The 144179-nt window shown below is 42.8% G+C and overlaps 3 protein-coding genes and 1 long non-coding RNA gene across 4 annotated transcripts; 2 read left to right on the plus strand and 2 right to left on the minus strand.

Moving 5' to 3' along the window:
- Positions 1 to 17490: 17490 nt before the first annotated feature.
- On the plus strand, positions 17491 to 21483 carry LOC130118317 (cholecystokinin-like). Its single transcript, XM_056286732.1, has 3 exons — positions 17491 to 17568; positions 19664 to 19844; positions 21323 to 21483. Exons 1-3 carry the CDS (start codon positions 17491 to 17493, stop codon positions 21460 to 21462), a joined length of 399 nt encoding a protein of 132 aa, XP_056142707.1. The 3' UTR covers positions 21463 to 21483.
- A 6146-nt stretch (positions 21484 to 27629) lies between these two features.
- On the minus strand, positions 27630 to 75213 carry mroh1 (maestro heat-like repeat family member 1). Its single transcript, XM_056285718.1, has 45 exons — positions 75119 to 75213; positions 73146 to 73255; positions 72082 to 72227; positions 68264 to 68395; positions 66211 to 66373; positions 65604 to 65702; positions 64366 to 64517; positions 63178 to 63318; positions 61671 to 61763; positions 60143 to 60221; positions 58985 to 59098; positions 58515 to 58588; positions 58214 to 58336; positions 56681 to 56788; positions 56302 to 56446; positions 55926 to 55966; positions 54714 to 54855; positions 54062 to 54114; positions 52868 to 52975; positions 51705 to 51824; positions 51409 to 51531; positions 50928 to 51074; positions 49222 to 49248; positions 46929 to 47051; positions 46740 to 46819; positions 45544 to 45685; positions 45107 to 45202; positions 43397 to 43501; positions 42858 to 42993; positions 40050 to 40162; positions 39219 to 39371; positions 38465 to 38521; positions 38238 to 38335; positions 37832 to 37997; positions 36821 to 36984; positions 36447 to 36584; positions 35279 to 35393; positions 34881 to 35027; positions 34382 to 34448; positions 33821 to 33942; positions 33538 to 33687; positions 33224 to 33358; positions 32755 to 32857; positions 30945 to 31010; positions 27630 to 30335 (listed from the first exon to the last, which is right to left on the minus strand). Exons 2-45 carry the CDS (start codon positions 73165 to 73167, stop codon positions 30259 to 30261), a joined length of 4905 nt encoding a protein of 1634 aa, XP_056141693.1. The 5' UTR covers positions 73168 to 73255; positions 75119 to 75213; the 3' UTR covers positions 27630 to 30258.
- A 12867-nt stretch (positions 75214 to 88080) lies between these two features.
- ncam3 (neural cell adhesion molecule 3) lies at positions 88081 to 107175 on the minus strand. Its single transcript, XM_056287095.1, is given in 16 exon segments — positions 88081 to 88234; positions 88727 to 88922; positions 89439 to 89607; positions 89863 to 89990; positions 90937 to 90939; positions 91628 to 91747; positions 91952 to 92119; positions 92498 to 92644; positions 93124 to 93252; positions 94709 to 94863; positions 96543 to 96660; positions 97162 to 97305; positions 105006 to 105137; positions 105327 to 105530; positions 105748 to 105819; positions 107112 to 107175. Coding segments are annotated over 16 exon segments (2103 nt in total).
- A 20597-nt stretch (positions 107176 to 127772) lies between these two features.
- On the plus strand, positions 127773 to 131713 carry LOC130117588 (uncharacterized). Its single transcript, XR_008810698.1, has 3 exons — positions 127773 to 127821; positions 128081 to 128131; positions 131623 to 131713. It is a non-coding gene; the product is annotated as an uncharacterized LOC130117588 (long non-coding RNA).
- The last annotated feature ends 12466 nt before the right edge of the window (positions 131714 to 144179 follow it).

Genomic DNA, 144179 nt, shown 5'->3' on the forward strand with positions numbered 1-144179 from the left:
TCACAATGCTGAGAGAGACAATCAGAGAAGGATGGCTGGAGGAGAGAAGATACCCTCAGAGAGTTGCAGAATACTGGAACCACCGAGATGAACTGTCAGAGATGAATAACATTTTGTTTAAAGGTGAGAAAATCATCATACCTACCTTGCTCCGCGCAGAGATGTTATCCCGGATACACACAGGGCACAGGAGCATGGAGAAATGCAAGCAGAGAGCCCGTGACATAGTGTTCTGGCCTGGGATGAACAAGCAGATCGAGGAGATGGTTGGACAGTGCCCCACCTGTCTCACCTACTGACCGTCAAACACTAAAGAGCCCATGATCAGCCACAAGATCCCGGACAGGCCATGGCAAGTAGTCGCTACTGACTTGTTCACCTGGAATCATGGCAATTACGTCGTCACAGTGGACTATTACAGCAGATACTTAGAACTCGACAAGCTACACAGCACAACATCCTCAGCTGTGATACGCAAGCTGAAGGCAACCTTCGCCAGACACGGCGTACCTGAGACTGTTATTTCGGATAATGGACCTCAGTACTCAAGTATGGAGTTTGAGACCTTCGTGAAGATTTGGGAGTTCACCCACACGACTACCAGTCCGCATTATCCCCAAAGCAACGGCCCCGCTGAAAAAGCAGTACAGATCGCCAAGTTGCTGATGGAAAAGGCCAAGGCTGACCAGAGAGACCCCTACCTGAGTCTGCTTGAGTATCAGAACACACCTGTCGACAGCTTCAGATCACCAGCCCAGCTGCTCATGAGTCGTCGTCTACGCTCAATTCTACGCAACACACACCAGCAGCTTCAACCCAAGGTCGTCAGTCACAGAGACACGCACGCCAGGAGAGTCGAACGTCAGCTGCAGCAGAAAAGGTACTACGACAGGTCAGCGAAGCCGATGTCACAGCTGCACGAAGGACAACACATCAGACTCCAGGAGCACGGCTGTTGGAAACAAGCAGTTGTCATCCAGCCAGCGGATACCAACAGATCCTACCATGTCCGCACAGCTGAAGGACAGGAGTACAGAAGAAACGGACGTCACCTCCTGGACACAAAAGAAACACACACTGACACTCACACCAACACAGGCACTGACGAGAACTACGGTCAACTCACAATTCACAACACACCACACGTCTCACATGCAGCGGCTGAGACAGCCTCAGAGACTGTCCCCTACCAGACAAGGTATGGACGAGCAAGTGAAGCCCAGAGAGGTTCTGGACATGTAATGTACAAGGGTGTAGGCGGATCGCTGCCCTTATCTAAAAAAAAAAAAAAAAGATTGCAAAATGTTCTTGTGATTTGTATTACCTCTTAAGTGTTTGATTACTTACCGTAGTTTAATATGCATACAGTAATATTGAATGAATGATATTACCTGTTTTATTAAGAGTATTGACTCTATCAGTGATTACTATAAAATGTGTTTACGTTTGTCCTGATTGTTCATATGTTTGATATAGGACATGTGCTACTAATGTTGGGAGTCTAATGTTGATTCCAATTTCTTAAGAAGGGGGATGTAATATTCTCTAGAATATCATAGCCCGTTTGGCTATAAGGTTGATGTGATACAAGCACTCCTATTGGCTGTTAAGTTAGCTGCAAGCTGATTGGTCCATCTGACGCATGAGGGTGCAGGGGAACTACATAATCGTCAGTCTATGTTTAGCACTCAGACGAGTCACTACTGCGGAGCTAGCTACTGTATGATTGTAACTGTCACCGTTGAAATAAAGACACTGAACTATAAAGTCGTCGTCGGATCCCTCCATACAGACAGAAAGTCAGACACACCTGGATGACACTGCGTCCGGGAGGGGGTCAATTTTCTTGTCCCCTCCAATCTCCTCTGTAGGGGTGGGAGCCCTTGTGCACTCTTTGGCAGGCCCAGGGTGTAGCACTGAGTGATGTCATTCACTGCTGCATTCGATGCATTGAACTCTTTTCACAGTTCTTTTCTTGATGTGTTGTCGATGCTACACACTTAAAGCAGATGCTGTTTTGTTTCGGAAGGACTTCCTGTCTTTGTCGACCCTGAGAGCAGGATAAGCAGTTTGGATAATGGATGGAATGGCTGGATGATTTGTAATTTATTTAAAATTAATTTTGTTTATATCTGCATTTATTTCTTTATCCTTTTATGTATTATTTTTATATATTACAATTTATCAATACCTCGAGCATATTGATATTACTATGACTATAATGAGGTAACATGACTTTATTTCTCCAAATCCATCATAGTCACCACATTATATCTGTAGATTCCATGTAGCAATGAATCATGTGCTGTTTATATGATTTCTTATTGGCTTCAACAAAGGTCATTTAAGTAAGTGTAAATGTGTGTGTGTGTGTGTGTGTGTGTGTGTGTGTGTGCCCTGTGATGGCCTGGCGGCCTGTCCAAGTTGTCTCCCTGCCTGCTGCTCAATGATTGCTGGGATAGGCTCCAGCATCCCTGTGACCCTGAGAGCAGGATAAGTGGTGTTGATAATGAATGGAATGAATTAATACCTCGAGCATGCATTGCCTTGTTGAAATTGTGAACATTTTGTAAGTCCATTGTGTAAATAAAGTTTAGTTAAAAAAACCTGTGGTGCCGTGCCAGTGTGTTTTTTGACACTGGCACCAGTCTTTTTTCGGTGGAAAAGCGTGAACCCGGTTCTAGATTAGGCACCAGCACCAGGGCAGTGTAAAAGAGTCCTTTTCCACCGCTCCGGTGCCGGTGGGGTGCACGAGGGAGAGCAAAAGAGGAGGGATTTCTCTCCCAAGATGGACAGACGTGCAATGCATGTTGTGTGTAATTTACAGAATACAACATTGAAACAGGATAAAACTTACAATGAAATTATAAAATGAGGAGGAATCTAAAATTGTTTGTCACAACCTGTTCCTCCTTGGAGTCAGCACAAGACTGCCCAGCCTGAAGAGCCTCTCCACGGGCGCACTCACTGTATTGAATTTCAGGGCTATATAGTCTTTATCGTAGGAAAACGGTTCCCTACGATAATGACTATATAGCCTCTGACCCTGACTTCAAATATTCAATGACTTCAGTGTCGGAACTGAAGTAGGCAAGGGAAGCTGTATCCTCCTCATCGAAAGCAAAGAAGTCGTTTTCACCGCTGCTGGAGGCAGGGGTCTGTTGCTTAAGCATTGCATTTTGCTCATCACACTGCCGACTACCAAGTGTGGCGCTTTCCCCTACAATAAGAAGAGAGAAGCCCTGCTTCCCCTGTTCTCTCAGCCACCACACTTTACATTTTGGTAATGTGAGAGCAGCAAGGAGAGCATCTTTGATGTCCAACACAGATGATCGTGTCTTGATGGCCTGCGATATGGAGAGATTGGATAAGGTTGGCTATGTACAGTATAGCTTGGTTGTAGGATAACTATAGACTCAAGTCAAGGTGACTTCATCTAAAATAAGTGCAGAGTGCATAGATGCAGGACGACTGTATTGCCTACACTCACATTTATCATTCATATGTATCTTTGACTAAAGCAGCATATTTTCATTTCACAGCGCTGCACATGTAGGCTAATCATTGTTAAGTGGGTAGTGGTTTAATAGGAGGCATTCTTCTTGAGTAATTATTTAGAGAAATTAATAGAAAGAGCAAAGCATTACATCTCCGTGAAAGGAAATTACAGGTGAATGGTGTGAAAGGCAGAGAGGCGAGAGAGAGAGAGAGAGACATACCCATACAAATGTTATTGGCTAATCAGACGCGCAGCCCCATTCTTTCATAGTTTAATTTAGGGTGAAATGTAGGATGTTGGGATAGTGTTTCTAGGTGGAAACTGAACGCACTGCTAGTAGATTAACTCAGTGTGAGCATCATGTGAGTTAGGGAGGGATTGTAACCTAAATCTGTGGTTTCACAAAAAAAAAAAAAAAACATGAATTAGGCTTTCAGATTTCAAATCACACTATAGGCCTACCTGTATTCTGGCATCAGGCAGACCTGCTATCATCTGGGAGAGCCCGTTACTCAGTGCCAGTGTCGCGGACATCAGAATTTCCAGCGCTGGTCATTGGTAGGAGACAGCCATAGTAGCAATATCTTCACCTTGCAACATGTCCAACACCATAGTGAGTGGTTTCATGACTGTGCAGTATTCCTTACGGAACTGATGCCCCCATTCAGTGATGGCTTTAATACCTTGTCGACTGCAGAGTGTTAAACTCTGGGATGGGAATGTCAGTGATGCAGGATAGGGCATCATGGAACAAGATCCATGTTGTTGTTGGCACAATGAGTTTTCTTTTACACATATCCAGAACAAGATCAGAGCCCACAGTGTATTGGCTGGTCTTAGTCAAAAGGGCAGAACACTTCCCAATAGCAATTCTGTAGACTGATTCGGACTCAGTGTTCATTGTCAGCCATTTGTCAACATCATTACTTGAAATTAGGTTTAGTGTGTGTGATGCACATCTCAAGTGAGAGGAGAGAGAAAACGGCCCTTCTGGGTCAGCGGAGAGCATTTCTCTAACATCTGTGAATGTCAAATCTTGATCTTCATAACCCTCCTCATCAGAATCTGACTTTGCAGGCTCATATATCTTGAAAGCCTTGACAAAATTTGACCCATTGTCTGTGACAGTTGCGGTGACTTTGTGTGACAGTCCATAAGTTGAATGAACCTGTTCAATTTCACTAGCTACAACATCATACTATGTGTGTCGAGCTTTAATTCTTTTGTGGGCAATCCAGTAGTCAGTCATTCCTAGGAAGCTTTTATTGTGGCTAGTCCAAATGTCAGTGGTAGTAGACACATACTCTAAGCTCTCAAATGTTTTTGTTTTTTTAGCCCAGTTTCCATCTTGACATTACATTGGTCCATATAGCTCATGACAGTTTTCCTGTCTGACGGCAGCTGTCCGTTCCCCGTGATCTGTATTTTGCTCAGTATGTTTCTGAAAGACAGCAATTCTACTGTAGAAACGGGCAACATTTCCTCTACTATGTATAATGCTACAAGCTACTATCATCTCTGCTTTTGTTGCCTGTTGAAAATCAAGCTTTGGCTGCTTGGTTGGGGTCGGCATACACTCAGCTTCAGCATCACTCTGGGTCTAGGGGTCTTCTGCTACTAGCTTTGAGTTGGCATATTGTCTTTGCAGGTTCATGGAGTGATTTGATGTTGTGTTCACAGCAGTGGATAGTTCTTCCTGGCCTGGGCACAGTTTGCACTTTACCATCACATTGTCTTCCTTTTGTGCAACAAATTCAAAGTAATGTGCATATCTCCACCCCTCAGAAGTTATAGACCGCTCTACCATTTTTGTCCTATATCTCACACAACCTCTAGCAAAAGTCACAAGAGGTCAGGCAGTTGTTGCGTAAGCGTGCATGAAAAGCACGTTTGATGATTTTTTTTCCTATCTGCACATTATGCAGATAATTGAAGAACTTGTGTAATGCGATTAACGACACAATTGTTTTATTAGAAACAGTAATGTGGTTACTGAATTTAGGAACCGTAACACATAACTTTACTGTGTTACAGACAAATCTAATGAGATTACCCCAGCCCCCCCAAAGCTGGTGACCACACACCATACCGTGACCAACTGCAGGGGACACTGTGAATGAAAACTGTTAGAAAAAATGTACTATTGTAGCTCTGTTCATGATATTAGTCCCATATAGGCTAGTGGGAAGACCCCCAAAAGTGCTTTAGAATTTTAGAAACCCCTAACAGCGGTAGAACAAAGTACAACGATGTTTTTTATCTTCTCGAAGGACTTCCACATCCCACATATGTAATTGATTCTTGTATAAACATATTTTACTACAAAAGTGGTTAAATTGACAGATATTGTGACACACCCCATAAATTAAAGAAGTGCAAAATAAAGCCAGGCCGAATGGGAGATGACACACTTGAGCTCATGTAATTTCATAATGCAAGCTCTGGTTGATCCCAAACTTAGTATGCCAGTGGGCAAGGGGTTATTTTACATGTTTCACAAAACAGAATATGAATATCTTGATGCATTGATGAAATGCAGTCCTACAAACACAGACCTACAATAAGCAGAAATATTAAATATGAAGGTCTATGATGACTATATACATTTACTTTTAGGCAGCTCTGTCTGGGACAGTTTCAGAAACACTAAATCAGGTTTGTTGGAAAGGTAAGACTGTGCTGGATTCAGTGATATATGATTTGTAACTGTAGCAGGTATAGTCAGTGAGCTACACCATACAATGACGTCTCATCTCATCTCATCTCATCTCATCTCATCATCAGCCGCTTCTCTGGGGTCAGGTAGCAGTGGCAGCAAGCTAAGTAGGGCACTCCAGATGTTCCTTTCCCCAGCAACGCCCTCCAGCTCCTCCTAGGGGATCCCAAGGTTTTCCCAGGCCAGATTGGACATGTAATCCCTTCAGTGAGTTCTGGGTCTACCCCAGGATCTCCTCCCAGTTGGACGTGCCCGGAAAACCTCCAAAGGAAGGTGCCAAGCAGGCAACCTAATCAGATGCCCAAACCACTTCAACTGGCTCCTTTCAATGTGAAGGAGCATCGGCTCTACTCCAAGCTCCCTCCAGATGTCCGAGCTCCTCACCCTATCGCTAAGGCTGAGCCCAGACACCCTACGGAGCAAACTCATTTCAGCTGCTTGTATCCGCAATCTCACCCTTTCGGTCACGACCCAAAGCTCATGACCATAGGTGAGGATTGGAACAAAGATTGACTGGTAAATTGAGAGCTTTGCCTTCAGGCTCAGATTCCTCTTCACCACAACGGTCCGGTATAATGTCCGCATTACTGCTGAGGCTGCACCAATTCACGTGTCAGTCTCCCGCTCCATCCTACCCTCACTCTTGAACAAGACCCCAAGGTACTTGAACTCCTTCACTTGAGGCAACAACTCATCCCCAACCCAGAGGGAGCAATCCACCATATTCTGGTAGAGAACCATGGCCTCAGACTTGGAGGTGCTGACAGTCATCCAGGCCATTTCACACTCAGCTGCAAACCGTCCCAGTCCATGCTGGAGGTCGCGTTCTGATGAAGCCAACAAAACCACATCATCTGCAAAGAGCAGAGATGTAATTCTGAAGTTCCCAAAACGGACACACTCCTCACCTTGGCTGCGCCTTGGGATCCTGTCCATGAATATCACAAACAGAATCGGAGACAAGGGACAACCTTGGCAGAGTCCAATACCCACCGAAAATGTGTTTGACTTTGTGCCGAGAATGCAGACACAGCTCTCACTTTGGTTATACAAGGACCGGATGGCTTGTGGCAATTGCCCTGGTACCCCATACTCTCGCAGTACCCCCACAGAGTGCCCCTGGGTACATGGTTGTAAGAGTTCTCCAAGTCCACAAAACACATGTAGACTGGCTGGTCAAACTCTCATGCCTCCCTCAGCACTTCCACAAGGGTAAAGAGTTGGTCCGTTGTTCCACGGCCAGGATGGAATTTGTTCCTCCTGGATCCGAGGTTCTACAAGAATGACATCTCCTGGTGACAATTTCTCAAGATATCCATAGTTTTCTGTGATGTGCTTGTCGCTTGTGCGTCCACCCCAGCCATTTGACACAAAGGATATAACACCCTGTGGTGTTATTGATACCAGGTATTTTAATTTTACAGTTTTGTGATGCTTGTACTGAGAATATGTCTGTGTACGAGCTCTCCGGTTCTTTGGCTTCTCTATAAATATTTCAAAACAGCCAATGATAGAAGTGCAGTTGCTATAGTTATCCCCGAAACAGATGGGCAGACTGACCTGAATTTGTTCTTTTGATGGCCAAAATATAATTCAATTAAATTCAATTCAATTCAATTTATTGTCATTAAAAACAATGTGCAGGCACATGTTAAAAATTAGATGAGGGCTGTGGCTTCACCAAACAGTGCAAGACAGACACAGACAAACACAGCAAACACAGTATAAGATATACACACATGAAGACCAAAAGCTAAAAATAAGTTAAAAAAGAGCAAGAGTACAAAATATTAAAAAAATATCTACAGACAATCAGTGGGTGGCCAGATTCAGGTGGGCAACAGCTTGTGGAAAGAAGCTGTTTTTGAGCCTGGTAGTGTGGGCTCTGAGGCTCCTGTAGCGCCTCCCAGAGCGCAGGGGGGGGGGGGGGGGGACAGTCCATGGTTGGGGTGGGTGGGATCTCTGCTGATGCTGAGACCCCTTCGAAGGCAGCGTTTGTGAGAAATGTCTTTTATGGCTGGGAGCTGGGTACCGGTGAAATGCTGCGCTGCCTTGACGACCCGCTGCAGAGCTTTCTGGTCTACTGAGGTGCAGTTGCCATACCACACTGAGATGCAGATGGTCAGGATGCTCTCTATGGTGCAGTGGTGGAAGTTGGTGAGAATTTTGGGGGATAGACGGGTGCTCCTCAGCCTGGTGAGGATGCAAGGAGTAAGGTCAAGTCAATTTTATTTGTATTGCCCAATATCACAAATTACAAATTTGCCTCAAGGAGTGCAGGAAGGGTGGAGTGGGTGGAGAGGAGAGTCAGGAGTGTTTTGCGACAGAAGGGTACCAGCAAGAGTTAAAGGGAAGGTTTAAAAGATAGTAGTGAGACCAGCTATGTTGTATGGTTTGGAGACAGTGGCACTGATGAGAAGACAGGAGGCAGAGCTGGAGCTGGAGGTGGCAGAGTTGAAGATGCTAAGATTTTAATTGGGCGTGACAAAGAAGGACAGGATTAGGAACGAGTATATTAGAGGAACAGCTCAGGTTGAACGGTTTGGAGACAAAGCAAGAGAGGCAAGATTGAGATGGCTTGGATATGTGTGGAGGAGAGATGCTGGGTATATTAGGAGAAGGATGCTGAATATGGAAGATGCTGTCAGGGAAGAGGAAAAGAAGAAGACCAAAGAGGAGGTTTATGGATGTGGTGAGGGAGGACATGCAGGTGGCTGGTGTGACAGAGGAAGATGCAGAGGACAGGAAGAGAAGGAAACGGATGATCTGCTGTGGCGACCCCTAATGGGAGCAGCCAAAAGTATTAGTAGCAGTAGTAGGGAAATAATTCCAGGGGATGCTGTCCATTGGCTTCTATGGTTTCAAAGTCACCAGAGCTGACAGGAGGCAGGGTGTCTTTACATTGGACACTGGCAGACACTAAATGCTTAGTGGAATACTTTGATTTTCTTTTTTATCGGAGATTAGACAGCTGCCATGACAGTTTGAGGAATCAGTGTTATGTTAACCTCATTAGCGTATCAGTACAAAGCTAAGAACGCACCAGAGACTAACTCAGATGGATTACCAACTCCCTCACACACACACACACACACACACACACACACACACACACACACACAACTCATCCTCACAGACTCCCTGCCAGTCCTTAATTAGGGTCTAGCAAACAGCTTAGTGTCAGAGCTAATTGCTTTATAGGTTATAGTCACTACAATCAGTTGGATTTAATTGCGTCATTCCTCAATGTAAATTTGTTTTGAATAATCCAAAACCAGTGTCGAACAAAGGAAATTACAGTCAAGCCCTTGGGAGGTACTATTGCTCTGAATTAATAAAACATCTGTAATGAAAGTGGCAAAGATGATGGGTTGTATTGTTAAAAAAAATGCCTGGTTTGTCTGCATGAAACAAAAGAACTGGAGTAGAAACAGACAGTGGTGGACAAAATGCCCATACAAATCATGTTTGAAAGCATAATGTCTGAGGCTTATATGTATCGGTTCTCAAGTGGTACATTACATAATGTACTGACTTAAGACCACATTTGCCGATACTACAACACTTGAATTTATCAGGTGGTATAACTGAGTGAATCAACCAGCCTCTTTTTGCCACTGCATACAGTCATACTGCAAAACTTGGAAGCTGAAGTGTGCCTGACACTTATGGGCAGCTCATTTGCTGAACAGAACATCAACTGATCCACATGCTGTATAGCGGATAATTGAGCTCGTATTGAAATGTACATCGAGCAGCTGTGTGTACTGAACTGAATTCAAGGAGGGATATATATACTTTTTTGTTGAATTGTGAATATTCTACTGGCTTTCCTGTCAGACAGTATCAGACTGTTTACTTGTCAAATTCAGTAGTCAAAAGCATCCATTAATTTGGTCAAAATTTTCATTATTCATTAATTAATAATGAACAATAATTGATAAAAAATAAAATTAACAGAATTTAAAATAATAGAATTAATAAAATATATCTAAAATAAAAAAAATAAAATCAATCAAATTAATTTAATTAATTTGGTCTACAAATAATTTTGTCTATTCTAATTGTTCCCGATCACACTTGACACGGTATTAAAAGAAATATCTATACAAAAATAAACATGAAAAAGAGTCACATTAGCTGAATTACTGTATGTAGGTGTTCAGAAGGGGTAAGTTCTGCAGAATGCAGGGGGTGGCTGCAGGATCCTCGTGATGTTGTGGGTCTAACTCGATGAACAAACGAATTGGTGAATGAAAACCCCTCTTGAGAAACCCCAATGCCATGCTTTCACTCACACGTGGCGAGAGCTATTTATGACGGGTTAGTGAATGATGCTGCCTATTAGATATGCCTGTGGATTCATTAAGGTGAACCCTGGTGTCCTCCACAGTAACCTCTAACAGGTTAGTAAATTGAGCTGGGAAATGGGTCTGTGATTTAATTGGCTTTGTGGATTAATTTGATTTCTGTGAGATAAATGTGTGAAGACCGGCGGCTCGTCCACTACATTAGCAGTATGCAAACCAAAAGAATTAAATTTATGAGCAGTTCATCCCTCGACCATGTGTCTACTGAGAGGAGTGCAACAACCTCCAATTGTCTACCTCCGAATTACTTCCAGAGTTGATGGCAGTTGCGATTTACACACAACACTTGTGCCAAGTTCCGACTCAATAGCGGAAGTATTCCCAAAGCTCGGGGTAGGGTCTTCCATGGTAGGATTATATGGTTTTAATGGCCTCTATCAACTTCCAGATCTAGTTAAGGACATCTCTTTAGAGTCTCAAACAACCCAACATGCAGTTATACAGACATGCATAACATCCTCCATGGGATTGTGAAAATTTGAAGCGGAAGGTGATGAAACAACTATATTGATGGTGATATGGCAATTCAAAAGTATGGGAGGTATTAGCGTCTAAGCATGAGCATTGGAGAGCAGCGGGTGAGTTAATTATCTGAACCAATAACAGTCAACTAAATGCACTCAACTTCATCCAAGAATTAAATTAGGTTTGTTATATGGGGATGGATGATGGATGATTAGTTATGTGAAATAATAAACACACTCCAGAACTATTTCTTTCTGTAACACCATGTTTTCACTCAGGGCTGGGGGTACATCTGTTATTGGCTGCATATCAGCCCAAAATTTTGTTGTTCTAACCGCGTGGTTGATTAAGTAAAAGCTTTCCCAGCACTGGAACATTGGTCATATATATATATATATATATATATATATATATATATATATATATATATATATATATATATATATATATATACACTACCGTTCAAAAGTTTGGGATCACCCAAACAATTTTGTGTTTTCCATGAAAAGTCACACTTATTCACCACCATATGTTGTGAAATGAATAGAAAATAGAGTCAAGACATTGACAAGGTTAGAAATAATGATTTGTATTTGAAATAAGATTTTTTTTACATCAAACTTTGCTTTCGTCAAAGAATCCTCCATTTGCAGCAATTACAGCATTGCAGACCTTTGGCATTCTAGCTGTTAATTTGTTGAGGTAATCTGGAGAAATTGCACCCCACGCTTCCAGAAGCAGCTCCCACAAGTTGGATTGGTTGGATGGGCACTTCTTGCGTACCATACGGTCAAGCTGCTCCCACAACAGCTCAATGGGGTTCAGATCTGGTGACTGCGCTGGCCACTCCATTACCGATAGAATACCAGCTGCCTGCTTCTGCTCTAAATAGTTCTTGCACAATTTGGAGGTGTGTTTAGGGTCATTGTCCTGTTGTAGGAGGAAATTGGCTCCAATCAAGCGCTGTCCACTGGGTATGGCATGGCGTTGCAAAATGGAGTGATAGCCTTCCTTATTCAGAACCCCTTTTACCCTGTACAAATCTCCCACCTTACCAGCACCAAAGCAACCCCAGACCATCACATTACCTCCACCATGCTTAACAGATGGCGTCAGGCATTCTTCCAGCATCTTTTCATTTGTTCTGCGTCTCACAAACGTTCTTCTTTGTGATCCAAACACCTCAAACTTGGATTCATCCGTCCACAACACTTTTTTCCAGTCTTCCTCTGTCCAATGTCTGTGTTCTTTTGCCCATCTTAATCTTTTTCTTTTATTGGTCAGTCTCAGATATGGCTTTTTCTTTGCCACTCTGCCCTGAAGCCCAGAATCCCGCAGCCGCCTCTTCACTGTAGATGTTGACACTGGTGTTTTGCAGGTACTATTTAATGAAGATGCCAGTTGGGGACCTGTGAGGCGTCTGTTTCTCAAACTAGAGACTCTAATGTACTTATCTTCTTGCTCAGTTGTGCAACGCGGCCTCCCACTTCTTTTTCTACTCTGGTTAGAGCCTGTTTGTGCTGTCCTCTGAAGGGAGTAGTACACACCGGTGTAGGAAATCTTCAATTTCTTAGCAATTTCTCGCATGGAATAGCCTTCATTTCTAAGAACAAGAATAGACTGTCGAGTTTCAGATGAAAGTTCTCTTTTTCTGGCCATTTTGAGCGTTTAATTGACCCCACAAATGTGATGCTCCAGAAACTCAATCTGCTCAAAGGAAGGTCAGTTTTGTAGCTTCTGTAACGAGCTAAACTGTTTTCAGATGTGTGAACATGATTGCACAAGGGTTTTCTAATCATCAATTAGCCTTCTGAGCCAATGAGCAAACACATTGTACCATTAGAACACTGGAGTGATAGTTGCTTGAAATGGGCCTCTATACACCTATGTAGATATTGCACCAAAAACCAGACATTTGCAGCTAGAATAGTCATTTACCACATTAGCAATGTATAGAGTGTATTTCTTTAAAGTTAAGACTAGTTTAAAGTTATCTTCATTGAAAAGTACAGTGCTTTTCCTTCAAAAATATGGACATTTCAATGTGATCCCAAACTTTTGAACGGTAGTGTATATATATATATATATATATATATATATATATATATATATATATATATACATACATATATATATATATACATATATATAATGCTATTGAATTACACAGTCTTGGTTCAGGTCTTTGTCTAAGGATGGTATATCTAAGAACAAAGGATATAAAGTTATACTGTGGACGATGTAAGAAAGGAGTAACCCCTTATCCCACTGTCTTAAAGGGACCATCTCTTCCACATGGTGAACATGTAACCTGCAAGTAGCTCACTACAGTACCACGGGGAAAGTATTCAACAAAGTTATTCCTGACTGTCTTGCCCTACTTTTTTTAATCTCTGTCTATATTATCTGTCTGTACATGCACTCATTGTACACCCCCCCTTTTTTTCTCTTCCAATTGTATCCAGCCAATCATCCCGCTGCCAATCCGGGAAGGGCTGCAGACTACCACATCCCTCCTCTGATACATGTGGAGTCACCAGCCGCTTCTTTTCACCTGACAGTGAGGAGTTTCACCAAGGGGACGTAGTGCGTGTGAGGATCACACCATTCACCCCCGTTCTCCCTCCCCCCTGAAAAGGTGCCCTGACCAACCAGAGGAGGCGCGAATGTAGCAACCAGGCACATACCCACATCCGGCTTCCCACCAGCAGACACGGCCAATTGTGTCTGTAGGGATGCCTGACCAAGCGTGAGGTAACATGGGGATTCGAACCGGCAGCCCCTGTGTTTGTAGGCAACAGAATAGACCGCTACGCTACCCAGACGCCCGTGTTGTACATATTTTTATATATGAATGTGTGTGCAAGATGCTTGTTTAGATATTTTAGATGTTGAGAGATACCCATTTTAGTTCCACAGTAAACATCTGCATGTTGGAAACGCTGGATTAGCTTGTCTTTGTGTGTGTGTGTGTGTGTGTGTGTCAGTGGCGGCTGGTGCTAAAAAAATTTGGGGGGGGGGCACAATTTACCTTGCTGCAGCACACCTGACAGCTGCTTTAATGTCCACACAGTCACAGAGTTATTAAGAAGGACAATGTAGCCTATAGATTTTATCAGGGTTCGTAGACGGTGGATGATTGACAGTTCAGGTGTCATGGTGGGTGGGAACATGATTGACAGCCACAAGAATTGTCCAATCACATTAGATCAAAAAACATTAAAACAATATCAATTTGCTGCCAATAAAAGTGAGGAGAGCAAGCAAACTCTGAAGAAACCAATTAAGACAGCAGCCTCAGGTCACCTGCTCGTCAAACGTTTGAGGGCTTACATAAGGTATCATTTGGCCGGCGCCCCTCACCCAGGAAGTATATGTATTCAGACACAAATCAATCAAATACCATCTGGAACCTATATTTAAAGGCTGCTGACAGGTGTTCACAGACTGAAAAACACTTATTTCATAATTATTTGCATTATACAACTAAATTGTATTTAACATGTTTGAGTAGATTTTCATCTCTTGATATTTGAAGGGGGCGGCGCCCCAGTGCCCTGTACTGGCCAGCCGCCTCTGTCCCTACCCTTTCAATATGCCTTTGCGTGTGTTCGTGTGCGTTTGTACGTGCGTAAATGTATCTCTGACGGTGCCCAGTTGCTTCTTCAGTTGCGTCAGTCTGTGCACCAGAGACAAGCTCCTCCCATCTACCCCCCCTCCCCCCAGCCTCTGTCACTATATAGGGACCACTCCTGTCCCCACTCATTCACTGTCACAGATTCACAGACTCGGAGTGAAGCTGTACACCTTCTCCTCGCCTCCCTTCCTCCTCTCGTCTCCTCTCCGCAACAATCGAAGGTAAGACCCAGAACCAACTTTGCCATTTAGTGTTTTGTGGTTTTTCTTGTATCCGTTTTTGTTTGTTGGCCACAAGATATTTTACAAAAATTCAGGAACAACTGCTCACAAGCAAGGTGGATCCTACCCCGTTTCCCCCTTTATTCTCTCGTTATACTTAAGTCTTGTTGTTGTTTTCCCATTGCTGAGCTTATTGTCATCTTCCTTTTAGGAGTTTCGCTTTTCTCAGTTTGAGCTCATTTACAACTTTCTGTTTTTTCATTTTCACCAGTAAAATTTAATGCAGTTTTGGGAAGTCAAACACAAAAAAAAAAATTTAGGGAGAGAAAACCTCATTTATTTATTCATTTGATAGTTTTATAAATATTTGAAACATGTGTGACAATTAAAAATGTGAGTGTGTTCACTGAAGCATGTAAAAAAATACAGATCGCGCCATCTGACTTTTGTTGCCGTTTCTGGCCAAATGAAATCCCAATTATATTTACCCTTATCATAACAGGTTTGCTATCGGATCGATTTTTTAAATATCAGTTGTCTTGATAGATTGCATTGCAGCAGCAGCTGATGCAGAGAGGAGAGGAGAAGAGACTTTACATTCAGCCAGCCGTTAACTGGACTCGCATCAGCATCAAGAAAGTGACTCTTTATATTGCTGATGTCCCTTTGTGCCATTTTAAACTTGACAATGAAGTTATTACGAACCCAAACAGTCCCGTCTGTGTCAGTTAAAAGAAACATCGAGACGATGAAATGACTTAAAACACATATGTCCACCACTTTTTAGGACAATAAATGCTTAGATAGATAGATAGATAGATAGATAGATAGATAGATAGATAGATAGATAGATAGATAGATAGATAGATAGATAGATAGATAGATGGATGGATACATTCAAACAATCATATAGGTATAGATTACAATGACTGGCGGTAGCTCTGAACTCAGGTATGAAAAAGCCTGGTTAAGTATCTAGAATAAACTGACATCAGCAGTAATGCATGCCAACGCAGGTACACACTTCATCCTACTGAATGACTATTTGACATTTTTCTGTCTGGAGGGGGTCAGAAATTCCTTGGAGCAACGAGTTTGTTTTAAACAACCGAGAACCAGACGGGAAGCCATCAAACAGACCAGGGCTTTCTCCTGTGCCTTTTCTTTCTTTTTTTTTCTGTTTTCTTTCTTCTTCTTTTTTGGTCGGTGTGTATGCAGTTTTTGTCTGGGCACATGCATCTTAAAAATTGCTCCCACGTCTGCGGCTAGTGAATGAGAACCTCAACATTTGAACAGGGAAGACGGGAAGAGAGAAAGGAAGAGAAAGCCTGAGAAAATTACACCAGTGTCTCCCCTGAGAGTGAATAAGAAGAAGAAAGAGAGAGACGAGGAGAAACCGAGACAGAGGGATTAGGTTTTTAGAGCAATTAGAGATTGAGAGTGTCAGAATGACCGGCGTTACCGTTATTCCCCTGTGCTGTGGGAGGATGTGCGAACAGAAAACATAATTTATTACAACTAACACCACGTCTCTGGAGATGACTGCAGCACATCAGCACCATCAGCAAGCGCACAAAACATGTTCACACACACACTCACCATGTGGTCCCACCGTGCATGTAGTACCTTTGAAATAGTCAACGTTTTTTGTTGAACATAACGAGAAAAAAAAGGGGGGGAAATCCAATGTGCATTTATTTTTTCACGATATAATGAACAAATATCAATCCGATCATTTGGAGGAAGCCACCTGGAATCTGAGTTTTTGTTTTAAAATCAGTTTTGAGACGGTCTCGCTGACGTAGTGAAGGAATTTACAGCTTTGTCTTTGAATAAAATTGCAATCTCTGCCCCCTTCATACAGCTTTTAAGCGTTTCAGAAACTTACAAGGTGGGGTGATGTTTCTGAGTGAGCTCAAATTCACCCCCCCCCCAAAAATCTGATTTGAACCTTGGTTTTGAGGGCAACGTCTATTTTTACACGTGAGTGCTATGCAGTAAATGGCGGGAGTAAATTATTACCATGTGCCAAGATGGGACAGAAAAATGGGAGAATGATTGTTAATTGGTCCAAGTCATTTGGGACATTGTTAATACTGACAGTACTACTCCTCAGACCAATACCAGTGGGATGTGTATGTGTGTGTGTGTGTGTGTGTGTGTGTGTGTGTGTGTGTGTGTGTGTGTGTGTGTGTGTGTGTGTGTGTGTGTGTGTGTTTGTGTATTTGCATGTTCTTATGTGCTTGTTCTGCCACCGAGGGAGGGGGCGAGTGAGATGCTAGAATAATTACCCCCCCCCACACATACACACACACACACACCCGCAGTGCAGCTTAGAAATGATTAATTGCTCCTTTCGCCAAACACCAAATTACTGCTTTACTTCAAAAGCATCTGGTTCTAATTAGTTCAAACCTGATGAGGGAGCAATTGTAAGTGAGGGGGGGAAGGATAACAGAGACAGAGAGCTATGTGACAACACAACAGCTAATAAAGATAAAGACAAGTACACGTAAACAGGTAAAATGTGTATATAATTCATCCGTCTTTCTCTTTGTGTGTCCCTCTTCCCTTCCCTAGCCATGAATGCAGGTATCTGTGTGTGTGTTCTCGTGGCTGCGCTGTCCACCGGCTCTCTGAGTCTGCCCTCAAAGCCCATGGTACGACGGTAAAATCACACACACACACACACACACACACACACACACACACACACACACACACACACACACACACACACACACACACACACACACACACAGGGCACAAGAATTTCAAAATCCTATTTCGCTAACCCCAAACCCCTCACATGAACCCTAACCTTAACCCTGAGTTTGATTCTCATGCCTAACTTTGATATTTGACCTAAGCCTAACCATAATCCCAACTGTCACACTAGTCTTAAACCTAACCCCTAGACCATATATAACCTTATTTCTTCATGGGGACTGAAAAATGTCCGCACAGGGCGTCCAGGTAGCGTAGCGGTCTATTCCGTTGCCTACCAACACAGGGATCGCTGGTTCGAATCCCCGTGTTACCTCCGGCTTGGTTGGGCATCCCTACAGACACAATTGGCCGTGTCTGCGGGTGGGGAGCTGGATGTGGGTATGTGTCCTGGTCGCTGCACTAGTGCCTCCTCTGGTCTGTCAGGGCGCCTGTTCGGAGGGGGAGGGGGAACTGGGGGGAATAGCGTGATCCTCCCACGCGCTACGTCCCCCTGGCGAAACTCCTCACTGTCAGTTGAAAAGAAGCGGTTGGCGACTCCACATGTATCGGAGGAGGCACCCACACCCACTCACATACACATGCATGCATTCAGTACATACTAGGGACTCCTGCAGAAATGGTCTATCTTTAAACTGTCAGCTGTTTTTGGAACTGAGGGAATCCCGGTTTATTTTTTTCTACAGTGTAGGCTACACCACATGTGTGGTGTCCATCCTTACAACAATAGATCAATATCCAGCTCGGATCACCCCAACTCATGCCCACAAAGTCTGCCCGAAACCTGGATGTCATGACTGATGACCAACTAACCTTTAAGGTTCATGCGGGCTCGACTGCTCAGTCATGCTGATTTGCCCTGTACAACATCAGGAATATTAGACCCTACCTGCCTGGGCATACAGCACAACTCCTGGTACAGGCTCTTGTAATATCACACATTGACTACCGCAACTCCTTACCGGCAGGTCTCCCTGCATGCACTTTCAAACCTCTGCAAATGATCCAGAACGGCACATCTGGTCTTCAACCAACCCAAAACAGCACGTCAGTCCGCTGTTCACTTGTTCCACTGGCTCCCAGTAGCTGCCCGCATCAAATTCAAAACCTTGATGCTCGCTTACAAAACAGCAACTAAAACAGGTCTCGCCTACCTGAACTCCTTCATTCAGGTCTACACTCAGTCCCACTCAGGCACCTGGCACTTCCGCCACAACAGGGCCCTGAGTCACTAGCTAGACTCTTCTCTTCTGTAGTTCCTTGGTGGTGGAACGAGTTACCAAACTCCATTCAATCAACTGGGTCCCTCTCCATCTTTAAGATGAAGCTAAAGACCCAGCTCTTTCACAAACACCTCCACACATGATGTTATTGATAAAATACAAAAAAAAAAAATCGCTTCGATGCACCCTATGCATTGCTTTTGTGCACTGCCTGTTGACACCTATGTGCTATCGGACTTGAACCTAGTTTTTTTTACCCTTACTCACGTTGTCGCCTTCTGACTAGATCCTTGCTTGTGTTATATTAACTCAGATGTGTGCGTCGCTTTGGGTAAAAACACCTGCTAAACGAAATTGTAACTGCCAACCATGTACCATGGTGTGCTGGGAGCATGCAGGTTTTCCTTCCAACCAACCACTACACACCTTCCTCTCAGTAAAACAGACTGCTCAGTGAAATCACTTATAAAGTTGAAGGAAACGCTGTTGCATCCTTGTGTCTTTATGCTGTGCAAGTCATCAACACAACTTAGCACGCACAAGCTCAGTTGGTTGTCAACGAATTTGTACTTGGCTTATACAAAATTTGTTTGACAACCCATCTCACAAAGCAGAAGTTTTATGTAATATTTAGAATTTAAAAACCACCTCTGAAAAGCCGTCACCACCCACCAGTCAGATGTAAGGTGGCAAACCCCATCTGCTCAGTAGCAGCATGGATTACATGGATGTTGTTATCACATATAGAAAACCAATTAAGGAAACAGTATGACATACCTCTTAACTCTTCTCTTCTTCACTGTAGTCTGTGGCTGAGGCTCCTCCATCAGACAGCCAGCCACCAGCCTCACCCCGTCTCACGCGCCAGGTCCGCTCGGCTCCAGCTCTACCCTCAGGACCACTGATGAACTACAACGAAGCCCAAGAAAACGCAGACCCTCGCGCCAGCCTCAGCCAGTTGCTGGCCAGACTGTTATCCAGCAAGGGTGAGCAGCTAATCTCATTATTAACAACTTATATCAGCCAGAGAAATGGAAGAGAAGTTAAGGAGAGAGAAACAGAGTCCAGCAAAATGTCCCCTATGCTCAAACAAGAATCCAACCTGTTCAAGTGGATATTTTACCTTAACCCAGACTGCTGCAAAATGACATTTGAGGAAGACATGAGAGGAGAGGGGATGAGGAGGGAAAACTAGAGATGGATGGGTTGAACAGTTGCGATGAATTTGCCTCCAATTATCTGCTCTCGTTACAGATTGAGAACGTCAGGAAGAGAGAGAGAGAGAGCAACATCCCATCCATTCTTTTTATCCTTTATCCCTTCCTCCTCTCTCTTTTCATCACCCGCTCCATGTTTCCCTCACATCTAACTCTGTTCTCCCCTCCATCTCCCCCTCATCCAACTGTCATGTCTCTCCCTCCCTCCCTATACCACCTCACATCCATCTATCTTCATCCACCTCTCTTTCCATCATTTCCTTATCTCTCATCTTCACCTAATTTTTCCTCCACTTACCGACCCTCTCTATTATTAGCAATCCATTTCCCCCACCTCTGTCTCCCTCTCTTTCTCTCTCTCCTCTCTTTCTCTGTCACTGTGTGTCTATGTCTTTCCCTCCGTCAACTCTGTGTAGCACACAGACCTGCTGCGCTTACAAGTTTTACAGGAGGACTATGGAAAACACAAGTCAACCTGCACGTATGGTAACAAAACAAGTCATCGACTGTGACTTCAAAAAACACATCCAGGGAGATTTGGTATTCATGCGGCTGGTTTTAAAGGCTAGACGGAAATCAGTACTCAGATTTATCTTTTCATTTCTAAAAACACAGCATAATAAAATATTCAGCAGCATTGTTTTTTTTTAAAATTTGTGTGACTAATTTTGTGAGGCGGGGGGGGCACACCTTCATCCAAAACGGTTCTCAGTTGCTTAATGAACTGCGAGGAAGCGTTCTAGTCCTCATTAATATTCATGAGCTGAGCATTGAGTGACAAGTACAAACAAGAGTTGGCAGTAAGAGTGGGCAGGGTTTCGCATTTTGATGATGCTATCTGGTTGGCTGCATGTAAATGAGTGTGTCTGACGACATGAGTATCAGGCAAACGAAGGATAGCTGAGAGAAGCTGAACTAAGAGGAGCTCTTTTAAAAAGAAAAACAGAAAAACTTAATTCTCCCTTTTATACTTTTTTTTCCCAGTAGAAATAGTACAAAATGGATGATGACTAAAGTGATGATAGAAAACATCAGTGTTTCAATTTCGGTTCGACTAAGATGGTAATGTTAGAGATAAAATTGCTGTGTAATGACAGGTGACAGCTGAATGGGATGATGGCACAATGGTTACCATTTATCAATATTCGGGGGATGACCCACTATGTTTCCCCTGTTACGATTATGTCTTCATCCCTGTGGAACTTACCTGTTCTGTCTGTTTTCCTTTCTCTCCATGTCACCTCCAGGCTCTCTTTATCACACCAGATCCTCCCTCAGCAGCAGAGCCAGTGGCCCAGGCCCTAACCACAGGATAAAGGACAGAGATTACATGGGTTGGCTGGACTTTGGACGTCGTAGTGCTGAAGAGTATGAATACTCTTCCTAATGGCATGACCTTCGACTTCTGCACCAGGAACCCTAACCCTTACACCGCCGTAGCCACACACATAAGCCCAACCCAAGGCTAACTAGATTCTGGATTGCATATAGCCTTAAGCAAGCACAAAGTAGATAGCTACAGTTCGCAATGAAATAACCCCAAATCCGTGAGCCCTAAATCCGAACCCTAACACATGAGCCCTTTTAACATTGCACTTAAATCTGGGATCTTTTGTATGCAGCTCTGGACTAACTGCACTCTGGAGCATCTATAGCCCTGGGACCCCTGTCAAAATATAATACATAACCGATCTGAGCCTTAAACAGGTCAAATATTCTCTTGTTGCATCATCGTGTTTAAAATAAATAAAGAGATAAAGACTATATTGTTTGGAGACAGACAAGCTAGCCCCCTTAAAGTTACCTGTCCTTACTATCGTGGTAAAAACAGACATACAATGAATGTAGCCAGCATTTGACACATCTGCCTTTGTTATGTCTGAACAAAAGACACAGATATTAATATGATCTGTCTCAGTGATACAAATGCAACATCTTCTGATTTTTCTTTTCCTAGCACGCAGCTCCCTAGCTGTAAGACATTGACCCTGCTTGTCATCTAATGGGTATTTTATTCTTTCGAATCTACATTTTGGCTCATTCCTACAAAGAAAGGTACAAATGACAGGTCTTTTCACAAAAACTGTGCATTTTGATAACAAATTTTAACAGTTCGCATTATTTCTCCTTTTATTATTTGTATAATCTCATCCCTTTCAACAATATTGCTCTCGGCAGCACTTGTTTTTTCTTTTTCTTTTAAGTGTTTTATTTAAGATATCACAGTTCAAAAAACACAAGTAAATCCATTTTAGGTTGGCTGTTAGTTTGTGTGACAGTTGTGTTATATAAGAGGCCTTTCAAGGTGCATTTAAGTTAAAGTCTCTATCTTTGCTATCATTGTGCAAGTAGTCCCTGAACTAACCTGCTATTTTTCCAGTCTGGCCAGAGTACCACTTGGGGCCAATAGCTTGCTCCTATATTAGCTCCAGAGGCTACATCATCCCTGTCGCTCATGTTCCCCATAATAAGACTATGATGAGGTAACCCTGGGATACAAACATGCAGTGTAGAAAGCACAAGAAACCGTATTCAAAGCACAAGGTGATGACTACGCAATAACGTAATGAAACTCAGAGGCAGTTTTGGTGGCGATTAGGATGAAATACTCAATATGAATATCATTAGGAATCTCCAGCCTAATTGAAAGAACGTCTTATCATAATTTGAAAAGAAAATTAAAATTGGTCTGGCCAGTTCTTGGACCAAAAGGAGGCAGTGTAAACACCATGAAGATGAATCTCTATTGACCAGGTTGCCAGATAAACTGTGCTCCTGAGGGGATAGCTGCGCTCCTGAGGGGAAAAAACCCATTTTAAATTTGTTTGAAAGTTTGGGGTCACAGATATTTTCTGAGGTTACCAGTCATGAAAAGCTGCTATTCCTTCACTAAGAAACTATGACAACAGAGTGTCCTAACATAGCCTAGTTTCATGTGCCATTTTCGGGTCTCTAATGAAATTAAACCAAATGCTTATGAGGAGAAAGGAAAAGAGGTTGCGGTTAAATCGTTTTTAGGGTCGACCTGTGTCATCACAAGAAAATAAAGGATTCTCTCTGCAATGTGGCTGACCATTTTACAAACCTGAACCTACACCAAGCAATGATGTAAAACAAAGCTGTTAGTGTGGAAATACAGATGGTGTCTCCAGAAAACACATTATATTTATAATGTATTAGATGTAAATTTTTGTAAAATTAAAGCAATATCAATATGCGTAAATAGATGATTTTTATTGAAAATAACAAAAAGGCAAAAGACGTGTGTAGGAAAGAGAGATGTAGTGTGACTGATATAGTATTTGACTTGAGAATAAATGAAATATTAAATTGTCTGTTAGAGAATAAAACTCAAATGCATTCACTCACAGTGTGCAATGTAATTACTGTGTGCATGCACATGTACTCAAATGAAGACTATGAAGACCACACACACACACACACACACACAGAGCTAATAACACTATGGGTCTGTTGGATGTAGGCGTGCCAAAGAACCAGCATTGACAGCACTACTGACAATTGTTAGTGCTGGCTCTGTCTGTCTATCTGCCCGTGCTGATAGGTGTGCTGGCACATCTAAATCACACAGAGCCATTATTAATGTTATAAGCTGCAGCTGTGTTTATCCTGCTATGCTTACATCACAGAGTACCAAGACCAGCCTGAAACGTGTTTAACCATTAGATAGTTTATAACCTGTAAATGTCAGCAAATTCACAAAAAAGATCTAGGGTTTTAGTTACAGTTTAAGATTTATCACAGATGCACAGATACGCAGAATCTGAGATACATACACACATTCAATGTATTGTGTATACACATAAACACACTTACACAACCTGCAACTGTGCAGAGTCAAAAAGGTGGTTGTTTTTGACCTGCTGTGGAACAATTGAATTTCACATCAGAACAATTTCAACAAGTTTAGATAAACTGGTAGTTTCAGGAAAACACGCTAAAGAGACTTTTAAATACTTCCCAATCTTCACAAACGTGGAACCTTAGCCGGCTAAAACAAAACATTCCAAAGGCGCGCGCGCGCGCTCTCTCTCTCTCTCTAATTTTGTTGTATATCACATTCTTCCTCAAGCAAACACACACACACACACACACACACACACACACACACACACACACACACACACACACACACACGTTTAATTTGTCTGTCTTGGATCTAAGTAGCTACGCAGGTGATTCGTATTCAGTCTGTCCCGGTTTTACACACACACACACACACACACACACACACGCACACACACATAACGGTACTACAGCACGTTGTCAACTGTACTGCATCATGTATATTTAGAAATATTGCGGCACTCTCCTGATGGTGATCTACAGACTACAACTTAACGCTCAGCGCAGCTCGAAAGATAGACTATCCTGCTAATGGCGGAGGGAAACGTGTCAGAGGACAAGAACACTTTAGTGTCTGGAGAGTCCCGCAGCTCAGGTCGGTGTGCCACGCACACTAAGCTGACGAGAAGGGAGACCGAGTCCGTCTTTCTGTTCATCCACTCTCACACAACCAACTCCACGGACTTGTCTGTTGAGGCACTGAGGCGTTGGTATTGCGTCACCGGGCCACCGGCGCCCTTTACGCTACTGAGGGAAAATTAGGGTGTCCAGGTGCCGTGGCGGTCTATTCCGTTACTTACCAACACGGAGATCGTTGGGTCGAATCCCTGTGTTACCCCCGGCTTGGTCGGGCGTCCCTACAGACACAACTGGCCTTGTCTGCGGGTGGGAAGCCGGATGCGGGAATGTGTCCTGGTCGCTGCATTAGCGCCTCCTCTGGTCAGGGGGGGCGGGGGAACTAGGGGGAACAGCGTGATCCTCCCATGTGCTACGTCCCCTGGTGAAACTCTTCACTGTCAGGTGAAAGAAGAGGCTGGTGACTCCACCTCCGAGATATGTGGTAGTCTGCAGCCCTCCCCGGATCGGCAGAGGGGGTGGAGCAGCGACCAAGTGCCGCCCCCGGAAATATTTCATAGGGGTGGCCAAATAGGGCCACTGAAAATCTTGAGGTGGCACACCAAAACCAAAAGCCATGACTGAATTTCGGGAATTCTATGATGCTGTTGTAGTATACTGTATAGGCTAGTTGAAAACTGTCAATATGAGTTAAGAAAAATATACATTATTGATTTAAATGAACAGCACCTAATGTAAAATATCAGATAGAAGCATATTCTGCATAATCAGAAGCATATTCTGCATATGTGACTCGTGGCTGGGGGGGCCAGCGGGGGGGGGCAGGGATAGTATCAGGGTGGCCGTGGCCACCCCTGGCCACCCCTTGGGGGCGCCACTGCAGCGACCGGGACGGCTCAGAAGAGTGGGGTAATTGGCTGAATACAATGAGGAGAAGAACAGAAAAAAAGGGGGGGGGGGACTAGTGAGGGAAAATATGTTTTTTATCCAGCCCTTCAACCCAGAACAGAATCAGAATCAGAATCAGAATCAGATCCCTCCTTCAGAAAGACATTATCGCTGTTCCATAGTTACTCGTTACTGGAGAAGATTTGTTCCGAATACCCGCTGGGGAAAAGTTTGGTCCTCGTCTTCAAGTTACTTGATTACAAACAAACCTCGAGATGTTTGTTTCAAACCTCTCCATCGATGCCCTCCGACAAAACATTATTTGCAAAAAATCGAAAATGACATCGACGTTAACTGCACTTTCTGTGGTCTTGTTAGTGAAACGACCATCACTTGTTGGGGAACTGTCCTTATACTGTGACTTTTTGGAAAGATTTTGCTCGACATATTCCTTGGTGAGGTGTCTGTCCAATTTTCATTACTCTGCCAGGATGTGCGGTTTGGTTTCGATGATGTATGCAATTCAGAACAAAAACTATTATTTTATAAATATTTTATTTTAGCAAAATTTCACATTCACGAAAGTAAAATGTATAACAGAACACCTTCTATTCACATTCTTTATAAATGAAGTGCAACAACACGTACAAACTAGTCAGCCTCCTACAAACCCAAAAGCCTTAAAACCTCTTGACGTATGTAAACTATATAATTGCCTGAACCCCTTTATTTTTTAATTCCTTTTTCTTTCATTTTATTGACCTCATAACCCCTGGCATAGTATACGTCTGTATGTATTGGTGTTGATTGATTGATGTTGATCAATCTTGCAATTTATAAATACAATTTGTAAAAAAAAAAAAACTACTGAGGACGCTTATGTAGGAGCGAGCTCCTTCTGACGTTAGTGAGGCACGCAGCATTTTCAGAAGCGGGACCAGTGAACCTATAATCGAGAGAAGGACCGATGGAAAGATGGGGGGAGGGGGGGGGTCCAGAGAAGAAACTCAAGGAAATGTGTCGAGAAGCGATGCTTTATGAATGTAACTAAAAGCAATAGCAACCTTTGTCACCCTCTCCTGGTGGAGCCCAGCTATCACCTGGCCCAGTGTTTCCCAACCCAGTCCTCAAGGACCCCCTATCCTGCAGATTTGCATTGTAACCCTGCATAGGTAGCCCTGCTTGTACTTACTCAACCAATCATCTCACAGCGCTTAATTATGCAAGGTGTGCAAAAGCTGACACAAGTCACTGCTGATTGGTTGAATAACTACGAACAGGTACCTATTCAGGGTTGCAAAGAAAATCTACAGGATAGGGGGTCCTTGAGGACTGGTCAGTAGGACAGGTGCCTTCAAAAAGTATTTACCATCCTTCACATTATGCGCCTGCTACACCTCCAAATTTTAGTGCATTCAAATAATTTTCTCTTATACCTAACACAATAAACCAAACCAATTTATAAAGGAAATAAATATTCATTCAAAAATATGTTTTTCCAATAAAAACCGTATTTCTCCCAACTGCAAGCCATCTCAGGTATTTCAGTATCAACCTTGCATGGTTAAATCCCTCGGTTCTGGTCTCTTCCCGGATATATAAACCCTTTTTTTTTCTCTAACCCAATTCCTCAGCCGCTTTTCTTGTGCTTTGGGTCTCTGTCTTGTTGGAATGTGAATCTTCGTCCTAACCGCAGGTCTCTTGCTGACTGAAACAGGTTCCTCAACAGATTTGCTTGTATTTGGCTCCATCCATCTTTCCATTCACTCCTGCAAAACCCTGTCACATGATGGTGCCAACACCGCGCTAGACAGTAGAAAGAGCCCCATCAGTCTTATGTGTATATAACCCGAAGACCACGAGGTTCAAGCAACGCTGTTTCTCGAAACAAATCACTCAAAATATTTAAAATGGTTTTTTACACCCTTTTAACTCCCAAAAAAATAAGAGAACAGCCTGCCAGAACAAATTTGACAGACCATCATGGAATGTCATCCTTAAAAGAGAAAGTCAAGTCAATTTCATTTGTATAGCCCAATATCACAAATTACATATTTGCCTCAGTGGGCTTTAAAGGAACACAACATATGCATGTATGCTTTTAACCATGTTTCTATTTCTAGAAATAAAACATACAAGAACTTTTCAGGATAATATATAATGCAGCCAGGACCAAAGACAACAGAGAATTGCAACAGAAACCAAATCAAATCAAAGTTAAGTTTCACTAGAACCGTTTATTTCCAAATTTTAAAATCAAAAATGATTGCCATCATCAGTATTCCATCACGATCCAATTTTACATGAAAAACAGCATGCATACATCTACACAAACTAAACACACATAAAGTCATACATACAATGGCCTCTGACACAACCAACAATTAAAAAAAAGAAAACAGATAGAATGAAAATTATATCAATGTTATGAAGCTCAATAACAGTTTTTACAATACATAAACAACATAAGCACAAAAGCGATTCTCAAGTATTTAATATTAAACATTCAGCACAAACCTTTAGTGTTAAAAAGGTCCACATGATTCGGGCCTATGGTTGCAGAAAGTCAGGAAGCACAAACACTGCTCTGGGATTGATGTTTCATTTCTGTTCAAATTAGATTAGATTAAAGGGAGGCCATGACACCATGCATTTCAGTCAATTTGACGAATTTACCTCATCAGACATGGAAACAGCCACAGGCATTTTGTTTTCAAATGATTTGAACATTATGAGAATGCCTTAGCAGTAGAAAAAAAAATAGAGTGGCCATTTTGCATCCCTGCCTGTTAGCGCTACTGTAAGTATAGAGGATGTAGAAATAAGTTAAAAACATATGCTTACATATAGTGCAACAAACTGACATTTTACAAACTGTACATTTACATAATGACACAGAATTACAAACACACACCTCTACCCTTCATTTCTCTGTGCCCACTTAAGTACAAATGGAAAACATGGAGAGCGAGAGGTCATATTCTGAAGTTAGTATAATCTCTTAAGACGTATTCATGAACATTTGGCACGGTTTGACCAGCAGGGAAGTACTCGGTTGAAAGTGAGAAACTGGCTAGAATTTTTGTTCGGTTAAGCCAGAGTGGGAATCAAACAAAAAGGAAAAAAAAAGTGTGGGACAGAGCGACCCTTATTCCTTGAAGTATTACGAGGTGGCAGTACAAAACTTGCATGAGTGCAAACAAAATCCCCAATCAAATCGACATATACAAGTTCTTATTTCTCGTCACACTTTAGATGGCTGCCACAGGACCATGGGTAATGCTCCAGTGGAAATTGGCATTTGTAGGAGCTAAAATAAAATCAATACCTAGATAGAAATCATCCAAGTTTTCCAGGTTGCAGAGACCCATTATGGGCCTCACCATGGCTTGGAAATTGAGATTGGTTTCGGTTAAAAAAAAAAAAACACGTGAAGGGGATTCAAGACCGATTGCCGACACTTTCTCTGTTACACTGCAGCGAACTAACTGGGAGGCTGATCTGACCCAGTAGGACTCTGAACTCGTTCTGGGCAAATGTCACACTTGTTACTGACTGGTTATTGCTGACTGGTTTCATTAAGAAGTTGATCTTTAAGCTGATTTTAGTGGACAAAACCTGACAATATATACGTGTCAAGACTTTCTACAAGTTTGCTCGAAAGGACAAATAAACAACCTGTATCTAGACAGACTGACACAGATACCATCATGGCTTTCTTCATATGAATTTCTGTTCAAGTACAAACCCCAAAGAGTGCCACAATCCAGCCCCCACTGTGGTTCCAGTGGGCTTTTTTTTTTCTTTTGTGTGGCATTTACACATAATTAAGACCTGGTTTCATGTTTTCAAAGTCCGATTCCACGTGGTAACACACATTCAACTGATCAAAACTTCTACCCACTGGAAAAATAAATATACTCAGTCTATTAGACCAAGAGGGATATCACAGGGTGGTCTAATAAAATTCAAACCACAACCAATATATGGTAACTTTGTCTAAAATTAAAGCTCTAAAAATAAAACCGCGGCAAGCATCCTCACGCTACCAGCTAGTCATGTTCCTTCACTGAGACAGTCCATATAGCGGCTAGATATTCTCTCCGGAAACTTCATTTACAGTACTTAAGAAAGGTTTTGACCTTTGAATGACAAACTTCTGGATGCTCTGACGTGACCGGATTTCTGATGCTGTCATCTTAAATCTCTCAACATCTCTGACGATCACTGTTGGGGCTGAACTCGTTGACAGAAGTCAATGGACATGCGTCTCCGTTACATGCTACACGGTCCTTCTCTATAGATGAACACAGTCTTTGGTCACTAACATTGTTAAAACTTAACACTTCATATTTCAAGTACCACAGTCATTGTTTTTTTTAGTAACTGTCCAGAGAAAGCGAAATAAGGTGGCAAATGGACAGGGTGTATATGTGTGTGTGTGTGTGTGTGTGTGTGTGTGTGTGTGTGTGTGTGTGTGTGTGTGTGTGTGTGTGTGTGTGTGTGTGTGTGTGTGCGTGTTTTAGTGTTTGTTCTAAAATTTTACTTCATCGGTGGTGAATGGGGCAGCATTAGCTTTGGTTGTACGCCTGTTTTGACAAATTAATTCAAATGGATCTTCCAGCCCAAAACTGCTCTGTTTTGGACTTTTGACCATGAATCCGTGTCTGGATGTTATCCCTATCACTTTTTCGTTTTTTAGGTACTAGTTTATATGTCTTTTGAAAACCTAATATTCTGGACTTTCTCCCATCTTTTCCTGCAAATTGTGGCCCGCCACTAGTGATATCACGAAGAAGACGTGCAGACGTACACATTTTCATCCTCTTCTCGATCAGATTTTGTACGTGGGTCAGTGAAAGTGTCCAATGGCCTCTGCGGCCTTCACTCTCACCACAGGATCAGGATCCTGGAGCAGCATCACCAAACCTGAGAGAACACATTGTTTAATACTGAAACTTATGAAACATATTTCACGATGTTTACTATTGCAGGATTTATTTTAATACACTGGACAATTTCTTTTGGGGGGGGTGATTCCCCCCCCCTTTTTTCTCCCCAATTGTATCCGGCCAATTACCCCACTGTTCCGAGCTGTCCCGGTCGCTGCTCCACCCCCTCTGCCGATCCGGGGGGGCTGCAGACTACCACATGTCTCCTCCGATACATGCTTCTTTTCACCTGACAGTGAGGAGTTTCACCAGGGGGACATAGCGCATGGGAGGATCCCGCTATTCCCCCAGTCCACTCCCACCCCGCACAGGTGCCCCGACCAACCAGAGAAGGCGTTAGTGCAGCGACCAGGACACATATGCACATTTGGCTTCCCACCCGCAGACATGGCCAATTGTGTCTGCAGGGATGCCCAACCAAGCCGGAGGTAACACGGGGATTCGAACCACCGATCCCCATGTTGGTAGGCAACGGAATAGACCACCACACCACCCAGACGCCCTACATTGGACAATTTTATGTTCTAATTCAAGTTTATTTTTCTAGTGAAAAATTTAGAGAAAAACTGTGCAGTGGTCTACCTACCTTTAGTGATAGTGCCCATGTTAAGGTGTGACAGAAGTTCTTCTGGTAGGTTCCCCAACAGGAACCCTGATCAGAGTGCACACACATTTCACAACACACACATTATAAATCATCTGTGTCAAATCATTGGGACACAGTGATTAATGCTTCGGGGACAGGGCACAGGTAGGAGGAGTCAGGGAGATGGGTTGTGTTTTTGAACTTGTATTTCCTGCCTCAAGTTTCACTTGGTCCACTCTGAGCCAACAAAAACCCTCCAGTTTGACATTTGTGACAAAGAGGACAGGGTGCTAAAGCAACCTGCAATATCTTTCACTCATACAGGAATGCAGTGAGGTTTTTTTTTATGCTGATTAAATAAAGATTTACTATTTCTTCACTATGATGCATCGACATCCCTAAAACAGAGATTATGTTTTACACATTTGTACGTTTTTAAAGTTGTGTAGACTTGTAAGGATGACAGATGATACAGCTTTCACTTAAAATTTTGTATCTCAACACTAAGAACTAGTATTCATTTGAATTTTAAGTTTGCTCTTACCAAAGCTTGCAGAGTATCTAAATGATGGGTATTTGATATGAATTTCAAGCATTTTTTTTCTAGGTTCAAATCAACCAACAGCTGTGAATGGATGTGCAGCACTTCCTGTGAATTGCAGAGGAACATTACTGCAACAGGTCTTTATGCATGCTCAGTACTCCAGGTAAGAAAATCAAAGAAAGTTGAATTAGTTCATCTGAACACAACGTTTATTGACAGATACGTTTCATCACTCATCTAAGTGACCTCTTCAGCCTAAACTGACTGCAGGTATCCCCACCCTTATAAACAATACAGTGGCATAACAACCGAAACCACCAACCAGTTTCATATGCAAGTATGGGTGTGACCATTAACTAGAGTTTTGATGGCCATGTGTACTATTCACAGAGGATTCGGGAATGTTTGCAATCACAGCATTGTAACTGTTTCAAACCCCAAAACATGCCGCACCAGAAGTCGGTCCACCCCAAGGATCGGGTCCCCCGGCACAAACAGAGCAATAAAGTGCACGCTGTAAAGTGCCAGGAGGGTTGCCGTGACTTATATATTGGGGTAACTAAACAGACACTGGCCAAGAGGATGGCACAACACGGAAGAGCTAACACGTCAGGCCAGGACTCCACCGTCTACAGGCCAGTGGCCACTCTTTCAAGGATGAGGATGTGCACATCCTTGATAGGGAGGCACACTGGTTTGAACGGGGAGTCAAAGAGGCAATCTATGTGAAGAGGGAATGACCATCCCTGAACCGAGGGGGGCACCTAAGAGTACATCTGTCACCATCTTATAATGCTGTGATTGCAAACATTCCCCAATCCTCTGTGACTAGTACACATGGCCATTGTTATTCTAGTTAATGGTCACGCCCATATTTACATATGAAACTGATCATTGCTTTTGGTCGTTATGCCACTGTATTGTTTATAAGGGTGGGGATGCCTGCAGTCTGTTGAGACTGAAGATGTCACTTAGTTGAGTGATGAAACAAGTCTGTCAATGAACATCCAGATGAACTGATTCAACTTTCTTTGATTATTGCATCAGCTTGGTCTAAAACAGTAGGCACTCTAAATAAGTGAAATTCAACAGCTCAGTACTGGTGAATTATACGAATATTAGCCCTAGCCCCGATGACATCTCAAGACAGTACAAAGTAGGGTCGCCCCAATACAAATATTTCGAACTTTGATACTTGTGACAGCCCTAGTAGGACTTAGGATTTGGGAGAGTCTGGAGCTACTTTTTACAGTGTAGTAAACATACCTATAAACATAGCAGCTCCTGCTCTGACCTCAGGCCAGTTGCTCTTGAAGAACTGGATGACTGAGTTGTGGTAGAAGTTTAGCATGCCGGGGAAGTCCTGGATCTATGAAACAGATAAAAAAAGAAAATAATTTAGCTCCATAGTTTTTTCTTTGCCAGACTCGAACTAAACTTTTTTTTTGTGTGGGACAAAACTTAACATCACATGAGCACTTGTTAGCGTAACCAAAAGCTTATGGTGATTGGGGACATTTTCTGGCCACATCAAGCCCCTTCGACAAGCTCTATATTTAAACATATAACACAGATTTACATGGCCCTTTTGCTCAGATTCAAATTAAGACAGGATAGTTCTACTTCCTGGGTTATGGTTTTTGTTCTGTGCAATTAGGATTCATGGTGCCACAATCAGCCCTGCTAAATCACTTATGAATATGAGCATGTGTGCGTGTGTATTTGTGCGCCTCACCAGATATTTAGTGAGATCATTGATGAACTCGCCATAATGCAGACCCTTGTCGTCAAGAAGATGGTTCTGGAACATGGCCGTGATCTGGTCTGAACCGACCACGGGAGCACATACACGCATTGAATACTTACATGCCTAAAACGTGCACGCACAGACACAAACAAGGAAACAAATCAGGATTTTGATGATACTGTAACTATCAGGGTAATGCAAGTAATATTATTGTGTCAAAGGACACAACTGTAAATCCTGTTCATCCATAGAATGCTTTTTTTCAAACAAAATGTGTGTGTGTGTCGATGCAAGATTCATACCTTGACTACCTGTGGGTTTGGGTCAACAAGGTGTAACAGAAGGCTAACCAGAACATTGTGGATCTGGTCTTTAAACACTGGCTCTCCTGAACCGAACTTGGACAGGTTTCCTAGAAGGAGGATGGATGCACAGCGGATCTCATCATTCTCCTAGAAGAGAAGGGCAAAACACATCATTTGTCTGTGTGTTTCTTGTGTACGTTTGTGTTAAATTGTGAGAAATTCCCAACTTTGCCTACAGGAGAGTGTCTGAGCCAAAGTAAAGAACAAATGGGAAACCTACATTCTCCAGGAACGGTTTGATCTTCATGAAGATATAGACCACTAGTAAATGGACGTTCTTCTTGTCCAGAAAGAGGAGTACCTTGGACAGACCTGACATAGCCTCTAGTGTTATCAGCTTGCCTAGAGAAAGAGAGAGACAGACAGACAGACAGACAGACAGGAACAGAGGGAGAGAGACTTAATAATCTCTTATTTCTCCTAGTTACCAGTTTAACACAGATGCTTTTTGTCTGTTTAGAAAATGGCCGACATATTTTGAACTTTGTGACATGTAATTTCTTGTTTTATCTGCTGACAGCTGCTTTGTGATGAAGCACTTTGTTTTGTTCATTTGTCTTTCTGTTTTTACACTCACTGCGAAGCACTCTGTTGTATTCATTTAAAAAAAAGCAAAATACAAATGAAATGTATCATCACCATCTGTAATGAACCTTGAAAATAAAAAAAAAACTGAAAGATTCAGCTAACCATCTGCCCAGACAGATACTGCTGTGATTCATGTAGCCTGACTGTAACCTCACCTTTTTAAATTCTGTTAAGAAAGCTGTTGTGGTCTTACCTGGATCATCCCTCTCCTCCATGCCTGAACTCATGGCTGCCAGCAGCTCCTTGGCATACTTATTGACCTGGTGGGCGAGGGATAGCGGGAGGGGTCGAAAGAAGGACAAAAGGAGAAATTAAAAAGGAAGAAATGAAAATAGGAAAGAAGGGGGGGGGGGTGTATCAGAAAGAAAGAAAGAGAGACCAATTCATATTCATAATTCAATCTATTACTACTACTTTTGGGGTCGCCACCATGGATCATCCGTTTCCATATTCATATTTCAATATCAATTCAAATTCATAATATTCCCAATACATTTTTTAATCATATTTTCTTTTTGTCTATTGTTCAGTGACTGTTGGGTTTATTGCTAAAACAAAGGAAACTGAATCTCATCTCAAACATTTTAATGGCCAATATGCGACAGGTTAGGCAGGCTGTGCGTATATGTCAGCCTGATAGTGTGCGTGTGTGTGTGATATGTGGACAGCGTGTGCGCACACTTATGTAGTACCTTTTCAGGTGATCCCACACCTATATTGCCAAGCCCTCGCACGGCCAACATACGGACTGTGCTGCAAGGATCTGATATCCTCTCCATCATGTTGTTCATCAAGACATCCAGCAACAACAACTCCGTCACCACATGGTGGTTTAAGAGCTGGCCACAGAGAACATCAGGCACAGAGAGACACGGAGAGGGAGAGGGAGAGAGATATCATGTTTGCATGACAGCTAACGGAAAAAAAAAAATCGTAATTTTAATTAATAAGCTTTAGCAACATAATAGCATGGGTTAATACTTTAACCAACCAGGATTTTTTTGCCTTTCTTCCTAATGTTTTGTTTACTTTATTTTATGTGTGTGTTTTGACATGAGTGCGTGTGTGTGTGTGTGTGTGTGTCTGTCACCTCGGAGAAGAAAGCAGTGACTGTGACCCTCTGGCATTCATAGATGTTGTTCAGACAGGGACACAAACACTCGACAATGGAGGGCAATCTGGGACCCGCGTACTTAGCCATCACCCTGGAGGCGAGAAGCGAACAAATCAGAGACCAGGATTTATATACTCAGTAGGTACATGCAAGGAACAAAACCCACTTTTCCCATGAAGCACAGTGATCAGGAGAAAGCCACCACGTGAAACCATATTGATTTCACCTATTAACCCCAATCTAGTCAATATATCGATATTTTGTCGATATTGTAATATAAGACTAGATATCGTCTGGGATTTTGGATATCGTAATATCGTGACATGAAATAATTTTCTTTTCATGTTTTAAAGGCTGCATTACAGTAAAGAGATGCAATTTTCTGAACTTACTAGACTGTTCTAGCTGCTATATTATTTGTCTCTACCTGTTTGGAAATCATATCTACGCCACTAATGAGTGTTTATCAAAAGTGTCATTGTATAAATATTTTGTGAGAACACCAATAGTCATCTCTACATCTATCTATCCATTATCCAAACCGCTTATCCTGCTCTCAGGGTCATTGGGCGGCAGGCGCAGAGACACCCTGGACAGGCTGCCAGGCCATCACAGGGTGTCATCTCTACAATATTGTCAAAATATCAGTAGAGGTATCGGTCAAAAATATCATGATATTTGATTTTATCCATATCGTCCAGCCCTAGATACAAGACAGTTGGATTGCAAAGTCCTATGGCTCAATACAAAGGGAGGGGTTTCTGATGTTTTGTAACACTTCGTGGCTCCGAAGGTTTTTGTTTAAAAATGGATTTTGGGTTTGACTGCAATGATCACTTTTTTTTAAAAACTACGTCAGCGGAAAGCGAAGCAATCATCTCTAATGTATTTCTGACCCTTGTGTAGCGACACCTTTACCAAACTGTTGTATGAAATTTTATCTCCCTACCAGACCCCAGGCAGAGAGCCACATTAACAGCAAGCAGTACTCATAATAGCGATATTATCAATCTGACATATTTGAACATGACTATCAGTTCAGCTAATCCAAAGATATCAAACAGGTTTCATGAATATGTATGTGTGTGAGCGCACATATGTGTGTGTGTGTGTGTGTGTGTATATATATATATACACAGTATACCTGGCCAGAAGTGTAATACCAGCAGTGTGTGTACTCTCTTCCTTCATTGTGTCCCAGGCATTATCCTCGTCCAGCTTTCCAACCACCTGTTCCAGTTGGGTGCGTGCTAAGAGGATACGCAGTGCATCCACTGCTACCCTGAGGTATTAGACCACAAGATTAACCCACATCGTACAGATGTGCTAGAAATCACATCAGCATCGTGGCCTATTAAAAAGAAACAATAGGACTACTTTCTTATAATGTTTTGATAACTCTTCACCCACCTGTAACTTAAACCCTTGAGTGGTTTTTAAATCGATTTCTAAAGCTGGTTCTGAATAATATGTTATCCTTACGGAGGAGCGGGCGAAGGGGGGGAAGCAGATACTCACCCTGCCACATGGAAAGAGGCAGCACTTTTATTGCTGTTCGGGGCCGACACCCCGACACTGGCTCCCAGTCTGACGACAAGACAGGAGAAGAGCTGAGGGAAGAGAGTGACGGCTGCCTCCTGACTCTGACCATTTAGTAACAGCTCCTTAAGACCACAGGTTATCTGCAGAGTGAGAACACAACATACAACACGCACACCGATCAATTTCTGTCAGCTGGAGGCAGAGAGTTGTAGTTTGCAAGACAGAAGACTGTTTTGGTTAAAAGTAAATGATTCATGACACAGGGGTGTTGAGGTTTGCACTATTGCACCACAAGAGAGAGGTTCCAAGGTTTGAGTCCAGGTTCTTCCTGATTAGAGTCTGCATGTTGTCTGCATGTTGTCTCCTGGTTCATGTGGGCGTCCGTCCACATCCGCAAACACAAAGTGTTCGGTTTGGTATCAGACACTCCTGCTGTCACCCTTGACGAGGACACGGGGCTCAGAACTTGGGGTTGGGACCCGGGAGCCCCACTGTCACCGCCCATCAAATTATTTGGTTTGGTCAACTTCAAAGATGAATAAAGTGCGACTTAACTTAACTGGTAAACAATAAAACTGATGCATTCTGCTCATCTCAGTCTCGAAATATCTGGCAATTCAGTGCAACCCATCACACCTACAGTCCAAAAACCCTAGATAAATATATTGTTATGTTTCTTTTGTTTTGGGGGGTTCCCCCTTTTTATCCCCAATTGTATCCGGCCAATTACCCCACTCTACCAAGCCGCCCCGGTCACTGCTCCACCCTACCACATACCTCTTCCGATACATGGGGAGTGACCCGCCGCTTCTTTTCACCTGACAGTAAGGAGTTTTGCCAGAGGGACGTAGCGTGTGGGAGGATCATGCTATTCCTCCCTTCTTTATTCATGAATCGAGAAATAAATTGGACCAGAATGGAGACAGTGGTGTGTGTGTGTGTGTGTGTGTGTGTGTGTGTGTGTGTGCACGCGCGTGAGAGACTTACAGCTAATGGCTGACTGTTGGCAACCTTGGTAAACCCCGTTCTCATCATTGATTCTTTCTTGTCCACGTAAGGTGCCATGACACCTAACTTTTCCATCACCATTTCCATGATCTGATTGGCTATGAGGGGATCTGCCCCAAGGGCCATCCACATCTCACTGGTCCAGCTGGGCAAAGGAGACAAAAACTACAACTTTATGGTGCTGCTGTCAAAGGTCAGTCCACTGAATAATATAATAACTTTGTGCGAAAAAGACAAAAATTATTTTCTGACAATTTTGCATAGTGAGCAATTAGTGTTTCATTTTTGATACGAATTTGTTGACAAGGCTCAACCGAGAGTGCGAGACTGTGTGTGTGTGGGTGGGTGTGTGTGTGTATATAGGGGGGGTTAGAGTGGTGTGTACCTGTCAAACGGTAGTGGCTGGTTGGCAAGTGTATTAATGACAGTCTGAAGATGCTGGGTAGCCAAAATTAGAACCGTTTGTCCCACTGCCACTTTCACCTAAGCATGGAAAGAGCAAGTAATTAGCTCCTTCAGTGTGCTATATCAATGAATAATTTATGAATGTGCAAATTAGTAATGGAATCTTAAAAATATCACAAATATTCATCCTGTCTTGTATATTCTGACCTGCTCTTCTGTGATACTCTGCAGACGCAGATGCAGCACCTCCAGCATCTCTGGAACCTGGTAAAAACACACACACAAAGCAGAACGTAATTGTGTGAGACGTTCAGACAGACAGACAGACAGAGAGAGAGAGAGAGAGAGATATCGGTATCCGAAAGAGACCTTTGACCTTTAACCAAGTCTTTAATGGTCCAATTTTCCATTCACATTAAAATAATAGTAGTATTAACACAGATGCTCACACACACACACACACACATATACATATATATATATATATATATATATATATTGAACAACAATCCCCATACACAGCAAAAACAAAAGATACCATCCTTCCCTTTTTCAGAAATTAAGTAGTAGTAACTGGTTTTCTACAGTGCCCAAGACACCTCCATGTCCCCAAACAGAAACAAATTCTTTCAAGTTTGAAATCATTTTGAAATACGTGAAATCAGTTTTCGACCGAGCAGCCACGAGACCCCTAAACATGAGTGTAGCATCTGTGGACCCTGTGCCTTTCATTTTGTTTCTTCTATTAAGCCAAATGCTAATTTTTGCCTGACCAATCAGAAAATTAACCAAGATCTCCGAGAGAGACACACACACACGCACCAATTGTTGTTCTATTGCATCAGTAGTATCCCCACACTTTTGAGTATATTTGAAACAAAAAAATTAAACAGTTGTACACAAGCAGCTACATAGGTATTGGACAGCAACACAAAGTGTGTGTGTACATGCATTTTCGTACCAGTTCTTGTAACCCAGCTCCTCGGCTCTTCAGCAGAGTATTGAGAATGACAGAGGAAGCTCGACAGCAGTTGGCCTGACTGTCCACTAGTCCTTCAAACAACATGAACACCACCGTCGTCAACTGCTGCGGGGGCAGACGCTTGCTCATTACCTATCACACACACAAATAATAGATGTGGTCACATGAATACAGGGGTGCATGGTCAGACAAAAATAAACATGAAAACCTGTGTGCACCAGTTAACACAGGTGTATACAGAGACAAAGACAGAACGTAATCCATATTTTGTACATTGCAACTCACAAGAACTTAACAGTAACAATGCTAAAGTCCCTTTCCATCTGACTTTTCATTTACAACGGGACACTTGTTGCATCTGTCAGGTGCTACCCAGTGCACACGTTACAGCGTTCAGCACTTTGTAATCCACGAGTTCTGACTCCAGTGGTGGTTTGAGTGGAATCTATTACAAAAGAAAGCCTGCAGACTTCACAGACACAATCCCCAAAACTTTATCGAACATTCAATACAAAGCATTGAGCAGTTTGACTGACTGATTTGTTTACAGCACGATTGATTGTATGTGCTTTCTCACTATGTGGGGTGTAAAACTGGCACAAATAAAAAAATTACGTTGATGCCATTAATGTTCTATCTTAAACAAAATTAAGAGGGTTCGAGGTTTAATAACAGAGGAAGAAAGAACAGATTTAGGGGTGAATGCTTTGGTAAAGAGTATGCTGTCAATACTGATCAGGAGATGGAAAGTTAAATTCAAACTTGTGAATCTGGGCAGTTGAGTGCCTGGCTGAAGGGAACAAAGTCTACCTTTGTGAGGTCCGAGCAGGCCTTGTAGAGAACAGTGTGGTCGGGGTTTTCTAGTTTGTCACGCAGGGGCAGTATGCTTTCTATGCCCTCGTCCCTGTAATCATGGTAGAAACCTACAGATAGAATAGTATCGGCAGGTAAAGATAGACAGAAATGAGGACATCAAACAGTAATCATAATAACTAAGGTTCAGTAAGGTATTCTTTACTGAACCTTACAGCTGACCAACAGAGTGAGAAATGGAAAGCTGGGGTTAAAGCTGGACTAACTGCAATATAATATAATCTATATACTAATATACTAACACCCATCCATCCATTACCCAAGCCACTCATCCTAATTAGGGTCGCAGGATGCTGGAGCCTATCCCAACAATCATTGGGCGGCAGGCGGGGAGACACCCTGGACAGGCTGCCAGACCATCACAGGGCCCCCACACACACACACACACGCGCACACACACACACACACACACACCCTTGGGACAATTTAGTATGGCCGATTCACCTGACCTACATGTCTTTGGACTGTGGGAGGAAACCAGAGCACCCGGTAGAAACCCACGCAGACACGGGGAGAACATGCAAACTCCACACAGAGGACGGCCCAGAATGACCCCCAAAGCTGGCCTTCTTGCTGTGAGGCGATCGCGTTAACCACTGCGCCACCGTGCCGCCCAATATACTAACGTAATATACATAATTCCCTAATAATAACTCATAATAGGGCTCAATAATATGGCACTTCCAAAGTGCTAATAAAGGTTAGGGGGCTCTAGTGTCCAGATGGTACAAGGCTGGCAGTAGCGCTAACACAGACGTGGTGTCAATTTCGCTGGGCATGAGGTGGTTTTTCTCTCGCCTGGATGCATTTGCTCATTTTCCGGGCTCGCCATGACATCACTTGCGCCGAAATGGGCGTGGGGACACAGTAAAGGCTGTATCAGTCAAAATCAGGTGGTGCATTGCTAGTTTGGTGTCAAATAAAACCAAATATTATGCCTGCGTCTCCGCCTGGTCAGACCAGGTCTTAGTGCAGACGCAGGCGTTGTGTGGTAGTTTCCGGGCTCTAGGCGAAGGTGCACTAAGAAAAGACTCATCCAAAATTACACACGCCATTTTTGTGTATGTTATGTTGTCCTATTTCGTGAATAATTTCACAAATGAATACTGTCATAAACTTTGTTTTTGGGGGATTCCCCCCCCCTTTTTTTCTCCTTAATTGTCAATTGTACTTGGCCAATTACCCCACTCTTCCGAGCCATCCCGGTCTCTGCTCCAGCCCGTGCCGATCCAGGGAGGGCTGCAGACTACCACATGCCTCCTCTGATACATGTGGAGTCACCAGCCACTTCTTTTCACCTGACAGTGAGGAGTTCGCCAGGGTGACATAGCGTGTTGGAGGATTACGCTACTCCCTCCAGTTCCCCCTCCCCCTGAACAGGCGCCCCGACCAACCAGAGGAGGCACTGGTGCAGCGACCAGGACACATACCCACATCTGGCTTCCCACCCGCAGACACAGCCAATTGTGTCTGTAGGGATGCTCGACCACGCCGGAGGTAACACAGTGATTCAAACCAGCGATCCCCATGTTGGTGGGCAGCGGAATAGACCGCCACACTACTCGGAAAGCTCGTCATAAACCTTTTTAGTCAAAAAACAAAATATCTGCACGTGTATCATTGTCTTCAAACATGAAACAGGCAATGCGTGTCATTATGCATGGAAAACAACATGGTGACGGGGATTTCAATATTTCAATTAACACCCTTCACCCCGAGAGAACAAACTGATTGTCTAGTGTAATCGATCCGCGATCCAACTATTTAAGGTTTCCTGCTGTGTTCACAGAATGTGCAAGAAAGAGAGAAAGACGCTGGTGAGAACGAAGACACGTTAAACGGTAGCCTGTCAAATAATCATGTTTGCGTGTTGTCCCATATCACATTGGAATTAGTGTTAATGTATGTTGTATATGCACTTGGTGACTCTGCACCTCCTGAACAAGGACATCAGTTTCTTCCTTTTGAGAAGCTTTTTTGCCTTAGCCAGTCTGGACTTTGGACGTCCATTACGAAATTGACAGTTCGCCATGTCAGAGAGCGCGCTGCTTTTAAAGGGAATGAGAGGAGCTGACTTGATTGGCTGTATGTGAAGACAGCCCCCACCACTCCTACTGATAATTTATTCCTTCTATTCCAACGCTTTTACAACTGCACCTCCATTGCACCCGATTATGGGCAGCACAGCGTGTCCCAAAATTAGCAAAAAAGTGTTGGCCACACCATAGACTGACTTGCACCATGAACAAGCACCAACGCCTTCGACTTTGAAGTCCTAGGTCTCTTTTGGTACTTTTAGTTGTAAAATAGAATTAATACACACATATATATATATATATATATATATATATATATATACACACACACACACACATACAAAAGTATAAAATTGCAGCATTAAGATAAACAATAACAAAGGCCTGACTAAACTGAAGGAGGTGTTGTTAAAGAACTCAGTCCTTTCAATTCAGGGTTATCTCCAGAGATAATGCCCATCACTCGGTGTTATCCTCCATACACCTATGTGCAAGGGTAAATTGAGCAATCACATGTTCATAAACAGCAGGTTTATAGGAAGTTGGTGGAAGTGACTACTTCCTCATCTAGCACTTCACTGCAACATGTGGTGGAGATCTATGGTAACATGAGATCAGCTGGAAGATACCCCTTTTTCTGTAAACAGAAGCTTGACTGATTTTGCCTCATTTTATCTACTTTCTGATACAACTGTATGTGCTTGAGTACCTTCATATCGGAGCTGTATATACAGCAGTTTGTATATACAGTCTATAGCTGCAATGCGTACAGTAAGATGTGGGTCAGAACATCGAGGAGCCAGTCGTCCCAGCATAGCTCCCAGGTTGTTGAAAGATATCATGTTCTATAAACCAGATCCACACAAACAAAGAATTACTTCACTGAACTGGTTAGTCACACAATCCTTTAAGGGCATACAGCTAACTGGTGAATGCTGGGGCCAGTTTTTTGCTGAGTTTTAAAAGTTATCAATTCTAGCAATCTTAAAGTCTGTTCACAAGAGACAGACCCATGTTAAAGGTAAGTAAGACAAGATTATTACAGGCCTGCAACAACGCAGAATGAATGTTTAGATTTGATCCACCGACAACTCAAAACCCAGCCAAGTCTGAGGGAGGGCACAAAATGGCTGCAACAAAGTGCAGATGTAGTCGGTTGGAAAATCGGTTATCCAAGCAATAGGCCAGAACATGAAGTGTGTGTGTGTGTGTGTGTGTGTGTGTGTGTGTGTGTGTGTGTGTGTATACCTTCACAGTAAGGTTATCGAGATAGTAAGTCAGCAGGTGAGCGGTGGTGGTGACAGCTCTCTCTCTCTCATGGTCTTGGCTTGAGCTCACCCACGACTCAATATGCTGCACATGACAATAAATAACTACGTTAGATAATACAGACGGGGACGGTATACAAGTATTTTTCATTTGATTTCTTTGATTTGGTGGTGGTGGTGGTGGGGGGGGGGTCTGTAGGCTGGAAGCCACGCCAAAGCCTACAGGTTGCCTCACCATCCTCTGTTTTCTATGTTTTAATTTTTAATTATTATCCTTTCTGATGCTGTAGAGTTTGATGTGTTGGAGATCTTTCATTTCAATATTGGTTAAGATTAAAAAAAAAAAAAAAAAATCACACCCGCCCAACACGCGAAAGGTCCTCGGTTCAAAATTGGGTGGAAACATTTAACTTTTTCAATGAAATCGCTAGAAAGAAAGAGAGGAACATACTGCTACAGTATATTTTGTTACATATTAAGTCATGCTTGTTGATATGTTTTGTTCTCATTTCTATTTCTTAGTTTATCTTTTATTTCTATTTGTTTCTGTTTTTCTTGTTTCTATTTTCATGTTATCTTGTCAGTGTTTAGTTTTTTCTTATTAGAGCGTGAGTGTCTGTAATAGAACCCAATTTTCCCTCAAGGAAGAGTAAATTATTCTGGTTCTGATTCAGCGTGTAATGGCTGTACCATACCTGATTTATTCTTATAAGAGTCAATACACTGTAACGGACTGAGTGACATGTTAGTTTTTAACTGTTATGTTACGAGTATCACTGTGTTTGTTAAGTGTAACTGTGTTACCATGTTGTTTGTACATTAGAAATTGTTCAATTAAAAAAAATAGAGGTATACAATGCTATGCACACAGAAAAACATTTTGTAAACTGAAAACATTTACTAAAAGGTTCAACTGTTAAAACGTCCTAAAAGATCAACTCACTAGAACTAAAATGACATGAAATCTTATATCAGAGTAAGTCACAATAAACGTGATGTAAAATGGGGAGATTTGAGTGATCTGCATCTGATTAACACTTCAACAGTCCCGCATCATTTTTTCCCTTTTACTGTGATTCACCCTCATTTATACAAATTAAACAGAGAAGGCTGTTTAACCAACTTTTCTAACATTCCTTTTTTATTTTTTTTTTGCTTTTGAGGCTCTAGATTGTTAAAACTTAACCAAAAAAACAAAACAAAAAACAACAACTCCAACCTAACCTCAGCTGTTTGCCTTTTTCCCATTTTTGGAAACTGAACCATTCATTAATCTGCTGCATTCGACCCATTATCAGTTTCTGAAAAGCTGGAATTTGTTACCCATTGAGAAAGCACGGTCTTCATCACAGTGTGAAAAGACTTGAGAGCCACTAATGAGGGAAGTGGAGTTTTGCAGCACGTCTTGTTTGTTGATATTGTTACGTCACTCCCCTGGTGTGATCATAATAAATGCCACTATTGTGCTAACATGAAACATTGTTCAACAGAAATATAAAACGTGCTCAAAGACAGTTGAGCGGTTATATCCGCCTCCCCTCCGGTGTAATGTGTTCCCGCTGGCCAAGGATATTGGATCCAGCCACAATGTCAAATATAATTACACAGGTTTGCTGATACGAGAAAAAACAATAAACATATTTCCCTTAAGGCAGAATTAGCTACTTCGGGACCTCAGGTCAGGTCTCACCTTGAAGATACTTTGCAGGCCATCAGGTGTGGGGTCCTTGGCCAGTACACGTTTGAGTAGTTCCTGCAGTGCAGCCAGGGTGTCCTGGTATAAAGCCTGAGCAGAAATCACCACAGCAAGTTTATAGACAGCACATTTTATATACTTGATAAGTCAAGTAAAATATGAGTAATGACATTTAAATGCTATACATGTGTGTCCCTACATGAAATGCAACACTACTCGTGACATCTGAGAGTCTCAACAGATAAACTACAATTACTAGAAAATCACTTGTACAAACATTTGGTGGCTAGGGTATGAGTTAGAGGTAAGGTGATAACAGGGGAAGTTAAGGTCTCTAGTTACGATGTTTAAGACTGGCAAATGACAAGTCAATAATGTCCTCACAAGCAGCACCACTGTGTGTGTGTGTGTGTGTATGTGTGTGTCCCTACTTGTCTCTGCTTGGGATCCAGTGTCTCCTCCTCTTTTGTTTTCTCTGGAGTGTGCGTCTCAGCCGGCAGAGAGAACACACTGCTCACACACACCTTGAGCAAATCAAAGTTCTCATTTTCACTTAGTGGAGGATCCAGAGGGCTGGACCACTACATGTCAAGGGTCAAACACAAGTACACAACAGGACTTCAAACGATCTCTCAATTTTAGCCTTCAAAACTATCAGCTGTCATTAAGGGCTTGACTGCACACAACTGTATATGCCATCGCACAAAGTACAGTACAGTATTGTGGCAACCCACTGAGGTACAGTTGTACTAACAGGATGTGAAAACCTCTAAAAGCAAGTTTCTTTTTCAAATCATGAAAAAAAAATAACCTTAAACAGAGTGATTTTTTCCCCACAGATCAAATTAACATATTTTTTTTAAAATACTTAAATCTTTCCCTTCAATGAAATGTAAATGAAAAAAAAAAACTCAAAATGTTCCTGTATCCAATGAATATTGATTACCACACTGCATATCTTTTTTTTTTTTTTTTGGATTTTCCCCTCCTTTTCTCCCCAATTGTACCTGGCCAATTACCCCACTCTTTCGAGCCGTCCCGGTTGCTGCTCCACCCCCTCTGCCGATCCAGGGAGGGCTGTAGACTACCACATGCCTCCTCCAAAACATGTGGAGTCACCAGCCGCTTCTTTTCACCTGACAGTGAGGAGTTTCACCAGGGGGACATAGCACGTGGGAGGATCACGCTATTCCCCCTAGTTCCCCCTCCCCCCTGAACAGGTGTCCCGACCGACCAGAGGAGGCGCTAGTGCAGCGACCAGGACACATACCCTCACCTGGCTTCCCACCCACAGACACGGCCAATTGTGCCTGTAGGGACGTCAAGGTACCTATGTGACCTGATTATATTTAAAATTTACGAAGATTTAACTACCTGTGATATCAAATTAAAAGCACTTATGCCACTGTTGTCATACTCTACAGAAACCACATCTTTTTACAAAGGCCAACTTCTTAGAAACCGAGAACAATTGGAAAATTACAGTAACACAGTCGTAACCTGTCTCCATTGCGTGTTTAATGTTGTGGAACCGGAGTCATGAAACATCTGACATGAAAAGATTTACTCTGTAAAGACTTCTATGGCACAACGCTCATCATCCAACAGGTCTTAAAGTCAAGGATACATGAGGTTGGCACAGGTTGTCATCACTAGATGGCGTAGTGGCGACCTCAAGCAATCAGCAGGTTCTGCCTTGACGAAGTCCTGGACAGAGAAAAAAAAAACAACAACAACACATGAATCAGATAATGAGAAAGGAGAGAAATTGCTTATCATTCCTTAGTTGCTTTCTCCTTAAATTCAAGCTACTAACCAGCATTACAGCAATAAGCTCCTGTTTGCGAGAGAAGATGTAGCCTTGTCTCTTCACACACTCACTGATAGCTTTGGCTATGAGCCCAACACTCTGGATCAAGCTCAGCTTCATGGTCAGGTCCTTTGAGAAGTGTAACACACACACACGCAGAGTTGGGGGGACACAGAGACAAACGGACGAATGGTGGACAGAGACATATACACAACAGGAAAAAAAAGGAAGACAGACAGGTTCACAGTCTCTGGTCAGAAGATGTGAGGACTAAAACAGTATGAGAATAGAAGATCCACATTCTCTAAAGAGCAATGCAAAGCAGCTCTGAACTAGTCAAGTTCTCTACAGCTCCCTTGGTAGAGAGCCGGCTCAACACAAGCAAAGGCCATCTAAAATCATTCCAACAGTCCAGAATGCATTAATCAAATCAAGAAGGTCAGTCAGTCAATCAATCCAGCAGTGAATTTGTAGATTGATTCTCCATTCCTCAGGATGGGGAGAGGCCCAAAGCCAGAGTTTTGTGATTTGAAAAGGAGAGTGTTCGACTGCAAACCCCTGCAGGCGCTGATCTAAGAAGCGATAGATCAGACCAAGGCCTAGAGACACCAACGTGCGGTTAAAATTCAGCAGAAGATTGCAAAAGCCTTTTCACATGAAGGACAACTTGCTGTTAAGGTCTGGAGAGGGACCAAATACATAGGACTTGATTGCAAAGAAGACGGATCTGTACTGTGAAATCATAAGGTGATGAATTTTAGAAATGGTAATTTCTGTTAAAAAGAAAGTCAAATGAATTCTCGGTGACAACTTTCACTATCACTGCAAAACTCATGTGGGATTTATTAAAAAAAAAAAAATCTGAAGAGTCTGAACTTCAGTTAATGCGAACCCTTCCATTTACCCTCAATAAAGATTTTTATGCATTCAAACTCCATCATATTGGTGTGAAAAAGTTATTTTGACCCAAGAGTGATTTATGTAGCAAAGAAAATTTTTAGTTGATATCTGAGCTTCTTAATCATAAAAATAAGAAATGAACCTTTCAGCAACAGCACATAAGGTGCCAATGTGGTGGATCATTCTAGAGACAAACTAGGTACAACTTTGGCCTAAATTTGTCCTTTGGACCAATTTGGAGAAAACCCTGAGGCTTATAAATGATCCCAGCAATTTTGTTGTTTTTGGCATTTTCCCCCTTTTTCTCCCCAATTGTATCCCGCCAATTATCCCATTCTTTTAAGCCGTCCCGGTCACTGCTCCACCCCCTCTGCCAATCCGGGGAGGGCTGCAGACTACCACATGCTTCCTCCAATACATGTGGAGTTGCCAACCGCTTCTTTTCCACCTGACATTGAGGAGTTTCACCAGGGGGACGTAGCGCATGGAAGGCTCATGCCATTCCCCCCAGTTCCCCCTCCCCAAGAACAGGTGCCCCGACTGACTAGAGGCACTAGTGCAGCGACCGGCACACATACCCACATCCGGCTTCCCACCCGCAGACACGGCCAATTGTGTCTGTAGGAGCGCCCGACCAAGCCGGAGGTAACACGGGGATTCGAACCACCAATCCCTGTGTTGGTAGGCAACAGAATAGACCGCTATGCTACCTGGACGCCCTGATCCCAGCAGTTTTAATACAGCATCAAACTAAAAGCCAGATTTTAGCAAGATCGAACATTTTTATTAATTATAAGTCACACCTCCATAGGACATCAACAGCATTTGACCTCTAACAGTTACTTCCCTGCAGTTTGGCCGTCACCAGCAACCTCTGCATATCAGCAATTACATATAGGCAAAATGACATAGCACAGTCTTTAGACTATTGGTCCCAAGATTAGCCAATGTTGGTGGCGGACCCTTCATAAAACTCTTAAAAAAGGAATGTGCATTAAAATACTGGAAAGCTCTACCAAAGTAAAATATAATTTTGAAGAGATGCAGCCAAGTTGCAATTTATATTGTGCAGAGAAAGTTGAAATTTTCCTCCACTTCAAGTCTGTTAGTCAAGATTTAAGTGAAGATATCCCTCTGAGAGAGAATGTGTAAGAGAGCGGTAGAAAGACGGTATTTTGAGGAAGGAAAAGTCAATAGAGTTAGTGCAACCAACCCCCCCAAGAAAAAAGACAGCTAGAATGAAAGGATGGGAGGAAACGAATAAGAAGCCAAGGAAAGGAATCTTACTACAAAAAATAAAACTACAATTGAAGATGAGTAAGAACAACAGATAAAGAAGTAAGAAAAAAACAAAACAAATGGAGAGGGACAGATTGTCCTTGTGTTCCTGTGACTATACCTTGGTCTCTATTTTAATTCCCAGAACCTGTATGACAAAACAGAGTAGTCAGTATACATGACTACGGAGCTCATTTATCTGCCAAATCAGCTTTACAGGTGGTCCACATATTATTCAACTGGCTGAAACAAGAGAGACCATTTTTAGAGGTTAACTTATTCCATTAGTGGTTTCTTTAGGATTTTCGATATTACCACCAAAAATCTCACAATTATTGAAGGGCTTGCAATTCTTCTGCATACACAACATCACTTTCTTTTTTTTTCTCTCCCCTTTTTCTCCCCAATTGTACCCGTTCAACTACCCCACTCTTCTGAGCCGTCCCGGTCACTGTTCCACCCCCTCTGCCGATCCGGGGAGGGCTGCAGACTACCACATGCCTCCTCCGATACATGTGGAGTCACCAGCTGCTTTTTTTCATCTGACAGTGAGGAGTTTCGCCAGGGAGACGTAGCACGTGAGAGGATTGCACTATTCCCCCCAGTTCCCCCTCCCCCCTGAACAGACGCCCACCCGCAGACACAGCCAATTGTGTTTTTAGGGGTGCCCAACCAAGCCGGAGGTAACATGGGGATTCGACCGGCGGTACCTGTGTTGGTAGGCAACGGAATAGACCGTCATGCTACTCGGACGCCCCAACATCACGTTCTTTAAATAAGTGGTGGAACACAATTCTTACAACCATTGCAAATTTAACACAGTAACTAGTCAAAAAGCAGATCGTATTAGATTTTTAATAGTTTCATTTTATAATTTGTCTTAACAAAAGTACAATCCTGAAGATTAACGTTTTTGTCATGCTTACTCTTAGGGTGATACTAGTTATTGCACTGGTTTTTAACCACTCCAGACCCCAAAGATGCATTCGTAATAACAGAGTTGCAAGATCTGTTGTATCAGTGCCGTCACTGAAGCAAAAATGTACTTCTGTTCATCTTTTAACTTGCTGTTCCTGCATAATTCTTCTGCATTTAGCATAAAATACTATGAACCATGTCATTTTTCCGGGGTCCAACCCAACGGCAACCATTAAACTGCTTTCTATTTGCCTCATCAGTTCACATTACAGCAGCTTCTGCTCTTCTAGCCAGTAGCACAAGGCTACTTTACCAGAATCTTGGCTGCTTCACTTGTCTGATCAATTCTCACTTTTAGCTTGGTGTCTAAAATGAGACCCTATAATATCAGATTCTGTTGCCAAGACAACTTCCCTACTCTTTCTCATCCTCGCCGTCATCATCATTAAAGGAAATATTCTCCGATTTTCAACCTTATCTCTGTCTATCTGCTACAGGGATGGCACATGAGAAACACCTGCAGTTGCCTCTGATCATTTCTGCATCTCTGGGGCGGCAGCGAGTTTTTTTTCCGGCCACCAAGTGATGTGACATGACGTCAGTTGGTGGCTGGAAAAACTACAACCTAGCAGGGTTTCTAACAGCTAATCTACTGTACACACACTGTTCAAAAAACACATCCTCATTCTCTCAGCTAAGCTATGATTCTGATGATGGAAATGATGTCCCACAACACTAAGGCAGATGATTTTATGGATGCCGACACAGAGGCTTACATGCAATGCATTCTGGTATGTGTACCTCTACGTGGTACTGCGTTCCTATTCTTGGGCTTAGGTTAAATTACCCATCACCTTAAAAATAATTCACCTTACCACTGTGAACAAGTTGATCTGGTGTTCGAGTTACCTTGGTGTTGAAGTGTTTACTGATGCAGCGCAGTATGTCGTTGTCAATGCGTGTGATTATCTGTTCCGGGGGAGCGTTCAGAGCCACCTGACCGTAACATAAGATCAACGTGCTCTTCATCTTTTCTACCTCAACATCACTACGCTCCTGAGAGAAGGACAGAGAGAAGGAAAAGAAAGAGGGAAGAGGAAACATGGATAAAGTATAAAATGCAAAAAGAGCAAAATAGAGAAAATTAACATATATGGTTAATCGTCAGCAAAAGAGAAATGGTCTTAAAATGTAAAAGCTTTTAAAAGACAAGGTGGTGTAGATACACAAGTATGGAGAAAAAAAACAAAAACAAATGAAGTCAAAAGGAAAGAATGAGTTGTGGACTTGGGCCAACAGAGGCTCCCTTTAAATTTTCACAACAAGATGGCCAAATCAAAAATCATATGTGTAATAAATATCCATGTTATACATATTCTGTTCTTTGTACTTTGAGTAGGTTGAAGATGCTCTGAGATTTCTTGAAGGCGTCTGACTTGCCAAACTCATCCAGCTTGGCCAGTGTTCCTTCCAAGTGGCTGTTGGCACACAGGCCAATACCCAAGGCCACTCCCTGATAAAACAAAGTTTCAAACAACTCTAAAATTACATTATACCATAACCCAGTTCATACAAGAGTTTCAGGATGGATGCAAAATATGCACACAGACAAATTGGAAAATGCTCACATCATATCGTGCACACAACTTGACCGAGACAATTATATAATAAATCACCAACAAGCACCTCTCTTTCGATGGTATCGTTGTGGCGAGCTGTGAGCAGGATTTCCTGCAGTAGTTTTTTCACCACCTCCTTGTTGTTACATTGCTGAAGAGTAACTCCTAGACACTGATACAGGAAACTCTGCAAAGATGGGCAAATAAACATACACAGACAGACAAACACACCAAATGACAATCGGGCAAACAAAAATAATAAAAAGTAAAAAAGGGTTTACAAAGATACTAGGTACTAACTCAATATGCATCTCCACTTTGTGTGAAGGTTCGAGTAGCAGCAGTTGTGTTTGCACTGGCAACAAATCAAGAAAGCAGTTTCTGGAAGTCATGTTATTTATAATGGCAAAAGACCAACCAATGTCAACCACCTCGATACTCTCTTGTTTGAAAAAGGTGTGGAAAAAGTTGCCAGCAACTGAACCTTTTGTGAGTGTTGCCCATCCAAAGCCCACAACAGCATTACTGTACAGCTGTACTCACACATGCACTGCAAACCTGAACTTCTCTACACATTACCCGGTGCAGCTGTATGTGAGAACGCAAATGTCTGATTATACGGACTTTATCCACCCAGCTCCCTGGTACAAAGTCCGTGTAATGTCCAACTGAGCCCACGTGAGGATAAAGTAGGTCATTGTCCGGAGTATTCACAGCAAGCAAGTGGCCACGTTGATGAGGTTTCAGTCATGCGAATGGCGTGAAACCACGCCAGTTGGATAATTTTTTCTTTGCTTTCTACTCTTTCATTAATATTGTGGACACGCCCAAATACATGGCGTATTGCTAGCAATGCAAAAACAGTCATCATTACAGATGAGTCGGTAGCCTCATCCATCATACCGTCATTTCCTGCCTCCTGCATGCTATACCCAGACACCCCTCCTCACCTAAACTAAACAGAGCATTTCAAGTAGGTGAGAACACATCTGACACAGACTACCTCCTATATGGTTAATCAGCATTAGATATGTGTGAAAGAGAGACTCCGGACATTGTCCGAAGTTCATATGTGAAAACAGCTTATGCCCCAACAACTGCTCAGCACTATAGTTTGTAATTGGACAGCTCAAACTGACGAGTGGACTCATGGTGTTTAGAGGTGTTAACTCATGTTGACTCACACTTAACTATGAATTCTGGGAAAATAAGGCAAGTTAACGTTCTTACCTTCTCTTCTAAAGCGTGGTTATAGGTGGAGAGATATCGTGTTGCCTCATTTGCCAGCTGACACACCCACTTGTCATTATGAATGGCCACCAGGGTTTTGGACAGGAACTGGAGGCAATAATGGCATAAGTAAGGCATATGAGCCCGTCAAATGAAAAGAACTGCATGTTGACTAATAACAACAGATTTTACACTATTAAAAAAAAAAAATTCTCCCCCCTTTTTCTCCCCAATTACCCCACTCTTCTGAGCTGTCCCAGTCACTGTTCCACTCCCTCTGCTGATCCAGGGAGGGCTGCAGACTACCACCTGCTTCCTCTGATACATGTGGAGTCGCCAACCGCTTCTTTTCACCTGACACTGAGGAGTTTCGCTAGGGGGACGTAGCGCATGGGAGGATCATGCTATTCCCCGCAGTTCCCCCTCCCCCCCAAACAGGCGCCCCAACCGACCAGAGGAGGCACTAGTGCAGCAACCAGGACACATACCCACATCTGGCTTCCCACCCACAGACACGGCCAATTGTGTCTGTAGGGATGCTCGACCAAGTCGGAGGTAACACGGGGATTCAAACCGCCGATCCCCATATTGGTAGGCAATGGAATAGACCGCTACACTACCCGGATGCCCCACAATATAATTTCTTTAAGTCAAAATCAAATTCTACTCTCTCAGTCTAATCCTATACAAATAACTTTAAGTACAACTTATCAATATTGTTCAAGCTAATGCTTTCATGATAGACCCTTAACACTACAAATATTTTGCCACACTTTGAGCTCAAATATAAAGGCCACAAAATAACTTAATTATTCACCAAACAATTGCATTGTGTATGGTTGACAAAATAATCCAAGAATCATTGAAAAGCCAAAGTTGACCTTTAAAAAAACATAGTTATATCAACATTCAGTAAAAACTTATTCTTACGTGGTGTGATTTTGGCTCTGATAGAATAATGAAAGTCTATTTTATGTGTAGGAGACTGCCACAGCTCACAGTGATTGGCTCAAAATCAGCGTGTGTCTGCTAGTCTTTACCATATCCTGAGACTAATGTTTGGCCTTTAGCTGACCAAACCAGAGGGGCTATCTAATACCAGTCCTTCAAATCCATTATTGCTGCATTCCCAATTAGGATCACATTTCATTGTAAAACACACATGTGTGAGAGAGGTATTCTGGAGGATCAGACCTTCAGCAGCTTCTCATACCAGGACTTTTTATCCAGACTCTCAGCTGTTGATTCTGAAAAAAAAAACACAGAACAAGTCAAATTAGTGAGGATGCGTAAATCCACACTGAAACAGTATTGAGAAAGATATGCAAACTTAAAAACACTGTCCCTCATTCATAAAGTCATAAGATACCCGTCATGTTTTCTGATACAATTTATTGAGCTGAATCAAGTAAGCGTGCACATCTTGTAATATGACACAACGGTATGCTCAACATTAAGGCCACAAAAGACATAAGGCAACATACTGAAAGAAGGAAAACATTACTAAAGGTATCTGAGAATATCTATTGGAGTATTTGTGTCACTAAATATACTTATGCAGGCAAATAAAGTAACTGGGAATGATGGAAATCTTCCTTAACAGCCATAAAGGGAGATGAGTTGCAATGCTAAGATGTTGACAATCAGCGAGAATTATGCTCTTTAGATTGTGTGCAAATGTAAAGTAGAATAAGATAACTTCTCCAGATCTCCATTACCTCCAGTCGAGTTATATTCTCATCCCACAGGATCAATTACAGCGGTTGTTTGTGGAACAAATTCCAAATCCAAGATATCTCATATGAAATACATATATATAGAAACTAATGCTCCTATCCGGCCATACCCTCTAGTAGAGACAGAAGTGGAGGTATCTCTTTCTGCCACAGTTTCTCTGTATTGGGGTGGATATTCAGACTGAGGATGCTGAGGAGAGAGAGAGAGGGAGCTCCATGACCTCTGCAATGGAACGGGAACGCTGTGTTCACCTAAAACATGCACATGCAGACCCAGAAACAAATACATGTACGTTCACACAGACAGACAGGTAGAGAGACAGACAGACACACACATACAGTGAAGTTGCACTTTACATCTTGCTATACTGTGAAAAGGATTCCTATGAAATACAAATTTCTCATGATCTAAATATGGTTAGAACTGGAGAAGAGGCCCAACACTGTTGATGACAGACTACAGCAGTTGCTTCAGGCTGAATATTTAATACATCTCTAAAATATCCATTTGAAATGAAATAGGGAAATGTGATTTGTATAAAATGGGGTTTCTTTTTTTTCTTTTTTCGATTTCCCCCCTTTTTTCTCCCCGATTGTACTTGGCCAATTCCCCGACTCTTCCGAGCCATCCCGGTCACTGCTCCACCCCCTCTGCCGATCCGGGGGTGGCTGCAGACTACCACATGTCTCCTCCAATACATGTGGAGTCGTCAGCTGCTTCTTTTCATCTGACAGTGAGGAGTTTCACCAGGGGGACATAGCACATAGGAAGATCACGCTATTCCCCCCAGTTCCCCCTCCTCTCTGAACGGGCGCCTGGACTGACCAGAGGAGGCGCTAGTGCAGCGACCAGGACACATACCGATATCCCGCTTCCCTCCCGCAGACACAGCCAATAATTGTGTCTGTAGAGACACCCGACCAAGCCGAAGGTAACACAGCGATTCGAACCGAAGATCCCCATGTTGGTAGGCAACGGAACAGACCGCCACACTACCCAGACGCCCCGTTTCTTATTCTTTTTATCTTAAAATGTTACTTGCTTAGCCAAATGATTCAGCCATACTAAAACGACATGACACATTAATCTGCATTCTTTTGTACAACAAAAATCTGATCTGGGCCTATAATTATCTAAACTATAAGCCAATAAGGGCAAAAGGCACATATAAATCAAGCATCGCATAAAATAATTTGCTAACTAGGCCCAAGGCCATAGGGAGACAAGTGCAATCTACAAAGCACAGCTCCTGTTTGATCATGCAAGGCAGCATAATAAGCCTGCCAAACAGAACTGTATTTCTTAATCGAGTTACACCCACCAGCAGTCTGATCATCAGAGTTTGAGCAGAGGGCAGATTGTCTGGAGGAGAGAGAAAAGAAACTTTAAGCTTAGAATAGATCTTATAGAGACTGAAAACGGAAAACAGCAAAGTACTACATAGATAAACAAATATGAAGCCTTGAAGATCCTTCTTTACTTCGTCAGCTCACCTTCGTCTAAATCCTCATTCAAAATCCAAATAAATGTGCAGCTTAAATGCACAACAAAGCACGGCTACCCCAAAATCTTCCTCGCCAGTCTTTTTCACTGTAGCAGCGGCTGTTTTTTTATTTCCATACATTTCAGTCAGCAGATTAGATGAGACAGACAGACAGACAGATAGATAGATAGAATGGGTTTCATTACTGCCCTACCTTGCTGTGTAAAGTCTACATAAAAATTGGCCTCCTGGTTATTTCTCATCTTGTTGCCCAGAACTATCAGGCTCTTACACAGTGGCGTGGAGGCATTGCTATACTGCGCTGGAGTCAGATAGTAGAACAACATGGGCCATAGCACCTATGAAAAACAAATAAATAACAGACAGATATCTGCTCAGATGAGATTGTTCATTCACTCTTTTCATTCACCCTTTAAATCACAGGCCATTCAGCATGCAGAAATAACTCAGTCATGTAAGAGTCATTTGGAATGTGTGACTTGACTTTGTCATGACTGCAGGACCGTATTTCACTGAACGACCAACAGATTAGACAGAAATGGATAGAGGCAGCCAAGTAAACTGATACATACGTCAGCAAGATGCCCAATAGTAGTGGTCAGTAGGTGCAGGGTGTTGTCACACATACTTCGTAATGCCTCATTAGTCACCTCTTCTGGATCTGTAGGCTTCTGGCCACGCTGGATACACATGTACAAAGCACACAGAGATGTTTACAGAGGCCTTAATTGAACTAGGTCAGCCAAACAAATAATAATACATTTTATTTGTGGGCGCCTTTCAGAGCACTCAAGGACACCTTTCAGACCACAGTAAAAAAAAAAAAACAATCAGCACTGTATTAGACAGCATGAAGTCAAAACAAACAGGGTAGACAATAAAAAGTTAATACAACAGATAAGTATAAAATCATCACCTGCACAAAACTCAACGAAGAATGGATCAGACCGAATATGCTAGTTTGAAAAGGTATGTTTTGAGATGGGATGTGAAGGTTGAAAGAGAGTCAATGTTACGAATGTCTTGTGGGAGAGAGCTCCATAGGCGAGGGGCAGAATGACTGAAGGCTCTTGACCCCATGGTAGTCAACCAGGTCAATGGTGTAGTGAGTTGGAGAACAGAAGAGGATGTGAGAGGGCGTGTGGATATGAAGGAGTTCAGAAACATATGAAGGAGCTAGTTCATTAAGGGCCTTAAAGGTAAGAAGCAGGATCTTGAAGTCAATACGGTATTTAACAGGGAGCCAATGGAGATGCTGAAGAACTGGAGTGATATGATCTATGGAAGGAGTTCTGGTAATGATACGGACAGCTGAATTCTGGACCAATTGCAGTTTATGAAGACACTTGAGGGGAAGACCAAAGAGGATAGAATTGCAGTAGTTAATACAGGATGTAACCAGGGTGTGAATGAGTATAGCGGTGCTGTTAGGTGTAAGTGATGGGCGAAGATGATTAATATTGCGTAGGTGGAAGTATGCAGACCGAGTAACATTGTTGATGTGAGCTACAAAAGATAATGTGCTGTCCAAGATGACACCCAGACTCTTAACCTGAGGCGATGGAGGAACTATAGACTTGTCAATAGTGAGGGAAAAACTATCAGGTTTAGTCAAAGTAGATTTAGTACCTACTAAGAGGACCTTGGTTTTATCACTATGAAGTTTGAGGAAGTGGTATGAAAACCAGGATTTAATTTCTAGTAAGCAGTCAGAAAGGGAAGAGGGTGGAAGAGTGGAGTTAGGCTCGGTGGATAGATAAAGCTGGGTGTCATCTGTGTAGCAATGAAATTGAATGCCAAATTTCCTGAAAATGTGACTAAATGACTAAATAAAAAAGACTGTTAAAAGAGAGTACATACCATAAACATGAATATTTTCTATCAAATGTCATTTTATAGGTGATTATGCTGCTTCGATGTAAAGCGGGAGTATTCAGTGTGAAACCATTGTATCAGCACACAAGGTATCCTTCCATGTGCTCATTTTCATTTTGGTGAAGAAAAAAAAAAATCACCCATCAGAAATTTCTAGACAAATCCAATTTCTTCAACAAAACGCCAATATTCAGAGTGAATACGTTACACACATACACAAATACCCGTACCTGGTATGTGTCGGGCAAGGCACAATTCTGAACAATATATCGAATCAATAGCTCTCCCCCTTCTAACTCCAGGTAGCCATGATGAGCCATGGCACTGATCACCTGGATCACACGCTTCTTCACCTTGGGGAGAAAGAGACAAAAGACAGAAAAAGATACTGTGAGAGTGACAACGTAGGATCACCCAGAATGCCGGAAGTCTGGATGTAAAGGAAGTGAAAGAAGATTTACTTCACTTCCATTTAACTAGATAGTTCCTCTGAGATGGAAAGGGAAATCTTAGTTAGCTTGCCTGCCTTACCTTATTGCTGTGGTCAGCCATTGGTGGTCTGATGCTCGCTAAAATCATAAACTTCTTGGTCTCCAGTGCGGAAGCTGCAACACAGACACACACAGACTTATTAAGGAAGACCCAGTTGTGTAACAAAATGAGTGCATTAAAATACATAAATTTGGGATTCTCAGGTATCCCGCTGGATACCTGACAATTATTTTAATGCCTCTCTAGCAATGTTGGAAGAAGATCAGCGAATTAGCAGCACATGGGACTGGAGAAGGATTATTCTTACTGTTCTTGGTGAGCTATGAGAATAATTAGAAAACATTTGGAAATGAGAGCAATGAGTGCGGAGTGAAACTTGGAGTACCCGACTCTGTGTGTATGTGTGTGTGTGTGTGTGTGTGTGTGTGTGTGTGTGTGTGTATTTGACAAAGGTAGAGGGGGAGAGTATGTGCCTCTATCAGAATGTGAGTATATTTGAATTATCTCACTGGTAGAATTGATAAGGTGGCGAATGACGGCCAGGGAACCCATCCTGTTCCTCTCATTATTGTTCTCCAACTTCTGAAGAATATAGACCACCAGTCGGTCCGGAAAGGAGTTGCCTTAGAACGGATGGGAGATGGAGAGACAAACAGGTGATATAAATACAAAAACCGAAGATATAAATACAAAGAAAATAGAGAATGAAAAAGGTGAACATTTCAATAAAATATAGATAGGAAGGACAGCAAAATGACAAAGAAATAGAAGAAGAATGTAACTAAAGAGAGACTTGGAGAGAAGAAAAAGAATCCATCACAGTTAACGCAATTATTTCATGGGACGAGGAGAGGAGGCCATGGATGATCTTATTACTGTTCATGTGACTCCATATAACTAAATCAGATAGAGAGCAGCACACTTCCTGCTGAAGAACTGTCATCACTTTCCAAACACTTCAGACTGTCACCATAAAATGTTTTATACCATCATGGAAGCCCCATTATTTAATGAGGTGAAAATAGCAGAGAATTTCGAGACTTAGCATATTTATCACACCATGTAGAAATGTCCAGTTATAGCACAGCTTTTTGTCTCAACTCCAGAGGGGAATCCTAGTCAATCTAAGAACTCACATGGACTTTCTCACAGCCTCTATAGGGTTAAGACCAAATTTTGTCTAAACTGAACATTAACAGTATACCCTTCAATATAGAGCAAACCGAAGAGGGTTGAAAAACATTCAAGTCAGGCTCTGGCATGTAAGAAAGCCAGTAAGACGGGGGACTACCCTCATTTACCCTTCACAGGGGTGTTTTTTTTAACCCTGGTCAGGTAAAAAAAACTAGATGCTTCTTTCACATCCAGCAACAGATGGCTCTGACGGCACAGTTTTCATGATGAATATATCTGGTTTTCCTCTCATTCTAGAGCTGGAATATAGGCTGCAGGGGGATCAAGGATCAAGGTTAACTGAAGCCTTGTGTTTATTACATGGCAATACACACAAAAGACTTGTGTCAGAAGCTGACTTAAGGGAAAATGAAATGGAATAACTTATCTAACGTTGACAAAAATAATTACTTCTGTCCACTTAAAATACTGTAAGGGAACAGACCCCCCCACCACCACACACACACACACACAGTGAACAGCTTTAGTTGTACCTAACAAGCTGAAGCAGCGCAGGACCTCATTGTGGTTCTTGACAGTTGGTGGGTTGCTGTAGTCAACAGGGGTACACACCTGAGGGAAGGGTGGATTAGGAGATCATGAGAGCTATTCATAACACTTGACAAAGTTCTATAAACAACTGGCTTCCCAGGGGTGCATTTTGAGACACTTTTTTATGTCACGGCGTGATCTGTTCAGTAAAAAAAAGTCTGATGATTCAAATTGGCTTAACTGATGAATTGGCACAGTGATGACAGATTCCAAAACATTGCTTACAAACGGTACTTAACATTTAGTTTAAAAGTTTGAATAAAGTTTACCACACTTAAGGTGCATTTAGAAGTTCAGTGTGCTGATCAAAGACAATTAATTTGGATTTAAAAAAAAAGAAAAGAAAAACTGGTTGTACTAGCAGTGAAACCTGTGACTGAGATTTTTAGTCATGTCTTTCCACCCACGAGACAGAACTCAGGAGACTTGCATCATGAATCAAGTCGCGCTGCATCATGCATAGTCACTGTGATGAAAATGTTGCAACAGCTAAGGCACGAGACCAGCTCCCAAGAGTCATGGGGAAAGCACAACATGTGACTACAGTGACCGAATCATTTGACATATCTCACAGGAAAGCCCGACGTAAACCGAACACAAAATGTCAAGGAGGAGTGACAGATTTGCACGAAATGGTGATCTGTGCAAACCACCATTGTACCCGAGTTTCTTGGTGCTAGCCTGGTGTGGTCTTGCAACTTTACGGAACCAAGCCAGACAGGGCTGCATCACAAGAACCACATTACTAATAATATATGATTGCAACCTACTCATTTGACAAACAGCACTGCAAGGGGAACCAGCCCCTGTCAGGTAGCAGATGACATGGACTCAGGTGGCTGAGGTCCACCGCTAATTCGCCAGCATTACCAACTTAGTGCATTGGGATAAACTGGGTTGATTAGTATTAGATCAATCTCGTGCAAGTTAGCATTAAAGATGTTTATTGCTGGACTGGCTCACTAATCTCAAAGTTAAACATGCAAGAACTGGTTTGAAAGCAACAGCAATTTATTACAGTCATGCATGGGCCAAATTATAATCTTAAGTAATGCAGTTTCTACTGGTTTACTTCAGTGGATTCAATCCTGTGGATCACCTTGCCTTCCTGTAAAGGGGCTGTAAGTTATACTTTTCTGCATATAAATGTTGTTTATTTTTCTGAATCTTGTGCGGCACTTTGTAACTTGGTTTTAAAAGGTGCTATATAAACAGACGCTTACTTGTGTATTACAAAATGCATGTTTTAAATTGGATTTCGCTGAATAGCAATAAATAAATAAATTGCCTGGATGGTTCTTTAAACAGAAGATGTTTGTTTATGCTACTGGTGGTGCGTGTTTCCTCTATATGTGTGAATCTGTCAGACAGATAATAGGGAAACAAATTGCGCTGTCTTTTACTGTGTATGTGGTTGGATGTGTGAGTTTGATTTTTTGCTCGAGTGTGTTTGCATGTGTGTGTGCAGACCTGTTGATGCAATGCAGAAAGAAGACCGTCCAGTTGTGTCTCTAGCACTCTGCTGCCCATGTTGACAGAAGCATCTAGCACGTTGCACACACTCTGGAAAGGAAGCAGGAAGGAAGATTTCAGTGCCATATTATACTTTTTGAACGTGAATCTGGTTTCTTCACACCTGAGTGAGTGAGAAAATTACAAATGAAACAATTTTTTTCCAGACAAGTTATAATCGTCCTCAAGTTTAGTTTTCAAATTCATTAGCAACTGCGATTAGCAGACAAAACCTAGCTTCTTTACCAGGGAACCTTTCAGTTTTGTTCCGAGAGTGAAAATTCTGCAGCAAATTGTTGGTGGTGTTGATACTCAAGCAACAGAAAGCTACCTTGGTGAGAAACACTTTCAGAAGACAGTTTGAAGAGGGGTGGATGGGGAGTGGCTTTTTGAACAACATTTATGTTCCTTTTTTTTTATCCCCCCCCCCCCCTCCCTTTTTTTTCCTCCCCAATTGTATTTGGTCAATTACCCCACTCTTCCGCGCTGTCACAGTCGCTGCTCCACCTCCTCTGCCAATCCGGGGAGGGCTGCAGACTACCACATGCCTCCTCCGATACATGTGGAGTCGCCAGCCGCTTCTTTTCACCTGACAGTGAGGAGTTTCGCCAGGGGGATGTAGCGTATGGGAGGATCACGCTATTCCCCCAGTTCCCCCTCCCCCCCGAACAGGCTCTCCAACTGACCAGAGGAGGCGCTAGTGCAGCGACCAGGACACATACCCACATCTGGCTTCCCACCTGCAGACATGGCCAAATGTGTCTGTAGGGATGCCTGACCAAGCCGGAGGTAACACGAGGATTCGAACCGGTGATCCCCGTGTTGGTAGACAATGGAATAGACCGCTACACCACCTGGACACCCCTTGATTAAGTTTTATCTCATAGATCTGCAAACTTCAAAAACCCAGTTAAGAATAATGTTACGTGGGCGTCCGGGTGGTGTGGCGGTCTATTCTGTTGCCTACCAACACAGGGATCGTCAGTTCGAATCCCCGTGTTACCTCCGGCTTTGTTGGGTGTCCCTACAGACAATTGGCTGTATCTACAAGTGGGAAGCCGGATGTGGGTATGTATCCTGGTCGCTGCACTAGTGCCTCCTCTGGTTGGTCGGGGTGCCTGTTCAGGGGGAAGGGGGAACTGGGGGGGAATAGCATGATCTTCCCATGCGCTACGTCCCCCTGGTGAAACTCCTCACTGTCAGGTGAAAAGAAGTGGCTGGTGACGCCACACATCGGAGGAGGCATGTGGTAGTCTGCAGCCCTCCCCAGATCGGCAGAAGGGGTGAAGCAGCGACCAGGATGGCTCAGAAGAGTGGGGTAATTGACCAAGTACAATTGGGGAGAAAAAGAGAGGGGGCAAAAAATGTAAAAAAAAGAAAAAAAGAATAAAGTTACATAATCAGCAATCACAAGCAGTGCAATGAAGGTGTCTGTCGCTAATGTTCAAGCCAATAAATGCGGTACCTTGCTGATGATGTAGTGCTCGGCATTCTTCTTGTAAAGGGAAAGAATAGCAGGAATGAGTTTGGGAATCTGCTCCTCTAATTTATCGCTGGCCATAAGGTGACACATAGAGCCCAGTGCCTCAGCCACTGTTATCCTCAACTGGGAAAAGAAAAGAAAAGAAACCGATTATTGGGGGAAGGTCAGAGAGGGAAGGGAAGGTTTAAACAGAGGATGGTGCTTGTTGCTTCAGTCAAACAGAATTAGGCCTAATAGGTCCCTTGCCTTCACTAATGTAGTAGAGACGCATTTCTTTGTTACACCCTGGTTACGTGGCTCACTGTAGATCTGGTACAGAGTGCCTCTGAAAACCATGGATCCTTTAATAGTTCTAAAATAAGATCCAAAATGCTAATCTTAAGTGAGCAGTTAAATTCATTTGGGCACATAAACTGTTAACAGTAAAAAGCACCATAAATTCGAATAATCCAGGATTCCCTTCACTGAACCATCAGTATTTAGTAAAAACCGTGACAATTTAGGTCGTCTTGTTTGTTTCATTGTGTTTAAACCAGGCACTTGTCAAATAGAAGGACACACTTAGAAGCTTCTCCCTCTGTTCCTCATCAATGGCTTGTGGGCAGTTGTTAGCATGTATGACAAACCATCTGGAACAACCCCTCTATAGCTAAAGACTAGCAATTGGTTTTAAATTAGCAATGATCGGCGCAAACAGGCTATTCCAGTCAGTTGAAAGATGAATAAAGAAACGGTTTCAGAGTTATTGGTAACCTGACATAGAAACACAGGCAATACAACTCCAGAAGTTGACTCCGGCCCTCCACTTTGACGCCAATTGCTGAATTACAGTAGGCAACGTAGATATCACAGGAGAATTTTCCTTCCCTTACAACCATACTGAATCCTATCATATCTCATCTTCATCAACGTACTGCATGCTTTACTGCCTGAATGAATCAGAAAAAGACATCTAGCGGCTGAAATTTTCATGTATTTTCAGTCAATTTTTTTTTTTGTCCCTGTAACATGCGTCTGTTTTCACCGAGTTACTTTTTGCATGTTGTCAGAGCCAAATGACCTCGGGTCAAATTCCTTTACAGTTACTGTACCGTGAATAATGAGTCAGAATGATTATCCCCTCCGACACACTTTGTTTTCTAGAAAATTAGTGGGCCGAGGGGACATTACCTTAGACTCCCTGCTTTGTAGCCAACTATTAAAGAGTGTGTCATAAGCTGCGTAAATTTCACTGGAGAAGGTGTCTTTCCTGACTGTGGGATCTGGAGCTTTGTCCAGGTTGGCCAGGTACTCCAAGATACTGTCGCTGAAATGACACAAAGCTGGTCGAGGGAAAGGGAGAGAGACAGAGAGACAGGTTCAGGAGACTAGGGAGAGGAAGTAAAAGGGAATGATTGAGCATAAGCGAAACAGGGACAACTATCATTTCCCCACTATTGGCTCGGTTCACTTTTTGACTTATTGGAACGATACAGTCGATGTACAGTCATACATAAGAGACTGTATGCGGGCAAGTTGGCTAAAATAAACCACACAACTGTCAATTACTAAGTAATGAAACGAGGCATGACCCAGATCAAATTATTCACAACTGCAGATTCAAAACTTCAAATACAATGTTAGTATATTACTTGTAGAAAAACAATTACATTTTAGAAGTTTATATGTGGAATTATCTTCTGAAGAGTGTTTATATATATATATATATATATATATATATCTACTACTACTTTCGGCTGCTCCCGTTAGGGGTCGCCACAGCGGATCATCCGATAGATATATATATATATATTTATTGAGGCATTTGTTTTTGTCCAGGAAAGGTATTAGAATTTACCGTACTTGTTTGTAAGACATAATACACATTGAAACAATTTTTTCCAGATATCTAATGAAAAACATTTGTTTTTAAAGGGATTTTCAGTCAAACTACTTACATTTTATAAGTTATTGTTATAAGTAACAATAACAACAACATTAATGATAATAATGATCTTTATGTCTGTAGAACTTCAAACCAAAAGTGCTCTACATACATAATATAAAAGATACAGGTCATGGGAAATGAATAGTTGAAGAAATGATAATAAAACAAATACACTGATGAAAATACAGGGGGGCACTTTAAAAATAATCAAATACAATCCGATACAAAAGAATAGTGACTCGACTTAGCATTTTACGTTAACCAGCTATGCCAAAGGGGCAGTATTTCTCCCATGATGCTAATAGGAAGAGAGATGACATTTTTTTGGGGTGTTCCTCGTCTTGCCACTTACATCTATCAAAGTCAGAAATAAAGGACTGAAGTAGGTAGTTGGATTATATGACCAGTATCTGAGATCTCTATGTTTTGGAAGCGACACAGAGGTGAAAAACATGTTTTGACCAAATGTCAGGTGACTTACCAGACGAAAAGACCCACTTCATGTTGTCCTGTTTCGCCATGCCCAGCATGGGTAGCATTGTGCCCAGGATGGCATTAAGGAACGGCACCATACCGTAGACTGCAGAACAAGGAGGACAACGCCGTGTTGACAACATTTTAATCACACAACACAATGAGTAACAGGTGGCGTACTATTCACTGTGCTCATTTTCCAAATTACATTTGCAGCTGTCAATAGTAAGGAGATGCATCCAATCCGCTGGATCTAGCCACACTATTGATTATTGCACTTTCCATGTAAAAGAGAGCAATTTGACTTTAATCACAAAGAAAAAAATTTTCTGACAGTTTCCCAAAAAAAAAATTCTCACAAGCTGCAATTTTATTTTCAATCATTTATTTATTTATTTTAAACAGGGTAGCGTTTCTGATTCCTGACTCACTTGGCAATGACTCATCATGTCACCTGTTTATTCAAGTGCCATGAGAAATTGAGGGCGTGAGAATGTGTGTGAGAGAGAGTGTGTGTGTGAGTGAGAGTGGAAGAGATGGTGATGGTCATGATTGTGACTGGGTTCCTACTGGACTCTGAAATGTGGACCCTATGTATGTGGATGTTTTCTTACCATTTGAATCAGAGAGATTGGCTAGTGTCTGGACCACAAAGAAGTGTGGTAGGACCCCGGGCTGAAACTTGCTCAGAATCTCCTCCATGATGTCATTGATGTGCTTGTTACCCACAGCGACCAGGATGTTACTCGCTGCCTGCTGCCAATCAGGGACCACTTCCTGAATAAACAAGGAAGACAGAACAAACTGTTCAAGGAATAATTCACTGATAGTTTTACGTATGTGCAATCAGTACTGATGGGTGATGTAATCAACTAAAACAATAAAATCCATCCATCCATCCATTATCCAAACCGCTTATCCTACACAGGGTCGCGGGATGCTGGAGCCTATCCCAGCAGTCGCTGGGCAGCAGGCGGGGAGACACCTTGGACAGGCCACCAGTCCATCACAGGGCCAACACACACACACACACACACACACACACACATACACCTAGGGACAATTTAGTATGGCCGATTCACCTGACCTGCATGTCTTTGGACTGTGGCAGGAAACTGGAGCACCCGGAAGAAACATGGGGAGAACATGCAAACTCCACACAGAGGATGACCTGGGATGACTTCCAAGGTTGGACTACCCCAGGGCTCAAAGGACCTTCTTACTGTGAGGCGACTGGGCTAACCACTGTGCCACCCAACAATGAAATCCTCACTACGCATTATAGTGGTGGTGAAATCCATGTTCTCTTGCTCACAAAACCTTTCTGACAGTGTCTACACATACCACAATGCATTGCACACAAGTGTCTGTCTGCATCATTGTCCATACTATGCACTAATGTTGTAGAATTTTAAATCCATCATTGGAAATGTAGCTTAGCTGAGAGATAGAGGATGTGTTTTTGAACATCTCTGGAGTATGACGGAGATTAGAAACCCAAGCCGAACCAGGCTGTAAGTTTCTTTCACCAAAACAGCTCCAGGAATAGACATGGTCAGAAAGCGCTCCAACAGCTGTTCAAATGCTATCCCTTTTGCAGACAGATGTTTTAAATCAGTGAATTGTCCCTTTAATTTATACTATACATAGGGCAACACACAGAAAAGGATACAAGTAATTCTGAGATCAAATACTTTAGTAAAATGTCAGAGTCTTTATGACCTTGATAATACAAATACATGGAATAAGTATAAATTTCAGTCTTAAGCATTAAATTTGAGAACTAGTGGATATTACTAACATAATTAGAAATTCAGGCCGTTTATTGTTTGGGCTGAATGTTAACACCTGTTTTTATATTATAACACTAGTGTAATATTTTCCCTTCATAATCACATTTGCTCCCAATATTTTGATCCCATTCGTGGAAGAATGTTGAACATTACACTTTGTATACATTTCATGACCTATGACCTTTTGAAGGTAGTTATGCCGAAGACTTTAAGATCGAGTATAATTAACCATTTCACAAAGTTCTGTTTCTCATCTCTTGGTATAGATATTCCACTAGGTAGACAGAGAAGAGTGTGTCCTTGAATATTCAGCTAAAACTGTTTTGCACCCCATCCTATCTCCAAAACAGTATGAAACTGAGCTTGTGTGAAGTTCACCCTCAGAGGAGGAGAATCACTGTTTCCCCTCCCAAGGCTCTCTTGTTCATATATTCTATTGACAAACTGCAGAAAAAAATTAACTGAAAGGTTGTTTCACAATCAGGCAAGCCAGGACATTAATCTAATAATAGCATTATGCTTTAATGTTTTTAAATAAAACCGAATTTGATCCTTTGTTGCCTTTGCAGATTCTATTTTCGCTTCAGCCAAATGTAGGCAAAAATGAACGATAAATCAAAACGATTCCGCTGTCTAATAAAACTTATCCTCATATACCAGAGGCCTACATATCCCAAAATCCTTGCATTTTTTTCCCTCGTATTTTTTGATATCATTATTAAGAGCTGTCAAGAGACTTCTAAGTTAGCTGAACATTTATCTGATGCCTCTAAAGTTTTAAGGAATACCACACAACGATTCATGTCACTCAAAAGTAAACCCACCCATTAATGAACCATGTCAATCACAATCTGATTTTATTAACTTCACATGCCTTAGATCTTGTCATCTCGTCCGAGGCCAGAGAGATGATGCTCTTCGTCCTTGGGTTGGTGATTTCCTCTATCTTGCTGGCAACGATCAGCTCAATGGTCTGAAGAATCACCACTCTGTGGCTCACTATTAACTACAGGAGCAGAGAGGAGCGGGCAGGGAACACGAAGAAGGTAAGAACTGAAATTGGTTTAATAGAACAGGGTCTTATCTACTTCTTTAATTACTTCTATCCCCAAGATTAAATCACAGTGATTTGCCAAACTGTATAAAGCCTTTGTCCTCAGCCTTTGTCCAAAGGTGACATCACGTCACCTGAGGGGGCTTAGCAAGGTTATGTCAGCAGGCATCAGGAAGATACGCTGGACAGGGCAACAGTTCATTGTAGGACGGACGGACACACGCAAAAAAATCACATTAATATCTATGTTATGCCTGTGGGCATGTCTTTGTTTGTATAGCAGAAGGAGATGGGAGTTCCTGGAGGGAACCAGAGAAAGCACATGCAAAATCCACTTAGGGGTTCTGGGATTAAACCCAGGATTACCTGGTTGTGAGGCAACCTGGCCACTGATGATGCACAAGCCAGTGCATTCTTAGAGCAGGTCCCAGGCCCGGATAAATGGGGAGGGTTGCGTCAGGATGGGCATCCTGCATAAAACCTTTGCCAAATCAAATATGCGGATCGTAGTAGTAGTAAATCTGGCTGTGAGGCCACTTTACAATTTATACTCCGGTCATGTGAGCTGTTTAAAAGGTTAACATCAAGGATGTTCTGTTGACCGGCGCATTTCCTCATTTGAATGGGTAATGGCGGTGTCATCTCATAATCACATGATCAACTGCTGCGACAGGGAGATAAGATGTTTGCTGCACCACCAGAAGATGTGTGCGGCAGACATCCTCTGCAGCAAAGTTAGGGAGTAAATTAAACAAATTAAATATCATCCAGACAAGCTGAATGTGGTCTTTTCTCAGACTTCCTCATGGGCTGACATTATTTTGAGTCTGCAACAAAGTTTTGAATTGAATTATGCTACTGACGTGGGAACACTGTATAACCTTGTGGGTAGTGGACTAAAAAAAAACAAGCAAATGATCACCGAGATAGAAAAGCAAAAGAAATAAAGGATGCCTAACCTTTGTACAGGTATAAAAGCTTGAATTACACACTGTCAGTAACAAGACAAGCCACCGTTTGTTAGGAGCTCTGAGGGGCCCTTGAAATGTGACAGGGTTTACCAGATTAGCTAATGACTGTTGTTAGTTACCGCAGCTAAGAAATATATGCATTCACAACAAGAAATAAATGCATCACACAAGTATTATCTCTCACCACTTCCCATAACACTGGTGTGCTGTCGCTGTGAAAATCCATATTTTGTTCCCTTTTTAGTCACCAGAAAGCGACATTAATGCTTCAGCGATTTCATTTTGTGGAAAGCCGCACAGTTTGAAGCAACTTAAAGGTGATGAGAACTGAATGTGCTCTTGGCTTGAAATATCCATTCAAACCCCCCACTGTCAGACAAAAAATGAATACAAGCAATAACAGTAGCATCTGAAAGCAGCGTGCTGTGTGGGAGTCATGTCATGGTGACCGTTTCTAATTTGAAACGAATAATTGTCGTTTCAAATTAGAATTGTCGTATCGCCAAGATTTTAACAGTACTGCTACTCTTACCGATGCTGCGTATAAATCCGGTACTTTAATGGTACTTTTATTGGTTCCTTTGGTATTTTTTTTTTGGGGGGGGGGGGTTCCCCCTTTTTCTCCTCAATTGTATCCAGCCAATTACTCGATTCTTCCGAGCTGTCCCAGTCGCTGCTCCAACCCCTCTGCCGATCCGGGGAGGACTGCAGACTACCACGTTTCCTCCGATACATGTGGCGTTGCCAGCAGCTTCTGTTCACCTGACAGTGATGAGTTTCACCAAGGGGGGATCACGCTATTCCCCCCAGTTCCCCCTTCTCCCTGAGCAGGAGCCTTGACCGACCAGAGGAGGCGCTAGTGCAACGACCAGGACACATACCCACATCCGACTTCCCACCCACAAACACGGCCAGTTGTATCTGTAGGGACGCCTGACCAAGCCAGAGGTAACACGGGGATTCGAACCAGCGAGCCCTGTATTGGTAAGCAACGGAATAGATTGCTACGCTACCCGGACGCCCAGAGTGTTACTTTTAATCATTAACCCATGTTTGTATAATTTAGTTAGCTCTGTGTGGGCTTCTAGGCTGCTAGCATACATAACATACCTGAGGTGGATGGGGCAACGAGAGATGAACTACGAGCTAGCAAGTCGAAAGCTGTAAATTTCTCCGCCTGTATCTGATGCCAGAAAGATCGCTTGTGTTTCCACCCTTACATGCAAAAGACTTGTTGCACTTGTGGCAACGAGCTTTGTCAGCATCGACTCTAGCGTAGTATAACCAGACTATTGAACCGTTTAGTTCTCTCCATCATTGTCACTAAGAGCAGGCTCTGTGTGTGTGTGTGTGTGTGTGTGTGTGTATATGTGTGTGTGCGCGTCTGAGAGAGCGAGGCAGAGAGCTGGCCCCGCCCCTCGGCTCACACATACAACAGGCTCCGAGAGAGAGATCTCTCTTCTGGATCGGGAATAGTGAAAATGCGTCACAGACAAATCCCTTAACTTTACTGCAAATTAGAAAACAGAGTTGGTGAGATAAAAGGTGCAAGATAATGTTAAAATGAATAGGAAATGTATTTTCTTAATTTCTCCAATACTGATAGCAGAGCCATTAACATCATAGCTTATCAATACTACAGTCTTTAAAGTGATACTGACATCAAAATCTGAAAATTCCTATTGATAGGCTATGTTCCAAGTTGGAATGTGACCATGGAGAAATTCAGTGGCCAAAACAGCGCGTCTGCGGCCACTCGAGAGAGAGACCTGTGATTGATTGTAGATGGTGTCCAATGACAAATTGTGCCGGTGGATAGGTAGACACCAGTCAATTTGCATATCGTGCGTGTCCGCAGTGAGATGCTATAAAACCACGGAGAAGCCGTTCTTTCACCCCCTCCTGCTAGCTACTTGGCTCGAGTTTGTGCTATTTTGCTGAGACTTTATTATTGATCTTGCTACGACATATTGCTATCTATCTATCTATCTATCTATCTATCTAGTATCTGTCTATCTATTTATCTAAATATCTATCATCTATCTATCTAACAGTTATTTGTATCACCAAATCCTCCTCCTCGAAACTGTAATCCTCACAGAGGATCTCTCTCTCGCTCACGCTATCCGACATTTTTGGTAAATAACAAGTGATGAGCGGTGCCGAGCCCCACCCACCCAGGAAGACAGTAGCCAATAGCTTTGAATTCATAAAACAACACCTATTTTCGGTTACGATTCAAACTCCCAATGTTAAAAAAATGTGTTCAGAAAGGGCATGTCAGTCTCTCTTTAATAATTTAGCGCCGGTTCCCGTTTAATACCGGGTTTCGGTGCCCATCCCTAGAGCAGAGAGTAGTAGATTCAGTGGCTTAGGCGTAAATGCATCCTACACCATAAGCGTGACCCCAGCCTCAGACAAGCACGCTGCAGTTAAGCACGCTTAACGCTCAACCGTGTCTGAGCAATTTTTGCCACCTGGCTAGAATCGAAGTCAGAGTACGATTATAATACTCGATATGAATGGTGGTTTAAGTATACCGATGTTGTGCTAATCTATTGAATACACAGGGAAACAAATGGGCACTGACACTTGGATAAAACGTGGATAACAATGACAGTTTGAGACAGGATATGACAGGAGAGAGCTGTAATGTAAGGTTTTTACCTTTGGGTGTTTCAGGAGGTAGTCCTGACACATGGCAAGCACTCTGTCTGACCTTTGTTTTCCCAGGGTCAACATGGACTTCCTAACCTGTTCCTGGACCTCTGAGTCTTTATCATTAGCTGCATCCAGTAAGGCCAGGGTGACCTCTAGAGTAGAAACACAAAGAGAGTAGAATCACTGGGCACAAACAGGGACTGCTATTGCCAACGTCACCTCCAGAGAGAAACAGTAGACACAAAAAACCCCCCACTATAGTAAGTAGATAACCAGCTGGTCACTGTGGGAGGAGAGCAGAAGAGACAGAACCATACACAGAGCAGTCAAGCTACAGTGTATGCCAAGAAGACGGGTTCACTTATCGAACAAGTGCCTCTCTGTTCTTTTAGTAAAGCCCAAAAACACTTTTGCATCCAAGTTCAATGTCAAAAACAGCAACGACACAACTATTAGCTTCAGACGGGAACATGCTCTCTCCCCCAACCATGTTAGAGGTTGCAAGTGAGGGAGTGGCAAGCTAGAATTATCTCGTTTTGTAAGTACTGCACTAACATTCAACAAAATGGAGCAACTTCGCTTTTATTCAATGCTTCCACGGCATTCTGTAATCAATAATAATAAATAATCAGATTTTAATTAAATACAGCAATTACAACAATAATTTGGATCTCGGTGGTATGTCCAACAGGACATGAGGCAACTTGGGGTAGAGAACAGCAATGGGTAAACACTGGAAACAAAAACAAAAAAAAATAGAGAGAGAGAGAAAAACAGCATAAGCAAAACAACCAAGTCCTGCAACAGGAAAGAGAACCCGTTAATAGAAAACGTAGTTATGTTACAGCATGGCATAAAAAAATACTGAGCAGAGCAAGGGTCAATGTGAACACAAAGCTCAGCAGGACAACCAAAGGCTTTTAATTAGGCCAGCTCAAATCCAGTGGGTCTTCAAAACATTAAAAGCATGTCAAACACATTCAATCTGTTCAGACACTCAAAACACATTCAGATACATCCAGCAGAGCTTAGTTTGAGGAGAAGAGAAGAGAAATCAAGAAATTACTCACGTTCCACATCTGTCTCATCCATGTTGGATGCGAGAGGATTGGATTCCTGAAGTCTGTGCCCGAGGACGAAGCTTCCTCTTGGGGGACTGATGGGTGGTGGCTACCTAGAGCTAAGCATTAACAAAATGGCAGTCAACTCATCTGATGAACATTAATACTCCCTGAGCCATGCATTTCCTTTTTCATGATGCCCCCCCCCCCAACAAGGTTGAGATGTGTCACAAGATGCAGCGAATGCAACTTCATTAGGCTCCATGTCGATAACTGCAGAATATGATCCTTATTGTAGATACGTAGATATTGGCAGTGCATATCTAATCAAGTAGAGTGCATTTTTTACATACAAGTGGTGGACAAATACAGCAACGCAGTGATTCATGAGTCACTATTTAGTGATGAAGTGGCACAAAACTGTCAATGTCTCACGATCTGGGGACCTTCATATGAACGGCCTCTACGCCTCAAATTTTCACCCCTAATTCCGTGACTTGCTTTCCTCCAAAACATGAAGTTAGTTAAGACATAGCGTTTTCTTTGTGGGACTTGCCCAACCTGGACAAATCACAAAAAATAGATCAACCTTCCAGGAATAAAGACCACGAGACACTCGAAATGACTTAAAAGCCATTACACCGTTGGAGCTAAAACAGAATTAAAAACATTAGGCCAACAAATGCAATTAAGCCCCATGACCCCAATTACACCCTGGGAACAAGTCAAAACAGGAAATTCAGGGACTTTCTAAGATGCCAACAAATTCAGAAAAGTGCACAATAATTTTATCAGGCATCTTATGCAGTACAAAAATAGTGAAACAGAGAATCAAGTCAATTTTATTTGTATAGCCCATTATCACAAATTACAAATTTGCCTCAGTGGACTTTATAGCAACACAACACCCTGTCCTTAGCCCCTCGCATCGGAAAAGGAACAACTCCCTAAAAAAAACAACCTATAACAGGGAGAAACCTCTGAGAGAGCAACAGAGGAGGGCTCTCTCTCCCAAGACGGACAGATGTGCAATGGATGTTAAGAGCAGTACTTTAGACAAATTGTGAAAATGTGGGGCCCTTAATGTTTCTCTAATGTTACACGTATTATGTCCACTTACGAGTTCAATTAGCAAGATCACACAACGAATACTACCACAAACAATACTGGTGGTTATTGATTTATCAATCTTTTCTGGAGACATTTGCCCAAGTGACAGCGTTAGGCAGCCTATGCTTTATGGCAACCAGCACCACTGTATGGTTTGACTATAATTGGGAATATTTACATCATTTCAAGGGTCTCCTGCAAGGAGTACTGATCTCTAACGGACTCAATTAATATAACATACTGAACTAATCCAGTCAGCCGGTCAATCAGTCAATCAATCAGACCCTTGCTTGCATCTCATGAGCAGCAGTGTTCCACGGTGACACGTTCGCAAAGCAACAGTGCGTCAGGATTTTTAAAGCACATTTCACGCAGCTTTCCCTCTTCGTTCACCTGCACCACACAACCACACACCACACGCAAACTAGGCGATGGATTAAGCGTTGCCATTAACCAACAGCCGGCTTTGACCTTCTACGACGGTCAAAATGCGAAGCAGCCGGTGCAGATAACGCCGAGCTATCACATATCAACAGTCATTAAACTACACGTATTTAACACGACAACCCACTCCGGCGGTAACTTCGGGCAGAGCTGGGTTAACGTTAGCCGACACTGGCCAAACGCATCAAGTGACGACTACCAGCAACGACGTTCGCAGCAAGCCGGCAACGCAACGTAACCGACTGAGTCTTTCACCGCCGCACTATGTTTAGGGGTTGGTTTCGGAAGAATCAGCCTGCTTTAGCGGCAACGCCACCAAAGCACAACACGTTACCAGTCAGCTCGTTTAGCATTTGCTGCTACGGAAGAGCGAGTGTCCTCCAACATCACAGCCTGGCAAAACACAAGTCTGCCCGCTCGTCACTGACCTTACCGACGGCCGCTCAGCTTGCCGTAGCCGGTCACCCCACACGGCAACGCTGCGTGATGCTTTGCTTTTTAAAGCTGTTGGACGGAGGGTTTTTCTTGCCCGCAGTTGGTTAAAGAAATATCCGTGCGCGTGTGTGTGCGCGCGCCTCTATCATTGCAGGTGTAAACACGCCTGATCATGTGCCTCCAGTCAGCAGGAATGTATCATGGAGTGGGCGGGGCCATCTGGGCTCTGTCATCATAGAACCGGAGTATGTAGAAGCAGTGTTCAAATTTTTGTGGGGTTTTTTTGTTTTTGTTTTTTTGCATTTATGGTGATTAATTGACAGGGCAGACGAGGCAGACACTACAAATGAGGAGATTAAGAGAATAGGGGAGGATATGCAGATATGGCTCCTATCAGACCTGACCCTACATGGTACATGCTTAACTGCCCCCATCCTCATAAAAAAATCATGTCAAAAAAGTGCTCAGATGTGGGGTTGGTTGGGTCCAAAAAAATCCAACTATGGATTTTTGTTTTTTTAGAGCGAATTACATCCATTATTTACCGATCCTTCCACCAAATTACAAGTTGTAGTATCCTGGAAAGTATAGTATTTATGTATGTATTTGAAAGCAGGGGTGGCTCCCTTTATCCAGAGGCGGGTTTGGGAGTGGGTTGGGGTGGTGGGTCATTTTCCTGCAATTTAACATATTTCCATGCACGCAGTAGGCTTAAAAAACTGGGGTTTGATTTTTAAATACTATAGTGGAAAATCCACTTTATAATAAAATCCAATAAATGTTATAAGCATAAATTTTATATTTTTTCCAGTGACAGCTCATGGCCATTTACCTGGTTAGGGCATCAGACTCACATACTGTACGCACACAGACGCAATTACTATAGGTACGCACCTCCAACCTATGTCCATAATTAAAATGGAAAAACAATGTCAATATGAGCTACACACAAAGACATCTGAAAGACGACAAAATCAATTCTATTAGTATTCATTAGTATGACATGACTCTCATTTTGACCCTCCTCTTGCCCCTACCTGTGATTTGCAGATCCACTGTGTTAGGCCATGGGCCTTATTTCATCTTTAAATTGCACCCGTAGTTATTACTTGAGGGTAATTACTTTTAGTTTTGTTTTGTTTTTTTGTTTTTGGATTTCCCCCCCCCCTTTTTCTCCCCAATTGTACTTGGCCAATTACCCCACGCTGCTCCACCCTCTCTGCCGATCCGGGCAGGGCTGCAGACTACCACATGCCTCCCCCGATACATGTGGAGTCGCCAGCCGCTGCTTTTCACCTGGCAGTCAGGAGTTTCGCCAGGGGGACATAGCGCGTGGGAGGATCACGCTATCCCCCCCCCCCCAGTTCCCCCTCCCCCCCTGAACAGGCGCCCCAGCAGACCAGAGGAGGCGCTAGTGCAGCGACCAGGACACATACCCACATCTGGCTTCCCACCCGCAGACACGGCCAATTGTGTCTGTAGGGACGTCCGACCAAGCCGGAGGTAACACCGGGATTCGATCCGACGATCCCCGTGTTTGTAGCGTTGCCTGCAAACATGGGGATCTCTACCAACGCTACCAGGACGCAAAATTACTTATTTAATCAGAAAAGGGAAAAGGCCACGTTTTGCTTGCAGAACTAAGAAAGTCTACAAAACACATGTTTGGAATAATAATCTAAATTACTTTTATTTCACACCCATCATCCTACCTGACCTAATTTGAGGTGCACTGCGTCCTTCTGCATTAAGAAAAGTTCTACAGGACACTCTGAGAAAAGAAAAGCTCTCAAATGTATTACTGACCAGGCTATTAAGAGCCTGCAAAAGAAATGGCATAGTGATCACTGAAGCTATGGAAGATAATTAGGCTGTGAAATAAATGTGTCCTTGCCAATGTATCTCTGGGGTGTCTCAATTCATTGCCCTTCAGTCATTGTAGATGCTCCCATATCCACTTGGGATCCCACTTAAAACTGTTCACATAATCTCAAATAAATATTGTAAGCTTGTCTGCTTTCAGGTTTGAAGCATTGTGGCGAGTTTCCCCTGTTGGGGAATTAGAAAGTCTTTCGACCTTAATGTTATAATATCGAAAAACTGGCAAGTCTCAAGGTTTCCTCCCCAGAGGTGGAGGACATGCTGGTTTCACTCTAGTTTGCCAGTAGGTGAGAATGTGTTTCCTGCAATGGACTGGTGTTCTGTCCATGATGGGTTCCTGCCTTGCGTCCGACCCCTGCCGGGTGTTAGGTTCGAACCCGAATGCAGGATTCGCAGACAGGGAGGTTTACAGTAACAGCCAGTTTAATGACCAAACAGGCAGGGGTCAGTACACAGGGAGTCAGTCCGAACAGACTACCAGATATATGCAAGGGCCAGGAAGACAAGCAAAACAGGTTCAAAGCACAAGTTCGAGTTACCGGGTTTTCAGTCCAAACGCGAACGGATCCGACAAAGTCAGGTAAGGGGGAAAAAAGGTTGAAAAAACAAAACAGGCTATGACTCCAAAACCTCATAGACAGGCAGAACTAGTGGATGCTGGATTGCTTGGCTTTACACTGCGTCCTAACTGAGTGTGACGCGAGTGAGTGTCAGTGACAAAAGTAGTTTGATTGTTTTATTAGAGGTCCAAGCAGAGGGGGTTTGGGGCCATGCGTTGCAAAGTAACGTGGCTCTCAGTACCAGCGGTGCTGGGAACCCTTTTGCAATTGCTCAGATTATTATTATCCATCCATCCATTATCTGAACCGCTTATCCTGCTCTCAGGGTCGCTGGAGCCTATTCCAGCAGTCATTGGGCAGCAGGCGGGGAGACACCCTGGACAGGCCGCCAGGCCATCACAGGGCCCACACACACACACACACACACACCTAGGGACAATTTAGTATGGCTGATTCACCTGACCTACATGTCTTTGGACTGTGGGAGGAAACCGGAGCCCCCAGACGAAACCCACGCAGACACGGGGAGAAGATGCAAACTCCACACAGAGGACAACCCGGGATGACCCACCAAGGTTGGACTACCCCGGGGCTCGAACCCAGGACCTTCTTGCTGTGAGGCGACCGCGCTAACCACTGCACCACCGTGCCGCCATTATTATTATTGTTGTTGTTGTTGTTGTTCCATCGGTAAATGTGACACTGCAGCATACACTGTAAAAGTTATGTATGTTACATTTTCAGGGGAGGTATAGAATGGTACACATGTCAGACACAAAAAATGACACATGTCCACCAGCAGGTAGCGTGACAATCAAGGTAAGCGTGTTTTTGCCTGTAACTCCCACACTGAACATCTCAGCAAGTTGAACCAGTTCATCTGTACACAACATTTACTGAGAGAAACCTTTCATCAGTCGTCTAAGTGGCCCCTTCAGTCTCAGCTGACTGCAGGTATCCCCACCCTTATAAACTATCAGTCAGCTGAGACTGATGAAACATTCCTCCACTTGTGTGTGCTCTGAGCCCCCGGGTGTGACCTGCGCAGGCGGCTTGGACCCCATTAATACCTGGCTGCAGGTCTAGTTTTCTATTGGAATGTCCTGGCCGTGAGTGACTCAGCACAGTGCTTTCTCTCTCTCTCTCTCTCTCTCTCTCTCTCTCTCTCTCTCTCTCTCTCTCTCTCTCTCTCTCTCTCTCTCTCTCTCTCTCTCTCTCTCTCTCTCTCTCTCTCTCGCTCGCTCTCGTCTGAGGCCAAAGCTGACCTGACTGGGTTTCCGGAACATATAAAAACCTTTTTTTTCTCCATACTTCCCGTTCAAATGACTTCGGTGCTTCGCAAAAGCCTTATAATGGCAAGAAAACTGGGCTTATCTGTCCGTGTGTGTTTGTATCTGTCTGCTGCTGTTCTCACATACTACTCAGCTTGTCAGCCTAATACTTTTTGTGCATAGTTACAACTGAATGATTCATGACCTCTCGTGGCTGTGAAGATTCAAAACTTCTGAATAAAACTGTTTTATACTGCAGTTGAGTGCTAACTCCTCAGCTGTTTTTGTTTTTTTTTGCCTAAGTCTAAGCACTGGAGAAGGGTGGATACACAGGCAGTGCCTCCATATTTTCCGTTCTCCCGGCAGATGAAAAAAGAGGTAAAGTCCGTGCACCAGAGAAGGGGAGATACGCCTGGCAGGGATCTGCACTCTTCTGAGTGCACTCTTCTAGTTGTTTCAGTTTTTAATTAAGGGAATGAATTGCTTGGATTATTTCTATGTTGAGCTGTCCATGATTCTGAAAGTGCACATAATGCATTTAAGTCAAAAAAATTAATGATGCAAACCAACTTGAATCACTTTTTTCTCTTCTCTCTCTCTTTTTTTGTGTAGGGTAGGGCCTCACATTTATGGAAGCCCATTTTCACCACTAGTACTGTTGGCCAGCAGGATGCCAGTGGAAACAATGCTACTGGCAAAGGGGAAGGCGTGTCCAGAGGCAACAGGAGAGGAGGAAGGGTAGGAGTGTGGAGGTGAGAGTCGGAGTTGAATATTGGCACTATGACTGGTAAAGGGAGAGAGCTGGCTGATATGATGGAAAGAAGAAAGGTAGGTATACTGTGTGTGCAAGAGACCAAGTGGAAGGGGAGTAAGGCCAGGAAGCATCAGAGGTAGGTTCAAACTCTTCTACGTTGGTGCAAATGGGAGGAGAAATGGGGTAGGGGTAATTCTGAAGGAAGAGTATGTCAAGAGTGTGTTGGAGGTGAAAAGAGTGTCAGACAGAGTGATGAGTCTGAAGCTGGAAATTGAAGGTGTGTTGCTGAATGTTATCAGCGTATATGCCCCGCAAGTTGGGGGTGAGATGGAAGAGAAAGAATTCTGGAGTGAGTTGGATGACGTGGTGGAGAGGGTACCCAAGGAGGAAAGAGTGGTAATTGGCGTGAACTTCAATGGACATTTTGGTGAAGGGAACAGAGGTGATGAGGAGGTGATGGGTAGGTATGGTGTCAAGGAGAGAAATGTGGAAGTACAGATGGTGGTGGATTTTGTGAAAAGGATGGAAATGGCTGTGGTAAATACATATTTCAAGAAGAGGGAGGAACACAGGGACGTATGAGTGGAGAAAAGTGCACACGTGTACTATATCTTACGCAGGAGGCACAATCTGAAAGGGATTGGAGACTGCAAGGTGGTGACAGGGGAGAACATAGCTAGGCAGCATTGGATGGTGGTCTGTAGGATGACTTTGGAGATCAAGAAGCGAAAGAGAGTGAAGGCAGAGCCAAGGATCAAATGGTGGAAGTTGAAGAAGGAAGACTGTTGTGTGGAGTTCAGGGAGGAGTTAAGACAGGCACTGGGTGGTAGTGAAGAGTTGTCGGATGGCTGGGCAACCACTGCAGAAATAGTGAGGGAGACAGCTAGGAAGGTACTTGGTGTGTGATCTGGACAGAGGAAGGAAGACAAGGAGACTTGGTGGTGGAATGAGGAAGTACAGCAAAGTATACAGAGGAAGAGGTTGGCAAAGAAGAAGTGGGATAGTCAGAGAGATGAAGAAAGCAGACAGGAGTACAAGGAGATGCAGACTAAAGCAAATAGAGAGGTGGCAAAGGCAAAGGAGAAGGTGTATGGTGAGTTGTATGAGAGGTTGGATATTAAGGAAGGAGAAAAGGACTTGTACCAATTGGCTAGACAGAGGGACCGAGCTGGGAAGGATGTGCAGCAAGTTAGGGCGATCAAGGATAGAAGTGGAAATGTGCTGACAAGCGAGCAGAGTGTGCTGAGAAGGTGGAAGGAGTACTTTGAGGGGATGATGAATGAAGAAAATGAGAGCGAGAGAAGGTTGGATGATGTGGGGATAGTGAATCAGGAAGTGTGGTGGATTAGCAAGGAGGAAGTGAGGGCAGCTATGAAGAGGATGAAGAGTGGAAAGGTAGTTGGTCCAGATGACATACCTGTGGAGGCATGGAGATGTTTAGGAGAGATGGCAGTGGAGTTTTTAACTACATTGTTTAACACAATTTTGGAAAGGGAGAGGATGCCTGAGGAGTGGAGAAGAAGTGTATTGGTATCGATTTTCAAGAATATGGGTGATGTGCAAAGCTGTAGCAACTGCAGAGGTATAAAGTTGATAAGCCACAGCATGAAGATATGGGAAAGAGTAAAAGAAGCTAGATTAAGAAGAGAGGTGACGATTAGCGAGCAGCAGTATGGTTTCATGCCAGGAAAGAGCACTACAGATGCGATGTTTGCTTTGAGAATGTTGATGGAGACGTATAGAGGAGGCCAGAAGGAGTTACATTGTGTCTTTGTGGATTTAGAGAAAGCATATGGCAGGGTGCCGAGAGAAGAGGTGTGGTATTGTGTGAGGAAGTCGGGAGAGGCAGAGAAGTATGTAGGAGTGGTGCAGGATAAGTAGGAGGGCAGTGTGACTGTGTTGAGGTGTGCAGTAGGAATGACGGATGGGTTCAAGGTGGAGGTAGGATTACATCAACGATCAGCTCTGAACCCTTTCTTGTTTGCAATGGTGATGGACAGGTTGATAGATGAGATCAGGCAGGAGTCTCTGTGGACTCTGATGTTCAAGGATGATATTGTGAGCTGTAGTGAGAGTAGGGAGCAGGTTGAGGAGAACCTGGAGAGGTGGAGGTATGCACTGGAGAGAAGAGGAATGAAAGTCAGTAGGAGCAAGACGGAATACATATACGTGAACGAGAGGGAGGACAGCGGAATGGTGAGGATGCAAGGAGTAGAGGTGGTGAATGTGGACGAGTTTAATACTTGGGGTCAACTGTTCAAAGTAAAGGGGAGTGTGGAAGAGAGGTGAAGAAGAGAGTGCAGGCAGGTCAGAGAAGAGTATCAGCAGCAGAATGGTACCAGCAACAGTGAAAGGAAAGTTTACAAGATGGTAGTGGGACCAGCTATATGTTGTACGGGTTAGAGTCGGCGGCACTGACGAAAAGACAGGAGATGAAGCTGGAGGTGGCAGAGTTGAAGATGTTAAGCTTTTCATTGGGAGTGACGAAGACGGATTGGATTAGGTACGGATATTTTAGAGGGACAGCTCAGGTTGGACGGTTTGGCGACAAAGCAAGAGAGGTGAGATTAAGATGGGTTGGACATGTGTGCAGGAGAGATGCTGGGTATATTGGGAGAAAGATGCTGAAGATGGAGCTGCCAGGCAAGAGGAAAAGAGGTAGGCCAAAGAGGAGGTTTATGGATGTGGTGAGGGAGGACATGCAGGTGTGACAGAGAAAGACACAGAGGACTGTAAAAGATGGAAATGGATGATGTGCTGTGGCGACTCCTAATGGGAGCTAGACGTCAAGAATTGTATCTTGCCATTTTAATATATTAATAATGTTTCAATTCAGACATTCATATGAATAATTTGTGATTAGCAACATAGAGAATGGAGTGTGGACTGCACTGGCAGACCGTCTCATGTGATTAGAAGATTAGTTTTGGTTCACTGTTCTTTTGTTTCACAAGCAAAAGAAAAAAAATCAACGCTTCATGGCACAGATCTGCTTTCACTGAGAGTCTCTGAACAGAAACCACCACATGGAAAGTTATAGTCTTATAAGACAGAAATAGGGGATGAAAACAAGATTTTGTGCATCTGTTGGTGTTAGAAAAGTTCTAAAAAGAACAACAACCATTTCATAGGCACACAAACATCACGCTTTTCTACAATTCATGGCTTTTTATCAAATGCAAACCTGTTACAATAAGTGTATATACAGATCATGTACAGTGTTCATCGCAGTCTCCCTGCCTGCCTCCCAATGACTACTGGGATAGGCTCCAGCATCCCCACAACCCTGACCGCAGGATAAGCAGTTTGGATAATGGAGAGATGGATTAATATCGCCATGAAATGGGCAAACCCTTGTAAAAAACTGGGCATGAACATTCCTGGAGACTTTAAGCAAATTTTAATCAGCTGAACGTTTCCTCTTTTTACCACACAAAGCAACAATAAATGTAGGATAACTGTTTAGAATCTTGTACACACATGCACAGACATATGCACCGAACATCTAAATGATCTACAGTGTACACTGAATGTGACTGTGAAATATTGATTTAAATGTGAATTCCCTAATGAAGACAATGTGTCAGTATGTTAACAGTATGTTAATCAGCATCAAAAATATAAGTGCCGCTTAGCCAAGAGATGTTACGTTTTGGATAAATTTACATTTAAGCAAATCAGAAGGTTAGAATAAGCAACATTACACGTGAGGGTGTGCTTCAGTGTCATTACTGGCACCACTTCGCATCACTGAAGTGCCAAAGCACATCCTCGCGTGTATTAATGCGATTATACAATGGTTACCAACAAAATAAAAGACATAATCAAAATGTATACATATTGTGGGGCAATTTGCTCTAAAAAAAACACAAAAAAAAAACAAAAAAACTTTTTGCTATAGTTTCCCTGGAAGTACATGGGGTCTGACTAATACCCGAAAAACAATCCGAGATATCAGTATACTCCCATGTAATCAACCTACTTTACCGTTCAACAGATGAAATTACATGAAACTTGTCATGGACAGCCAGGGTCGTCCTCTACATGAATCCACTGAAAATTCTGTGTCAACTATTAAGGAATTTGTTTTATTACAGTTCAAATTTGACAAGATTATTAATGTATTATAATGTAATTTGAGCTTAATTTAGCTTTAATTTTCTCAAAAACTGTACAATAAAAATTCATGAAACTTGTTATGGACATAGCCAGTGTCATCCACTACACGACTCCATTTAAGGTTCTGTGTCAACTATTAAAGAATTTGTTTTATTACAGTTCAAATTTATAATGTAAATCAAGCTTATTTAAGCTTTAATTTTCTCAAAAACTGTACAGTAAAATTACATGAAACTTGTCATGGACATAGCCAGGCGTCCACTACATGAATATATTGAAAGTTCTGTCTCAACTATTAAGGAATTTATTTTATCACAGTTCAAATGTGTGGACATTATCAATGTATTATAATGCAATTTGAGCTTATATTAGCTTTAATTTACTCAAAACTGTACAGTAAAAACACATGAAACTTGTCATGAACATAGCCAGGGTCTTCCACTACATGAACCCATCGAAAATTCTTTGCAGAAGTGAAATACGGGTCTTTCCTCATCCTTTTTGTCTGCGCCAAGCACCCCTACCGTAACATCGCCAGTAGATGCGCATCAAAATCAGACACGGTTTGCTTGACTGGGCTTTCGTAAATGACGGCTCACTTTGACCGCAGTGTTGAGTCAGCCAAACAACTTGAGCTAATGCTTTCTAGATAGTGGGATTTCCCAAACTTAATAAACACCTCAAATATAAACTCAAAACTGCCTTGCTAGCTCAAACTTCTTGTAACTAAGATATCTGCTAAAAATATATTTTTTTCCATTGACAGATATAGCTTTTACGTCCACGAACTACACATGCATTTTTAAACTAGCATGTGTGTAACACATATAGTTCTAATTAATGGTGGAGTAATATTTACAGTGATGAGGCATTTTTAGTTTAAGCACGACTTGGTGTGCTGTCAGTTAGGTTGTTCACGTTCTAAATGACTAGTTGACCAATCAGATTGCTTAGCTGGAACTACAATCAGGTTTACAGTACAATCAATAAATAAGTCGTTAATACTGACTCAACCTCAGTAAAAGCAACCCTTTAGACACAAATTAACTAAGATAACAATAACGCATTACTGAAAATAAAATTGTGAATATAGATAAAACTATTGTCGATGCTACAAAAGTTGCTTTGTCACAGAAACCTAACATGGAAAGTTTTACTGGATTTAGCAGAGACGTCATAATAGCAGCTAAACCAGGGGGAAAAAAAATCCCATTCCATGTAATTTCTCACTGTTTTGACAGTCATGATGAGGATTAGGAGAAATTATCTATTTTGTGCCTCTGTAAAGTGATTAAAATGTAGCAGGTAAACATTTCAGATGTCTCTATGATGATTCAGCAATATGAATATCAACGGATGAGACCATTACTACCCTGTCAAACCTGACATTAACACAAAAAGTCACCATTCATGTCAATGTCACATAATATTTTAAGCTGAATGACAAATTACACAAAACAAGGCCTGTGCAAAAAAAAAGAAAAAAGAAAAACTAGGATATTTGCAATTCAACTGAAAGCAGGTAGGAAAACAATATGAAATCACATCTTAGCCTGTAGCCTGCATATTGGAAAGTCTTTTGAACTGAAAGAGAGGACATTGATGTCAAGAGACAAGGAGCCACAGATGCTCTGAACACCCCAATTTGTGATCCGCTTACCACACCATCCTCTCCTTGTTTAACCTCACAGCTTGGGGGTGCTTAAACGTTTCCTATTTGAACACATTTTGATGGCATGGGTCCAACGTCCTGTGATGGTAATGTGTGAGTGTGACCTTTGCCCCCGCGGCAGTCTTGATTGTATTGTCTGCTGGAATTGGTTGAGAAATCAGTCACTCTTCAGACCCAATGACTGAATGATTATTTCATCGATTGAGGATTTAACCATGGCAATTACTTTTGTCTTTTTGATGACACATCTGGCAGACAGCCTCATGCTTCAGTGGTGGGCAGGTCTCCATTTTGTGGGGTTTTCCTGAAGGGAAAGATGATCTCTATCAGTAAAATCTTGGATCAGAGGGAAAAATACAGAAAATAATTATCTAACAGCAGAGACCGATCTCGGCTCAAGTTTGAAAGGAGAAGAAAATTCAGAGTTTAAACTCAGGCTTGAAATCTGATCTTTTCATGACTGTTAAAATAGATCTTTTTGTATGTTAATTGTTGAGTCTAATGAGTCTCCACAGCAATACACTGTTGTGGCATGTGAGACTAAAAAACTGTTCCATATAAGAAGGGATGAATCAAATCCATACCATGAGCAGATTGGTTTTGTGCTTGAGAATAAAAAGGTGGATGTGATGCCTGTAAATCCTGAACAATGAAGCCTATCTTTCTTTGTAAACACCTGTGTTGATGTGACCGCTTTGGCCGTATCGATGTGATTCGGCATTTTTACAAGTGGGTTTTTTAGAAACAGGTAACTATGGAAGATATCCTATCATAAAACCTGTTCCCTCGACTTATATGTCACAACTGCTCTCTGTATAAAATGTAGGTTGATGGTCACACTACTACTACTACTACTACTTTTGGCTGCTCCCGTTAGGGGTCGCCACAGCGGATCATCCATTTTCATTTCTTCCTGTCCTTTGCACCTTCCTCTGTCACACCAGCCACCTGCATGTCCTCCCTCACCACATCCATAAACCTCCTCTTTGGCCTTCCTCTTTTCCTCTTCCCTGGATGGTCACAAATTCTGTCTATTACTGCCCATTGAATGAAAGTCTGCAGCACCTTCCCCAATGCTTTCAGGTGTAGATAACAGTGACAAGGATGATGACTGTATGATTCATATTTTGAAACATGTTTGAATTATTTTACTTGTGGCAACATTTAGAAACACACACACACACACACACACATATATATATATATATATATATATATATATATATATATGTATATATATATATATATATATATATATATATCCTCCCCCCCGGATCCCCCCCCTTTTTTCTCCCCAATTGTACCCTGCCAATTACTTCACTCTTCCGAGCCGTCCTGGTCCCTGCTCCACCCCCTCTGCCGATCCGGGGAGTGCTGCAGACTGTCACATGCCTCCTCCGATACACGTGGAGTCGCCAGCCACTTCTTTTCACCTGACATTGTGGAGTTTCGTCAGGGGGACGTAGCACGTGAGAGGATCACGCTATTCCCTCTCCCCTGAACAGGCGCCCCAACTGACCAGAGGAGGCGCTAGCGCAGCGATCAGGACACATGCCCACATATGGCTTCCCACCCACAGACACAGCCAATTGTGTTGGTGGGGACGCCCGACCAAGCCGGAGGTAACACGAGGATTCAAACTGGCGATCCCCATGTTGGTAGGCAATGTGATAGACCGCCACGCTACCCAGATGCCCAGAAACATATTATTTCAAACAAGTCTTTGGATAACTGCAAAACAGGAAGATTTGCCAGGCTACCAGAGGAAAGTACTAATGAGAGGCCATGCACTACATGTTATATATATGACGAGAGAGGAACCACAACTACCTAAAGTCCTAGGTGCATTAGGCTGCTTAGGGTTTGTGTGTAGGTGGTGGTTTTGTATTTCTTTGAGTATTAATAGAGGGCAAATAATGTTTGTTCTATTTTGTACTAGTCAACTAAACCATATATACTAATAGATAGTACTGCATATGATTTGGCTAAATCACCATGTCCACTAAGGAGGGCTTTGGAGGAAAAAAGACCAGTACACTGGATTTAATAATCTTGCATGCTGCTTTGTTTGTGCAACTGTGTAGAAACACTTCTTGGATAATGTAGAAAATGGTTTATGGGGTAGATAAATGCCTCCTGCAGTGGATGGTTCGTTGAATAAGCCCACAGCACCTCCAAAAGGCGAAACCCAGTACTGACCCCTTCCAAAGCCCCTCAAACACAGATCAGACCTATAGCCACTTTCCCTACATACATACATGGTACATACCTCCATACCGACGACATACTGACAGTGCATCTACCCCAAAACTAAATCCTCAACACCCCAGTCAAATTTCCAACCCCAACAGCAACGTTAACATGACATGCTCATGGGATTTGTTATACTGCCGGCTCGAAACATCGCTGGTAGCAATTCTGAAATTCCAACCAGTCAATAATCAAAGTCTGAAGAGACAGCTGACCAAGGTGGCATGACACCTGCCTTCACCAACAAATCAGGCGCACCTCAAATTCATATGTGGACGGTTGGGATAGGTCATGTTTGTCAAGGGGAGCTTTGTTGTGTGTGACAGTCGTGCTATATTGTGTTGTATAATATAACATGTTATGTCATATAATATGTTACATTACATGTTATACTCTCCTCCACTCCATCACACAGTGTAACTACAGTAGCCTTGCTGTATTCGTGGGATTAGTGGACCTACTCGTATTTGGTGAGGGGGGCTTTGTCGCAGGTGACCTCTGTGTGTTGCCCCCCCTTGTTTGCCTGTGCCTGAACAACCGCCTGTTGTTGTAGTTGATGTAAACTGCCTCTTGGAGTATCTAGACCATTCAACTTCAGCTCTCTGCGGTCAGGACACACCCCGCACACACATGCACACACACACACACACACACACACATACACACACACACACACACACACACACACACAAAGTGACTTTACTTTTTATTTGGTTGTATGATGTAATTTACACTTCCATATGGTGTATTCCTAACCCTTACCTACCACGTGCCTAACTTTAACAGTCAAAAGAGGTTTATATTTATATTAGCACGTATCTGTACAAATATTGACCAAGAGAAGCACACTCATTCAGAAGCGGAGGGACACCCTTTGCGACAGAGGGGCTACGCACTCATGATGTTGTGTGTTTAAGTCTGTCCTAGTGCATACAGGACATGTATACATGCAGTCTTTGTCGTTTACCATTTATGCTCACACACAAATACACACACACACACACACACACACACACACACACACACACACACACACACACACACATCTACTAACACAGACCCTCATCCCCTTCCTCGCATGCATACATACCTACCCATTAGTGGTGCCTTCCCCCTCCTCGAATGTCTTTAGGCCTGGGATTTTCTGTCCAAATAGTTTCACAGCAACGAACATGATCAGGCCACAGCGGTTTGTGTAGCAGCAGATGGCGTCCACCACCAACAACAACACGAGGAATATCAGCATAACAATGCCGACCACACCTCCTTTGGTCATGCCAGGTTTTGCCACTTTGAAGAAAAACAGAGTAAGAGGGCATGTAAGTAAGGGATCGGAGAAAAGAACTCACCGAAAATTACCATGTGGGCTGTGATTATAACAGATACACCACTTCTTTTGGATCTGTATGTGCATGCATGCAGAACGGTGCTGCATGCCTACTGGCTAAGAGCTGCAGGAGAGAACACATGACCCCTATTTTAAAGTAGCTCCACTGGCTACCTGTTCATCCTCAAGAGGATTTTAAGATTTTTTTATTAGTGTTTAAATCTCTTAATGTCATTGGCTCCCAGGACATGTCTGGCATGCTTTCGATATATGTTCCCAGTAGGCCACTCAGGTCTTCTGGTACTGGTCTTCTTGTTATTCACCAAGATTGGCAGGGGCATGATGGCCATTTGTATGGACAGACATGAATGCCAGTTGATAGTGAGAGGCAAATATTTTCCTGGAGTAGTTACTTTGTATGACTGTGTGCTGTGGTATATCGTAAGATGTGTGCCGTGTTTCTCCCAGTGTACACTTACCAGGCTGTGCTGGGATGGTAAAGTTTAACTTAGCAGGGCTCGAGGAGCCGTTAGCATTGACCGCTACGACCTCCAGATGATAGTCTGAGCTGAACAACAGCCCTGGGAGGAAGAGAGAGGTGGTGTTGGATGGAAACTGTTTCTCTTCCCAGTCAGCCTCCTCTTTATCCTGAATATACAGCAGGATAGAAAGATAGGGAAGAGTGGAGGGATGAGGGGAAAAAAGATTTTTTTAAAATATAGTAAGTGATGTAGAGAGGGAAGGAGAATAGGAACGAGAGCAAGCAATCACCTCGAACTTGCTGGCATTGAGCACTGAAGTTAAGTAAGAGGCCTTCCACATCATCAGTATTCTCCTTTCACACACACACACACACACACACACACACACACACACACACACACACACACACACACACACTACCTCTTTGTATCGTATGCTGAAATGTAGTAAAGGAGTCCCGCCATCATCAAGCTGTTTAAGAGGGACAGAGAAAGAGGTCCCGTTTACTCTGATTTGATTGGATGACAGCACAGGACTGTCTGGCTCACCTGTGTATTGTGGGGTATAGAGACAGAAGGAGAGACAGGTCAACTGTGAATCATTTTATTTAAGTAATATATAAACTTTTTTTTTCACAATCACAAAAAAACATTTTGCAAGAAATCATTTTATAGTGTCTTCGGGCTCCACACATTCAAAGAGCATGAGCCAAGTGCAACAAAACTCCTTTGTAGCTTCTGCAAGTGTTCTGCTGCTCATAGCATGATGGTGAAACAAATCAAAACACCTGTTTTCTATTTTTGCAAGCCTGTCATAATGATAGCTACACTGACTGAACACACATGTTGTCCATTCATTATCCGCACCGCTTATCCTGCTCTCAGGGTCACGGGGATGATGGAGCCTATCCCAACAGTCATTGGGCGGCAGGCGGGGAGACACCCTGGACAGGCTGCCACACCATCACAGAGCCCACACACACACACACACACACACACACACACACACACACATTCATACCTAGGGACAATTTAGTACGGCCAATTCACCTGACCTACATGTCTTTGGACTTGTGGGAGGAAACCGGAGCCCCCAGAGGAAACCCACGCAGACACGGAGAGAACATGCAAACTCCACACAGAGAACGACCCGGCACGACCCCCAAGGTTGGACGACCCCGGGGCTCGAACCCAGGACCTTTTTGCTGTTAGGCGACCGCGCTAACCACTGCACCACTGTGCTGCCCCTACATATATGTTGGCTACACTGTAAATAGCCTGTAAAATTGTAGAAATAAATAACTGCATAGAGACCGCAGACGCTGGTAGGGCCGTTAGAAATGTAGCGTTAGCCCACAAGCAACTGGATAGCAAGCATTTGTGTAGCGCGGTGTCGCCCTTACCATACGCTAGATACACATAGATGGACTGATTGATCAACTGATCAAAAAAGAGAGCGAGTGAGTGATTCCATCACTCTGTGCCATTACTTTACCTCCTGGAATGGGATGCCAACACGATGCGATGATGTCATCAGCAGCATTAATGAGCATCAAGCAGCAAATGGTGACATCACGATGATGTCGCAATGATGTCATGAGGATGGTCATGTGACAGATGAATAAGCAAATAAAAAATGGCGGATGAGAGGGAAAAGCATATGTATACATGCATCATACATTACGTATATTTGGATGACAACAGAAATATCATCACACAAGCATTCACGCATAAACATACATTAATACAGTATATTATATATTGTATCACCACAATGGCAGCAGCTTGTCAACATGCAGCCATACAAACTTACATAAATATATCCACAGCATGCATAACCATGTGTACGTGGAAACACATTATGTATAATACGGGTACAAAATGAGACAATTACTGTTACATGTCAATATACATTCATGTAGTAACATCAGATGTGACACACACTGTTCAACTAAAAGCCTAATTAAAGCACCTATTGTAATGGCAGATTGTTTTAGGCTCTGCATGTGGGAGATGTGCACACTTTGAAGGACAATTTGTGTTATGTACATATGTGTGTGTGTGTGTGTGTGTGTGTGTCTGTGTGTTTGTGAATGCGTGTGTATGCGTGTGAGTGTTTGGCAAAGGTTTCTTGGTGCATGTCAATATTGCATGCTGGTAGTGTTGGTAGTGTGTGTAGTACTTACGTATGCCCTGTGTGCGGAGAGTGTGTGACTCTGAGAACTCTCCTCTCCCCACAGCATTGAAGGCAGCCAGGCGGACTGTGTAGGATGTGTAAGGCTCGAGTGATGTGATAGCCAAGGGGGCTATAATCACAACACACACACGCAGAATTGAAATGAATATTCTCACTGATCAGTGTGAGCAGCTCGACACAAAGTTCCGTCCCCTCAAATATCAAAATGGAAGAACAAACGTTGCTGGGACTCATGATTAATATAAACTGTCCTTGATAGGTGCAAGCTTTGCTGTTTTCACATCAATGGATTTGAGGCAGGGTGTGGCTTTACCTGAGGCCGGTACAATGGTTTCCTGCCAGTTTCCTGCTCGGCCCCGCCTCCACTGCAGGGCAAAGCTTGTGATTGGCGTTCCACCATCAACGGGCAGTTTTTTAAGGGAAAATATCACTGATGTTGGTCCGGGAGTGATTGATACACTCTGGGGCAGGGCGGGCTGAGCTGCATGAGTGAGGATAGAGGAGTGTGTGTGTGTGTGTGTGTGAGAGAGAGAGAGAGAGAGAGAGAGAGAGAGAGAGAGAGAGAGAGAGAGAGAGAGAGAGAGAGAGAGAGAGAGAGAGAGAGAGAGAGAGAGAGAGAGAGAGAGAGAGAGAGAGAGAGAGAGGGAGAGAATGGAGAGAGAATGGAGAAAGAATAAGAGAAGGGTAAAATGAAATTAGAAAATGTGAAAGATCCCTGTCGGTATTTCTCTCTTGTGTAAAAAAAAAACAAACAAAAAACAAAAAACAAAAACAAAAACACTTACTGGTGTAAAAGTGTACCAGTGTAATCGTTCTCACTCACAAAAACACAAGACCCCACAAAAATACACACACTTACTGTGTATAGCCATGTCTCTTGACGCATTGCCAGAGGGGTTGACGGCCATGCAAGAATATAGACCGCCATCAGAGGGCGCTACTTTATCAATCTTCAACACACCATCTACTACACGCACGCGGCCGGATGTGGAGTCCTGCACAAGACCGTGAGACACGAGCACAGATAAACACAAAGACAGGCACTGCAGATGAATATCCTGGAGCGATCAGTGTGTAAAGTTGGAGAATTTCTTGACCGTAGAACAAAAGCATTTATCATACAAGAGGACTGCTATAAAAAGTACAATCATTCCTGAGGTTCAAATACTTCTACTTTTAAAACATCAGTCGGCGCCAATGGTTGCTGCTAATAGTTCTGCTGAGCCATCTATATGGAAATTCTAGAAACTTCCTGCACATAAATGACCCCCTAGATGGAGAAGAACCAAGCACAGAATTAAACAATGCTTATGTAAGTTGAGGTTATATGTGTAAATGTGTATATACGTTTGTGTGCATGTATGTGTGTGTGTTGTGTGTGTGTGTGTGTGTGTGTGTGCGCGCGAGTGCGTGTCTGTCTGTATGCGATGACCAGTGTGTCTGTATGTGCTGACCAGTGTGTCTGTGTGTGTGTGCTGACCAGTGTTTGTCCATTGCGCTTGTTGATCCAGAATTGCTGAGGCTGCGGGTGTCCTGTGGTGTTACAGTACACAGACACGTTCTCTCCTACAGACACACTCTGCTGCTCCACACTCAAATACACCTCTGGGGCCTCTAAATGACACACACACACACACACAAAATGCACAGTGTCATTGTGCTGACTGACTTAGCAACGCGTGAGTAATGCTTATAGAGACTGGAGGATTTAATGTCCCACAGTTGTTGGCTTTGTCATCTGGAGTTAAAATAACCTTTCAGGTGTAGAACTGTTTTCAAGAGAATGACAAGCTTTCAAGCCATCGATAATACACTATAAAATGTGACAGATGAATGAGTTGTCAAGGGAAAAGCCAAGTCATGAGACTTTTCTTAAAAGGGCCCCTATATCATAACCCAGCACCAGAGCTCTGGAAATCCTTCCCCTCACACACCAGTGACACGTAGTAAGATGCCGTTTACTGTAGACCTGGTGTTAGAATATCAGCTGCATCTGGATGGATGCGGCCGATATTTGATCATCCAAAACAGCCATAAGAATTTACTCACAGTACTTATATATATATGTATAATATAATTTTCAGGTCTGCATTGTGATTGGAGCTAATTTTTTTAGGCAATATAGAGTATAAACCAGGCAAGTACTGAGATCGGTGGTGGAGGCAAGTTTAGGTAGCAGGAATTTGGTCTATTTTCAACAAAAACAAGCATGGCAGTTGCAGTTTCATGAGGTGATGTTACTGTGACCCCCCCCCCCACACACACACAAACGCAACTCATCCCCACAGGAGGTACAACATGTGGACAAGGATTTCAGTTAAAAACAAAAACAGAGCCTGTCTCCACACCAGAGGGAACAGAGTATCCGCTGGTGTAACGTTAAAACGACGACACCAATGCCAGGAGAAAAAGTAACACAGCTGTTAGTTCCTGTCAAGGACAGATGCTGTAATTGCCCTAAACTAATGGGAAGGAATGCACACAGTACATGTACACACCACCTGTTTCCGTTTCAAAATACTTTGTGTACAACAAGATATTTTCATTTATGGACGCTTCTTAGTACATCACCAAAGATAAAGTCCGATAAGTGCATAAATATTTGCAAAGTGTACACCTACTTAGCTTCCTTTACCATCCCTGCATACTGCAACAACCTTTGCAGGCAGCTAGCCCCGTAACTGCACAACATATCCATTGTAAGATAAGACTGGCTGTTCCTCCATCGTATTTTGCAATAAGCGTATGTCCTGTAGGGCTGTATGGTCGAACCTGAGCATTTAAAATGGGTGGAATGGGCTCGAGCTGTGGGGAAGAAACCTTTTGTGACATAAAAAAATATTTTGTGCTGAATACAAGGGACAATAACAAACAAATTGGGAACTGAATTGATAAGAGGCTCATCTTTCCATTACATTTGAGTAGTACTGAGAGTGTTGTGGACGAGACTGAGTGGAGCATCTGTAGGATGCTCTCAGTACAAAAGGGTAGCTGAGACATTGAAACACAACTGTGGTGCACTTTCATTGTTCATGGGTGTTCTTGTTCAATACAACAGAATAGAACCAACCAGAGACATGAAGCTTTATGGTGGCACTGCTCTCGGCTATCTTGTTCTTGGCTGTGCAGATGTATTGCCCATGGTCAGCCATGGTGACTGACCTTATGGTCAGCTCGCTGCGGTCCGAGTTGAAGTGATGGCGGAGGGGGTCAAAGTTCAAAGGCCTGTAAACGTGGGTGAAAATCACAGCACCATAATGTTAGCTAGGCCATGTAGTTGCAGTTTTATTTGAAAATATCACCATTGATTACCAAATGCATCGGTTACCAATTATCTATGTATTTGAGTTTGCGATTTAGTGATATGCACATGGGATACAGAGAAGAAGAGGTTGAGAAAGAAAGAGATGAAAAGGAGAAAGGGGGGGTGCCAGACAAGTGATGCTACAGAACATTAGCAATGCTGATAAGGAAATGAGCAGGAAGTCAGTCTCTCTCTTTCTCTCTCTCAGACACAGAAATATACACACTCAAACAGGATGGTATGCTACATTAGTGCTGCAGTGGGTGAGGAGTGCTAGAGTAAACAGCAACACGGATTAAATTGGATCTTTTCTCTCCAACAAACGTAAAGTGGAGGTCATCTATGTAACATCTGGAGAGTGCCCTGGGATGAAGTTAAAGAGATCCTTGCATCAAAATCTGACTTTTCCTGTTGTTCATTGATGTAAGGAGTGTGGATGTGATCAATGAGACAAATGGTAGCCCTAAAATCACAATTATGGCCAGATGAGAGATATTGGCAGCCAAGTAACTGATTTCCGGTTGGCGAAAATGTGGTAACTTGCTGAGTCACGAATTACCATTAGCATAGAGGGGGTGATGCTATAAAAGTGGAGATGCGCCCTTTTGGCTGGAAGGAATACGGCGGTATTGGCTGAGCAACAAATTCCTGAGGTGAGTAGTCAACTTCCACTGAGAAAGAGGAATTGTCTTCCACTTCCACACCCTCAACCTCAAAGCTGCTGTCGGTGGTCTCGTCGCTCGCCATTTATTTACTATTTTTTTTGTAAAGTGACGACAGAGCAGGAAGGGGGCTGTTTCTACAGCAAGTGGTTTAGCCCCAGTGTTTAGCCCACCCAGCCACACCCACACGACCGCCCTGAATTTCAGTAGCCAATAGCTATGAAATCATAAAACCACACCTTTCAGTTGTAATTCAAACCACCCATGTTAAAAATGTGCTCAGAAACAGCATGAAAGTATCTCTTAACAGCTTAGCAACTAAAATAAAAACAAAAAACAAACTGAAAAAAACCCAACAAAACTACACTCAAACGAAAACCGCTATCTCTAAATCAAGTTTAATTCCAATGATTGTTTTGTTATTTGAAGACAAAACAATGGAGTAATTGCTGATGTCTATGCTTAGATCATCTACTACATGATCAATAGTAATTTTTTTCCTTATCAATACTGACATTCACTCTTCTTCCTCTTTCAGGTAGCTCCCTGTTTCTCGGGGGTCGCCACAGTGGATTTTATATTTTCCATTGGTACCCTGTGAGGGCACAGCACCAATGGCAGTGAGCCTTGATTGATCCAATATGGTCTTGTCAATCTGCATGATGATTTGGCAAAATTTTATGTCGGATACCCTTCCTGACACAACCACTAACCCTATGGACGGGGGCACAGTATTCATGGACCTGCGCCCATGCCTGTCGCCAAACAACCACTCTATCCATCCAAAATAAAATGACAGTATACAACAGAATGAAAACACAAAATTAGCAAGACAAGGAGAGAGAGAGAGAGAGAGAGAGAGAGAGAGAGAGAGAGAGAGAGAGAGAGAGAGAGAGAGAGAGAGAGAGAGAGAGAGAGAGAGAGCGAGATGGACTTACATGGTCCAGGAGATGTCAGGTTTAGGCAGGCCATCCACCAAACACAGCAAGGAAATGTTGGTTTCTGCTCCGGCAATCACTTTTTTCTCCTCCTCCCTCAGATGCACTTTGGGTGGAGCTGGGGGATGAGATTTAAGATTTTAGGTGAAATTATCCACATTGAAGATAAAAAAAAATCCATCCATCCGTTATCCAAACCGCTTATCCTGCTCTCAGGGTCGCGGGGATGCTGGAGCCTATCCCAGCAGTCATTGGGCGGCAGGCGGGGAGAAACCCTGGACAGGCCGCCAGGCCATCACAGGGCCCACACACACACACACACATATATATATATATATATCAATACATTATATTGTTAAAAATTGCATACCAAATGAAAGAACAAAGTCTCAGGCATATATTTTGTATTAATTTCATTTTAGTATAGCGCCATAGGCATTTAAATAGTCAGTGTGCACATGTGACACGTTGCCCCATCAGCAGGTAAGTTGTCATACTATGTGGGCTAAGACGTCACACTGGATTTTGCAACAAATAAAACGAGAACTAATTCATTGTTGGGTTAGATAAAAAACTGGGTTGCAAAAACACAAGAGCTTGTGGTGAAACAGATACTGACCACTGACCACCACGGAGACAGGGAGCTCCTTATAGACAGGCCTTCCACTGATTGTGGCCCGACACATATATGTCCCTGCATCCTCTCTCCTCACTTCAGCAATATGGAGGGAGTTATCCTTCAGCTGATGCACATGCATTCCTTCTGTGGATGTTTGACAGACAGATGGACAGGGGATGAAAGAAAGGGACCAACAGCGCGCATACACACACACACACACACACACACACACACACACACACACACACACACACACACACACACACACACACACTCACAAATAAATCAGACAGAGAGACAGAGTCAGAGAGAGTGAACGAAAGATAGGAAGACACAAAAATGGGCATAATAATTTTTCTGCATGAGGCCAGTTTTTCAGTGCTGTTACTAGATCTAAAAGAGGCAGCAGCACTGCAGAGCTCTTCCCCACAGGTTCTGGGTGTTCACCATAGGGGAAGCAGAACAGAACTCGGGTACAATCTTATACCATGCTAACAGATGTCCAGTAACTAAATCAAATTATGAGATCATTTGTAAACCATTAAGAAACCTTAGTAAAGGTAGTATGTGGCTACTGTGGGGCATACAAAGCTACATACACTGAGCACCAGCTGTAGACGATGAGGAATTCCACATTTATGTGTCCATACATTCATATATACTGTACACATGTATTTATGTGTACATCCTACTTTTATATACATACAATCAAACCTCTATTTAGTACTTGTGTGTATATCCTCATGTTGTGTTGTGTGTATCGTCCACTGTGTATTGTGATGTATTAGTTTAAAGTCTGTGTTTCTCCACAGCTATTGTCTCCACCTTGTGTAAGCTGCTCTGACGCTGCACATGGCAGTCCTTCCTCATTAGTATTTAGCAAGCAAGCAAGTTTATAAAGCACATTTCGTACATAGGGCAATTCAGTGTGCTTCACACAAATAAAAGCAGAAAAGGAACAACCATATAACATATAATTAAAAGAGAGTAAATAAAAACAAATAGGAACAATCATATATAGAATATAATTAAAAGAGCACGAAGTACATAACATGTACTTTGAAATAGTAATTAAAAAGAGTAATATAATTAAAAGATAGGTACTATAAAAAGAAAAGACAAAGTACAAAAAATAAATAAATACATAGTCACTTCCCTGCTGGGAGTGACTAGAGATCTACTTCCAGAATTAAAGTGCAGTAGGAATAAGGTGCAAGTTTTAATGCTCAATCATAAGCACAAGAAAAAATAAATGTTTTTAACCTAGATTTAAAAATTGCTATATTTGGGGCACATCTAAGATCTTCTGGTAGTTTGTTCCAGTTGCATCCAGCATAACAGCTAAATGCTGCTTCATCATGTTTGGTTTGGACTCTGGGCTGAACTAACTGACCTGAGTCCATGGATCTTAGAGCCCTACCCGGTTTATACTCTTCAAGCATGTCAGTGATGTATTCTGGGCCTATACCATTCAGTGATTTGTAGACAAGTAGCAGCACTTTAAAATCTATTCTGTAGCTAAATAGAAGCCAGTGTAAAGATTTCAGGACTGGAGAAATGTGCTCTGTTCTCTTGGGCCTGGTTAAAACTCTGGCAGCAGCATTCTGAATAAGCTGCAGCTGTTTAATGGTCTTTTTGGGAAGACCAGTTAAGAGACCGTTACTGTAATTAATTCTACTGGAAATAAAAGCATGGATTAGCATCTCTTGGTCATTTTGGGATGCCAAACCCTTGATTCTGGCTATATTTTTAAGATGACAGAAGGCTGTTTTAGTGATTGCTTTGATATGGCTGGTGAACGTGAGATCTGAGTCTATAAAAACGCCAAGATTTTGGACTTGGTCTTTGGTTTTTAGCGCTCAAGACTTGAGTTGTTCATTCATAATAGTGCTCTTCTCTTTGTTGCCAAGCACAATAATGTCTGTTTTTTTCTTATTTAATTGAAGAACGTTTTGGCTCATCCATTATTTATCTGCTCCAAACAGTGACACAGTGAGTCTATTGGGCTGAGATCATCTGGTGAGAGAGCCAGATATATCTGATTATCTATGCATAACTATGGTAAATCCATGTTGTTGTTCTGAAGAATTTGGCCTAAAGGCAGCATGTACAGATTAAACAGGAGAGGTCTGAGAACTGATCCCTGGGGGATTCCACATGTCATAGCTGCTCTATGAAATTCATGACTGCCAATGGTGACAAAGTATCTCTGGTCTTCTAAATAAGACCTGAACCAATTAAGGATTGCTCCAGAAAGTCCTACCCAAAGTTCCAGCCTGTCCAACAGTATTTTGTGATCTACAGTGTCAAATGCCAAACTGAGATCAAGTAAAACCACAACAGATATTTTACCTGAGTCAGTATTCGGCTGTACATCATTTAACACTTTTAAAGGGCTGTTACGGTACTGTGCTTAGGTCAAAAACCTGATTGCTATTTGTCAAAATGACCATTTGTGTTAAAGAAAATTGCTGAGTAGATCAGAAACGACTTTCTCAATGATCTTAGCTATAAAAAGAAGATTTGAAACTGGTTTAAAGTTATCTGACACAGAAGTAACCAGAGTTCTCTTTTTTAGGAGTGGCTTAATGGCAGCTATTTTTAGTCACTTTGGGAAAGTGCCTGATAACAGTGAGCTATTAACTATTTGATGTAACTCAGTTTTTACAGAGTTAAAAACAGTTTTAAAAAAATAAGACAACAGTGTGTCGAGACAACATGTTGATGATTTACAGTGCATCCAGAAAGTATTCATACCCCTTCACTTTCCCCACATTTTGTTATGTTACAGCCTTATTCCAAAACGGATTAAATTCTTTTTTTTCTCATCAATCTGCACACAATACCCCATAATGACAAAGTGAAAAAGGTTTTGTAGATTTTTTTGCAAATTTATTAAAAAAAAAAAAACTGAAATATTGCATGTACATAAGTATTCACACCCTTTGCTATGACACTCAAAATTGAGCTCAGGTTCATCCTGTTTCCACTGATCATCCTTGAGATGTTTCTACATCTTGATTGGAGTCCACCTTTAAGAATTCAATTGATTGGACATGATTTGGAAAGGCACACACCTGTCTATATAAGGTCCCACTGTTGACAGTGCATGTCAGAGCAGAAACCAAGCCATGAAGTCAAAGGAATTGTCTGTGGACCTCCGAGACAGGATTGTATCGAGGCACAGATCTGGGGAAGGGTACAAAAAAATGTCTACAGCTTTGAAGGTCCCGAAGAGCACAGTGGTCTCTATCATTCGTAAATGGAAGAAGTTTGGATCCACCAGGACTCTTCCTAGAGCTGGCCACCCAGCCAAACTGAGCAATCGGGGGAGAAGGGCCTTGGTCAGGGAGGTGACCAAGAACTCGATGGTCACTCTGACAGAGCTCCAGCGTTCCTCTGTGGAGATGGGAGAACCTTCCAGAAGGACAACCATCTCTGCAGCACTCCACCAATCAGGCCTTTATGGTAGAGTGGCCAGACGGAATCCTCTGCTCAGTACAAGGCACATGACAGCCCGCTTGGAGTTTGCCAGAAAGCACCTAAAGGACTCTCAGACCATGAGAAACAAGATTCTCTGGTCTGATGAAACCAAGATTGAACTCTTTGGCCTGAATGCCAAACGTCACGTCTGGAGGAAACCAGGCACCTCTCATCACCTTGCTAATACCATCCCTACAGTGAAGCATGGTGGTGGCAGCATCATGCTGTGGGGATGTTTTTCCGCGGCAGGAACTGGGAGACTAGTCAGGATCGAGGGAAAGATGAATGGAGCAAAGTACAGAGAGATCCTTGATGAAAACCTGCTCCAGAGCGCTCAGGACCTCAGACTGGGGCGAAGGTTTACCTTTCAACACGACAATGACCCTAAGCACACAGCCAAGACAACGAAGGAGTGGCTTCGGGACAAGTCTGTGAATGTCCTTGAGTGGGCCAGCCAGAGCCCAGACTTGAACCCCATTGAACATCTCTGGAAAGACCTGAAAATAGCTGTGCGGCAGGGCTCCCCATCTAACCTTACAGGGCTCGAGGATCTGCAGAGAAGAATGGGAGAAATACCCCAAATATAGGTGTGCCAAGCTTGTAGCTTCATACCCAAGAAGACTTGAGGCTGCAATTGCTGCCAAGGGTGCCTCAACCAAGTACTGAGTAAAGGGTGTGAATACTTATGTACATGCAGTATTTCAGTTTTTTATTTTTAATAAATTTGCAAAAATTTCTACAAAAACTTTTTCGCTTTGTCATTATGAGGTATTGTGTGTACATTGATGAGAAAAAAAAAGGAATTTAATCCATTTTGGAATAAGGCTGTAACTTAAAATGTGGGGAAAGTGAAGGGGTTTGAATACTTTCCGGATGCACTGTAGATGCTGAACTGTTTCTGCAAGAGTTTCTTGATCAGTGGTATTAAATTGTGACAAAACGACCAGATTATTTCTAGGCGGTCGTAGAGACTGCATAGTTTTATTGCTCAACTGTGTGGCGTTGATGGTCTGTCTAATAGTTTTAATTTTTTCACCAAAAAAGCAAGCAAATTCATTCTATTTCTCTGTGGAGAAGAGTTCTGGGGGTATCTGTTTTGGGGGGGGTTTGTAAGCTTGTCAACCATGGCAAATAGAGTGCGGGTATTATTAATGTTCTCATTAATCAAGTTAGAAAAAAATGTTGATGTCTAATTAGAAAGGCTTTGCTTATACATGTCGTAGTGGATTTGAAGTTTAGTTTTCTTCCATTTGCGTTCGGCTTTTCTGCACTCACTTTTCAGGACTTTTACCATCATGGTCTTTCTCCAAGGTGCCTTCTTTTTGCTGAGAGTTTTCTTGACTTTTACCGATGCAACAACAACCATGACATCCAAAATTTTCAAGTTAAAATTATCCAGGAGTACTTCAACTGACTCTGAATTCATGGTTTGTGACATAGTTATTGTCTCCATAAAGTTAGCATTAGTACTCTCATTTATATACCTACAGAGCTAGTTTGAACATCCGATGCGATCAGTAAGTCAAAAAAGACACAGCAGTATTCAGAAAGGGAAAAGTCCTTAACCATAACGGGTGAAATGTCGAGACCTTTAGAGATAACCAAATCTAGAATGTGGCCTCGAGTGAGCGTGGGCTCTTTCATATGTCGCGAGAGACCAAAAGTGTCAAGTAGTGCAAAGAGATCTTTTGCATTATTGTCCATGTTATTATCTATATGAATGTTAAAATCCCCTGTTATGATAAATAAGTTATAATCAATAGTAAGAGCTGATAGTAGTTCAGTAAAATCATCAATAAAATTAACAGGATATCCTGGAGGTCTGTAAATGATTAAAGATATAATTTTGGGAGCACCCTTCATTATAAAACTGAGGTACTCAAAAGAAGTAAAATCACCAGGCAAACTCTCTTTGTACTGGAAAACATCTTTAAATAAGGCAGCTACTCTTCCTCCTTTCTTTCCAGTCCGGCAGGTATTCATAAAACTAAAAATTTCTGACGCTGTCTTGTTGAGAACAGTAGTGCTGTTGCCTTCAGTTAACCACATCTCAGTAAGAGACAAACAAATCTAAATTGTAGGATGTTATAATGTCATTTACTAAAAATGATTTGTTGGCTAGAGATCTGATATTCAGTAAAGCTAGCTTTGCTGAGATAATAGGAGCCCTTGTGGTAGTCTGAGGTTGTCGTGGAATAGGTAACAGTTTAGACTGGTTTACCCCATAAATTAAGTACTCTCGATTCCTTCTATTTCTAATCGGAATAGACAACAGTGCTGGATTACATCTGAGAGAGCTCGTAGTAGGCCCTTCTGACCATAAGGGGAGGTAGTGTGGTTTGTAGGGGAGGGAGAAATTTGTTGGTGGTGACTGGTAGGGGAGGACATGTGGTGGGGATTAGTCAATCAGAGGGACAGTTCCTGATTGTGTAAAGCAAAATGTCAGTTAAAATGTGTGACCCAAGGCCATTTGGACGGATACCATCTCGACAGAAGAAAGCAAGGTGATTCCAGAACAGATTAAAATAGTCAAAAAAGCTATTTTCCAGGTTGCACAGGTTGAGTTCAACCAGCCGTGGAAACTCAATGTGCGACTGAAGCAACCCACGCCACGGTTAAGTGGGGGGGGGGGGGGGGACCAGAGACATAGAGCCGCTTGTGTTGAACCGAGAGGGAGTCAAGAAGTTCGCTGAAGTCGCGTTTCGGTATTTCTGAGGTCTGACTAGATGTGTCATTACAGCCAACATGAAGGACAATGTTGCAGCCTGTGTTGAGGCAAATCCCATGTTTGTCCTCACACTTGGCAATGAAGTGCTTCTCATTCTGGTTTTGATTTGGCTGCTACTTTGAAGATGTAAAACGTTATGAGCCACATCAATTTCACCAGGGAATGTCCTACCCAACAGTAACTATTAAAACAAGCATCTACAAAAGCATTTGTGATTTTGATATTTTTGAGTTAGCCGTTGTCCTATATGCGAACACCTGTGACGGAAACTATCAAACAGGACATTTGTAGGCATCCGGGTAGCATGGAGGTCTATTCCATTGCCTACCAACACAAGAATCGCCGGTTCAAATCCACGTGTTACCTCCGGCTTGGTCGGGCATCCCTACAGACACAGCTGTGTCTGCGGGTGGGAAGCCAGATGTGGGTATGTGTCCTGGTCGCTGCACTAGCGCTTCCTCTGGTCTGTCAGGGCGCCTGTTTGGGGGGGGGGCTAACTGGGGGGGAATAGCGTGATCGTCCCACGCACTATGTCCCCTGGTGAAACTTCGCACTGTCAGGTGAAAAGAAGCGGCTGGCGACTCCACACGTATTGGAGGAGACATGTGGTAGTCTGCAGCCCTCCTCAGATTGGCAGAGGGGGTGGAGCAGCGACCGGGACAGCTTGGAAAATAGGGTAATTGGCCAAGTACAATTGGGGAGAAAAAATCCCCAAAAAAACCCCAATAACCCCCCCCCCCAAAAAAAACAGGACATTTTTTGCATGTAAATCTTCGGGATTGTAACTGTAAGTAGAATTTTCACAAAGACTCTTAAAATAACGTAGTGTTATTTCATTAAGGTAATTCTATTTTTATGAACAGACTTTCTAGCCCACTTCCACATCTATATAAAACATTACATTTCTTATAATGCGGCCTCATCACTTCATATTTTAGAAAACATTTTTATTTTCTTTGTAAGGTGGCCAGTTACTGTTTTACTTATTTGCTTATATGACAATCTCAAGGTCCTTGGGTTAGCTTACGCTATTCTGCATTAATGTGAGTTAGAAAATGTCCAACCTGAGAGTAAAGTATTGTCATGAGGTGGGATGCTTAAACAGGGGGAATATCAAACTGGCTCATGATCTGTTTCCTTGTCTCTGTCTACCTGTTGGTATCTCATTCTGTCTATACTATGAAATACATCCAGCAGCTACAAAGCAGCCAGCCAGTCAGTCAGTCAGTCAGTCAGTCATTCAGCCAGTGCTGAGTGAAGTACACTGCCAAAAATACTAGCTTAACAAGTGATTTTACTGCACTTGGGAATGTTTTTTCTTTTGTGTGTGTTTTTACTTAACCTGCTGCACTAGCAGTACGTTTGTTGCTAGTTTTTCTAAAAACCTCTCACTGATTCAAAGAACAGAGGTCCTGAAATGAAAAACGTAGGGAATGGTGGCATTATCAGAGTTGGAATGAAATGTCTTAAAACCAGCAAAATGATCTGCCTGTGCAACTGAAAAAGGAAAATATCTTTCTAAGTGACAAAAATCCCTTGCTCAGCTTGTTGCTTCTTGCGGCTGCGCCATAAAAACGCTCAACACCACAGTGGAGCCCAAGGCTGTGGGTGTGAGTGGTGGTCCTACCATAACTTGGGATCTGTTTATGGTTTCTAAACCAGTGAATCTCCACCGCTGGCTTGCCAGTAGCGACGCATGGTATTACTGCCTCTTTGCCCTCCAGGTGCTCGTGGTGTCTTTGGTTACTGACAAATGATGGACCCTCTGGAAGACAACAAAGAGCAAGAGCAGAGGTCCTGAGTTTAATCCCCTTATTTACTCTGTCGCATAATACAAGCCATAGAGATTCAAAAAGGTAATAGGGCAGGTAATGTAAGCCTACTTGTGTCTCTATTGATCTGACTGTCTGTGCATCTGTCTGTGGCCTTGTATGTGCACACAGTTTGTACTCACCATAAACATGTATTTCAATGTAAAGTTGATCCGTGTGATGATCGCTGAACTCACACAGACAGGTATACCTGCCTGCGTCCTCCATTTTGACCTTCGTAATGAGTAATTTAGAGGCAGTCTCATCAATCTTGATCACCTTTTCTTCATCATCATTACTGATGTCCTCCTCATCCTTCTGCCATGTTATGTCCCCCTCTCCACCAGCTAGAGAAGGAGGGCGGGCAGGAGAAAGGGCAGGGAAGGAGAGAGGACAAATGAATTCAAAATATGCTTTTCCCTAAACTTAAAGTAATGACATGAAGTAACAGATGAGAATAAGCGTGTGCACGTTTTTGCTTGTTTTATTTTATTTATTTATTTTTTTGTCTCTCATTCCAGTTTCGCTCTCCTGTGAAATCTTCAGATCGTGGAGGGGACTCACCTTTGCACACCATAAAGTGGTCCTCGCCCACCAACAGATCAGACTTACTGCTAATGATTTCCATTTTAGCATCTAGCAGAAGAGAAGAAAAAGAAAGGGATGAGAGAAGAAGAGGAGGAGAGAGGTTAAGAGGGAAAATGAAATTAGGCATTGAAATACCATACGTGTCACTCTGCAACCCAGACTAAGAATAACTTAATTCTTAAGATTTAAGAATAATTTCCCCTCCTGTCCCATTTATATTTTCCTCTAAGTTTTCTGATTTAAACATACACGGCCCTAAAATAACACCTTTCCGAGGCTTTACTAGTCAGTGTACAGTAGATTGACATGAGGAGCGGTAAAGGCGATGACACAACATCATGAGCTGGACTTAAACCCAAGATATTTAGAGAACACATGCTGTTTTTTTTTTCCATGTTTGATGTGCAATGAAAACATAAGATCTAAATTCCAAGAGGTCAAACATAAGCTCCAACCTTTTTTGTTTTAGCATAAATAATGATTTCACCAAAGGACTATGAACGGCATCGTCATCCATATACATAATGTCTGCTGCACCTGAAATAGCAGCAGATATTATGTATATGGGAACGAAAGATATGGTGACAGGGTAGCTCTAAAATGTGCACATCTGTGGAGGACTCACAAGTGGACACCAATCAAATTAACAATTCATAGTTCAGTTAATATTGGTGACCTTGAACAGCTTTCTTAAAGCCACAATTTAAAGAACTATATATTGGGCCCGTGATGTGAGCTCAATGTAAAAACAGGTGTGACACCACTGGCACTGACAAGGAGACTGATTCCTAGACCCATAACAAAAGATAAAAAATAAGAAACGAGCAAGAATAGAAGAAATAACCCCCCCCAAAAATTCTTTATGTACATGAATCAAAGTATTATTGCAGCATGTTCTCTGGTTGCTCCTACAGTCAACTTTTAACATCTTTCCCACCTCCAGCTCTTGATAAGTTGTTGGAAAGCTACAGATTTGACCCATCATTGACAGAACAACATATTTTTCCCCACACTATCATGAGTTTCCAGTAAGTGTTCATTTCTTCTGTTGTGAGAAACGACGACAGCTATATGCCACAATGCATATAAGCATTGTTCCATGTATTTGCCCTCCATCCTCAAGAGGTGGACTGACACTACACGGGTACTGAACGCTGTCATAAGGCATCATCATAAAACAGGCTAGACTCAAGTAAATCATCTGTAGCCACATTAGCAAAAAACCAACACTAATAACTTGACTACCATATAGTCTGACTAATCAGCGTATCAGGCTGTATTACTGCCACTGCATGTGCTTTCATTCCTGCTAAGCATCAGTCATCACTGACATTTCTTACCTGTGCCATGCATCAGGACCATTAGCAGCCCAGCCATTCTCAGGATGAAAGTAGACTGCTCCATAATCTTCACCTGGATACCGGTTGCTAAGTCCTCCGTGGCTTTGAAATGTGACCCCACAGGTTTTTTTTTTTTTTTTTTTTTAATGTCAGCACACCTGAATGGGCTCCTGAATGCCCAATTAAAACTGTCCCTTTTTTTGTAAAGAGAATCAATCTGTCGTAATTTGCTGCACGTGAAGAGATATCTTATATGTGCTGGTCAGTGACACACACGTGCACACACACACCTGTTGTGGTCAGTTCACCTAACTGTCAATGTAACAGGGTCAGGTCTGTGGCAGAGGTTATATAGGGACTTGAGAGGAGCGGGTAGACAATGGGGGTGCAGGAAGAGGAAAGAGAGTGGGGATGGGGGGGGCAAATGACATGTTGAGACATTGCAGTATCTCGCCCCTAAATCTCTCAGTCCTTCCCCTCCCTGCTCGCCCCTAAAACCCAAATCCAATCACAGCCTTCAGCCCGCTGAAGTCCGCTGAATCATTCATGAAGGGAGGAGGGACGTAGCATCCCCTCTCCTCCCCTCTCACTGTCTTTCTCCTCCTCCCTTGTCCTATCTCTCTTTCTGTCTCCTTCTCCTCCTCTCTATCCTCCTTTTGTCTTTACTCCCTCCACCTCTCCCATTTGGACTCTCCTGCAATGGCATCATCCTTCTTTCCTCATTTTGCACCCCCCCCCTTTTCTGCCCCATCCTCATTCAACCCTCGTTGCCCTTCCTCCCTCTACTAACCACCGGATGAAAGAGAAGGCAAGGCAGTGCCCCAGAGGAGGAAGCGATGGAGGAAGATATTTTTATCACTCTATCACTCTTTCCCCTCTCATTTAAAAGGAGCGCATTCTCTTTTGACGTAATAACAAAAACACTCAAATTGTGCCCAGCTACACATACAAAAGCATGTACAGCACGTAGAGACGTAAAATAAATGTCATATCCGGTATAATTCTTACAGATGACGTTTTTTTTTTGATTACAGTGTAAACATTTTCCTACAAGTGAAGCAATTACCTTACTTTGAATCAACAGGATTATTTATTCCTACAACCCTTCAATAGAAAAGTTTATGTAGCGCCATGCAACCATGGATTATTCTAACATTAGAAACCTGACTCATCAACCAGACTTCTGCTTTGCCTCCACACTTTGGTCTGTTTAAGAGAGTATAGAGAAATGTAATGCATTTTCCCAACGTACTACCAAGCCAGCCAGTACTTAGCTTTTAAAACAAAAGATTTTGCATCAGAATAATCACTTAAACACTGCTTGAACTTGAGTAAAGCATCATGTTAAGTGGTGTTATAATGGCTACAATTCATCTAATTCAGGGGTTTGATTTTAAATGGACGACATCCTCATTTCATGACAGTTGATGTCTTTTGGTCCCCACATCGTGTTTCTTTTCACTTGGACTCTTTCTTACTTAACCAAGATAAGAGCGAGGCAGAAACATCCCTCTGAACCCAAGATAATAAAATGTTATGCAGCACGGCAAACCACATGCCAGTCTGGAACTTTATAATGTACTGGTTTCTCTTCGCACTGCAGTGGTTTAAACAAAATTATGATGGCTACCAATTTCATCGTGTTATGAAAGCAGACAGTAAAATACAAAAAAAAAATCCACATAGTTAATGTTTTGAGAGGCTCACAGATATACAAATCTGGTGGTAATGTTTGATCACTGATGATCCAAACACGCAACAACGTCTTGATGAAAATCTACAAATGAAGGGTGTGTAGATATTGGTGCTGTTTCCCTATTGGGCCTCCTTTCTCTGCAAATACCCCTGCTTTTCATGCACATAACATAACTACAGGATGTAGTTATGTTATGTGCTCGGCCTTTCAGAGAAACTCAGCCTCCCTGGAAAAGTCTACTCTAAGGTGCTGGAAAGGAGGCTCCGACCAACTGTCGAAACCCGGATCCAGGAGGAACAAGCCTTAGAGAAGGCTTACGATCGTGTACCCTGAGGCACTCTCTTGGAGGTACTGTGGGAGTATGGGGTACCGGGACAGTTGCTAGAAGCAATCCAGTCCTTGTATAACCAAAGTGAGAGCTGTGTCCGTATTCTTGGCACAAAGTCAAACATGTTTTCGGTGGGTGTTAAGACTCTGCCAAGGTTGTCCCTTGTCTCCAATTCTGTTTGTGATATTCACGGACAGGATCTCAAGGTGCAACCAAGGTGAGGAGTGTCTTCCGATTTGGGAACCTCAGAATTGCATCTCTGCTCTTCGCAGATTATGTGATTTATTGGCTTCATCAGAACGCAACCTCCAGCGTGCATTGAGGTGGTTTGTGAAATGGCCGGGATGACAGTCAGCACCTCCAAGTCTAAGGCCATGGTTCACTACTGGAAAATGGTGGATTGGTCCCTCTGGGTTGGGGATGATTTGTTGTCTTAAGTGAAGGAGTTCAAGTATCTCGGGGTCTTGTTCACGAGTGCGGACAGGATGGAGCGGGAGATTGACAGGCGGATTGGTGCAGCATCGGCAGTAATGCGGACGTTGTACCAGACTGTTTTGGTGGTGAGGGAGCTGAGTTAGAAGGCAAAGCTCTCAATTTACCAGTCAGTCTTTCTTCCAACCCTCACCTATGGTCATGACCTTTGGGTAGTGACCGAAAGGGTGAGATCGCGGATACAAGCAGCTGAAATGAGTTTCCTCCGGAGGGTGTCTGGGCTCAGCCTTAGAGATAGGGTGAGGAGCTCGGACATCCGGAAAGAGCTCGGAGTAGAGCCAGTGCTCCTTCGCGTCGAAATGATCGAATGATAAAAAGAAACGGTTCATTGATAGTAATACAATTGAAACCTTTCAGAAAACTGTAAATGAGTTGTCGCCATTCATGTCATCACAAACGGATGATCTTGTGAACAACTTCAACTCAAAAATACGAAATATCTTTGACAACATTGCACCTGTTAAAACTAAAAACACAGAAAAATAAAAATCTCCCTGGAGAAATGGAGTGGTTATTAGGCAGCTTAAGAGAGACTGTCGCCAGGCAGAACGACGGAGGAGAAAGACTAAACTCCAGGTTTACCATGAAATTTACAAGGACAGACTGAATGAGTACAGCAAAGAAATTAAACAGGCCAGACAGTCTTTTTTTCTCTAAAATCATTAATGAAAATATTAACAACAGTAAAGTGCTTTTCTCTACTATTGACCGACTTATTAATCTACCATCTCCAAACCCATTAGAGATGCTGTCCACTGAAAAATGTGAGCAATTCGCTACATTCTTTAATAACAAAATTATTGTCATTAGACAGAACATTAGTGCCTAAAGACCCAGTAATGAACCTACCCTCCAGTTCTCCAGAAATATCAGTGGCGCCATGTCTCACTTTGACCATCTAGACCTTAAAAGTCTAGACAATATTGTTAGGCAGCTCAGGTCCTCCACCTGCTGCTTGGATCCTCTCCCTACCAAATTTTTTAAAAATGCTTTTAATTGCTTAGCACATGATGTTTTAGAAATGATTAACTATTCTCTTCAGGCAGGTATATTTCCTGCAGCACGTAAGACAGCTGTCATTAAACCACTTCTGAAGAAGAGTAACCTTGATGCGACAGCTATTGCCAACTACAGGCCCATCTCCAACTTACCATTCCTCAGCAAAATCCTTGAAAAAAAGTTTATTCTTAAGTTAATAACTATTTAATATCTACCAACCTTCTAGGCATTTATCAATCAGGTTTTCGATCTCACCATAGCACAGAAACATCACTTATCAAAGTTTTGAAAGACCTACATATGAACACAGATTCTAATAAATTGTCTGTTCTTGTGCTCCTGGATCTCAGTGCTGCCCTCGACACTGTTGATCATGATATTTTACTAGAGAGATGAGAAAAATGGGTCGGCTTTTCTGACCTGGTTCTCAGCTGGTTTAGAACACACCTTCAGGACAGGCAGTTCTTTGTGTCTATTGGAGACTTTTCTTCAGACAAAGTGGGTATAATGTGTGGGGTACCCCAAGGTTCGATTCTTGGACCACTACTATTCAATCTCTATATGTGCCCACTTGCATATGTTATACATAAACACAGAATAAATTACCATAATTATGCAGATGATTCACAACTGTACATATCCCTGTCTCGTGATGACCCATACATTTGCTAACTCAGTCTATTGACAATATAATTCTATGGACGCCAGAGAACTGTTTACAACTGAACAAAGACAAGATAGAAATACTTATTTTTGGTGCAAAGACTCAGAGAGAGAATTGCAGCTCATCTCAGCTCTCTGTCTCGAGTGCAAAAGCGAAGCTAGAAATCTTGATGTAATCATAGACAGTGATCTAAATTTTAAGAGCCACATCAATCATCTCACAAGATCAGCCCTCTACCACCTTAAAAACATTTCAAAACTAAGGGGCTTTCTACCAATATCAGACTGTGAGAAATTAATCCATTCATTTATAACAAGTAGACTAGACTACTGCAATGGACTATTCACCGGCCTCCCAAAATCAGTTGTGCATCAACTACAGTTAATTCAAAATGCAGCAGCACGTGTTCTCACCAGAAGTAAAAAGTATGAGCACATTACACTTGTTCTTAGATATCTGCATTGGCTCCCCATCAAAAATAGAATTGATTTTAAAATTCTGTTAATTGTATACAAAGCGCTAAATGGCCTTGCACCACACTATATAAAAGACATGTTAATTCCTTACAAACCAGCAAGAACTCTCAGGTCCAATGGCAGTGGTCTTTTAACCACCCCTCGTGCCAGGTCTAGAGCAGGGAAAGCTGCATTTTCTATGTACGCCCCAAGTAAACGGACCGCCCTGCCTGAGGACCTGAGAGAGACCCCCACACCGGACACATTTAAAAGCAGGTTAAAAGCCTTACTTTTTAAAACAGCCTACAGCTAAATTCATAGTGTGTGTGTGTGTGTCTGTGTCTTATATATTTTGCTATTTTTTTATATATTCTGCTCTGTTGTTACTTTTAATTAATCAGTGTTTATGTCACTTTTATTTATTTTACTAACTCAGTTTTAAACTTGTCTCCACTTTTAAAAATTTGCCTGTACTTTAATTTTATTTTTTGTGAGGGGGGGAGATTTTATTGTTTTATTGTGTGAAGCACTATGTGTTACATTTGTTTGTTTGTATGAAAAGTGCTATACAAATAAAACCTGATTGACTGATTGATTGAGTTGAGGTGGTTCGGGCATCTGATTAGGATGCCCCCTGGGCGCCTTCCTTTGGAGGTTTTCCGGGCGTATCCAACTGAGAGGAGACCCCGGGGTAGACCCAGAACTCACTGGAAGGACTACATGTCCAATCTGGCCTGGGAACGCGTTGGGATCCCCCAGGAGCAGCTGGAGGGCGTTGCTGGGGAGAGGCATGTCTTGAGTGCCCTACTTAGCTTGCTGCCACCGTGACCCTAGCCCAGAGAAGCAGCTGATGATGAGATGAGATGACACATAACTACATGGGAGGGCCTACTCGTTAGCAATAATGTTACCAAAGGTGTTTTAAGGTTGTGATTACAAGGGCGACGTATAAAGAGGCATACAAAATGAAACTGTATTGACATTAGGGCTCTGCAAATCAGCAGGCACCTCCTGATTCAATATTACAGTGATACCTTAGTGTCACGATTTTTTAAAATGATCACTGTATTTTAAAAAGAAAATGTACGACAACATTCAACCAATAAAAATTCACTCAGAGATATGGAATTCGTTATATCTTCATAATATATACCTTCACAGCAGCTGTTCATTGTGTTTAGCACTGTGATACGGGGGAAATGCTGCAATATTAAAATCTTAACAGCTTAGTATCGTGGCTTTGCCCCCCCCCCCCGCACACACCTGAGGTCCTCTACCTGGTCCAGTTCCATTCGACCATTGTTTAAGTCGATTGAGGCAGAGTGTTGATTTATTTTCCAGAAAAACACATTGCTGTTTCTTGTTTTTGGCCATGTTAAATATTAGACCATATTGTTGCTTACCCCAGCCAATATTAACTAAAACAACAGCAGCCGCTGCCAGGCTCAGATAGGGAGAGTTGGCAGCAGTGGTTTGTCTTGGTTAAAATAGGGCCAGTACTTTGAGGGCAAGGGGTTGAAATAGCACTTAAATCTCAGAACTAGTTGGACCGATTATGCCCCTGGTAAACTAAACTCATGGTAGAATCTCAGCTTCTCTCAACTTCAGGGAAGGCCACACAGACTGACTGACACACACACACACACGCACGCATGCACACACACACGCACGCACGCACGCACGCACACACGCACGCACGCACGCACACACACAAGTGCACTAGATTCATCTAATTAGCTATTCCTCTCTCCACAGACTGTGATTTGACTGGAAGTCAGTGCTTTGATAGGGAACATCCCGGAAAGTCAAGGCTGTTTACTGTGCGCATCACTGTTATGTGAAGGCAGGCGCACACACGCACACACACACACACACACACACACACACACACACACACACACACACACACACACACACACACACACACACACACACACACACACACACACACACACACACACACGATTGGGGGAGACAGCAGAGCAGAGTTCATCTTAGTTCTTACAGTAAGACAGACTCTTTCAGTTCTCTGAAAACACAACACTCGCATAATTTCCCTAGATTTGGCATGGGAGAGGGGAAGGGAGGGAGAGGTTTGTTGGTGTTGACCGATAATGACCAGGGGTCTCATTTATAACCATGTGAGGACCCGTGATGGGGAATAGTCAATCAGAGGGACAGTTCCGGATTGTGAAAAAAAATTTGTCAGTTAAAATGCGTGACCCGTCCACTTAGGTTCATACCATCTCGACACAAGTTGTGTTTCAGCATTTCTGAGGTCTGACTGCATGTGTCATTACAGCCAACATGAAGGACAATGTTGCAGCCTGTGTCGAGGCAAATTCCATGATTGTCCTCACACTTGGCAATGAAGTGCTTCTCATTCTGGTTTTGATTTGGCTGCTACTTTGAAGATGTAAAGCGTTATGAGCCACATCAATTTCACCAGGGAAAGTCCTGCCCAATGTAACTCTTAAAACAAGCATCTACAAAAGCATTTGTGATTTTGATATACGTGAATTAGCCGTAGTTCTATCTATGTGTGCACACCTGAGATGGAAACTATCAAACAGGACATTTGTAGGCGTCCAGGTAGCATGGCGGTCTATTCTGTTGCCTACCATCACAGGAATCACCGGTGTGAATCCCCGCGTTACCTCTGGCTTGGTTGGGCGTCCCTACAGACACAGCTGGTCATGTCTGCGGATGGGAAGCCAGATGTGGATATGTGTCCTGGTCACTGCACTAGCACTTCCTCTGGTCTGCCGGGGCACCTGTCCGGGGGGGGGGTAACTGGGGGGAATAGCATGATCCTCCCACGCACTACATCCCCCTGGTGAAACTCCTCACTGTCAGGTGAAAAGAAGCGGCTGACGACTCCACATGTATTGGAGGAGATGTGTGGTAGTCTGCAGCCCTCCCTGGATTGGCAGAGGGGTTGGAGCAGCGACCGGGACAGCTTGGAAAATAAGGTAATTGGCCAAGTACAATTGGGGAGAAAAAGGGGGAAAAATCCCCTCCCGTAAAAAAAAACCAGGACATTTGTTTGTATGTAAATCTTCGGGATTGTAAACCAGCAAAATGATCTGCCTGTGCAACTGAAATAAAGGAAAATATCTAAGTGACAAAAATCCCTTGCTTAGCTTGTTGCTTCTTGCAGTTGCACCATAAAAACGCTCCACACCACAGTGGAGCCCAAGGCTGTGGTTGTGTGTGGTGGTCCTACCACAACTTGGGATCTGTCTTTGGTTTCTAAACCAGTGAATCTGAGAAAAGAGAAAAGCCAAAGAGGAGGTTTATGGATGTGGTGAGAGAGGACATGCAGGCGGCTGGTCTGACAGAGGAAGATGCAGAGGACAGCAAGAGATGGAAACGGATGACCTGCTGTGGTGACCCGTAACGGGAGTAGCCAACAGTAGTAGTAGTAGTAGTAGTAGTAGTAGTAGATGATAATTCATGATTTCATATCCTATATGGTGAGTTTTTAACCAGAATGTATATGAAGATAGAGAAAAGTGAATTTTGTAGATAACTATGTACATAACATATAAGATCCATCCATCCATCCATTATCTGAACAGCTTATCCTGCTCTCAGGGTTGCGGGGGATTCTGGCGCCTATTCCAGCAGTCACTAGGCGGCAGGTGGGGAGACACCCTGGACAGGCCGCCAGGCCATCACAGGACCGACACACACACATATAATAGCAGCACAAATGCTATGGTACACTCTTAAAACGAGTGTTTGGAGATAGTGAGGATTTGCATATTTTGTCATTATTTCATTTGGTGAAATGTAGTAATTCAGCATTTTCCCACTGCACATTTAGAATACTAGGATTCAATGAATCAATGCCCAGTGTTACTACCGAATATGCATATGATATTTAGATGCAAATGTAGAGGACACAATCAGAGGCCAACCACATGGGCCGGGGGCCTAAAGTCTTTGCCTCATGAAAAGTGAACTTTTACATCAAAGATTTGTGGTTTAATTTGATTTCACATCTTTTCTGATGTTAAGTAAAAAATAAAAAACAAAATGTGAATAGGAACAACATACACTCACCGGCCACTTTATTAGGCACACCTGTCCAACTGCTCGTTAACGCAAATTTCTAATCAGCCAATCACAAGGCAGCAACTCAATGCATTTAGGCATGTAGACATGGTCAAGACGATCTGCTGCAGTTCAAACCGAGCATCAGAATGGAGAAGAAATGTGATTTAAGTGACTTTGAACGTGGCATGGTTGTTGGTGCCAGACGGGCTGGTCTGAGTATTTCAGAAACTGCTGATCTACTGGGATTTTCACGCACAACCATCTCTAGGGTTTACAGAGAATGGTCCGAAAAAGAGAAAATATCCAGTGAGCGGCAGTTCTGTGGACGAAAATGCCTTGTTGATGCCAGAGGTCAGAGGAGAATGGCCAGACTGGTTCGAGCTGACAGAAAGGCAACAGTAACTCAAATAACCACTCATTACAACCGAGGTATGCAGAAGAGCATCTCTGAACGCACAACACGTCGAACCTTGAGGCAGATGGGCTACAGCAGCAGAACACCACACCGGGTGCCACTCCTGTCAGCTAAGAACAGGAAACTGAGGCTACAATTCGCACAGGCTCACCAAAATTGGACAATAGAAGATTGGAAAAACGTTGCCTGGTCTGATGAGTCTCGATTTCTGCTGCGACATTCGGATGGTAGGGTCAGAATTTGGCGTCAACAACATGAAAGCATGGATCCATCCTGCCTTGTATCAACGGTTCAGGCTGGTGGTGGTGGTGTAATGGTGTGGGGGATATTTTCTTGGCACACTTTGGGCCCCTTAGTACCAATTGAGCATCGTGTCAACGCCACAGCCTACCTGAGTATTGTTGCTGACCATGTCCATCCCTTTATGACCACAGTGTTCCCATCTTCTGATGGCTACTTCCAGCAGGATAACGCGCCATGTCATAAAGCTCGAATCATCTCAGACTGGTTTCTTGAACATGACAATGAGTTCACTGTACTCAAATGGCCTCCACAGTCACCAGATCTCAATCCAATAGAGCACCTTTGGGATGTGGTGGACCGGGAGATTTGCATCATGGATGTGCAGCCGACAAATCTGCAGCAACTGCGTGATGCTGTCATGTCAATATGGACCAAACTCTCTGAGGAATGTTTCCAGTACCTTGTTGAATCTATGCCACGAAGGATTAAGGCAGTTCTGAAGGCAAAAGGGGGTCCAACCCGGTACTAGCAAGGTGTACCTAATAAAGTGGCCAGTGAGTGTATGTGTCTTAACCTTAACTTCACATGTGCATCAGCATATGGTATCACATGGGGACATGTGGGCCTCCATTCAGGGTTTTATTCATTTGAAAAGCTCTGATGGAAACACACAAATTCTTTTTGCAATACTTATATGGTTGAACTTTATTCAGAAGTTCAGTGGAAACATGACTACTGACAGAATTACCCATTGGCTCTCATTGCCAATGCGGGAATTTAGGGTTTTAACCCCGAATTTCTGATCATATGTAATTGGTTGCAATAATCATCACCAAGTGGCAGATATTAAACCAATTCTAATTTACATATTTTCAGTCACACACACACACACACACACACACACACACACACGCACACATCTTGTGCACTCTTTCATCTGCGTTGTACTGGTGCCACTGACAGTCTAGCCTCACTCCTCTGGGTCCTATCACTTCTATTGGCCAACAGCCAGCTTGCCCCTCCTGCCTTCCCCCTGATAGCCTATTAGTGGCTCCACAAGCGCCATTGAGGCAGCCAATCAAAGGCTAGCAGGCCCATGGAGGCAACCTATCGCGATGATGATCACCAGGTCTCATTATGGCTCATTAGAATGGAGTGTGCTCGTAATGAGGGCTGCTAACCAGTGCTATTAGCGAGGGTGGGCACACAGTGAAGTGCAGCCTCACAGGACTAACTGGGAACAAACGGTACAGGAGGTCATTAAAATGTCTTCCTCACACTCTATCCTCCACTTCACAGATTTTTTTTTAAAAGTGGGTCTAGACCCCCCTAGAGTTTCCAAGTGTTTTTATTGTTTGTGCCTCTGTCGCAAAGACAACTGGATCACGTTCCGTTTATTAGCAGCCTGGCTACTATCCGAAGACAGTAGCATACCATGGGGTTTCAGTCAGGGCCTTCAGCGAACCGCACCCCCCCCCCCCACACACACACACATTTCTTATCTAGTACTACTACTATTACTTTCGGCTGCTCCCATTAGGGGTCGCCACAGTGGATCATCTGATTCCATCTCTTCCTGTCCTCTGCATCTTCCTCTGTCACACCAGCCACCTGCATGTCCTCTCTCACCACATCCATAAACCTCCTCTTTGGCCTTCCTCTTTTCCTCTTCCCTGGTAGCTCCACATTCAGCATCCTTCTCCCAATATACCCAGCATCTCTCCTCCACACATGTCCAAGCCATCTCAATCTTGCCTCTCTTGCTTTGTCTCCAAACCATCCAACCTGAGCTGTCCTTCTAATATCCTTCTATTACTAATCCTGTCCTCTGTCATGCCCGATGAAAATCTTAGCATCTTCAACTCTGCCACCTCCAGCTCCGCCTCCTGTCTTTTTGTCAGCGCCACTGTCTCCAAACCATGTAACATAAATGGTCTCACAACCATCTTGTAAACTCTCCCTTTAACTCTTGCTGGTACCTTTCTGTCGTAAATCACTCCTGACACTCTTCTAAAGCCACTCTACCCTGCCTGCACTCTCTTCTTCACCTCTTTTCTGCACTCCCCGTTATTTTGGACGGTTGACCCCAAGTATTTAAGCTCATACGCCTTCATCACCTTTACTCCTTGCATCCTCACCATTGCACTGTCCTCCCTCTCATTCACGCATAGCTATTCCGTCTTGCTCCTACTGACTTTCATTCCTCTTCTCTCCAGTGCATACCTCCACCTCTCCAGGCTCTCCACAACCTGCACCCTACTCTTGCTACAGATCAGTGTCATCTGTAAACATCATTGTCCACATAGACTCCTGTCTGATCTCATCCGTCAACATGTCCATCACCACTGCAAACAAGAAAGGAAACACGCACATTTCTTATATTAGTGCCAATACAGCCAACACAGCCATGTAAAAAAATACATTATCACACACTATATGCACTACTAGATCAGCACCAAGACAGCTGATCTTCAACAACCACACACAGACAGACACACAAACACACACACATGTGCACTATAGCAGCTGCAGCAGCATCACAATCAGAACTTCCTTTGTGTCACTCTGCAACCAGATTGCACAAGCACACCATATGGCACAAAAACAACTAGAAGAATGCGATCAGTAGAGTGCAGATCTCCACCAGGCGTATTTCTCCTTCACCAGTGCTCGGACTTGGTGACAAAACATCCCTTTTTTCGCCTACTGGGAGAAGGGGCCCATATTAAAAGACTTCAGATGTGTTTAACCATCATGGTTTTCACGATATAAAATGAATGTAGGCAAATTACTTTCTTTCATTCTAAAGTGATAAAATAACAGTAAGAAAACATAGCTCAGCCATGGGAAATATTTTATTGTGGCTACTGAGGTAATTTCCAGTTGCGGCTGTGATTAGTCCTATTCCTGAAATTTTATTTTTATTGTGGAGTTTTAACATTGGAATCTTGTTTTTGTTTTTTTAACATTGGAATCTATAGCACTTCTGCGTCTAATCCCCCCCCCCTTATGTCTGTTAAACGAACGTGGTGGCAAGGTGAATAAAGCGAGTTATTTTTGGTTCATCCAGTGTTCCTCTGGTTCTCCTGTGGTGACATCAGCAGTGGATGATTTGCTGACTTGCAAAATACAATCGCCATCTTTTTTACTTTCAACACTCATACCCGAATGCATGATGGACACTGTCGCTGCCTGAGCAAAATCAACTGTGTGCATGCGTGCAGCGACAGAGAGCAGTGTTGGTCAAGCGAGTGAGAGTGAATGAAGAGAGGGATCGGCGATAGTAAAAACAAACGGCGATAGTGAAAACAAACGTTTTCTGAAGGTTTTTAATCATTACAACCACGGGTGGTTCTTGATCATACACTCATAACAGTGCCTATTAGTGGCTCCACAAGTGCCGCTCAGGCAGCCAATCAAAGGCTAGTGCGCCCATGGAGGCAACCTATCGCGTTGATGATCACCAGGTCTTATTATGGCTCATTAGAACGTAGTGTGCTCATAATGAGGGCTATTAACCAGCGCTATTAGCAAGGGTGGGCACACACAGTGGAGTGCAGCCTCACAGGCCTAACTGGGAACAAACGGTACTGGAGGTCATTAAATTCACTTCCTCAAACTCTATCCTCCACTTACAAAGTTTGTTTTTTTTAAAGCGGGTTTTTACTTTTTGTGCCGCTATCGTAAAGACAAACGGATCACTTTCCGTTTATTAGCAGCCTGGCTACTGTCCAAAGCCAGTAGCGTACCATGGGGTTTCAGTCAGGGCCTTCAGTAACAAACGGCAACCCCCCCCCCCACACACACACACACATTTCTTATCTACTACTACTACTTCCAGCTGATCCCGTTAGGGGTCGCCACATTGGATCATCCGTTTCCATTTCTACCTGTCCTCAGCATCTTCCTCTGTCACACCAGCCACCTGCATGTCCTCTCTCACCACATCCATAAACCTCCTCTTTGGCCTTCCTCTTTTCCTCTTCCCTGACAGCTCCATATTCAGCATCCTTCTCCCAATATACCCAACATCTCTCCTCCACACATGTCCAAGCCATCTCAATCTTGCCTCTCTTGCTTTGTCTCCAAACTGTCCTGCCTGAGCTGTCCCTCTAATAAACTCATTCCTAATCCTGTCCCACTTCGACACTCCCAATGAAAATCTTAGCATCTTAGACTCTGCCACCTCCAGCTCCGCCTCCTGTCTTTTTGTCAGTGCCACTGTCTCCAAACCATACAACATAGCTGGTCTCACAACCATCTTGTAAACTCTCCCTTTAACTCTTGCTGGTATCCCTCTGTCGCAAATCACTCCTGACACTCTTCTCCACCCACTCCACCCTGCCGGCACTCTCTTCTTCACCTCTTTTCTGCACTCCCCGTTACTTTGGACAGTTGACTCCCAAGTATTTAAACTCATATGCCTTCGTCACCTCTACTCCTTGTATCCTCATCATTCCATTGTCCTCCGTCTCATTCACGCATATGTATTCCATCTTGCTCCTACTGACTTTCATTCCTCTTCTCTCCGGTGCATACATCCACCTCTCCAGGCTCTCCTCAACCTGCACACTACTCTCGCTACAGATCACATTGTCAGCCGCAAACCTGTCCATCACCACTGCAAACAATAAAGGGCTCAGAGCTGATCCTTGCTGTAATTCCACCTCCACTTTTAACCCATCTGTCATTTCAACTGCACACCTCACCACAGTCACACTTCCCTGCTGCACCACTCCTCATACTTCTCTGCAACTCCCGAATTCCTCCTACCATGTAGTGGAAAAGGGGCATAACATACTCACTCCTAATCCTGTCCATCCTCGTCACTCACAATGAAAATCTTAGCATCTTCAACTCTACCACCTTCAGCTCCGCCTCCTGTCTTTTCATTAGTGACACTGTCTCCAAACCATACAACATAGCTGATCTCACTACCATCTTGTAAACCTTCTCTTTAACTCTTGCTGGTACCCTTCTGTCGCAAATCACTCCTGACACTCTTCTCCACCCACTCCACCCTGCCTGCACCCTCTTCTTCACCTCTCTTCCGCACTGCCCGTTACTTTGGACAGTTGACCCCAAGTATTTAAACTCATATACCCTCGTCACCTCTACTCTTTGCATCCTCACCATTCCACTATCCTCCCTCTCATTCATGCGTATTCCATCTTGTTCCTACTGACTTCATTCCTCTTCTCTCCAGTGCATACCTCCACCTCTCCAGGCTCTCCTCAACCTGCACCCTACTCTTGCTACAGATCACAATGTCATCCGAAAACACTACAGTCCATGGAGACTCTTGCCTGAACTCATCCGTCAACCTGTCCATCACCATTGCAAACAAGAAAGGGCTCAGAGCCGATCCTTGATGTAATTCCACCTCCACCTTGAGCCGATCTGCACACCTCACCACTGTCACACTTCCCTCGTACATATCCTGCACTCCTATATACTTCTCGGCAACTCCCGACTTCCTCATACAATACCACACATCCTCTCTTGCCACCCTGTCATATGCGTTCTCTAAATCCACAAAGACACAATGTAACCCCTTCTGGCCTTTTCCATACTTCTTAATCAACATTCTCAAAGCAAACATCACATCTGTAGTGCTCTTTCATGGCATGAAACCATACTGCTGCTCGCTAATCATTACCTCTCCTCTTAACCTAGCTTCTATTACGCTTTCCCATATCTTCATGCTGTGGCTGATCAACTGTATACCTCAGTAGTTGCTACAGTTCTGCACATAGCCCTTATTCTTGAAAATCAGTACCAGTATGCTTCTTCTCCACTCCTCAGCCATCCTCTCACTTTCCAAGATGGTGTTAAACATCTAGTTAAAAACTCCACTGCCATCTCTCCTAAACATCTCCATGCCCCCACAGGTACGTCATCATGCATGTATGTACGTATGTATGTGTATGTATGTGTAGCCTGGGTGCGAAAAGGCTGGGTTTAGTACAGTTGTTAAATGCATGTAGTTTTACTGTGTCATTAGGGATTTGCTAATGTCTGAGGTTCGCATCCCGTCTGCCCTAAAAAAGAAGAAAAAGAAAAAAACTAAGACAGTTTGATTGGAATGTGCATGGGTGCACATGCGGCATAGCAAGGGTACAATCTATTCTGTATGACATAAGAGTGTTTTATTGGTTAATGTCAAATGTCAATAAGGGCAAATCTTTATTGTGATTGGATGGGGGCGGGAGTAGAGAAGACTTTAGGGAAGAAGGAGAAGTTCTAGAGAGTTCGTGAGTGAAGGTCTGAAGTCAAGTGGCCTTCCACTGTTTTCAGTCTCCTCAGCATTATCCTGTATTTGGCTTTAATTATATACTTGTTTGAGTCGACTCTTATACGTTGATCAAACGTGTAAATTGCAAGGTATGTTGAGTCAGATTATATTCAGAAGTTTGAGGTTGTGTACGTAAATTCTCACCGTTAACTTCGCTTGCTAGCTCAATTAGCTTACGTTAGCCGATTGCTCCCGATTCGCTTGGATAGTTAGGCTAATCTAACCTTTACTTTTATGACGGCAGTTGTCATTCGAAATACGGTCTTTTACTGACAACATATAGGAGTCAACTCGGACGTGTTTTATTTTCTGTTCGATCACAGTGTTTTTTTACGAGTGTCTTGCTAGTCAGATGACCGGTGTGTACTACTCCCTTCAGAGGACAGCACAAACAGGCTCTAACCAGAGTAGAAAAAGAAGCGGGAGGCCGCGTTGCACAACTGAGCAAGAAGATAAGTACATTAGAGTCTCTGGTTTGAGAAACAGACGCCTCACAGGTCCCCAACTGGCATCTTCATTAAATAGTACCTGTTAGAGCCTGTTTGTGCTGTCCTCTGAAGGGAGTAGTACACACCGGTGTAGGAAATCTTCAATTTCTTAGCAATTTCTCGCATGGAATAGCCTTCATTTCTAAGAACAAGAATAGACTGTCGAGTTTCAGATGAAAGTTCTCTTTTTCTGGCCATTTTGAGCGTTTAATTGACCCCACAAATGTGATGCTCCAGAAACTCAATCTGCTCAAAGAAGTGCCCATCCAACCAATCCAACTTGTGGGAGCTGCTTCTGGAAGCGTGGGGTGCAATTTCTCCAGATTACCTCAACAAATTAACAGCTAGAATGCCAAAGGTCTGCAATGCTGTAATTGCTGCAAATGGAGGATTCTTTGACGAAAGCAAAGTTTGATGTAAAAAAAATCTTATTTCAAATACAAATCATTATTTCTAACCTTGTCAATGTCTTGACTCTATTTTCTATTCATTTCACAACATATGGTGGTGAATAAGTGTGACTTTTCATGGAAAACACGAAATTGTTTGGGTGATCCCAAACTTTTGAACGGTAGTGTATATACACTACCGTTCAAAAGTTTGGGATCACCCAAACAATTTCGTGAAAATAGAAAATAGAGTCAAGACATTGACAAGGTTAGAAATAATGATTTTTATTTGAAATAAGATTTTTTTTACATCAAACTTTGCTTTCGTTAAAGAATCCTCCATTTGCAGCAATTACAGCATTGCAGACCTTTGGCATTCTAGCTGTTAATTTGTTGAGGTAATCTGGAGAAATTGCACCCCACGCTTCCAGAAGCAGCTCCCACAAGTTGGATCGGTTGGATGGGCACTTCTTTGAGCAGATTGAGTTTCTGGAGCATCACATTTGTGGGGTCAATTAAACGCTCAAAATGGCCAGAAAAAGAGAACTTTCATCTGAAACTCGACAGTCTATTCTTGTTCTTAGAAATGAAGGCTATTCCATGCGAGAAATTGCTAAGAAATTGAAGATTTCCTACACCGGTGTGTACTACTCCCTTCAGAGGACAGCACAAACAGGCTCTAACAGGTACTATTTAATGAAGATGCCAGTTGGGGACCTGTGAGGCGTCTGTTTCTCAAACTAGAGACTCTAATGTACTTATCTTCTTGCTCAGTTGTGCAACGCGGCCTCCCACTTCTTTTTCTACTCTGGTTAGAGCCTGTTTGTGCTGTCCTCTGAAGGGAGTAGTACACACCGGTGTAGGAAATCTTCAATTTCTTAGCAATTTCTCGCATGGAATAGCCTTCATTTCTAAGAACAAGAATAGACTGTCGAGTTTCAGATGAAAGTTCTCTTTTTCTGGCCATTTTGAGCGTTTAATTGACCCCACAAATGTGATGCTCCAGAAACTCAATCTGCTCAAAGAAGTGCCCATCCAACCAATCCAACTTGTGGGAGCTGCTTCTGGAAGCGTGGGGTGCAATTTCTCCAGATTACCTCAACAAATTAACAGCTAGAATGCCAAAGGTCTGCAATGCTGTAATTGCTGCAAATGGAGGATTCTTTGACGAAAGCAAAGTTTGATGTAAAAAAAATCTTATTTCAAATACAAATCATTATTTCTAACCTTTTCAATGTCTTGACTCTATTTTCTATTCATTTCACAACATATGGTGGTGAATAAGTGTGACTTTTCATGGAAAACACAAAATTGTTTGGGTGATCCCAAACTTTTGAACGGTAGTGTGTATATATATATATATATATATATATATATATATATATATATATATATATCTCAACATGGATACAGGAAAAAAGATTTTAATACATTGCAGTACAGGCCTGTTTCGTGCATCTCGCACTCATCAGCTGCTAATATTTTATTCACAAAGAATCATACAGTTTATGTTGTCCAGCATCACGCCCCTAATCTCGGTTAGACAGCGACCAATCAGATGGGGAAACATTCAAATTATAACAACCAATGGGGTAGGTACTTATGATGCACAGCAACCAATGGAGGGGTAGAAAACATTACAACCAATGGGACTGGGGTTTGATTTGAAAAGCATTTAGGGGCCAGGGCACTGTTGAAATCGCGTATATTAGAAATATAACAAGGTACTTTACGTGAATTATATATTGGGGTGGTGTATTCGCTAGCACCCCCATGCATTTTAGTGATCATACTTAAAATAGTAGCAGGTGTGGTTGGCTAATGGCTAGTTGGGCTTAGGTGTATTGTCAACGCAGAAGTGAGTGACCAATATCTTCTGAAATTGATCATTTCTTGGTCTCCAAACGGCCATGTTTTGTGGATGATCAACCCGCAACAGTTAATAGCGAGTCTACTGAAAGAAGTTTAGAGATGGGAGATCAGCTAGAGCAGGAGGGGAATCAGTTTGACAATGCTACAGCCAATGTGGATGCTAACATGGATGTTAGCCAACATCCACAGGAAGGGCCAAGATGTCCAATTCGTAAAGTATACCGATCACAGACGTTTGGGACTCAGCAAAGAAGTTTCAGTAGAAGCTGGTTCGAGCAATATGTCTGGCTGGAATATAGCATCACCAAAGATGTAGCTTTTTGTTTTGCATGCAGGCATTTTTTACGACCAGGTCAGCACAGACTTCATTTCAAGTCATCGTTCATCATCACCGGCTTCCAAAACTTGTGAAAAGCTACAGCCAAGTTTAAGGCTCATAACAAAAATTCAGGACACAAATTTTCAATGGAGGCATGGATAGAATTCAAAATGAAGCAGGAAAGTGGCTCTAAAATAGTGAACATGCTTGATAAAGGACATTCGGCGCTTGTCAAGGAAAATCGGCAGTACATGAAGGCTGTGGTGGAGAGTTTGTGCGACACAGCATGCCAAGGCATCACTAAGCGAGGCCACGCTGAGGGTGAGCAGTCATTCCATAGGGGGAATTTCATTGGACTGCTGCATGTAATCAGTATGTTTGACAGTACAGTATCCAAAAAGATGGCCAACAGCCCATCAATTACCAAATACACACACCACGACATTCAAAATGAGATTTTTTTCTGTAATGGCAGATAAGTTGAGAAAAGAAATTAGTAATGAAGTAAGGAAGGCAGAGTATTTTGCACTCATGGTAAATGAAAGTAAAGACGTGCGTAAGAAAGAGCAAATTTCTGTTGTGGTACGTTATTTGAACAAAGAAGCTATTCACAGGGAATTCTTACATTTTACCTTGGCTGACGGATTGGATGCAGACTCCCTACTGAACAGTATCAAAAATGCTCTCAGTCAGTGCAACATTGATCTCAAAGCATGTATCAGGCAGTGTTATGATGGCGCAGCCGTAATGTCAGGATGTAACAGTGGGGTGCAAGAAAAGCTCCATAAAGAGGTGCCACAAGCACTTTACACACTGCCATGCTCATAGACTTAATCTGGTGTTGGTGGATTAGGTAAACGATGTGAAAACTGCAGTTGAATTTTTCGAAACGGTGCAAATGCTGTACAATTTTTTTCTCCGGATCCATTGTGCACGATATCTTTATGAAAAAACAGAAAGAACCTGAAGCGAAAGTGCAGCCCATAGAGCTCAAGAAGTTATCCGACACATGCTGGGTATGCCAGTATTCTGCACTCTGTGACATCAAGAAATGTCTTCCATCCATCCGAGCTACGCTGCTAGACATGATCGACCAGTTGAACCCACACAGGAAGGCCGAGGCAAGAGCTATACATGCCGTCAAAAATGAGCAGTTTGTCCTGCATCTGACTCTCTTTGAAGATCTATTCATGTTTGATCAGCTGCAGTCACCCAATCTTGATCTAGCATCGGCGAGAGACCTGGCCCAGTCCGTAATCTCTGCCATCTCTGAAAAACGCACAGAGAATTCATGGAAAAATATTAGAGAACGAGCAGAGGACCTGTGCCTGAAGGCTGGCATCACTGCACAGACCCCACCGCACAAGAAAAGACAGGCCCAACCACCTCAACACATTATTTTATAGTCGAGGCTCCAATACAGAGAAAGCATGACACCATGGATGACATGCGAAAGCACTCGTTCTCTCCTGTTATTGACAGACTCTTAAGTGTAATGTAGAGATGCTTTTCAACAGAAGCAAATGATGTGCTGATGGGTGTGACAGCCCTGAGCCCTAAACACATATTTTCTTAATAAACAAGCTATACTGCCAATGTCCTGGTATTATGGAATTAATGAAGAGAACTTGGCTGCAGAGTTACACCAGGTCCGCCGGCTGCTGCAAAGACAAGAGCAAGGACACACCATTAACAGGACCATTGAGTTCCTGTCACTTATGAGTCCATACAAGGATGCCTTTATGGACTTGTATAAACTGTATATCAATAACACTTCCCATGTCATCAGGAAGCTGCGAGCGGAGTTCCTCTTGCCTCTGGCAGTTAAAAACATACCGGAGGAACAGCGTTGGGGACACCCAGAACAGTAACATGGCATTGTTGGCCATAAACACTAGGAGGCCAAAAAGATTTGGACACTGATGAAATCATCGATGCCTTGGCCAACAATCAAAATAACAGACACATTGTTCTTCTATGAAGACGTCTAATGGTGAGTGACTGTCTTATAATGGCGCTGTATTACTAGGCCAGGTATTGCCATATAACAGCTGTTGTCATGCTTCACCGTTATTCTTTATTTATATTTTGTAAGTTATTCTTTATTCTATGAGCTGTGCACTCATTGCTTACTAGGGAGCCGGCAGCATTGTTATTGTTTCGTTACAACTAAGTTAACATGTTAGAATTTTTGTTTCCATTTTCTCAAGTAATTCTTTATGTGTTTCTGTATTTTGTTTTGGTCACTTTAGGAATCACAGGACATCAGTAACAGAAAGTTATGTCATGTAACCAGTAATCAGGTAAGTGAGCGTGACACGGAGAGCTGTTGTTTTGCTATTGTTGTATCTGAGTTGGTCCAGTGACGTCTGCATACATCTTGTGCCTATGGTAGCATTGTAGGTAGGTATTGATTGTTTTATCTTTATCTACGATCGCAGATCATTAGTTTTGGAACAATGTTACATTCTGTTAAGTTGGATGTTAGAAATCTTCTGAGTTAGCATTGCTAACGGCTACACTGTTTCTAGGCCATTGGAGGTTCATGTAAGAGTGATTACAAATGAATGAACAGATAATTGATGACATGTTAAAATATGATGCCATGTATTACATTTGGAGTTGAATATACAATGAACACAACCTGTAACAGTAAAGAACAAGGGGATTTAATTCATGTTAAAGAAAGTATATTTACATTGTGTATATCTGTACATGTTAAACGCAAGTATAGTGTTGATTATGCCTTTTATGTGTTTAATTTCACCCTTCCTTGCAACATCAATAAACCTGTAGAGAAGGAGCCAACTGTCTTCAGTCTTGATGTTAGGAAGGCGTTTATCTGACTTTCAAGTTATATACAGCACAAATATAGAGGACAGCACAGTTATATACCTGGAGATGTATGTTATGCAAGGCGTCTAATGGTTTTTGGGATGTTGGAGAGAAATAGCAGTCGCGTTGTGTTATATCATGTTTGTACAGTTTTGGTTTTGATCCCGATCGAGGTCTGATATGCTGTTTTTAGACCAACAGCGATGCATGAGGTTTCTGTCGCTGACCCGCTCTGTGTGCATACAGTGTGCACACACGCTGTTTTGAGCTTGAGCCTGATTCCATCGTACTTTTGTGTTGCTCAGTGTGTGTATTAGCCACTCTTAACACGTGGGATTGTGTTTGGTCATGCGTGCGTATACTGGTATATCCACAGTTCCGTAGCACCCCCAATTAATAGTCGGGCTCCGACTGAGCACCCCCAATAAAAATCCGCTGGCGCCGCCAATGCTTTGAAAGGTCTCACTTTCTGTATTGTCGTTTCTGTTTTCATGCAGCCTAATGTGAATGCTTCCTTTGATTCCGAATTATCCTCACCATTGTCCACTCTCTCTCGTACGTTGTGTGAGCGATGTGTGCGTGAGCCTCTATGCTCTGCTCTGCGTGCTTAGTTGTCACTGGCGTGCGCAACCTCTCTGCTTCGATTACGTCAAGCTTTAGCATTATGCCCTATTTTTCCACAACAGTGACACGTTGCCTCTTTAAACTTGTACTTGGGTGCACTGTGTTGTTTCCAGTGACATAGGTAGCATTCTCTCTGTCTTTGGTAAGTATTTTTGTTTTGTTTCTCTTCCTTTCTTACTACCATGCCCTCTGTTTTCACTCGGTTACAGTCTACTTTAGTGTCCAGGTTTTGAGCATTCTTGCTAGTGGCTTCTGACTTTGCATTCAAAAGCTTTAGCTGTTGGTATGTTTTGGAGCTAGGCTTCTCTGGACTCAGTAGATTTCTCATGAGTTTGCACGTGGCTGGACCCACTACACTGATGAGGATCGCTCTCTGCTTCTCCGCGTCATCTATGCTATTCGCTTTGAAAAACTGCTAAGTATCTGTCTCACAGTAGTCTTCCCACATTTGTGTAGCAAATTCGGGGGACAACGCAACCACAGGAACTGCCGTGGCCGGGAAGCGAACCCGTACCGCCCGCACCGCAGGAGACATTGCTAACCGCTCGAGTAAAGGGTCAGACCCACCAGCCAGTGTGTCTACTTATCCATGCATGTTACATTTGTTACCCCCCTCCTTCGGGAAGCGTGTCCCTGCGCTTAAGCATATCAGCTCCTTCACGCCTCAGGGCGCATACGCTTCCGATGGCCTTACGGTCGGCCCATCCCACTTCTGACACCAATGTAGCGAATTCGGGGGACAACGCAACCACAGGAACTGCCGCGGCTGGGAAGCGAACCCGTATCGCCCGCACCGCAGGAGACATCGCTAACCGCTCGACTAAAGGGTCAGACCCACCAGCCAGCGGCCAGCGTGTCTAATTATCCATGCAAGTTACATTTGCTCTTTAGCCTCGAAGGCTGACAGGGTGGCCAATCATTGTACTCATCTTTATGCAATTATTTACTGTTATTCCCTCTCACTGGTCCAGCCTTAGCACGTTTACAATTTAGTGTGACACAGGCCTACCGTCGCCTTGAACTTGAACTCCAGTTCGGCATTTGTACTCAATCAGGCACTTTTTTTGTCCATCCAATATCCTCGTCGCCAATATGTGATGTCTTGACTTTGACTTTAACGATGAGGCTGTCCGGGATGCATATTAGCAGTTTATTAAATAACGTAAGCCATCATTCGTCTTCTGTCTCTTCTTCTCTCGTTTTACTGGCGGATCGCAAACAACTTTAAGGTGCATACCACCACCTACTGTACAATGTGTAACATCCAAAGGAGTTGAATCAAGCGCAACTGGACTTGGTATACATCCGTGAAGACGTTTCGCCTCTCATCATAACCATGACCTGGATGAATGAGAACATTCACAGACACAGTGTGTAACATCATGTCATTTTACCCCATTTCTTAAATTCTACCCATCAACCTTGTGTCACTTAAGAAAGTAAAGAGTGCCTTCCTGGTGATTTTAATCCCCCCTCCCTCTCCTTCTGTTCCCAGTACCCCCATCAGATTCCACTCCCCTCCTGCCTCTCGGACTTTATTCTGTAACCTTTCTCGTTTCACTTCATACATGTTACAATGCAATATTACATGTTCAGCGTTTTCTTTAACTCCACAGTTCTCACACTTATCACTGTCCCTTTTCACCATTATAAACAAAGTGCCATTCAATCCTGTGTGATCCAATCTCAGTCTTGTTACTATGATTTCCTCCCTTCTGTTCCTTTCTTTATAGTTCTTTGTTATGACAGATTTTTGTATTTTGTAATACCCCCTTCCTTTCTGGTCTTCCTCCCACCTTTTCTGCCATATCTCCTATCCTTTCCTCTTAATCACTGCTTTTCCTTCTCCCTTTCCAAGTGGAACTGATACTGTTATTTCCTTTTGCAATGCCCTTTTTAATAGTTTATCTGCACACTCATTCCCTTTCAGTCCCTCGTGTGTTGGTGCCAAACAGAATTGTACATTTATACCACCTCTGTGTCGACTTAGCAAATTATGATACATTTCAATGATTAAATCTTCTCTGGCAGTTTTTGTTGACTGTATACTTTCCAAGATCGCTATTGAATCTGTACATATCACCACCCTATCAGGTCTGACCTCTTCAACCCCTTGTAACCCAATGACTGCCACGATTTCTGCTGATAACTGGTAAGATATTCTTTTGGAAATATATATTTTAAACTTGGGTACATACATACCAATTCCCACACATTCCTGTTTCTTCTTGGAACCATGTGTGTAGATTTTGAGATAACTATGATAACTATTTCTCAGGTACACACTTGTTTTAACTCCCACTTCATTCATTCACCATTCTCTTTTCTTTTCCAGAATACTCATGTCTATCTTCACTTCCGGGAACAGCCAAGGGGGTACACTACTAAATGGGGGTGGACCTGGTAAACTCTAAGGCCTCCATTCCATATGTCCTCACTCTTTCGTCTCTTGCCCACCCAAACCCATACCTCTGGAACTTGAAATATTCCCAACAATCCTGTAACGTCTTCTTTGTAAGGTTTTCTTCCCCACTTCCTTTTAATCTGACCCAATATGCAAGCGCGAGTTTCGCTCTTCTTAACTCCAGTGGTGTCTCTCCTGCTTCTATTAGTACTGCATTACTGGGGGTTAACTTAATAGCTCCTATACATATTCGCAGTGCTCTACTGTAGTCTATCAACTTTTTTTGCAATGATGTCTTTGCTGCTGCTCCAGATACCATCCAACCATCATCTATTGTTGACCTCATAACTGCCCAAAAAAATGTCAAGTAATGACTGTTTATCTGCCCCACAGTCGCAGGCAGCCACAGCTCGTAATAAATTTATGACTTTTCTGCATTTTGTTTCCAGGTATTTGATATGTACTCTCCATGTATATTTGCTATCGAGCCATCGACCCAGATACTTAAATTCAGTCATTCTCTCCAACGGGTGATCATATAATGTTAACTTCTCAGCATCAATCTTGCGCTTATTTGAGAACATCATGTAACAAGATCTGCTTGTTGACAATTTGAACCCCCACTCATATAACCACTTCTCCACTTTCTCTATTGCTTCCCCTATATTCTTTAACACATATGGTACATTTCTTCCCCTTATCCATATGGCCCCATCATCTGCATATAGCGCTGATTTGATGCATCATCTAGATTTATAAATATATCATTAATCATTACGTTGAACAATAGAAGGCTGATTGCACTCCTCTGGGGAACACAATTTTCTATTTCATAATCCATAGATACTTCTGCTCCAACCTTGACTTTAAGTTTCCTGCCCGTTAAAAAGTCCATAATCCAATTATACATCCTCCCTCCAATACCCATTTTACTTAATTTGATAAGCAACCCTTCCCTCCACATAGAATCATATGCCTTTTCGATGTCAAAATAGACTATTGCCATCAACTCTTTTTTCTTCAGTGTCTTTTCCACTTCATTACTTACTCTAACTAGAGCATCTATTGTGGATCATCCTTTTCAAAATCCACTCTGAAAATTACTCAGTAACCCTCTTTGTTCCAGTACATGTGATAGCCTATGAACTATTATCCTCTCCTTCCATTCACATAAGTGAGATGTCAACGCTATGGGCCTATAGCTACCAAGACTAGCAGGATCGTTTCCTGGCTTGATTAATGATAATATAACTGCCCTTTTCCAACAACTCGGCAGTATTCCCTCCCTCCAGATTTTATAAAAAAATTCTCAGCACTAACTTCAATATTTCCACTGGCAGCTGCTGGAACATGGCACAACGTAACTGCTCTTGCCCTGGGGCTGTATATCCAGTATCTTGTAAGGCTATTTTAAGTTCTGACATTGTAAAGCCTACATCCAGAGTTGACATCTCATCCTCGCTCTTCTCCCTCACAGTCTCATTCTCTCTGAGTACATGTTCTTTCTGCTGCCTATGGAAATCATCAAGGTGCTCACCACTATATACTGCAGCAAATGCCCTACCTAACACATCATCCTCCTCTTTCTCAGACACCCGCCCCGACCGACCAGAGGAGGCGCTAGTGCAGCGACCACGACACATACTAACATCCGGCTTCCCACCCACAGACACATCCAATTGTGTCTGTAGGGACGCCTGACCAAGCCGGAGGTAACACGGGGATTCGAACCACCGATCCCCGTGTTGGTAGGCAACGGAATAGACCGCCATACCACCCAGACACCCAGGGGAAACAGATCTTGATGGGGAAACAGAGTTCGATTCAATACCAGAGCTCACTCAGTTGAGTGAATGCCCGTCCGATGTTCACTCTAGTTTTACCTCTGTTTCAATCACTCTCCCTCCAACGTCCGCCATTTCCACTACTGGGGATTGCCACTGATAGCTACTGAGGAAAACAAAAGCACTACCCCCCCCCCTTTTTCTCCATGGCCAATTACCCCATTATTCCGAGCCACCCCGGTCGCTGCTGCACCCTCTCTGCAGACTGCAGACTATCACATGTCTCCTCCATACATGTGGAGTCCCCTGCCGCTTCTTTTCACCTGACAGTGAGGAATTTCGCCAGGGGGGACGTAGCGCATGGGAGGATCACGCTATTCCCCCCAGTTCCCCCTCCCTCCTGAACAGGTGCCCCGATCAACCAGAGGAGGTGCTAGTGCAGCGACCAGGACACATACCCACATCCGGCTTCCCATCCGCAGTAACGGCCAGTTGTCTGTAGGGACGCCTGACCAAGCCGGAGGTAACACGGGGATTCGAACTGAAGATCCCTGTGTTGGTAGGCAATAGAATAGACCGCTACGCCACCCGGACATCCAAAGCACTATCCTCCTCCTATTGTGATTGCGCAATGGTTGACGCTCTTCCTTTGTGCCATAAATTGAGCCTTAATTTTCCCGTGAGATCGAACGCTGTGGCAGACAGAATTGCATAGTGAAAGCAAGGCTTATTGGGAACCAATCTAAATGCCGATGGTGCCATTATTCTATGGTCATTACTCTGTACAATCAACATTTTCTTCATAATGATAAGTTAAAGCAAAAAAAGTTGTCTACTGCTGCTTTGTTTTACCCTTAGCTGCTTGTTTCTTTCCTTATGACACATTTTACCTTTTGCTGCCTCATCTCATTCTGTCCGGTCTCTTTCTTCTCCTCTCTTCCACTCATTACATTTTTATTGAAATAATCAACATTTTTTTGCTGTTCCACCCCCCTTCAGTCTCTCCCTTCCATCATCTCAGTTCCGCCATCATCTCGTATGCAATGCAGAGAAGTCCACAGCATCCAAGTTGGCTAGTGGCAGAAATCTCTTAAGAGACAATTAACCCTATGGGATACTGCCATATTTTATCAGTGATGCTCTGTGGAGAATTGTCGGAGTTACAGCATTGCATACTTTTGTGACATGACACATCCTAATCTATGTGACAGTAGAAATTTTGCTCCAACAATCTACTTTCTGCCATATTTGAATGCAATCACTCCCGGTAATACTGCTAAATACCAGAAGTAGTCAGGATGCTGATTTGTGCGAATACATAGTACACTGTAAATTCTAAAAGTTTACAGTGTACTATGTATTCGCACTGTAATACTGAATATCAGCACTCATTTTTTTAAGTAAATGAACACATAAGTTCATTTACTTAAAAAAAATAAGAAACCGATTATCTTGGGAAAAGTAAGTAAATGAACTTAATTATGTCAAATTATGTGAAAGGATTTTATGCGAAATGATTTCACATAACTTGACACAATTAAGTTAATTTACCTACTTTCCCCAAGGTAATCGGTTTCCTATTCTTTTTAAGTAAACTTTTAGAATTTACAGTGAGTGTAGACACGTACGCGCGCGCACGCACGCACGCACGCTCGCACACACACACACACACACACACACACACACAAAACCTTGACTACACTGTGTTCCTCTCTTTGTCTTTCTGACCGGTAAATAAAGAAAAGACAGCAAACAATAGGCTGCTGCAGTGGTGCCAAATCAACTGCACAAGACACACAAGCACACATGTAAACATGCATCAAATATCAAATCACAGTTAATTTTAGAAGTCTGCATACTTTGGATTTCCCTGATATGGCAGGACATATAAAGAGCCTGCCAGGAACCTCTGGGGTGGAAAATAAAAAGAGTCAGTGGTGTAATCTCCATCCATCATCCATTATCCAAACCGCTTATCCTGCTGTCAGGGTTGCGGGGATGCTGGAGCCTATCCCAGCAGCCGTTGGGCAGCAGGCGGGGAGACACCCTGGACAGGCCGCTAGGCCATCACAGTATGGTGGCTCTTAAGTGCAAAACACAAAGCAAAAAGAAAAAGCAAAAACAAAAACTTTTGGCCCTGACATGCAGATGCAACATACACAAACAAAGACAAAAACAAAAACGTGCAGCCCTGAAGTGCAAAACACAAATATAAAAAGAAAATGCAAAGACAAAACTTGTGACCCTAGAGTAAAATACGACATACAAAAACAAAAAGAAGAAGCCCTGAGGTGCAAAACACAATCATATAAAAATTAGCAGTCCTGAGGTATATATGCAACATACAAAAACAAAAAACTAGCAGCCTAGAAGTGCAAAACAGTGTTTTTGTATGTTGCATCTGCAACATACAAAATCTTTTGTAAGTTTGGTGTTTTGCACCTCGTGGCTGCTCCTTTTTGTTTTTGTATGTTGTATTTGCACTTCAGGGCTGCACGTTTTGTTTTTGCATTTTCATTTTGTATTTGTATTTTGCACTTCAGGGCTGCAGGTTTGTTTTTTTTTCATCTGCACCTCAGGACCGAACGTTTTTGTTTTTGTGTTTTGTTTTTGTGTTGAGCCGCCATATTGTACTGAGAAGCTCTAAAAATTCTATACTTAGACACACGTTATATGAACAGTAAACAAACACATGGTTGTGGCCATCAGGGCGAAACAGACAGGAAAGAGAGACAGACGCAGACTGACTCTCGCATCTCAAAACAGACACACCCCAACTGCACTCCTAACCTGTGTTTGTGTGGGTGGGTGTGTGTGTCCCCAAAAGTTCTTTCGCACGTACTGTAGATATACTTTCTCTTTCCCTTTTGTAACTTTTGTATCCATCCAAACTGGGTGCTCTACCACAGAATAAATGTGCCTACTGTGGCATAAATATCCTTGGGAATGGACAATGTAAAATGGACACAAACAACAGGTTACAGACGACAGGAAAAACTGGATTACATCCCCCCCCCCAAAAAAAAGTGGTGGTCTTGTATTCTACCCCCCAGTTGTACCTGGCCAATTTCCTCACTCTTCCGAACCATCCCGGTCACTGCTCCACCCCCTCTGCTGATCCGGGGAGGGCTGTAGATGTGGAGTTGCCAGCTGCTTTTCACCTGACAGTGAGGAGTTTCGCCAGGGGGGTGTAGCGCATGGGAGGATCACGTTATTCCCCCCAGTTCCCTGCCCCCCCCCAAACAGGCACCCCAACCAACCAGAGGAGGCGCTAGTGCAGCGACCAGGACACATACCCACATCCAGCTTCCCACCCGCAGACACGCTGTATGGTGTCTGTAGGGACACCCAACCAACACGTGGATTCGAACAGGCGATCCTCATGTTGGTAAGCAATGGAATAGACCACCACGCTACCCGGACGCGCCCTGTATTCTACTTTTTTAATATGCTACTGCTGTGGTCAAGGCTGGATTAGTAACCCCAGGGGCCCCTGGGCACTTAAGCTCATACCCCCCCCCACACACACACATACACATGCACACCCCACGCCCACCCCACACCTCAGCCACCCCACCTTCATTATTTTGAGCTTCCAGTCAAGCTGGCATGTCAAATCCACCAGACCATAATCACACACCTATCAGTCAAAGGCCGAATAACCAGTCCAGCTGAGCAGGTATGCCTATACAGTTCAATAGACAAAGTACTGCCATTTCACTCACAAATCACAAGACAAGGAAACAATGGATTAAATCTTCCCAGGGCAGTGTATGACTCTAGACTATGGCAATATTTGTGTTCATGGAAAACCACTCAAGCAGACAGCACACCAGTTATTACTGATACATAATAATGTGACTGACTAGCAATAGGCTTACAACAATGCCATCCTAGGGTAATCACACAGCACAGCTGAATGCAGGTGTCAAAATAAGGTTCACTAAGTGAGCTAGTCAACTTCACACAACTGCAAAAACCAACTTAAAATGAACTTGACAAACTGACTCCAATAAAATATAGCAGCATCACACCACAGTGATGCAATACACATGTTATGCAAACACCATATCAATACAACTCATCCACAAAATATACAGCAACACCCGATCACAACAGGTAATACTGCTCAATGCACAGACAACATAATCAAATGGTTCTTACCTTTAGAAGTTCTTCTTTCTTGACTTTTTCTTGCCAAACTCTGTGATCAAGTCCTTAAAATCCTGCCACTGCACAAGAGCTTGAAGTAATATTACTTTCCACTGTTTGGTTATCGCCATCTTTGTCAGTTTCTTGTCCCGTTTTTCCGTCGTTTTCCCTATCTTGTTGTACCCATAGCAGAGGCAGTGTGTCGCTGCTGGAGCTAAAAACTTCCAGGCTAACGTTTTCGTTGCTAGCTAGCTCAGGCTGTACATTGCTGCAACCGATGGTAGACGCTTCCAGGCTATCGTACTACTTGCTAGCTCGACATCCCCTATCGGAATGCCCTCTTCTTCACCTTGTTTAGCTTTTTTGAAAAGAAAAAAAACTTATTAGCACCAGAACCACAGGGATTTCACTCCTACCTAAAACGACCATGGAAGGTCAAAATGACCGCCGGGTTTTAAACTCTATATTCTGTCAAGATAAATACCCAATTGAGATATTAATGCATTGCCTATGTTAGTATGTCTGTTGGGAAACGACTGACACCAAAATTAACATTTTAACAACTATAATACTATTTTTAAACAACTCCAGAGAGACATGGTTGAACTTGAATAGCAAAATTAAAAAAGTAAAAATATTACCTGAAAAACAAAACGGAAAACACATGGTGCTAATCTAACAAACGTAACAAGGGCTATAAAACGTGAAATGTAAAAGAAGAACTAAAAATAAATGTTGAAACAGTCCCAAACAACGACCGGAACTTAAAAACTAATAAGAACGACCGTGGGCGGTCATTTTGACTGCCACGGCTTTTAAACTCTATATTCTGTCAAGATAAATACCCAATTGAGATATTAATGCATTGCCTATGTTAGTATGTCTGTTGGGAAACGACTGACACCAAAATTAACACTTTAACAACTATAATACTATTTTTAAACAACTCCAGAGAGACATGGTTGAACTTGAATAGCAAAATTGAAAAAGTAAAAATATTACCTGAAAAACAAAACGGAAAACACATGGTGCTAATCTAACAAACGTAACAAGGGCTATAAAACGTGAAATGTAAAAGAAGAACTAAAAATAAATGTTGACACAGTCCCAAACAACGACCGGAACTTAAAAACTAATAAGAACGACCGTGGGCGGTCATTTTGACTACCACGGCTTTTAAACTCTGAAAATCCAAAACAGTCATAATGACCGTGTTGATCGTTCTATTAACGAGACATTTTTTATTGTTGCCGCTTCTTTCACTTCCTTTTCCTCTCTTTTCTTTCTTTTGGCAGCCCCACTGGGCTTTTGGTTAACGCCGTCTATTTTCTGCTGCTTGGCAATTTTTCCCGCACACTTCTCATTGTTACAACCTAACTGATAGTGGGTCAGGTAAACATTAATTGCAGTTTTTAACCTCGACTTGGCTTAAGAAAAACTGATCTTGAATCTGTGCAATGTAAGCCACCTGCTCTCTATGCCCACCCACTTTGACCATTAGCCAATCTATACAGTGTATTGCCGCTTACTCACCAGTCATCACTTGCCCAGCCATCTCACCAATATAATAATCAATCATGAGACTTAATTTTCCCTGTGATGGCCTGGCGGCCTATCCAGGGTGTCTCCCCGCCTGCCGCCCAATGACTGCTGGGATAGGCTCCAGCATCCCCGCAACCCTGACAGCAGGACAAGCAGTTCGGATAATGGATGGATGGATGAAGACTTAATTTTCTTGGGAACAAATTTTATTTCATTGCGACTGGATAATTCTCAAGAGAATGGGTCAAGCTTTGTGTCATATATCTGTGGAGCCTGACATAAAAAAAAAACGCACATATTTCCCCCCCCCATCGCAGAGGGCCCATGCCCAGGTTACCCAGATCTGGCGTAGGCTGTGGTGATCTGGAGTCAGTAGAACATCAAGCCTTCTGCCAAATCCATAATGTGTGAATAACACGGCCGGACTGTATGTAACATGATACTGTGGAAACCAAACAAATAAAAACACATAAATAAGATTACAATATCAGCCTAGGTGTTTTAGCTCATTATCCTCTCATCGATGTTTAAAAAAGAGGGTGTCAGGAAGGTGAAGATTTCTCTAACTTCTTCCTCTTCATGTTTCCTTTCAACCCCCCCCCCCCCACCTTTTAGGATGAACGGTTCAATTTGAACAGGACTGGGCTGGATTAAACTAGTCATGAATAGTTTTGCCAGTCAGAGATACTAATAGAAACCACATCAAGGGACCGGTTGCGACAAAAGTTCTTTTTTAGGACTGAAACTGAGACGTGAACTTTGACCTCTTCACCCTCAAGCCATTTTATTTCATTTACTCTGAAAAGCGGGGTATGTCTGGAAAAAAAGAAAATGGAACTAAAAAGTAAAAATCTATTCGGCTTACAAACCCACTACAAAGAATAACAATTAAAACCAAACAAAAAAGCGATAGATATGGCAATGGGAAGGCATATAGTGGTCAACAGTGCCCCCCCCACCATGACCTAAGCCATGTTTCCGTCCAGATTTCAAAGAAATTTTAAGCAAATAATTAAATGTCTAAATAAGTAAAAAAACAACAACCAGACAGTGCTTTAAGATGCATTTCCATCAGAAAACCCAGAACATAATTTTACAGGTCCAATGTAATTTCTCCATACTTCCACACCCGAGAGAAAGATAATATTAAGTTAATATGAAAAAACAGCTGACCACGTGATCAAATTCTATTCGTATTTCATTTTTAAATTAAATTTTTTTTATCAAATCATTTTTTTATCAAATAAAAAGTTCATCAACCTCAAGCACGTGTTAAAACCTTGATTCAAACTTTGCCGATTTTATTGGATATTTGCTGTTTCTGAAAATCTTTTTTTTTTTTAACTGAAATAAACAGAAACTTGCATAAAATCACTTGAATGGAAATCCGGTTGTTTAGGTGTACCAATGTCCCGTCAACCTCTCACCTTCTGATTCTGAGGTGAACGGTTAAGGTGAAACTGGCATACAAGCTAAGCCTTTTTAATATACTGGGATTTGGGGTTGAATTTAAGTTTCAACCCATGATTTTAGATTGAATTCCCTCCTGAATTCAGATAAATCAGTAAAAGTTTGGCATTCAAGATGGGCATCTCTCACATCAACAGCTGCTGTTTCTATTGAGATAGATGCGTGGACTGGCAACACACCTTGGTTATAATTAATCAAATATAAAAATAAAAGATCAAACTAGTGTAACGACGCGGATGTGTAGACCCAGACCCGCTAGCCCTTGGCTAACGGGTCGGACCCTTTAGTTGACTGGGTAGCGCAGTCACCCGAATCCCCGCTGCCCCCTGAATTCTCACTACATTTGGTGGCAGCGGTGGGATGTATATGCGCTCAGAGGCGCGAGGGAGCTGGTATGCTGAAGCGCGGGGACGCGTTTCCCAAAGGAGAGGGGTAGTGTAAGAGTGTAATGACCACGGATGTGTGGACTCGCTAGCCCTTGGCTAACGGGTCGGACCCTTTAACCCCCCCCCCTTTTCTCCCCAATTGTTCTTGGCCAATTACCCTATTTTCCAAGCTGTCCCGGTCGCTGCTCCACCCCCTCTGCCGATCCGGGTAGGGCTGCAGACTACCACATGCCTCCTCTCCAATACATGTGGAGTCGCAATGAGGAGTTTTGCCAGGGGGACGTAGTGCATAGGAGGATCACGCTATTCCCCCCAGTCCCCCCTCCCCCCTGAACAGGCGCCCCGACCGACCAGAGGAGGCGCTAGTGCAGCGACCAGGACACGTACCCACATCTGGCTTCCCACCATGGCCAGTTGTGTCTGTAGGAATGCCCAGCCAAGCCGAGGTGACACGGGGATTCGAACCACCAATCCCCATGTTGGTAGGCAACGGAGTAGAGCGCTACACTACCTGGATGCCCAGGACCCTTTAGTTGACTGGTTAGCAGAGTAGCCCATGGTGCGTGGAACCCAGGTTTGATTCCCAGCTGCCACCAATGTAGCAAGAATTCAGGGGGCAGCGGGGAATTGAACCTGGGTTCCACGCACCACAGTCGACCACTAACCAGTCAACTAAATTGTCCAACCTGTTAGCCAAGGGCTAGCAAGTCTACACATCCATGGTCATTACACTGTTCCCCAACCCCCCTCCTTCGGGAAGCGAGTCCCCGCACTTCAGCATACCAGCTCCCTCACACCTCTGAGCACATATGTATCCCACCGCTGCCACCAATGTAGCAAAAATTCAGGGGGCAGCCGGGAATTGAACCTGGGTTCCCCTCACCACGGGCGACTGCGCTAACAAGTCAACTAAGGGTCCGACCCATTAGCCAAGGGTTAGTGAGTCTATACACCTGTGGTTATTAATGTTACACTAGCTTTGAGTTCAGACTAGGGATGGGTTGTCTTCTCATTGAGGTCAGTTATATGCAAGGACCCAGTGGAGACCAAACACAGGCTGTTTATTGTGTATCCACATACACCGATCACAAATACCCCTATATATACAAAGCTGAGTAAACACACATAGGTCAATGTAAATGGAATAGGGCATTGTATATGTTTCAATATCCTGGCCTGTACAAGTGAATACCGACCGAAATATTTACGTTTATGTCAGAATAGGAGTTGAAAACAGGATATGGGGTTCATATGTGCGAACTCTTTGGAATTTGTAAGTAAGCTAAATAATATTCAACCTGCCACGGTGCTTCCACATGCTTGTTCCATTGTGTTAATGAACAGGAAATATACACTGAAAATAAGAAAGGAAATCAAAGATGGAAAAACTTAATGGAAAAAAATTTAAACAAATCAAAATTCAGTCGAGATGAGACGTCTTTATGGCTGTCCATGACCCTGCTATATTTCCTCTGTGGACAGGTTATTATACCAAAAACAGACGGGAACTATGTACTGCTTACAAATAAAGATAACGATCAGTGCTTCGCCTGCTGGCATGCCCCATGGATGGTGTGTACATGCGAGTGTGTACTGCCCTGAGGCATATCTGCCCAGTTGAGCCTATAGACTGGTGCCCCAGCACTGGGTGTGACTGCATGTATTCATGCATGGGTGGCTGCGTGTACTGTGTGTTCATATGCAGCAGAGCATGTTGTCCTGGCATTCACGAGACAGGAGTGGCGTGTAGATGTTGATTATATATAATTTTTTTTTAAAAAAAAACACCAAAACTTGTCTCTGCTTCTGTATTGCACAGCACTACAAACATAAATATAAGTTGTTGCGCTTAGTGTGAATGTTAACTTTTGTACCATTATTGCATGGTAATTTTTGAGACCCCATTGCACTAAAATAATGGTATATCACTCGGGAAGGTGGACGTTTTGTTTCTGTGTTAAGCTCATTAAATAGGAATGTTGGTATAATAAACTTTGACTACCGGTATATATTTTATTATTTTCATTAAATTAGTAGCTATAATTGGTTAATTGAGTGATGGGGTTACAGTATCCCACTGGTGAAAGCGCACGGTCACAATCTGGCCCTCTGGTAATGAGGATCAACTTTTTGTGGCCCTCTCCATCATCAACGTTTTAGACTAATGGTTCTGTGCCCCGCTGCCTACCCCCCATTAGCCAATTAACAATATGAGGTCAACAAGGTAATATTATTCCTACGGTAATATTGAAGGCTGTTGGTTTCTTATTATTAAGAGAGTCAAAGATATACAACACACAGGTTGATAAAGACAGAAGTTAAAACGCTTGGGCCAAGTGTGAGTGGTCAAGTTGAATATAAATTTTCTAGAAATACAGCTTAGGACAGATTAATAAATGTTAGATATTTTATTGGTTCAAATATGTAGAATTATCTTAGAAGATACTTAGTGAAAATATTGCCAGTTACCCATCATGCAGTGAATCGTAATTGATAATAACATGAACCAATCAAGGTGCAGGTTGCGAATGTCACGTAGTAGTTTAATAATGTACTGCATGCATGCAGTGGTTATTTGCTGAATATATTGGGGATGGTATCAGACTTTTCACATAGTATTTGTGGCCTTTCTTTTTTGTTATTGCACCTAATCTGTTGCAAGGCGCGAGGTATGTATGTATGTGTATGGGAATGTGTATGAGTATGTCTGTTGGTGATTCTGTGATGTTGTGATGAAATGCCTTGTCATTGTGCTGCAAATCAATTTCCCCATGGGGACAAATAAAGTATCTATCTATCTAGCTAAGATCCATGCTTTCATCCAGATACCCCCACCCAAAGTATGGAATACCCCTTCTGATGAGCTGTATTGAAATTCCAGCAACAGGTTTCCATACTGCAAAAGCACTGGGTTGAGGATTGGAGAAATGCATTTAAACATAAGGAATAATAATAATAAAAAAAAAACATTAAATCTGAATCTTAAAAATTGCAAACAAATAAAAAGGGCTTGACTTCTTGATGTAACCTCTCAATTGTTGGCAAGTGCTCTTTAAATCTGAAGTTGTTTGAAAGAGTAGTGTTTTATAGGCAACATTGTAAACCTACTCCAACTTGTAAATGTGAAGTAAATTAATGTGGATATGTCACCATA

Source organism: Lampris incognitus, chromosome 9 (assembly GCF_029633865.1).
Source record: "Lampris incognitus isolate fLamInc1 chromosome 9, fLamInc1.hap2, whole genome shotgun sequence".
NCBI lineage: Eukaryota > Metazoa > Chordata > Actinopteri > Lampriformes > Lampridae > Lampris > Lampris incognitus.

What these genes read in the sequence shown, in the direction of transcription:
- LOC130118317 (XM_056286732.1), top strand. Translation starts at nt 17,491, where the DNA reads ATGAATGCAGGTATCTGTGTGTGTGTTCTCGTGGCTGCGCTGTCCACC. An exon ending in GTCTGCCCTCAAAGCCCATG is followed by an intron (nt 17,569 to 19,663) that starts GTACGACGGTAA and finishes TCTTCACTGTAG; the next exon opens with TCTGTGGCTGAGGCTCCTCC. An exon ending in CAGACTGTTATCCAGCAAGG is followed by an intron (nt 19,845 to 21,322) that starts GTGAGCAGCTAA and finishes TGTCACCTCCAG; the next exon opens with GCTCTCTTTATCACACCAGA.
- mroh1 (XM_056285718.1), bottom strand. Translation starts at nt 73,167, where the DNA reads ATGGATGAGACAGATGTGGAAC. An exon ending in CCACCTTATCAATTCTACCA is followed by an intron (nt 58,589 to 58,984) that starts GTGAGATAATTC and finishes TCTGTGTTGCAG; the next exon opens with CTTCCGCACTGGAGACCAAG. An exon ending in CCTTGCCCGACACATACCAG is followed by an intron (nt 56,789 to 58,213) that starts GTACGGGTATTT and finishes ATGTGTATCCAG; the next exon opens with CGTGGCCAGAAGCCTACAGA.